General features: G+C 37.0%; 4 protein-coding genes and 2 long non-coding RNA genes across 9 annotated transcripts; 3 read left to right on the plus strand and 3 right to left on the minus strand.

Annotated features, from left to right (window-relative positions):
• Positions 1-30,995: 30,995 nt before the first annotated feature.
• LOC138906254 (uncharacterized) lies at positions 30,996-31,463 on the minus strand. The gene has a single exon (XM_070194786.1). It carries the CDS (start codon positions 31,461-31,463, stop codon positions 30,996-30,998), a length of 468 nt encoding a protein of 155 aa, XP_070050887.1.
• Positions 31,464-41,751: 10,288 nt separating this feature from the next.
• On the minus strand, positions 41,752-49,507 carry LOC104093126 (uncharacterized). Of its 3 annotated transcripts, XM_009598838.4 has the most exons (7): positions 49,293-49,506; positions 47,446-47,526; positions 46,047-46,139; positions 45,488-45,607; positions 43,318-43,389; positions 42,586-42,663; positions 41,752-42,078 (listed from the first exon to the last, which is right to left on the minus strand). In XM_009598838.4, exons 1-7 carry the CDS (start codon positions 49,461-49,463, stop codon positions 41,887-41,889), a joined length of 807 nt encoding a protein of 268 aa, XP_009597133.3. In that variant the 5' UTR covers positions 49,464-49,506; the 3' UTR covers positions 41,752-41,886. The 3 variants fall into 3 exon arrangements, with proteins under 3 accessions (XP_009597133.3, XP_070052522.1, XP_070052521.1); XM_070196421.1 differs by lacking the exon at positions 46,047-46,139 and having other exon boundaries at positions 49,293-49,507; XM_070196420.1 differs by lacking the exon at positions 47,446-47,526.
• A 1,599-nt stretch (positions 49,508-51,106) lies between these two features.
• LOC117276013 (uncharacterized) lies at positions 51,107-60,798 on the plus strand. 2 transcript variants are annotated; one of them, XR_011413587.1, is made up of 5 exons: positions 51,107-51,598; positions 51,706-51,810; positions 51,898-51,936; positions 59,339-59,433; positions 60,497-60,798. It is a non-coding gene; the product is annotated as an uncharacterized lncRNA (long non-coding RNA). The 2 variants fall into 2 exon arrangements; XR_004506237.2 differs by lacking the exons at positions 59,339-59,433; positions 60,497-60,798 and having other exon boundaries at positions 51,109-51,598; positions 51,898-52,258.
• A 15,016-nt stretch (positions 60,799-75,814) lies between these two features.
• LOC138905820 (uncharacterized) lies at positions 75,815-76,140 on the plus strand. Its single transcript, XR_011413588.1, has 2 exons — positions 75,815-75,901; positions 75,984-76,140. It is a non-coding gene; the product is annotated as an uncharacterized lncRNA (long non-coding RNA).
• Positions 76,141-78,518: 2,378 nt separating this feature from the next.
• On the minus strand, positions 78,519-81,034 carry LOC104097344 (H/ACA ribonucleoprotein complex subunit 3-like protein). The gene is made up of 4 exons (XM_009603902.4): positions 80,946-81,034; positions 80,752-80,827; positions 79,000-79,042; positions 78,519-78,765 (listed from the first exon to the last, which is right to left on the minus strand). The coding sequence occupies exons 2-4, from the start codon at positions 80,803-80,805 to the stop codon at positions 78,668-78,670; spliced, it is 195 nt and encodes a 64-aa protein (XP_009602197.1). The 5' UTR covers positions 80,806-80,827; positions 80,946-81,034; the 3' UTR covers positions 78,519-78,667.
• Positions 81,035-102,273: 21,239 nt separating this feature from the next.
• On the plus strand, positions 102,274-106,904 carry LOC104097345 (uncharacterized protein At1g03900). Its single transcript, XM_009603903.4, has 3 exons — positions 102,274-102,945; positions 105,513-105,773; positions 106,422-106,904. Exons 1-3 carry the CDS (start codon positions 102,454-102,456, stop codon positions 106,488-106,490), a joined length of 822 nt encoding a protein of 273 aa, XP_009602198.1. The 5' UTR covers positions 102,274-102,453; the 3' UTR covers positions 106,491-106,904.
• The last annotated feature ends 5,579 nt before the right edge of the window (positions 106,905-112,483 follow it).

Consider the following 112,483-nt stretch of genomic DNA (forward strand, 5'->3'; position numbering starts at 1 on the left):
CCGACCTCCGACGGGTCACGGAGGAGAGGAATGCCCTTAGACTCCTCTTCGGGAAAAGGGAAGAAGAAATCAAAGACCTCCGAGCTGAGTTGTCCAAGGCTCATCAAAACTAGATCAACCTGACCGAGCATGTAATAATAATCTTAAAAACCCATGGGCTCGATCCTGGAATGGTGGCTAATATTTTGATCTCACAGCTGCAGTAGAAGCTTGATGTGATTGGAAATCTTCGTGAGGAGGTCGATATGATAAGGGCGGAGACCTTGGAATGGAAAGATGGCATGGACCATCTTGCCGTAGAAAAAGAAACTGCTCGAGCCCAATTATCATCGGCCAAAAACCATTTTCAAAGCATGAAGGAGAAGAGCTCGGTTCAAGCAAGAAAAATAGAGGAGCTCGAGGCTCGGTTGGCCTCCGAACTTTCTAAGGCCAAATCTGACGCCGAAAAAGCAAAGGCCAATACAGATGCATTAGTGGTCGTCTATCAGGCAGATGCTAAAGTTGCTCAGGTACAAGCAAGAGAGGCAGCCGAGACCGGTAACACTCGAGAATATTAGGTTTCTGAACTTGCTAAATGCCGATCTAGGAGGGAGACCCTCGAGGAGATCCATGCTAGAGGTTTCGATCTCGCCGAAGAGATAAAAATGGCTAAAGAGCTTGAAGCTGATGCTGAAGCCTTGGCTTCCGATGATGATGATGATGATGATGGGAGTAAGAGCGGGGAGGAGCCTGATGGAAAATAAACTGCCCCCGGAGATAACCAAGAAACTTAGCCCTTAGTTTCCATTTTGGTTTTTTTGTGTAGGGTCCTGTTCGGACATTGTAAACATTCTTGTATATATATAAAGATCTTTTCTTTTCCCGACTTGCCTCTGTTTTATTCTCTACCTTGTGAAGATTTTGTTTCATTCATGCCTTATGAAGGTTTTCATAAGGCTTTAGGCAATTTGATCGAATTTGGACCTTGTAGCCTTTATAACCGAGTGAGTGCTTGCTCAAACTCGAAATAAGGTAGCCCGTAGGCTTAGTAGTCGAGTGAGTGATTGCTCGAACTTGAAATAAGGTAGCCCGTAGGCTTAGTAGTCGAGTGAGTGATTGCTCGAACTCGAAGTAATATAGCCCGTAGGCTTAGAGGTCGAGTGAGTTCTTGCTCGAACTCGAAGTGATGTGGCCCGTAGGCTTATTAGTCAAGTGAGTGATTCAAACTCAAAGTAATGTAGACCGTAGACTTAATGGTCGAGTGAGTGATTGCTCGAACTCGAAATAAGAGTAGCTCGTAGGATTAGTAGTCGAGTGAGTGCTTGCTCGAACTCAAAGTTATGTAGACCATAGGCTTATTAGTCGAGTGAGAGATTCAAACTCGAAGTAATGTAGCCTCTAGGCTTAATGATCGAGTGAGTGCTTGCTCGAACTCGAAGTGATGTGGCCCGTAGGCTTATTAGTCGAGTGAGTGATTCGAACTCGAATTAATATAGCCCGTAGGCTTAATGGTCGAGTGAGTGATTGCTCAAACTCGAAATAGGAGTAGCCCGTAGGTTTAGTAGTCGAGTGAGTGCTTGCTCGAACTTGAAGTGACGTAGCCTGTAGGATTATTAGTCGAGTGATTTATTCGAACTCGAAGTAATGTAGCCCGTAGGCTTATAGTCGAGTGAGTGATCCGAACTCGAAGTAAGGTAGCCCGTAAACTTAATAGTCGAGTGAGTGATTGCTCGAACTCGAAATAAGAGTAACCCATAGGCTTAGTAGTCGAGTGAGTGCTTGCTCGAACTCGAAGTGATGTAGCCCGTAGGCTTATTAGTCGAGTGAGTGATTCGAACTCGAAGTAATATAGCCTGTAGTCTTAATGGTCGAGCCAATGATTGCTCGTACTCAAAATGACGTAGCCCGTAGGCTTAGTGGTACTTGATCTCGTTGATTTTTCGGTTGGCAGTTCCCGATTTATGGGGTAATGGTCGGCCCTTAAGCTTACTTGCAAAATAGATCACAAAATAGAGGATGGATTCTGAGATATCAGTAAGAAATTCTCTTTATGTCATTATTCATGTGTTTATGTTCTGTACCAGGGATCGAGCAAACTACATGAGCATGGTTCGTTTTGACCATTTGGCTCTTACAATTTTTCCTATCGAAACCCTGTTGTTAGGAAGTAATTTTCTTGTATCGAACTTGATATATTTGAGGGTAATCCCCCCCCCCTCCCCCAGTATTCGAGGTTGATTGTAAGGAAACCTCGGATACTATTAAATTGTTCTAAGTTAGCACGATCAATGGTTGTCTCATTAAAAACCTTGCCGAAAAACCCATTTGGGATAAAACCAGTCTAAGGGAAAAAGAGTGCAACTCGTGCTTTCAGACCTAAGGCTTTGTGTTGAATAATCCATCCGTGTTCCTGATCGAACTCCTGCAAGGGTTAGTTTCGAAATATAAACGAACATTGGAGGGTCGTACCTTAGCAGTAGTATTGTTTTAGATGCGACACATTCCAATTGCTTGGTAGTTATTTGCCGTTTATAATACCGAGCTTGTAGGATCCTTTACCGACGTTTTCGAGTACCTGATACAGTCCTTCCCAGTTTGGACTCAGTTTTCTTTCATTTGGATTTCAGGTGCTGAGGGTGACTTTCCTTAGCACTAAGTCACCGGTTTTAAAATGGCGAAGATTGGTTCTTCGATTATAGTATCTTTCAACCCGCTACTTTTGGGCGGCCAATTGGACGAGAGCGGCTTCTCGTTTTTCATCCAATAATTCGAGGCTAATATTCATAGCCTCGTGATTTGACTCTTCTGTTGTATATTGAAATCTGGTACCGGGTTCTCCTACTTTGACTGGAATCAAGGATTCGGAACCATATAGTAAGGAGAACGGGGTTGTCCCCGTACTGGATTTTGATGTTGTTCGATATGCCCAAAGAACTTCGGGTAGAATTTCTCTCCATTTTCCTTTAGCGTTCAACCTTTTTTTTAGGTTTTGAATGATAGTCTTGTTCGTCGATTAGGCTTGTCCGTTCTCACTAGGGTGATACGGTGTTGATAATATCCTTTTTATTTTGTGGTCTTCGAGGAATTTTGTCACTTTGCTTCCGATAATTGTTTCCCATTGTCACACACTATTTCGGCGGATATCCCAAATTGACATACGATATGATCCCATATGAAGTCTATAACCTCTTTCTCTCTTACTTTCTCGAACGCCTGTGCTTCAACCCATTTAGAGAAATAGTCAGTCATAAATAAAATGAACTTAGCTTTACCTGGGGTCGATGGCAGATGGTCGACGCTATCCATTCCCCATTTCATGAATGGCCATGGGGATAAGACTGAGTGAAGTTGCTCTCCGGGCTGATGGATCATCGGTGCAAACCTTTGACATTTATCATATTTTCGAACAAACTCCTTTGCATCTTTGTCCATATCGATCCAATAATATCCTGCTCTGATTATTTTTCGGACTAATGAATCGGCACCAGAATGATTTCCACAAGTACCCTCGTGAATCTCACGTAGGATGTAGTCAGTGTCTCCTGGTCCTAAGCACACTGCCATGGTCCATCGAATGTCCTTCGGTATAATGTCCCATCTGCAGTCAATGTAAATCGAGCAGCTTTGGTTCGTAGGGCCCTCGAATTGTTAGGGTCCGATGGGAGCTTTCCTTTCTTCAAATATTCAATATATTTATTCCTCCAATCCTAGGTTAAGCTTGTAGAGTTTATCTCGGCATGACCTTCCTCGATCACGAATTTCGAGAGTTGAACGACAGTCCCCGAGCCGATCTCATCTTCGTCGATCGATGACCCCAAATTTGCAAGTGCATCGGCCTCACTATTTTGTTCTCGAGGTACATACTGTAAAGTCTATTCTTTGAAACGGTGCAAAGTTACCTGTAGTTTGTCCAAATACCTTTGTGCGGAAAAGAATCTTTGGGGCACGCCTTATTTAGATCCTTATAATCTACACACATTCTAAGTTTGTTCCCTTTTTAGGGACTACAACTACATTGGCTAACCATTCGGGATATTTCACTTCCCGAATGGACCCTATTTTGAGAAGTTTAGCTACCTCGTTCTTTATGAATGCGTGCTTTACCTCAGACTGGGGTCTTCTTTTTTGCTTCACCGGTTTGAACCTAGGGTCCAGACTTAGCCGATGCGTCGTTATATCCGATGGGATCCTTGTTATGTCTAAATGGGACAAATAAAAACAATCTATGTTATCAATAAGAAATTTAATAAGCTTTTTCCTGATTCGGGGTTTAATCCCGTTCCTACGTATACCTTTCGCTCGGGCAGGTACTCGATCAATATAACCTGCTCCAGCTCTTCGACTGTTGATTTGGTGGCATCAGAATCTTCGGGAACGATAAAAGTTCGAGGGGTCAGAAAATCCTCCTCTTCTTCTTCTACCTCCTGCTTCCTCGATTCGGTCGAAGCTGGTGGCTGTGATTGCTATTTGACTTCCTGTTTACCTTCGTTGTTCGACCATTCTGAGGTTGATATTGTTGGTATCGGTGTTACCTCATCGACCGCAAATATTTCCTTTGCAGCATACTGCTCCCCGTATATTATTTATTAACCGTCCGACGTTAGGAATTTCATCATTTGGTGGAGAGTCGAAGGGACTGCCATCATATTGTGGATCCAAGGCCTTTCGAGCAGGGCATTGTACCTCATGTCACTTTCGATTACGTGGAACTTAGTAGCTTGAATGGTTCCGGCCACGTTCACTGGTAAAGTAATCTCCCCTTTAGTTGTTTCACTGGCCATCTTGCAGCCGTTTAAGACCCGAGCTGCGGGCACGATTTGATTTTGTATGCCGAGCTGCTCCACGACCCTTGATCGGATGATATTCGCCGAGCTGCCTGGATCCACTAAAACATGCTTAACTTTAACTTTATTTAATAAGATAGAAATTACTAGAGCGTCGTTGTGGGGCTGAGAAATGCCTTCTGCTTCTTCGTTGTTGAATGATAAAGTGCCTTCGGGCACATAATCTCGGGCTCGTTTTTCCCTAGTGATTGGTACCTTAGTGTGTTTGAATATGGATCCCTGTGGAATATCGACCCCACCTACGATCATATGAATGACATGTTGGGGTTCCTCCTATTCATATTTCTTGTTGGCGTCCCTTTCTCCGAAATGATTCTTGGCTCGATCGCTGAGGAACTCTCAAAGATGGCCCTCATTGAATAGACGGGCTACCTCTTCCCTTAATTGCCTACAATCTTCGGTCTTGTGACCATGCATGCCGTGATACTTGCACATAAAATTTGGGTTTCTTTGGGAAGGATCGATTTGAATGGGTCTGGGCCACCTAGTATCTTTGATCCTTCCGATTGCCGACACAATATCTGATGCATCGATACTAAAATTATATTCCGATAACCGAGGTTCCTCTGTAGGATCGACATACTTGTCAAAACCACTTTTTCTCATAAGTCCCCAAGAACTCTGTCCTCGATCACTTCTTCGATTGTTCTGGGCGGAATGGCATCCTGAACCATTGTTCCTTCGATTTGCGTTAGATGCCTGATATCGGTCTCTATTCGACCTTGGCTCCCTGTCGATGTCTCTTTGGTGTTTAACTATCGACCTGTTCGGATGTGCTGAACTGGAAGGGGCTCGTAGTTAGTCATCCTCGACCCTGATCTTTGATTGATATCGATTGTGCACATCTGCCCAGGTTATGGCAGGATACTCGATCAAACTTTGTTTCAACTAACGCGATGCTATCGAACTCCGCTCGTTCAACCCTTGGGTAAAAGCTTTAACGGCCCAATCATCTGTGACCAGTGGCAATTCCATGTGTTCTGTTTGAAATCGGGACACGAACTCCCTCAGCATTACATTACCCCTTTGTCTTACCTTGAAAAGGTTCGATTTCCTCGTTGCGACCTTTATGCCCCTGCGTGTGCCTTTACGAAAGAATCTGCTAACATGGCGAATGAGTCGATGGAGTTTGGTGGCAGGTTGTGATACCAAATCATTGCTCTCTTCGAAAGAGTCTCTCTGAATTTTTTCAACAGTACAGATTCGATTTCATCATCTTCTAGATCATTCCCTTTAATGGCACATGTATAAGATTCGTTGGGGGTCAGTCGTTCCATTATATTTAGGAATCTCGGGCATGCAGAATTTTTTGGGTATCGGTTTTGGAGCTGCACTTAGCGGAAAAGGTTTTTACACAAATTTTTTGGAATCCAAACCTTTCAACACTGGTGGTGCCCTCGGGATCTGATCGACCCCGGAGTTATAGGTTTTCACCTTTTTGTCGTTTGTCTCGATTCTCCTTTCTCCTGACTCTATTCGTTTGGTCATTTCTTCGAACATCTTAGTAATTTCGGGATTAGTCCCCGATTCTTGCTCATTTGACCTTACTATAGCTGGCTCCGTTCTGTGGGTGATTTCTCGGGGTGAACTGGTCTCCGGTCTGCTCGGTACCTGGGTTTGACTCTGCAACTGAGATATCGCTACCTGTTGAGCTTGCAACATTTCAAAAATCATACACAAGCTGATTCCGTTTTTCTCAACGTTATGGGTATCTCGAGCTGCAGATCGAGTACCACCATGAATGCTATTTTCAGGTTCAAAACGTTGGTTTTTCTCAATAGCCACATGCGAATTAACGTCTAATGGTACTTCGACATGGGCCCCAACGACATCGACAAGCGGCCTTTCGGCCCTGGTCGTCATTATTTTCTCCTTGAAGGCCAACTTCATTGTCGATAGGTAAGGCCATTAATTGAGAGTTCGTTGTTGCTAATTTGAAATCAAAGACACTTTCAACAACAAGCGTAAGAGGGTGTGTTTAGCAGATTCGTATCAAATAACCACTTTTATCCTTAGCCCCACGGTGGGCGCCAAGCTGTTTACCCGAAAAATGGATAGAGTTGAATTTGTATGTAGTTCTAAGGGCATGTGGTGTAACTTGACACAAATCGTAAGAGTAAATAGAAATATCAAATATTGACTATAAAGAATGAAAAATAAGCAAAGTTGAGAAGAGGATAATTTATGGATTAAGCAAGATGAATCAATCTATGAAGCTAAAAAAAGGATAATTCTTCAATATGGGAGTGTATGATATATGAGTTACAATGTATGAATAACTTTCTCCTTTACAGAAAGATAGCCATCCCTTTTATAGTTGGGGGATCCTACTTTAGATATAATTAAAAATACATAGTGGGGAATCCATGATAAATCAACTTTTTTCCTAATTCTTGCCGAGATTCTCTCCCTTAGTGAGGCTGCAACGACTCTTGTCTATGAGCTCGATCTTAATCAGACTCAGTATTGGTCGATATTGGTAGGTTTCTAGTTTTAGAGCTCGATGCGGGTTTGAGGTTGATGCTGACTCGGGGTCCGGTAATGACTTGGGCTCGGTATTGGTTGGCCTCTGACCCTTAAGCTCGATTCTATCATATCTCATCATAGTTCGATTCAGACCCGAGCTCGATAATGACTTCGAGCTCGGTATTTGACATGTACCTGAAATTTGAAGCTCGTTTGTGCCGTCTTCGGTCCATCTCGATATTATGAAGACTTTCTTCGGTCCATTATGATCCCATCTTGATCAGTCATACGAAGGCGAAAATCAGTTTCAACCGTATACACGATCTTCATTTTAGGAGATTATATTTGTGTCTGCATCTGTCTATGTTTAGGAGTAAAGCTTAAGAAGAACCATTGCATTTGTCTATGGCTATGAAATGGGCATTATGTGATGTCTTTATGTGTTTGTTTTTGTCTTGTACGTTGCATGGCGAGTCATGTGGCAATTAATTATTACGTAAAACTTACTAATCATTTGTTATATCTCCCACATGTATATTTTGTTAAACATAGCTTGTTAGATTCTTTAATTACTCCGATCCCACTTTTCACATCATAAGTTCTATAACTATCATCCCCATACAAATTGAGGCGGAGTATTTGTTACGGTTCAGACGAATCTAATCATTTTTACTTAGAGATTATACTTGTATTAGAAACTTTATTAAATATGTATAAATTTTAACTGCGAAATCAATAACTAAGACAAGCTATGTGTTTGAGGGTAAGTTCGAAAGTCGTAAATTTTAAATTCTAGCTCCGCCTCTACAGAAATAACTAGCCACAGACTGATTAGACATAGTGTAGGCTAAGCTTCTCAAATGTGTTTTTATTCTCTAGACTCACAATTAGTGTAGGTTTTAAAATGCATCATTGGGATCTAAGGCTTGTTTACTTATATACCCAATATTTCTCCCGTGTTTTGTCAATGTGGAATTCACATAGGGTTTCACTGTAATGACTAGACCGGTCGTTTTGAGCAATTGCACTTCGCTCGATAGTTTGAGGGCATGAGTAGATCCGTATGATGTATTATGACTTGTGCGAATCGTCGGTTTTAGTTTTCAGGTTATTCGGAATCGATTTGGAAGAATGAATTTCATGATTGAAGCTTTAAGTTGGAAGAGGTGATTAAGTTTGACTTTTATGAATTTGACCCTGGAATGAAGTTTTGATGGTTCCGTTAGGTCCGGATGGTAATTTTGGACTCAGGCGTATGCCCGAATTTACTTTTGGATATTTCTACAAGGATTTGGCACTAATTGGCAAAATTAGAAATTTGAAAAATTGGAAAGTTCATAAGTTTGACCGGAAGTTGACTTTGATGATATCAGATTCGGATTGTGGTTCCGAGAATTAGAATAGCTTCGTTATGTCATTTAAGACTTGTGTGCAAAATTTGAGTTCATTCCGGGTTGATATATATATATATATATATATATATATATATATATATATATTTGAGATGAATCTTCCTTGAGATGGATTGGCCATATACAGTACTGAGTGACTGTGCGCGATTTGTTATTTATATTTGGGCTGGATTTGCCCTGTACAGTACCGAGTGACTGAGTGTGCTGAATATTGAGCGTGATGAGTGGAAATGCGAGACAGTGAGATTGAGTACTCTGAGAGTATGAGTACATGAGTTCATCACTGTGCTGGATTGCATTAGACATGCATACTTGATATGTAGGCATAGAGAAGTATTTTTCCTCATGCCATCTGATAATGAAATTTCTTATTTGTCGTTAAAGTTTTTGAGAAAAATCACAGATTTCAGAATTACTCATACTTTCGGTGATTTTGGCAAAAGATTTGAGTTTTACTATTATACTTGAAAAGAAAATATTTATTTTCCGGAATTGTATACGAGCTGAGCATTTATTTACTGAGTTATTTCTTGTACCATATTTGTTATATTTTTATGAACTGTTGCTGGTTATTGGAGTTTGATTCTGACCTTTGTCCCAGCTCGTCACTACTTTCAACCTAAAGTTAGGTTTGTTACTTATTGAGTACATGGGGTCGGTTGTACTCATACTACACTTCTACATCTTGCGTGCAGATGTTGGATGCTGATGTCGCTGTGTACGACGGAAGCTGGATTTGAAGATGTACCTATGTTCCGGTCATAACTTCCTCTTGATCTTGGTAGCTTTAGAATTTTAATATGTTCCTGTATATTTCAAACAAATGATGCATTTTATTTCATACAAGTTTTATAAATTCTAAATCTTAGAAGCTCATGATTTGTACTACCAGTTCTTGGGGAGTTGTATAAAATTTAGTTATCTCATCTTTGATTCACATCAGTGTTATTATATTATGTTATTTTGTTAATTGGCTTACCTAGCGGGTTGGGTTAGGTGCCATCACGACGGTTTGGATTTTGGGTCGTGATAAGGTGGTATCAGAACTCTAGGTTCATAGGTTCTACAAGTCATGAGCAAGTGTCTAGTAGAGTCTTGCGGATCGGTATGATGACGTCTATACCTATCTTCGAGAGGCTACAGGGCATTTAGGATAAACTTTCCATCTTTCTTTCCTTATCGTGCGATATTGATTTAGCTTGAAACGTAACTCTTTGAATTCCTTCCACGCATTTGTATGCGCATGTGAGCGCTCATTATCAGCTATACATCGACGGCTGGTGATTCCATGGATGAAGTGCGAGATGTGATTTTGGCATGCTGATGATAGGCCAATCTGGAGGACTTGAGGTCGGGTTTGACCGTAACTTGAGCATGGGGATTTCAGTTGTGTGAACATGTTCTTTTGGACTTATATGTCCGGTAGTGTCCCTATGGGTGGGATTTATAGCTCGATTAGTAGTTGGATGGCTATATGATGAGTATGATGTGATTGCGGTGTGTGTTCAGTTGGTTTGAATGTGACGGGAAGAGTTTGCTTGGGATGTAAAGAGGACATTGGGTGCTTGATTTCTGTCTCGATATGGCGTATAGTCTCGAGTTATGAGTGTATTGAATAATCTTTCTTGTTATTTCAATTGTGGATCAAAGTAGATTTTCATGTCTTGTTGATGAGTTCAGACTCAGGAAGATTTCGTGATTACGTAGTAGTTGTGACTATGAAAGGGTACAGAGAGATGTCAGTTTGAGGCTAAGCAGGTGGGTCATCACCTGCGGGGTAATCTGCAGATGTGTAATCCTTATGATGTTGTGAGGAGAGTTAACTTTCTACCAGCGGGGTATATGTGTTTAGATTTGAATTTGGTTGAGGAAGTTGACATGACCGTCACGTAGATGTACACGAGCTTAGTAGATGATTTGAGGTACTTAATGGTTTGTGTTATATGAGCTTATGAAGGATCTAGTTGAATCTCCCTGCGTCATTATGGTAGTAATAGAGTATGGGTATTACGAGTTATCGAGTGTTTTGATATATGGATTTGAGAAAAGTGGGGGAGTCTGCTATCGACGATTTGATTGCATGGTTACGTATTGTATTGGTTTTGTTCTGAGGCATACTTGTGGATCGGTTATGAGTTGCAGAGGTTGATTTGAGGATGATTCGAGTAAGGGAATTTATGGATACGGGTTATGTTACACTTTATGGGTATATGGAAATCATGAAATGATTTATGTTTGCTATTCGTGACGGATGTAGTGTACATGAAGTAGGGGTTCACTCCGTTGTTTAGAGGTGTGGGTTACTTCTTTAGGTGTTGTTGTGCTAATGGAGCACATGTCGTTCGACCCGTTTGGGAGGTGCAATTGAGATTTGAGCATAGTGGATGACTCTCGAGAAGGTTCTAATGAATTCAAGATTTATATGCGGCAATTGAGAATTTTCCAAACTTGTATATGGCTAGAATCTGAGATTTGCATCGGATGGTATCGGGACTCGCGATATTTCTATATCATTATGGATTCTACATTTCAGAATCAGGAAGGTGAAGGAAACGACTTTAGATTCATAGAAGGTTTCTTCAGAGTGGGTGTCTCAGTTGTGGTACTTTTGAGGTACTTAAGAGGGAATACAATGGCTTATGGGCCTTAAGGCGGTGTGGTTTTATGCTAGGATCTCGTGGGGTGAGTTTTGGTTAAGCATCGTGGTGTTTTGGCAAGGGAAGTGTCTATTTGAGCGTAATTCGGAAGGAACTCAGAGAAATAGGACAATTTGGTAGAAGGTTAGATCAACATGGTTGTTACACCCTGTGTGTCCCAAGGTGACGTAATGAATATGATACTTGTTAATAATGATTTAAATGAGTTTAAAGTCATGATATGACTATATATGACGTTTGGATATAATATATAAAGTTTTGGAAAAATCGGATTTAAGTTGCGGAAAAAGAACCGACTAAGGATTTTTCTTGTAACAGAGCTTTTTGAGAAATATATTTCGTGTGCTATATGAGGTCTTTGTGGGACATATTATATACCAAATTGAAGGTCTACGAGTCTAGTTTCCAATATATTAAACCGTTCATTGATACAACATCGGAGTAGTGAGATATGCACATTTTTGTGAGACTGCACAAGCAGTTCAGTTGGGACCCACTTGAGACGACCTTTGACCTTATATTTTTTTTAAAGGTGTTTCAGACTCATTGCGGGCCAATTTTCACCCAAACTTCATCTAACAGCTCTGCAAAACCCTCCCTAACATATCCCAAGATCTCAAGAACCAAACTCAAGGAAAATCAACTCAAATTATCATCAAAGGTGTTAAGGACTACAAGAGGATGCTTCTATGATGTTGTGGTGTGATTGAGGGCTATTGTGAGCTAAGTTGAGATAGGGTTTCGATTTGTAGCTGCTGTCCAAGGTATGTATAACATCTTATTAATTGTGTCTAAAGTTAATCTTGTGTTGGTTGTGTTGTTTGAATGAGAAACCATAAGATAGCACTTGAAAGAACATGGGATGTAGTTGTCTTTGGTTGGACTATTTTGTTGCTAATTAGATGGTTTGTGGTGGCTGGAAATTGTAAGAAATAATTTGATAATGTTGTGGCTGTTGTTGTTAAGTTTTTCTATTTGTTAATTAAGTTTATTGAAGAAGAAAAGATGAAAAACAAGTGACTGGCGATAAAAATTAAGGTACTGGACGTATGGAGCTATTTTGGAAGGCATTTTGTGGATGTTTTGAACTAGAAATAATATAGTACAGATAAGTATGATGTTCTGAAGGTTATAAACTAATTTATGGAATAAGAGTTGGATGCAATTTATATCTTGTTGTGAGAAAAAATGAGCTTGCCGCTCAATTTGGTTGTTAAGATAATCAGATTATATTGTTGTTGTTGCTCTTGTTGGTTATAGTTGTTATTGGCCTGTTGATGACCTTTAGTGGTCTTTGGGATGTATTAAAAATAGGGGAGTTGCTGTCCGATTTTTCTTGAGCCATACGACTAGCCAAATACGATGGTATGACATTATATGTTAACGGCAATATCATTTCACTTGTTGTAGATGAAATAAGTTATGTTGATCTTGGTTGAGTAATAAGGAAGAGATCATACTGGTATGTTAAGGCTATCCCTTCTTTCTTTTGGCATGATCCAAATGATACAAACGAAACGAGCAAAATACGCAACTTTCATAAATGACTCTATTCATAGAAATACTAGGGGTGTCTATATTCTTGATTCCCAATGTGAATTATTATTATATATTCTATTCACGAGTCTCAAAAAAATACGTATTTGATAAAAGTTTGTCCGAAAGGCATATTGATTTTATGATATTCGAGAAATTTTATTAACGTATTTTTTATGCATTTCATGCATTTATACATGTACATTGACCCATGACCAGAAAGTGTTATATACGCGTGTATTATATGTATATGGGATATGGGAAAAGGTTACGGCGTTATATATGCACCACCACCTGATCAACTGGTATACGTTGATGATTTTGCCCACATTGACTGAGATGATATGATGTGATGCCCTCAGAGGCTTGATGATGTTATGTACGCATATACCTATGCATGGTATGACATTTATACGCACATGCATTACATTATAAATTTTCATGATTCAAAGAGCTATTCAGAATTATAGGTTGAGTTCTTTACCCCATGTTTCTTTCATGTCTTTTATATGCTACTGTCATGCCTTACATACTCGGTACTTTATTTGTACTGACGTCCCTTTTGCCTGGGGACGCTGCGTTTCATGCCCGCAGGTCCCAATAGACAAGTTGAGATTTCTCCTAGTAGGCTATCAGCTCAGCAAAAGGTGTTTGTGCACTCCACTTGCTCCGGAGTTGCCTATTTGGTCAGTATGATTTGAATATGTATTGATTGGTATGGCGGGGCTCTATCCCGAACTTTATGATATTTATGTACTCTTAAAGGCTTGTAGACATATGTCATGTATACGGATACTGGTATGGCATTATAGGCCAGTACGTCATATGTATAAGTCAGTATATCAAGTTGGGTCACCATATATTGAGTATTTCCTTATGTTTTATTCCTCTTATCTCACGATAGCCTCTACGGCTCATTTACCTATGATAGTATGATACGAAAGATACGTTATGTTGGTATTCGGTTGAGTAAGGTACTGGGTGCCCGTCGCGGCCCATCGGTTTGTGTCATGACAGAAGTGGTATCAGAGCAGTTATGTCCTAGGGAGTCTACAAGCCATGTCTAGTAGAGTCTTGTTTATTGGTGTGTTGTGCACCACACTTATAAGCAGGAGGCTACAATGCATTTAGGATTGTCACTATTTTTTTCTTACTCTAGATCGTGTGATAGAGCTCAGTTGTAAGAAATTCAAATTCCTAAATTCTATTTTATTCGTTATACAACGACATATACATCTAGAAAGACAGTTGGTAAGAGATTGAATGTGGTTGTGGAAGAGTTGAGTCAGAGGAACTCGATTTTGCTTCATGCTTAGGATGAATAAATATAAGGCCTTAAGCAGATTATATGTGTACTACGACGTGTGAGCTTGTTGATAAAGAGCCCTAAGGCATGAATATCTATCTACCCCTATGGTGAAAAGCAACGAGAGAATCAAAAGGTAGATACAAGCTTCAACAAGTAAAAGAAGCTAGGTGAAGAAGGATACGAGGTACCCAGTTAGTGAAGAGATGTATTTACAATTCAGGCAGAGTAATATAAGCATTCTGAGTTACTTTCAACAATAACAAAGATATATTCACTTGACAACACCATTTCAGTTATGCCTTGTGGGAGCTAACAAATATAATTTAAGAGAAGGATGGGATATCAACATCCAGCTGGGGTTAGAGTAACCAAAAATTATGGATGGATTGTTATCATTAGCTCACATTTTCGAGGGATATTGCAAACATGGTAATGGTTCTCCTTGTGAGACACCCAGATGGTGCACTCTAGAATAGTACAATCAGATATGAATATTAGAATGTTCAGAAATTTTAGAAGATTGGCATTGGAATCCTAGAAGGGATGAATATTTACCTTTGTATGGCTCTCGTCCCTAGTAAAGAGAGAGTGTTGGGTGACCCGAAGAGCAGTGAGTTGAATCAAGGGGGGCTAAAAGTGAAAGAATGTTTTGAAGAAGTCTTCATAATAAGGTGATAGACAGAAATATTAGCAGGAGAATAAGAAGAAAGTAAATGAAGCATTATGAGTAAGATGTAATAAATGGATGATAACGGTAAATCAAAATATGACAGGACTACAGATTCTATAGTCAAGTGAAGGAAAAGACAAGAAGCTACATGGCTTGAGACAATAAAAGAGTATAAGCCATAAAGTCATGTCCCCATTTCGAGAAATGAGTTGGTGACTCATACGTGATTACCAGAAGAAAAAGTTAGAACCCCGGAGTAATAAAATTTAGTATGGGCTAGTGAATAAGATAAACTGAACATGAATTCGAGACCGAATGATTTGATAATAGTTGACATCATGAGAATCTCAGAGATCGCGTTCCGACGATAATTGAATGGACAATAGAAGAATAACTTTTAAAGGTCATTTAGGAAGACGCTTCCCTAAAGCAAGCGCTGTGAGCAGAGTTAAGCTTAAGGGACTAAGTGTGCCAGTTACACTAGGTGTCACCTTTGTATGTAAGAAATTAAATTATCCCTGGTACAGAAGAGTTACCTCAAGGCAAGTAAGAGTCTGTGAAGATGTGAAAAGACGCCAAATATGAAGAGGTGAAATATTTATAGGTAAATATTCATAGCAATAAATGTTGGTACTCCCCTAAGGGGGGAAGATGGTGTGATATGGTATTAAGTCGGAGTTATGTGGTTAGGGTAACTATGGAATAGTAAAGGAAAAATGTGGTAGAAAGGTAAAAGGAATAAGATTGAATTTATTCAGATCCTACTGATATGATATGACTTTAGAACATTATGTAAGCATGATGACGGGGAGAGGCAGAAATGGTTCTATCACTAGATGTTATTGATAAATAAGTGCAAATGAACACTGGATACATAAGGAGCCAGTGTGCGGGGTAAGTTAAGACAAAGGATATAACCCAAGAGATATTACGTAGAATATAGATATGAGAATGGACTAACGTGTAGTTAGTAGTTGATTCAGGAAGAGCCTAGCCATAGCTAAACAAGAGGATACAACCAAATCAGCAGGTTGTGCAAGATAAACATAGTGAAACCCAACATAGGGAATTCTGTCTCATAAATATGATGACATCGTAATCCTTGAGAAATATTCAGATAGGAGTTGGGGTTGTTAAAGGTACCGTATAAGTCTTACAAAATTTTAAAAAAAAAGTTGCCACTGAGAAGACATTCAAAAATTTCAGTTCAGAATCAACCTTACGAGCACAAGGGTGCGGAGGTAAGTAATTAAGGATAATTATAGGTGAGTAAGAACATAAAAAAAAAATCTTTCGGGTATACGATGTAATAAGCTCGCAGCTTTACAGGAGACAAAGGGTCCCCCCTAAGTCTACAAAGAAAGACTAGCTGAGGAAATAAGGAAGAAGGCTTCAACTTAAGCATAGTGACATAAAGAAGAAATGATCTTGTAACAACAGTCTCACAACAACATTGTATGCACTCCATAAGAAAGTGGCACCTATCATGGCTAATGAACGGGAAAAAAAAATCAAAAGATGATATTTGAGATCATATGAGTTACAGGAAATTCAAGTTTTTGTGGGCAATGAGATAAGCCATGTATTCATGCAACAAGTGGTAGAACGACCATGAAAAGTAATCGCTTATGTTTAAAGACAACTAAGAAAGCACGAGAAGAATTATATGGCCCACAATTTAGAGTTAGCCGCGGTGATTCATGCACTAAAGATGTGGATGCACTATTTGTATGGCATTCATGTTGATATCTATACGGACCATAATAGCCTTTAGTATATATTCAAGCAAAAGGAATTGAATTTACGTCAGAGGCGATGGTTGGAGCTACTAAAAGACTATGATGTTGATATTTTATACCATCCAGGAAAGGAGAATGTAGTAGCTGACACCCTCAGCCGTAGATCTATGGGTAGCATATCATATTTACAGCCAGAGAAGTGTGGGATAGACCATACGATTCATCAGCTAGCTAGTCTTGGAGTTCGATTACTGGACGCAGGTGATACCGGAGTCTATTCAGGACATGACAACATCCTCTTTAATAACTGAAGTGAAGGAACACCAGTATGAGGATCCTGTGCTAGCTCATTATAGAGATACATCCTCTCAAAAGGAGAATACATCATTTGAGATTACAGGAGATGGAGTCCTCATATATCGAGGTTGATTATGTGTTATAATATGGCAGGGTTGCGCGCCGGCAGGTTATGGGAGTAGCTCACTATTCTCGTTATTCTATTTATCTAGGAGAGACAAAGATGTATCATGATATCAAGGGAATATATCGGTAGGATAGAATGAAGAAGGATATAGCAGAGTTTGTTGCTCAGTGCCCTAATTGTCAGCAGGTTAAGATTGAGCATCAGAAACTCGGTGGATTATTATAGGCTATAGAGATTTCGACTTGGAAATGGGAAGTGATTAATATGGATTTCATCATAGGCGTACCTCGTACCCAACGTAAGTTCGATGCTATATGGGTTATTGTCGATAGACTTACAAAAGCAGCTAATTTTTTGTCTGTCAGGACTACTTATTCAGCAGAGGATTATGCAAGGCTTTACATTAGGGAGATAGTACGACTTCATGGTGTCACTATATTTATTATCTCAGATAGAGGTGCTCATTTTACAGCTAATTTCTGGAGGTCCTTCCAAAAGGATTGGGGACTCAGGTAAGTCTTAGTACAACATTTCATCCCCAGACAGACGGTCAGGCTGAACGTACTATTCAGACACTGGAGGATATGCTACGGGCTTGTGTGATGGACCTCAGGGTTAACTGGGATGGTCATATTCCACTTATTGAGTTCGCATATAATAATAGTTATCATTCCAGCATTTAGATGGCTCCATACGAAGCTCTTTACAGATGGAAGTGTAGGTCACCTATCGGATGGTTCGAGGTTGGGAAAACTAAGTTAGTAGGACCAGAGTTGGTATAACAGGCAGTTGAGAAGATTAAGCTTATACGGGAAAGGCTATTAGCAGCTCAAAGTCGTCAGAAGTCCTATACAGATAATCGATGACGAGACTTGGAGTTTCAGGTAGATGACTGGGTATTCCTAAAGGTATCATCGATTAAAGGCGTTATGAGATTCGGTAATAAAGGAAAGCTTAGCCCTCGGTACATTGGACCTTATAAGATCATACACAGAGTAGGCCAGGCAGCATATGAGTTAGACTTGCCTTCCAAATTGGAGTTTGTACATCTAACATTTCATGTGTCTATGCTCCGTATGTGTATTGGAGATCCCTCTAAAGTCATTCCAGTTGACGATGTTCAAGTTACAAAGCAGCTATCATATAAGGAAGCTCCCATTGCTATACTAGATAGACAAATTCAGAGATTAAGAATTAAGGATGTAGCTTCGGTTAAAGTACTTAAGATTAACAATAATGTGGAGGAGATGACTTGGGAAGCTGAAGAAGAAATGAAGACTAGGTATCCTCACTTGTTTCCACTTCCGGAGGAGGATCAGACTGAGACATCACAACCTTTAGGTACGTATATGGTACTTGATTCTTATGTTAGTTATTATTATTGGTTGTGTGAGGCCATTGGTGTTATTGATAATTGTGGACCAGTGTGGCTTTGTATTGTTGGGTTTGCTGTAAGATAGGTTGGTAGTAGTACCGTTACAGAGGAGACTCTGCCAAAATTTCTATAGATTTCTGGGAGTTTAACATTCGAGGACGAATGTTTCTAAGGGGGGAAGATTGTTACACCCTGTGCGTCCCAAGTTGACGTGATGAATATGATACTTGTTAATCATAATTTAAATAAGTTTAAAGTCATGATATGACTATATATGACGTTTGGATATAATATATAAAGTTTTGGAAAAATCGGATTAAAGTTGCGGAAAAAGAACCGACTAAGGATTTTCCTTGTAATAGAGCTTTTTGAGAAATATATTTCGTATGCTATATGAGGTCTTTTTGGGACATATTATATACCAAATTGAAGGTCTACGAGTCTAGTTTCCAATACATTAAACCGTTCATTGATACAACATCGGAGTAGTGAGATATACATATTTTCGTGAGACTGCACAAGCAGTTCGGTTGGGACCCACTTGAGACGACCTTCGACCTTACATTTTTTTTAAAGGTGTTTCAGACTCATTGCGGGCCAATTTTCACCCAAACTTCATCTAACAGCTCTACAAAACCCTCCCTAACATATCCCAAGATCTCAAGAACCAAACTCAAGGAAAATCAACTCAAATTATCATCAAAGGTGTTAAGGACTACAAGAGGATGCTTCTATGATGTTGTGGTGTGATTGAGGGCTATTATGAGCTAAGTTGAGATAGGGTTTCGATTTGTAGCTGCTGTCCAAGGTATGTATAATATCTTATTAATTGTGTCTAAAGTTAATCTTGTGTTGGTTGTGTTGTTTGAGTGAGAAACCATAAGATAGCACTTGAAAGAACATGGGATGTAGTTGTCTTTGGTTGGACTATTTTGTTGCTAATTAGATGGTTTGTGGTGGCTGGAAATTGTAAGAAATAATTTGATAATGTTGTGGCTGCTGTTGTTAAGTTTTTCTATTTGTTAATTAAGTTTATTGAAGAAGAAAAGATGAAAATCAAGTGATTGGCGATAAAAATTAAGGTACTGGACGTATGGAGCTATTTTGGAAGGCATTTTGTGGATGTTTTGAACTAGAAATAATATAGTACAGATAAGTATGATGTTCTGAAGGTTATAAACTAATTTATGGAATAAGAGTTGGATGCAATTTATATCTTGTTGTGAGAAAAAATGAGCTTGCCGCTCAATTTGGTTGTTAAGATAATCAGATTATATTGTTGTTGTTGCTCTTGTTGGTTATAGTTGTTATTGGCCTGTTGATGACCCTTAGTGGTCTTTGGGATGTATTAAAAATAGGGGAGTTGCTGTCCGATTTTTCTTAAGCCATACGACTAGCCAAATACGATGGTATGACATTATATGTTAACGGCAATATCATTTCACTTGTTGTAGATGAAAGAAGTTATGTTGATCTTGGTTGAGTAATAAGGAAGAGATCATACTGGTATGTTAAGGCTATCCCTTCTTTCTTTTGGCATGATCCAAATGATACAAACGAAACGAGCAAAATATGCAACTTTCATAAATGACTCTATTCATAGAAATACTAGGGGTGTCTATATTCTTAATTCCCAATGTGAATTATTATTATATATTCTATTCACGGGTCTCAAAAAAATACGTATTTGATAAAAGTTTGTCCGAAAGGCATATTGATTTTATGATATTCGAGAAATTTTATTAACGTATTTTTTATGCATTTCATGCATTTATACATGTACATTGACCCATGACCAGAAAGTGTTATATACGCGTGTATTATATGTATATGGGATATGGGAAAAGGTTACGGCGTTATATATGCACCACCACCTGATCAACTGGTATACGTTGATGATTTTGCCCACATTGACTGAGATGATATGATGTGATGCCCTCAGAGGCTTGATGATGTTATGTACGCATATACCTATGCATGGTATGACATTTATACGCACATGCATTACATTATAAATTTTCATGATTCAAAGAGCTATTCAGAATTATAGGTTGAGTTCTTTACCCCATGTTTCTTTCATGTATTTTATATGCTACGGTCATGCCTTACATACTCGGTACTTTATTTGTACTGACGTCCATTTTGCCTGGGGACGCTGCGTTTTATGCCCGCAGGTCCCGATAGGCAAGTTGAGAGTTCTCCTAGTAGTCTATCAGCTCAGCAAAAGGTGTTTGTGCACTCCACTTGCTCCGGAGTTTCCTATTTGGTCAGTATGATTTGAATATGTATTGATTGGTATGGCGGGGCTCTATCCCGAACTTTATGATATTTATGTACTCTTAGAGGCTTGTAGACATATGTCATGTATACGGATACTGGTATGGCATTATAGGCCAATACGTCATATGTATAAGTCGGTACATCAAGTTGGGTCACCCTATATTAAGTATTTCCTTATATTTTATTCTACTTATCTCATGACAGCCTTTCCGACTCATTTACCTATGATAGTATGATACGAAAGATAAGTTATGTTGGTATTCGGTTGGGTAAGGTACCGGGTGCCCGTCGCGGCCCATCGGTTTGGGTCGTGACAATGGTAATGGGTACGATCGTTCTTTGGATACTTATGATGTGGTGAGTCTCTACAGGTGCTCGGAGGAAATACCTTTGGAGTTTGCGACCTGCATAGCTTGGTTGAGTTTGAGAGATTCAGTTCTGATGGCTTGGTTATGTGCAAATGGGTTTCAAAGAGTTCTCGATGGTTTTTACCATGGTTTGAGATGGATATTTCCTACCGTTGTGAGGAACATGTTGCGTATTGTGATTTTCTCCCAGATGAGATCAAATGGAAGGTTCCTGGCCAATTGAGTATGTAAGTTGCTTGCGACTCAGAGTTGATTATGCGATTCTCGTACTTTTCCTATGATGGCATGATAGATGTGGTGTGTTATGTGGGATTGAAATTTGCATGTGCAAGGTCACGATTCAGTTTTGAAGGGAAGATCATGAATTCTTAGCCAACATGGACGGTTTCAGACGTATAGATGAAGGCTATTACTACTTCGTATTTCCTGAGATGGGTGCGCATTTCAGAAGGCGCATTATGTTTTGACCTACGGATGCTTCATTTTTGTTGCGGCACTTGCATGGTTGATCTACTGCTGATATTCAGAATTTGCTATGTGGCACAGAAGAATTGTCAAAGTATTCCTCGTGGGATGATCGTGTATGAGAGATGTGTTAGACATTCGGGCGATGGAGTTAGGATTAGATAGGGTGATTTGTGTGCTATATGGCCAAAGCTAGCTAGGGAATGGTATGTGTTATGGTTAGGTCATCGTGTACTTTCAGAGGGTTATTTGTCTATTTGTGGATGACCAGAGTTGATTTGGGGCGCATTGGTAGGCCCAATGAGGATGCGTATTCTTCACCAGGTCGGATTGGTTAACTTCGTACTGCGATGGTTGAAAGATGTGCCATTCGATTAAAGTTGAGCTCATTTGTGTTCTGATATGTTCTATGAGTTACTCTTCTATGCGACAAGGGGTTGTGATCTATTGGTTATATGCACATGTTACATTTCGCATTTTCGTACATTAAAGTTTCGTCGTAAGTTAATCGACGTAGACTCGGGAAAGAGATTATTTGTGAGATTATAAGCATTTATGCTATTTATAACAGGCGATAAGTAAGTGCCATGAAGGTTAGAGGGTAAACGAATCAAAGAAAATGAGTTTCGTTGAAGGTTGTCAATTTGGGATAAAATACGGTCCAAGTTATAATACCCGGTATTTATGGACTAGTGCCATACAAGGTATAGTAAGGTGTATACGCATATATTATACGTATATGGGATATGGAAAAAGGTTATGGCGTTATATACGTACCACCACCTGATCAATTGGTATATGTTGATGATTTCCCCCACAGAGGCCGAGATGATATAACGGGATGCCCTCAGAGGCTTGATGATGTTATATACACATATACCTATGCATGATATGACATTTGTACGTGCATGCATGAACTTATAAATATTTCAGGATTCACAAAGTTATTTAGACTTACAGGTGGATTCCTTTACTCTATGTTTCTTTTATGTCTTTTATGTACTGATTTTCATGCCTTACATACTCAGTATATTATTCATATTGACGTCCCTTTTGCCTGGGGATGCTGCGTTTCATGCCCGCAGGTGCAGGTAGACAGGATGACGGTCCACCTTTTTAGGAGCTTTGATCAGCGAGAGTTGGTGTGCTCCACTTGATCCGTAGTTGTTACTAGTTTTGGTACGCTATTTTTGGTATGTAGATATGGGTATGACGGGCCCCAGTCCTGTCCTTTATACATTTGTACACTCTATTAAAGGTCTGTAGACGGTCATGTATAGTTGGATAGTATGTGGCCTTGTCGGCTTCCAGTTTTGGATATATAGTTGTCTATAGCAGCCTTGTCGGCTCGCCCTACGGTATTCCGCATGTATATGTATATATGTCTTTTAGATATGTTTTCCTCACGTATGTTATTCACGTGATTCAGTAGTTTGTTGGCAGATGTTATTCATGACCTACCCTTAATTCATATTTATATCTTGACGCATATTTAGGGGTGTTCGACATGTAGGACTCGGGCACTCATCATGGCACATCGGTTTGGGCCGTAACAGTACACATGGTAAGGTTCTATTTGGGTCTTGTATCGGGATTTGAGCGAGATGGTTATTAGGGTGTCGAATGGTTGATTGCACCTTGGTTATGTTCTCTCCAGACTGTGGTATATTGTGCTATTTGCTTCTACGTGGTTATGGTCATACACTTCGGGTATTTGATATCGAATTGCGTGTAGTTGTTGATTTTGAGGATGGTGGCTTGAGGTATTTCATATGGACTCGTATTTGGATGGGGTCACGCGTTGCAGCTGGGTTATGTCGGGATATGATCCTTTGTGTTAGATTCGTGTGTCTTGGTTCTACTATGTAAGATGGGTTTGTAACATTGCGGTTGTGGTGGTACTTGTTAAACTTGTGGGATGATTTTCTCGTTTGAGTCATTTTCCATGATTGAGTATATTTGGGTTGTTGCTTATTGGTGCACAGATTGCGTGGATTGTGGTTTTAGGTTGTATTGAGGTGGTATGTAACTAGAGTGGTTGTGTGATGAGATGAGGTCATCGGACCTAGAATGGGCGCTATCGGATTTGTTTGCGGTATATTTGGAAGGATAATGTCGTTGATCGGCCTAGAAATTGGCTATAGTTCTTGTCGAAGGAGAGGGAGCTCCATGGCTTGTTGATCTGATGAGTGGTTATGAGTTTTTGCGTGTTTATTTCATCATCGGCAGTGTACGAAGGTTTTAGAGCGAGGTTTTGTTTGGTATGAGATTTATTACCAGTACTGGGTTTGTTTTGAGAAGCTACGGTGATCGGAAGTTATCGTTATGAGTATTTGAGTTATGTGGTATATCATGTGATTTTTGTCTTGGGTTATGGTTATGACTTGATCCAGCTGGTTCAGACTTATACAGTGTGTAGATGCGAGATTTGGGTCTTATAGAAAATTTCGGATGTTGAAAATTGGATTCTAAGGTTTACGGGCTAAGGTCGAAGTAATGATCTTTAGTTATGTTATGTTGTCGGGCCTATATGGAATAGGGTGATGTGGGATCACCCCCGGGTATATGCACGGTAAGGTCACACGGCAGTTCGATTGCTTTGGAACAACTCTTGGCACGTTCGAGGACGAACGTATGTTTAGGTGGGGGAGGATGTAACGACCCGACCGGTTATTTTGAGCAATTGCATATCGCTCGGTAGTTTGAGGGCATGAGTATCTCCGTATGATGTATTATGACTAGTGTGAATCGTTGGTTTTGATTTTCAGGTTATTCGGAATCGATTTGGAATAATGAATTTCATGATTGAAGCTTTAAGTTGGAAGAGGTGATTAAGTTTGACTTTTGTGAGTTTGACCCCGGAACGAAGTTTTGATGGTTTCATTAGGTCCGGATGGTGATTTTGGACTCAGGCGTATGCCCAGATTTGCTTTTGAATATTTCTAGAAAGATTCTGCACTAATTTGCGAAAATTGGAAATTTGAAAAATTGAAAAATTCACAAGTTTGACCGGAAGTTGACTTTGATGATATCGGATTCAAATTGTGGTTCCGGGAATTGGAATAGCATCGTTATGTCATTTCATACTTGTGTGCATGATGGATATAATTTATTCATATATTTTTATATGTAAATATTAAATATTTTAAATAAAATATGAATAAATATACCATGTTCTCCCATATTTTCTAACATACTTCGCAGGAGGAAGAGCATATGAAAATTGAAGAAAAGAAGCAAAACAAGAGTGGGAATTGAGTAGTCAACTGGGAATGAAGAAGCAAATATAACACCATAGTTGCGACAATGGCAATTGGAAATCATGAAGCAAATTACATAGTTGCAACTAGCAAACTATAGTTGAAACTATGGTTCTTCCTCTGCAGAATGAAACTCAATTGGCAAGGTCATAGTTGCACCTACAATTTCCATAGTTGCAACTATGGAGAACTTTAGGCAAGAAAACTCAATAGACAGAGTGTGAATTTTGAAGAGAAGATATTGAGTCTTACGGGAGAAAACTACATTTTGGTCTCTCTCACTTTTGTCTTTAGTATTTCCTACTAATTGTCTTTCTTTTAGAAGAATAATATTTCTTCATAAGTTCTTTGTTCCTAAATTAGTTTTTCTTACTTCGTAATGGAGTAAATTCTTTTGTTGGGATAGTTGATGAAGCTTGATATATATATATATTTATAATACTATCTCAGTTTAATACATCCTTGGTTTGAAACTTTCTTTTTATACTTTGTATTGTGCCGTAATAATAGTTTTAATTACTCATTATTATCACTTCTACATAGTTTATCTCTAAGTTATTCTTATATTGATTTTGTAATTCTCACGAAGCAAAATTGATATATAATAACCAATGAATAATTAGTGGAGTGATAGTAATGTTTAGTAATCTATTATTCCAACTTCGTAATCTTGCTTGCCTCAGTTTTAATTCTCACAGAGGAATTATTGTAGGCAAGATTATTGATTTTTTTAGTAAAAATATTCTCACGAAGTTTTTACTACCTCTTAGCACAATTCAAGCAAGAAAAATATTTTGGTTTAATCGTCACTAGTTTTAACTCAATTAATCACATAACCTCACAGAGTGCTATTAGTTGACTACTTCTTAGTGAGCTAAATATAATTGTATTAGCAATAAGCAATTATTCCTAAGAGAAATACATGTAAAATTTGAGATTTTATTGTAATATATTATCAAGTGAATTCAACTATTCCCAACTCTTTTAAATTATAAATCTTCCGAAAGTTCTTGGTTTTTGTTTAAGTAATTAACAAGCTTTAAACCTCACTCACTTTTCATCAAACTGATTCTCTCAAATAGTAGTTGAAATATTAAAAGTTTGTAGTATAGATGTTCCAATCTCTGTGGGACGATATCATAAACTATACTAGAATTTGACAAAGCACGAGCAGGAAAATCCTATACACATTGGCCTCGTCAGTGCAAAATTTGAGTTCATTCCGGATTGATTTGATATGCTTCGGCGTGAGTTTTGGAAGTTAAAAGTTCAAAGTTCATTAAATTTTGATTTGAGGTGCGATTCATCATTTCGGGGTTGTTATGTGTGATTTTAGGCCTTTAGTAAGTCCGTGTTATGTTATGGTACTTGTTGGTATATTCGTACGGGATCCCGAGGGGCTCGAGTGCATTTCAGACGGGATTCAAATCATTTTGGAACTATTTGGTTAAGGCTGGTTTGGCAGGGATTCTGGTGTGACCGCACATGCGGAGCTATAGTCGTAGATGTGGAGCCACAAAAGTGGCAGAGTGGTCACGGGAGCGGAAAGGGCTGTTTTGGAAGCATCGCAGATGCGAAGTTTTGGGTCGCGTCTGCGTTATCGCAGAAGCGATGGCTAAGGCGCAGGAGCGGACGTCTACGCAAATACGCGATTAATATCGCGCCTGTAGTGTCGCATGAGCAAATATTTTTCCGCATGTGCGAAGAGCCATTTCTCCAACTGATTCCGCAGATGCGGGCTTCAGGTCGCAGAAGCGGCTAAATTGTTCGCAGAAGCGAACATGTCTAGGCAGAACATATTTCGAGGTTTTGGTCGTTTATTTCATATTTTCGAATAGCTCGATTTGGGAGAATTTGGAGAGGAATTTTTTCACACAACTTGGGGTAAGTATACTTGACTCACTTGTAATTATATTTTATGAATTAATCTTCTTTTTCAGCATTGGATTATTGATTTTTAAAGAAAAATTGGAGGAATTGTCTATAGTTTCATGAAACAAATGTTTGAGATTTGAATGTCGATTCGGAGTCGGATTTAAGTGAAACTAGTATGGCTGGGCTCGTAATTGAACGGGTTGTTGGATTTTGTGAATTTTGTCAGATTTTAAGACGCGGGCCCCACTGCCAACTTTTCGATCGGAGTTGAAAATTTTTATAAATTGGTAAATTATAAGGATTGGAGTATATTTAGATTAATTTGCACGTTGTTTGACTAGTTTCGAATCGTTTGGCTTGGAATTGAGGACATAGGAAGCCGTTCGGAGGTTGATACGCGCGGAATATAATTTTTGGAGTATTATTTAGCTTGCTCGGCATCAGATTCGGCTTGTTCGAGGTAAGTAACATTTATAAACTTGGAGCTGAGGGTATGAACCCTGATTATACGTATTATGTGATTGGTTTGGAGGTGACGCACATGGTAGGTGACAGGCGTATGGGAGTGCACCGTAGAAATTGTGACTCAACTGTTTCCGTGGAGCTGTGAAGTCAAATGACTTGTTATTTTTCCATGTATTTTGCTATGTGTTAGAGAAACTGAATTGTGACTCATGTTAAAAATCATGCTTAGGCAAATACTGGTATTATTGGGACCCACTGAGGTCATTTCTGTTGTCGAATTATATGTTTAAATTGTAATTTCGTACTCAGTCATGTTCATTCATTGCATATCATATCTTAGTCTCTGTTGCTATTTATTGATACATCATATCATCATTTTGGGCTAGTTTCATGACATTGTGTGCCCGAGAGACTTGAGAGATTGATGACTGAGTGAGGCCGAGGGTCTGATTGTGAGTGATATTTATGGGATCAGGCTGCACGCCACAACATGTTTTATTGATTTATGCCTGGATTTGGCTTATTATAGCGCTTGGGCCGAAGGAGCCCCTCCGGAGTCTGCACATCCGCAATGAGCGCATTGGATATTATATTGAGGGATGGATCTTCCTTAGGCATAATCTTGCCTAATTATTTATATTGAGGGATGGATCTTCTCTGGGCATGGATCTTGCCTAATTATTTATATTGAGGGATGGATCTTGCCTAATTATTTATATTGAGAGATAGATCTTTCCTGGGCTGGATTGGCCTTATACAGTACTGAGTGACTGCATGTCCACCATCAACATCGCTGCCTTATCTTCTTCCAGTACCAGCAACAATCGATTGGACATGTGTATTGCCACCATGCCTTATCTTTTAAATTTATGTTGCTTATCCATTTAGCAATTGTTGTTTCATTCCATTTAATACAATCTGTGATCTCCAGTCCACCCTCATTCTTACCCATGCATATTAGGTCCCATGCCACTAGGGGAGGTCTATTTGTGACAACTTTTCCATCCCAAAGGAAGTTCCTACATATTACAGTGATGCCTTTTAATACCTGCTTTGGTAGTATGAATATGGAAGACCAATAACTGTGAATGTGTAACAAAACAGAGTTCACGAGCAACACTCTCCCAGCATAGGACATATGCCTGGTACCCCAACTTTTAATTCTTGTAGTCATCTTGTCAAGCAATACTTCACAATCCATTTTTGAGATTCTCTTAGCTGAAATGGGCACACTAAGGTACCTAAATGGGAGACATCCTTTTTTGTATCCAGTCATCTCAATCAAGTCATTTAAACTTTGAGGATTCATATTTGCACTGAATATATTTGACTTGTTGGCATTTTTGCATAGCCCTGTTGTGTTGGAGAATGTCTTTAATCCCCTGAGGAGCAAATGTAATGATTGGAATTCCCCTTTACTGAAAAGCAATACATCATCAGCAAAGCATAAGTGGTTCAGCTTCAGACTCCCGCATTTGGTATGATATCCAAAGCCCTCTTGTCTAGCTACTACCTCCATTATCCTGGTGAAATACTCCATGAATATAACAAAGAGTAATTGGGATATTGGATACCCTTGTATCAGTCTCATTTCCCCTTTAATGTTACCATACATTCCTCCATTTACAGCTATAGAGTAATGTACAGTTATAATTCAATTCATGACCCATTTAATGTATTTCTGAGGAAACTCCATGGCATGTAGCATCTCCTCTACAAACTCCCACCCCACTGTATCATATGCCTTTCTCAAATCTATTTTAACCAGGCAGCTACTAGTTGTATGTTTCTTGTTGTACAGCCTCACCAAGTCTTGGCATATGAGGATGTTTTGCACTATGTTTCTCCCAGCTACAAATGCACTTTGGTTGGGTGATATAATCTCTGGCAAGACCAGTTTCAACCTATTAGAAAGCATTTTGGACACTATTTTATAGATAGTGTTGCAACATGCAATTGGCCTGTAATCTCCCACTGTTTCTGCATGATCTGACTTAGGGATCAATGTGAGAACTATACTGTTCCATACTTTCAATAGTTTCCCTGCTCTGAAGAACTCCATAACCCCTGCTATCAAGTCTTCTTTGATGATTTCCCAGTAGTCTTTGAAGAACTGACCGCCATACCCATCTGGTCCTGGTGCCTTGTCCCCTACAATGTCCCATAAAGCTTTCTTTATCTCCTGAGTGCTAAAATCTGCTATCAACATTCTCCTTTGTTCAGCTGAAACCACATGCCCTTCTTTCACAGTTTCACTGCATACTCTTGTTTTGCTTGTGCATTTTATGCCTAGCAAGTTCTTGTAATACTCCACAAAAGCCTCAGCTATGTCAGGTGCTGTAGTTCTTGTGATGCCTTCACCATCTCTTATAGTAAATATTCTGTTGGAGTTCCTTCTAGCTTTAATCATGTTGTGGAAAAACTTAGTGTTCATGTCCCCTGCATTCAACCAATGCATTTTGCACTTCTGATGCAGGTATTTATTCCTTGCTTGTGTCCATCTCTGGCATTGCTTGGACAGCTGGTCTTCCTTCAGTATTAGTTCCAGCTTAGTAGGATCTCTCTGTAGGTCCTTTTGACATTCCTCAAGTTCCCTTTGTACCTGTATAGCTTTGCCTTCAACATCACTAAATTGGCATCTGTTTATTGCTTTGAGCACAGTCTTGAGTCTGTTGAGTTTCCCCACCAGTATGTACATGCATGTACCCTCTATATTCTTGTCCCAACTTTCCTTCACTTTTTGTTGAAAATTAGTAGCTTGGCTCCACATGTTATAGTATCTGAATCTGTGTTGATTCTGCTGAGGTCCATTATCCCAATTTATCAAAGCAGGACAATGGTCCATGAGACCCTCATTCCCAAAGTGCACCTCTGATCCTGGCAATGCACTCAACCACTCCCCATTTACCAAAACTCCGTCAATTCTGCTATAAACTCTGCTATTGTCCCCATGTTTATTGTTACATGTATAGAATGATCCAGAAGACCTGAGTTCTTTTAGTGAACACTTCCCCACACATTCTTTGAATTCCCTTGTCTCTGATACTGATACCAGTCTCCCCACTCTCTCATCTCTCTGTAGTACACAGTTGAAGTCCCCCATTACTGCTCATGGTCCTTGCATATTGCTGTATATTTGTTCTATTTCTTGTCATAAGCCTCTTCTTAAGCCGTGATCATTAAAATTATATACCACTGTTACTTGAAACTTGTACTGTGTTCCATCATGCAGTGCATTATCTGAGCAGACACCTTTGTGATGTTCACATGGAATATATATGGCTTCTATAGCACCTAAATTCTACCACTCGGATGGTGGCTTAGGTTTGTACTAAATGACCATCCATTACAAAGGTTAAGAGCAGCTGATGATGCTTTAGACCTCTTAACCTGTGTCTCCAGGAACCCAAATAGGCCAACTTTAGAGTTGTGCAGAAATAGATTCATCTCTTTCTGCTTGTCTTGCCTATTTAGGCCCCTGGCATTCCAGAATCCCATTTTATCCATTACGTGGAGGGTCTCCTCCTCCCCTCACATTACTTGATCCTATTCCATTTTTCATTTGTGCCTCTCTATTGCTTATGGCCTCCCCTGTTGTGCTTCTTTTGTATTATGTTCCTTGTCCCTATGTTATTGTACTATTGTTTTTCCTTTGTCCTTATGTTGTTCCAGTCTGTTTTCTCTTATTTACTACCCCTGATTGAGTTTCAATCTTCTCATGTTGCTCCTCCAAAGTAGCAAATGAGTTCCTCAGAGGAGTGGTAACTGGTTGCACTAGCACTTGCCTTGGCTTTCTCATCTCTTTCTGCAATATTTTCTTTCCTTCTCTTTGCATTTCATCTTGACTTTTGCCATTTATAGATTTCCCTTCTTATGCTGTCTCGTTCAGTTGGTTATTCATCTGTAGTTTCCTACAGTGTTCCTTTATGCGACCAAAGTTTCTGCAATGGTCGCACAGTGTTGGCTTCCACTCATACTCCACTGTCTGTTCAATTATTTGCCCTAACTCATTCTCAAACATTATTGTGTCTGTATATATTTTGTTTAATGGTACTTCAACCATCACCCTAGCATACATTAGTTTCTCTTTCCTTGTAGTTGCAGTATCAGCTTTCACAGGCTTTCCTACTAATCCTGCAATTTTGGCCAAAGCAGCTTGACCCCAATATTTGAGGTCTAATACCACTAGACGGATCCAGATTGGGACCGGTTCCACCATTATTTTGCTCATTTCCATACCTAGTTTCCATGGCTTCACCACCACTGGTTTCCTATCAAAGGTTTGAGTTCCCCCTTCAATTGCTTTGGTTCGTCCTTCTACACTGTGAAATCTTACCATAAAGACCCCTTTGTTAGTTTGAGCCACCTTATCCAACCATAAATGACTCCATATTCTCTTGAAGAACCCCTCTATTACTGTTAATAGGGGATTCGACCCCAGAACATAGCAAACTACCGTAGACTGCTAGTAGTCAATTTCCTCATGTACATCTGCCAAAGTAATTTTGACATTTGTGAAGGTTTTCCCTTCCCCTTCTAAGTCAAAGCCCTCATTCATTATCGCTTTTCCCACAACATTACTCCATGATTTAGAATTTAGGGTCTGAGCATTACATAGTCATTTTGGGATTTTTCTTCTTCTTCGACCTGGTCCGCCTATGAATTCTTCCCAAAACTCTGTGTATGTGTTTGGTTGCTTGTTCCCACTGAGTTTGTCAATTAATTGTTTTCCATTGGAGTCATCATTATTGACAACCCATCCATTGTTGTTTGCTTCAATTCCAGTGGCATTACTCCTTGTATCACATTCAAACTTTTAGTTTTCTTCGCATCCTCCGATTGGGGAATACCTTTTCTAGTAATATTCCCCTGTTGATTTATTGTTCCTCCTTGTCCTCGCCCTCCAGTCATTGTCTTCTTCGCCATTCAGCCTTAGATGAGAGAAGCTCCCATTCTAGAGAGAAGTCTGATTGGGGAATACCTTGCTCTTACTTAATTTTTTACATTTAGATGACTGCATATCAATTATCATATATATATATATATATATATATATATATATATATATATATATATATATATATATATATGGATATTCCTTGGCCTGGATTGGCCATATACAGTACTGAGTGACTGTGCGTGAGTTGTCATTTATATTTGGGCTGGATCTGCCCTATACAGTACCGTGTGACTGAGTGTGCTAAATATTGAGCGTGATGAGTGGAAATGTGAGACAGTGAGATTGAGTACTCTGAGAGTGTGAGTACATGAGTTCATCACTGTGCTGCATTGCATTAGACATGCATACTTGATATGTAGGCATATAGAAGTAGTTTTCCTCATGCCATCTAATAATGAAATTTCTTATTTGTCGTTAAAGATTTTGAGAAAAATCGCAGATTTCAGACTTACTCATTTGGTGATTTTGGCAAAAGATGTTAAGATTTACTGTTATACTTGAAAAAAATATATTTATTTTCCGAAATTGTATACGAGCTGAGAATTTATTTACTGAGTTATTTCTTATACCATCTTTATTATATTGTTATGAACTGTTGCTGGTTATTGGAGTTGGACTCTGACCTTTGTCCCAACTCGTCACTACTTTCAACCTAAGGTTAGGTTTGTTACTTATTAAGTACATGGGGTCGGTTGTACTCATACTACGCTTCTGCACCTTGCGTGCAGATGTTGGATGCTGATGTCGTTGTGCACGACGGGAGCTGGATTTGAAGATGTACCTGCGTTCCGGTCATAACTGCTTCTTGATCTTGATAGCTTTAGAATTTTAATCTGTTCCTATATATTTCAAACAGATGATATATTTTATTTCATACCAGTTTTGTAAATTCTAAATCTTAGAAACTCATGATTTGTACTACTAGTCTTTGGAGAGTTGTATAAAATTCAGTTATCTCATCTTTGATTCACATCAGTGTTATTATACTATGTTATTTTGTTAATTGTCTTACCTAGCGTGTTGGGTTAGGTGTCATCTCGACGGTTTGGATTTTAGGTTGTGGCATTCACATACACCCCCTTAGGGACTCAGTGTTACCCCGCCACTTTTTCTAAAATATGGGATTCGCCTAAACTCAGTTGACCGCTAGCTGAGGTTTTACCCAACCATTGTTCAAGGTTGCCCATGGAATGGCTCGGATACCAGATGTAACAGTCCAGCCCACTAGTGATATTGTCCGCTTTGGGCCAAGGCCTACACGACTTTAAAACGCGTCTTATATACCCAACATCTCTCCTGTATTTTGTTGATGTGATTCGTTTGGATGTCTTCTATGACTTAATTATAATTAATTAATTCAATTTTTAACCTCAATTTTATTAATTGACCATAGTAAACTATTCTAATTTGGTGTTAATATAGAATGTCAGTAAATATTTTCCTTGTAAAATTTTCTTAAGATTATTAAATTTTGTGCTCAATATCACATTGAGACACGTATAATTAAAGTACTAGTTGATAAGAATGTAATGATGTGATGTATCACCAAGGAAGGAAAGATCCAATGATTGTGAATATCTTTAATTTATACTAATAATAATAACGTTTCCCTTGTTAGTGAATTGAGTGACGACTTCATATTCTTATCAATCTTTTTGCAAACAAAACAACTAATAATTTATGGGCCATTTCCTATATGTGTCTATTTTTACTTTGTTCACTTCCATAAGTTATGGGCAATTTTATGGGACATCCATGGTTATATATACATACATATATGTATATATATGCAGAGACCTTCTACACAACTTTATCCTAAAAAATATTTTATTTTTTCTTCTTTTATTCTTATTTATTATTTTTATTTCCTTAGGATCAAAGTGGATCTATGAATACAAAATAAAATAAAAGGAACAAAAGAAGACGAAACTACAGCTTACACGGGCTTCCGCAATTTTGATGGAATTTAAACCTTCTAACATTTTGATTATTAATTGCAAGATCATAGAGTTGCAAAACTCAAAATGTAATTCCATTTTACTTCTTTTTCTTTAATAGTTTTCATGGGATTTTCTTTAACTATATATGAGTTTCATGTTTGAGATTTTTTTTTTATGTTCTCTCTTTTAAAAATTCCCAAGGAAATTTGTAGCCGCTATCATTTGGGTGTGTACTAGGTAACATGTTCATTGTGCATTAGATCGCAATTCACACAGGAGATGTAAATCGCACTAGGCATGTTTGGTGAGACGAGCTTTGACTAGGGATGCTGCTGATGAGGAAATCGATCCCAAGTCTCCCATGTGAGAAATCACTCCCCCAAACCAACTTAGTCAGCTCACCAAAAAGCTTCCTTTGGTCCCGTCAAGTTGCAATTTCCTTTATTTTTCCTTAGTTGAAATGGCTGCTACAAAATAGGCTTACATCATTAATTTATACATTTATGTTTTAATATAATGTATAATTATCATTAATTTTAAAAGATTCGATTTATAGGTTGACAAGATCAAAAGCATGTTAATTTCAACATGTCTAATCCTTTAGCTGCTTTGTGTTATAATTAAAAAAATTATCCCCTAGCAACAGAATTAACTGCTGTCTGTCTCCCCAATTAGTACTCATGAATTGGACACTTCAAAATAAATAAATACATTAAAAAATATATACAAAGAAATACAAAAGATCTTGTGCACCAGACTGCCGTATTTTTATATAGTATATAAACGTATAAGATTTATGACATTATCGGCGGAATTCGTCTTGTTGTAAAAAGTTACTTAAAAAAAACTCTACTTGGTTTGAATAATTATCTGCAATTACTTTTCGAATGACCCAACAGTGTAAATCTTAGTACAGTTCATACATAAAAGTTAAACCCATACTAAATTAGGAATCAAAATTATTCTTGATTTATTATCTGGCAAATTTTATGTAAAGCTTGAAGAATAAAATATGTTAAACAAATAATTGGCGTAACATTTCTAGGAATTAGCTAGGGAGCAAGGGGACAACAAGATTTCAGAATAAAAGGAGAAAGAAAAGGTTTGTACTGCATACTTTTTGACAAAATGTAAATAGAAAAGCTGCTTTTTTCTTTAACATCTTTTCCCTAAAATCAGATATTGTATCAATGAAGGTTGTTGCCTATACTTTATTCAAGAAGAAGCTTTGTGATATTTTCAACTCTTTGTTCTTTAGTGTCAAAGATTCTCTCTAAGGGCTTTGCATTTTTTTCTTCCTCCAGTGATGATGAAGCTTCCGGGGGCGGATGCACATTTGTCGAAGTGGTGTTAGGCGACATTGCTTTGTCAATTTTTTTTACTAAATATATATATCAATACTGTGAGGAAGCGGATAAGTAGGAAAAAATGACATCACTTACATAAATTGTCTCTTGATGCATTGGTTATGTACTTGATTTCGCTCTAAGAGGTTAGAGGTTCAAATCCAACTAGCACATCTCTTTTGCAAATATTTGAGAGAATCTATGTGGTTAAAAATTGTGATTGAATTAGAATTTAATTCATGACTTTTTCTAACTTAAAATCAATAGACTAAAGTTATTTCTTGTCTAGAAGTATGATAATTAAAGTTATTATTCTCATTCTTTTCTAAATTTCTTCGTCGAAAAGTATTCAAACTTGCTTATGTGTATTCCAGTTGTTTCACTGAGTACATACTAACTCACACTAGCACATGTACTAGATAACCATGTGAATCAAAGCTTAGATAAATGAAAAGAAATTACCTAGTCTTCTTTTTCAATTCATTTCTAACTAACCAAAATATGATTTACAATATATGAAGATATGACCCTTGACTTTAACTCAACCCCAAAAATTAGCTTACGAGAAAAGGATTGTTTAAGAACTGGAACTCGAGTGTGGATATATAAGTAAGTTTCGGAGCCCAATGTTGCGAAAAACACAAAACAAGAGATTAACCGGTGATATCAAGTGAATATATGACCCTTGGGTCTAATTCAACTTCTAAAGCTAACTTATAGGGAGGATTGTCCATAATCATATTTAAAAAATTCAATGGTGAAGCCAAAAATTCAATAAGGATGTTCAAATTTGAACACCCTTTATCGGTGAGCTATGCAAAGGTGTTCAAAATTTATTTTTTGATCAATAACAAGTAATATTTTATCTTATACACAATATAATTTTTGGTGTTCAGTTGATCATCCTTGGCCAAACATAACTTCGCCCTTGGAAAAAACCATGTCAAGCTTCCTGCCCACGAATGTGGTACTTGACACAACAAATTGTTTGTTGCAGGTTTTAATTGATTTGATAGTGATACAGTCAGACCTCTCTATAACAAAATCATCATATAATAATCATTCACTATAAAAGTTATACTTTTTTCGGAACCGATTTTTAATCGATTTTTATATTAAATTATAATATATGTCCTCTATAACAATACTTTATTATAGCAGTCAAAAAATATCTGAACAAATAAAATTATTATAAAGAGATTGGACGGTATATGTATGTATATTATAAACTCAAATGATATGGCAAAGGGTAGAAGGATACGTTAGTGTTACATTTTTTTCAAAGACAAGAGGATGGGATTGACACATAGATATTGGTGATGATGGCAAAGTAATAGTAGCAACAGCTGTCCTCGTACTGTTGATAATCATATGTTATGACACAATATTGACAATGACATAAGATTCTTTCCTTAAAACATAAAATTAAAGCATGCGTGTGTCCCAAGTTTAAGGTCACAAAACGTCCTAAATCAAACCATACTAATTAAAGCATATAGATATAATTAAGCCACGTGGATGTTGCCACCACAAATGTGCATACGACGATAGCGGATGCGAATTCAGAATTTACACTCGACAAATTTAGTCTTTAAAGTTTTTAATACTATTTTTATACTCGATGCGTCTATATGTGTTCCATGTCCCGGGTTTCAAGCTTTGTGACTCTGTCCTCCTTCGATCGTTAGTGATTTGAAATGTCATATGGAGATAATATGCTAAAATTAGAACGATACAAAAAAGATTAGCATGTCGTTACGCAAGGTAATGAGAATTTAATGTCAATAATTTTGAAACAATTTTGCTTTCTATTTGTGCAACAATGATGCATATTCAAGACCTCTAAAGTCAAATTCAAGGCAAACAATTAAAGTTATCTTCCTATGTTACTTGTTTAGTTCTTTAAATGGTTCAAGTTAAGAGAAGATTCTTGTATTAACGCATTTGACGCTCTATGATTAATTCTACCTCAAATATCTTGGAATTATGAATCATGACTAGACAAAATTAATTGCAACTCACGATCTAGGCCTATGGCACGTATTGTCCGTTTTGGGCTTAAGTCGCATGGATTTGTCTTCCAGGATATGTCACATCGAATCCCAAAAACACGCATACCATGTGAACTTATGTTATGCCTTATAAAACTCTTCACTTTCCTCTCTCATTTCGATGTGGGATTCGTCTAAGATGACATGTGTACCCCTTAGCCTAGAAGCGTGTCAGTCGTGCAGCACGCCCTCCGTCATGGGTGTATATATATATATATATATATATATATATATATATATATATATATATTGACGAGAGTATAGCAGAAGCAGCCAGCAATAATGTGCGTACGCCACAAGCAAAACATGATTAGTCACATTACATATAGTCATGACCCCCAGGGACACCAACTTAATTCTTACTGATTGTATACTACTATACATGCATATGAACATAACAACATTCTTATTTCATTTATAGAGATAGGAAGAGAGGCAGCATAGACCCACAATAGACATTACGGGTTCGATACGATTCAGTAATTTTGGCTCAAATTTTAATAGGTGTAAATAATAACCTTAGTAATTTTGGCTCAAATTTCAATAGTTAAATTCTTGATGTCCCTTTATATAGTCCCTAATTTTTCCTCTCATTTTGATGTAGAACTTGTCTAAATCAAGTTATAATACAAGTAGCTCCCTTTCGAGTTTGTATGTGGAATATACTGGGTATGTTGTCGTTGTTGTTGTAGCTCTCTTTCGAGTTCAACCGCCAGTAGTTCGTGAACTGTTAGGTCTTAATAATATCAGTTCAGAGTGAAAAAGCAGCATGTGGATTTTTCTATTTTCTCTAGTAAAAATAGACAGATTAGAGAGAGCAAGTACTGGAGTTGCTGTCAAGGATTTGCAAGAGACACCCTTTGTATTCATTCATTCATTTGGTAGGTCCATTATATATTCCAAAGAAAATGAAACTTGAACTACTACACAAGAAGTTAATTAGCATTTTACTAATTATGAGGTGAAGTTCCATAAAGACAAAATATTAATAATACAATCTCTTCACATTACACTTAATAATTAAAGGAGTGTTCTTTTTGTTTTTCACACTATTTGATACCCGTATTGTGATTTGACTAATTTGGTTTAGTGTCGTAAAGTACCATATATATTTGGAAGGTAAAATGCTCCAAAATAAAAATGATTCCATACCTTTCTCGAAGTCGAAATTTTTGGTTAAAGATGAAGTAGTACTTATCACTACACCACAATCTTTGTAGGTATAATTAAAGGAGTTATCTTGCGAAAAATCTTAGGAAATAGATTTTATTCATTTTATAAAGTTTGCTTAGGTGTATACCAAAAACAAATCATCGATATTAATATTATAAAGTTTCTGTCTTTTTAGCTATAATAATTAAACACAGAAAGGCAATTAAAGACCCCCACAAAGATATTTCACAAGTACTTGATCTTAATATAAATATTAAAAATTTAAGCAATTATGTATATTGGTTGTGTAAAGATATTTTTACATTATTAATGTAGTTTAAGTGATAGCAATTATATTTTTCCCAATAATGTGTGTGCGCGCGCTTAAATGTATATTTCAAAACCTACTCTCTCAGCTCATAACTTATTACAATGTCTAAGTTTTAGATTCGACCTCCACTTCAAAACTTTGCTTTTTCCTTATTTTTGGTTAACCATTCAGTATCCAAAAATACTGACCCGGCTAATCAAAATTCACGCTCGTAGGAAAAACTCTTTATTCCTAGGGCTCGAATTCGAGATATCCGCGGAAGGGATTCTAGATGTTCTACCACATCCCTTGATGGCACAGAATTTTGTTAATAGAATATAGTCTAAGGCTTCAAGGAAAACAAATCTCAGAATTTTTGCAATACAACAAGTCATCTTCTATTTCCAGATGGCACTCAAAATAAAGCAATCCGTTGTTGTAAATTTCTAAAATAATAATTATAGAAACTCATTATTAATTCCCTGATCAGCTAATTCTTGAAGCAATTATGACAAATGATTGATGTGTTTAAATTTAGAGAAAAAAGCCACATTTGTTGTTATATTATTCGAAATTGAGTAACTTTGCACTCCATTAAATTTGATCTAATTTTACCTCTCTTGTTACGAAATGGTCTTGTTTTTGCTCTTAATGGAGACCAATAAACTTAAATTATAGTTTTCTCAAAAATATGACAAGCAATATTCTTCCAACGTGCAACAATTTTCAAGTACTAACTTGTTTTTTAGTATATAAGAGCAACCTTTAAGTAGAAACTAAGACCATAAAGATTAATCAATTGTACCAAAAGATTCCGGTATAGCGGTAAAAATTTAATTAATATGCATATTTTTACGGTAAAAAATTAATTAATATGCATATTTTTACTTTAACTTGATGAAGTTAAAGTTAAAATACTGAATGGAGGTAAATATTTACTGTGATATAGCGATAAATGAAGTGACTATAAGAGATCAAGATTCCACTAAAGATAAAAAAATGCTAGATGATTTATTTTCTATCTGCCTAAACAAACTGAATTACTCAATAACTGTGTTAGTACCAGGTAATGAATACTCATTAGTGGTGAAGCAACATGGTCACAAGGGTGACCACCCGAAAAATTGCACTGTGTATATAGATAAAATATGACATTTTAGAGGTATATAACACATATTGAACACCCTTTGTCGGAAAAAAATTTTCACTTCTTTCAAGTTTTAATACTCTTGAAAAACTTTCTAGGTTCGCCACTGATACTCGTGAAATAGTCGAGTTGTGCACAACTAGAACACCGTTATCCAAAAAATACAAGGACCACAAAGATTAGTAGTGCAAGCAAAAAAATGAGAAATGTATACTTTTAGCCACTCCATAAAATAATAGCAGATAAAATATATATTTTTTTTTATGTGGGTATTATATACATATTACATACACTTTTTAGTAAGCGAATGAAATTAATTTCTCTCCACCGGATATTTTTGTATTTTACCCTGAAAAAAATTCGACTAGCGCATGTGCAGTCGTTATCATTTGCAATGGGAATGGAATGTTTATAATAATAATTAATATAACGAAGTATCTGAAGCACATATCCAACATTCCATTTGCAAATAAAGTATTAAAGGGTTTAATTAAATAAATAAGTTGGGTGAGTGGGCTTGAGTAAAAACTTTCTTGCAAGGCAGCATTTGGTATTAAAAATGCAGTACTCTTAAATAAACAAATAGATTTAGGAGATACAAGTGAGCTAGAAAAGACAGAAGCTAAGCAAGCTACACACACAATTTATATATGTATGTGTATATATATATATATATATATATATAAAAATTCCTCATTCAACGTATCAAAAAGAAGATTGTGATAAGTTCATATTCTCCAAATTTGACTTACGAATGTATGGTTAAGGAGAGGAGAGAAAGAAGGTAAACATGAGATTTTGCCTATAGGAGATTGGAGAATCTATGAAAGGACATCTACCGTTAAGATTACGAAGTAAAGAAAGTTCATTATGGAGAGAAATGCATTCACCAAGATAGTCTTGCTCGCTCCTGAACTCTGCGGCTCCTACATCAAATCCATCCTCCTCCGTAGTTCACGTTCATAGAGGGAGACTTCCCAAACGAAGACTCCAGGTCATTGAACGAACACAAGGCTTTAGCAAGCCACCCAATGTAGGACGAATTACCTCCCATCCGTTCTAGCTACTCCACATTGGCCTTAAAAGCGCCTACTTTTCTTTCTTTTTTGGGCTCTCACCTTGAGCGAATCTTATTCAAATAGGGATCTTGTCTTGCTTGTTGTGAGATAGGAAACTTCTGAAACATAAAGTAACAAGACCATAACCTCGTGCCCTAATCTTAAAAGGATTTCACAACAGAGTGAAACCGACATACACATAAATATGGTTTCCTCTTTCCATTCCCAAATACTGGCTTCCTCGTGCTTTTAAAGACACAAGTAACACAACCTTTCTTAAATTAAAACTTCCGATTACGCGATTAAGCAACCATAAACAACTCCTGCAGATATCAATTACCAAGAAAAATCGATAATCTTATTACTTTGTCTAGATACCCTTCAAGGCATTGTTCAACGAGCGATCATAGAGACAACTGGACACAGATAAAATTAACTTGCTTAGTAGTGTCTATAATTGGACAACTAGATCCATTGCTTAGGAGTAAACTGCTTCTGATAAAGAAGAAAGGACTTCATTTAGCTATGCAATTTTCTAGACATAAGTTCATATAAGAGGACCTTCAGTTGACGGACAGTAAAGATTCATATAGCCGACCACAACTTGCTTGGGATTGAGGCATAATTATTGTCATTGTAAGCTCATATCAGAAGGTATCATCATTGTATGAAATAATTTCAGAGATTTTTCTTCATTTTATTGATATGCTAGTTTTATATTCATGGTTCTTCAATACAAACATTGAGCTCTTGTCAACCTTCAAGTGAAATTAAATCAGATGAAGATTGATACCTCAGTTAATCTTTCACAACTTTAACAACTAAACCTGTGGGTGACTCAACAGTTTTGAGATGGCCCGAACCTAGCAAATCTCGGAGATGAAATCTCATATCAAGGGGAGAGAGTCGAAGGCGCTTCTTTTCCAGAGAAGCCATTGCCATCTCTTTGTACTTTCTACGGTTGAGAAAAGACATAAGCTCCTTCCTTCCCTGATATAAATTGCAGAATGCTAGTAAATCATAGTGGACGCTAACCGAAAATATTCATATAGAACGTCTGTTTGGTGTTTAAGGAAGTCATTTCCATGGAAAATATTTTCTGAAATGCTTTTTGGTGTTTAGTCGATAAGTGAGAAGTATATTCCGAAAGAAACATATATTAAAGATTAATAATATTAGCAAATCTGAGAGCACTTTGATAATATTAATAATGACGTCAAGGTGATAGTTCAAGTAATATGAGGTTAAAAAAAGTTAAGATAGTTGTATGGAAAATGACTTCCGTCCATAAGTGAGGGAAATCATTTTCCCCGTTTGATGGAAAATGTTTTTTTTTTTCCTGAAAAACTACTTCATGAAAATAAACAACAAACCCAGTGAAAAAAATTACTTCATGAAAATCACGGAAAAAAATGACTTGTCGTATCAAACACACCTACACAGACAATCATGAATCTAGATTGAATTTAGAATGGGAAGGAGAGGGAGATGTCAAACCTGCGATAGGCCCTTGAGAACTGATCCAATATTTGGAATTGCAAACCAGTACATGTTTGGATCAATAAGTTGCCGCGTCTTGGAGAAAAAATATAAGGAAAAACAAGAAATGAAACAGCATGAGAAAGGATTTGAATCAAAATTGGGATAGTAAAAGATATACCACTTCAATGTAAGATTAGATTATGCCAAATATAATTCTTTCAATTCAGCAGTTCTAACCCAATGAGAATCCTTTAGAAAAAGCACATAGAGGGACAGACTTTAGTGCTTTACAGAGGCTTGTAACAATTACAAAGGCAAAACACAAGTGCTAGTACTTAACACCTTTCACCTAGGGATATAGGCTACGCCATGCCTCCCACTATACTTTTGCTTTTGAAACAACAAGCATAGAGTTCAAGTCCAAGAAGCAGCAATAAGGGCTTTCACAAAGCTGATAAAACATGACCCTTGGCAGAAACTGGAAGAAGTGGCATCTTAATACCCGTGTTACATTCATAACTACGACATTCTGATTCAAGGTTCATCCTAGAGAATTCTTAATGGCACAAAGAGGTTTAATTATCATAAGAGTCGTAATCGGCATTCTAATTTGGCCGTTCTAGAAAACCAGTACAAAAACAAGTCAATATTTTGGATGCTGCAGCATTAAGGGTATAATAAAACAAATGCTGACATCATACAAGCAGCCCAACTTATATCACAATAAAGAATCAGAATCTAGCTTACCAAAAGTCCAGCATTAATCAAGAGGGAGATGTGTTCCTCCTTCACCTTGCCCCCCAATGACAGAAGCGAACACTACAGCCACCAGAAAAGAAAAAAGAAGTGAAAGTCATGAAAGATAAAGAACCAAAAATGTCATGTGCCTCCGCTTAAGCCTACACTTATATGTTATTATTTAACAATTAAATCATAAAATAAGTAGAGACCTTATAGAAAGAGTTTCTGCTCATATAAAGTAACCATTTTTTCTTGACAAAATTGATGCAAGCTACTTCATTCATCCATAAATATTTCACCAAGGTTCATTTAAGGAAAGTTTCATAGAAATCTATTCAGCATTTCAGCTTAAGAATAGAAACCATTTTTTACAAACCAAATATCGACACATTGGTGAGCAACCTCGGATGGATACAGTACAATACTCCCTCAATTAACATTCTGATACTCTGCTAAACTACATTATTGAATTTATTACACCATTCCTTGAGCATACTATCAGTAAACAGTTCTACAATTTTTCATTAACATACAAAATGTGCACGTGGCAATTCTGTCCCTTTCTTGGCTATAGAGAAGAATAGATTATCATCATTACCTCTTACGGCCTTCTGAGGAAAAGCACTATGAAGTGAAAATAAATCCTTTTCTAGACAAGAGACGGAAATTTCACACCTAATATGTCTAGATTGTTTGAACCAAGAAGTAACGGCTCGTCTCCATACACAGAAGTACAACCAGAGAGAATCGCAACCTCTCTATTAGCTTTGGCTTGGTTTACTTCTCATTATTTAGGGGAGAAACTCCATCTACATGAGTTACATGAAAGCCGATTATAGTCAGTCCCAACTCCCAAGCCTGGATAAAAAAGGACGTTACCATAGGTTGACAGCCAGTATAAATAATCTAACTCTGAAGAATCTTGAGGCCTCATAGGCTTCATATAGCAGGCACCAACTATTTGGATTGAGGTGCAGTTGATCGATACTGTTTGGGGGAGACAGAATAGTGAAGCTGATCCAGGTGTATTCCCTGATTTAGGCTTTTTCAAAATTTCAGTGTTTTATTCTTTTTTTGGTTGATAACCGAGAAATCCCAAGAGCCAATAGCGCACGGCTCAAAACAAGGTTGCACTTAAATACCGGGCTTTTGTCTGCAGTAGGGGCCGAACCCGTGACGTGTGCCTAACCTACATATCACGCATTGTGCTCTTACCACCAGACCAAAGCCCTCGGGGCAGTGTTACTTGTTAAACTACAAAGTAAAACCTAAAAAAGCATAAAACCACATGTCAGGATTATACATCAGCTTGCAAGCAAGAACAAGCCAATCTTTTGCCATCAAATAGTTCAAAAAATTAACTCAAAAAGAAAAACTCTAGTACAATACCATCAGAAATCTGAATACTCACTCACTCTCTGACAAACAGCAAAAAGTTAAGACTGGCAGAAGAATAAATTGCACATAGCATATATGTAGGCCCATATTAGAGAGGAGCATACTTCAGGAAAAACTGCATTAACATCTGTGGAAAGAATGCAACATTGCAAGGTAATTATGTCTTTATAGCAACTGTCAAGGCCATGCCCTAAAATAGAAATTACAGAAGGTTAGCAGATCAATCAACCATCACAAATTAAAAATTCAACATTACTACCAAGACTCCAGCTTTAAGCCAAAGCAATCACCAATACAAGAAAGGTGAAAAAAAACGAGAACTAAAAGAAGAAAATGAAAATGATCCAATCAATTCCACTTTTATTTGAAAATTTAGCAGAAAATACTTAGGAACAGTAAGCAACTAGACAGGAACCATTTGTGTGTGTGTGTGTGTGTGTGGGGGGGGGGGGGGGGGGGGCAATGAGGTATGAGGACAGAAATTGAGAAGAGGGCAAAATTTGACACACACTTTAAGAGAACAATATGATTTAAATAGAGCAATAGGTTATACGAGAATGAGTAATTTAGAAGGAACTTTTTCATAATAAATCAGCAGAAGTCTATAGGACCTACTCAAGCAGCGTAAAATAATTGGCTTATGAGGTGCTACAAGAAAAGGCCATGTTAAAAGACAATTTTTTGCAGCATATCAGTATGGAAAAGACCAGGTATGTTCACACATGTAAATTAAAAGAAATTTGATTCATCATAATATCACTCTGAGAAGATCACTCACAAGTTCATCATGTCCAATACTGGGATCTAGCTTTGAATGAATTACATGCTCCTTGAACCATTCAAAAACAGAAATGTCCTCCAGCTTCTGTGCTTCCAATCTTTTACTGACACGATCAATCTAAACAAGTATTTGAGGCAAGTTTTATTACCAGAAATTTCACTCACAAACAAAAGTACAAAACTGATGATCGATTAAAGATACCCATAAAATAACATAAGCAATAGACTCCACCAATAAGATGAAAATGATATAGTTACATAGGGGTGTCACAGAGATGCAGGTCGCACATGTACTTAGAAATTAAAGTTTCTTTGAGAAACTACATTAGAAAATACCAATAATTGGAAAACAAGAAGGACAAATGCAGAAAACAGTACCGTGTATCTCTTTATGGGGGGTGAGAAACTACACTAGAAAATAAGGAATAATTGGAAAACAAGAAGGACAAATGCAGAAAACAGTACCGTGTATCTCTTTATGGGGAGGGGAAGGGAAGGGTGGAGATGCATTTGAAATCAAGTGACACTTTGCCGAATGTAGAAGTTAAGCCACCAACCTGACTAAAGTAGTCATCCAAAAACATTATAGCATGATCGTCTTGTCCAGTATTTAATTTGAAAGTACGTATAACTCTTTCTCTCCTTAGTGACTGTGAGAGACAGATACCCAACACATCTTGTCAGCTGTTATCAGTTGGGTGCAATGCCCACAAATGGAAGAGAGTAATAATGTAAAAGAACACTTCAGAAGATGTAAAGTCGTGAGTAAATGGTCACAGAACACAAAATGAACTCTGAGAGCTATCCATGACAGACTCAAAATCCAGTGAAATCTCTGTACCCAGAAGATGCAATTCTACCAACTGCATTGGACCAAATTTTGTGCGAAAATAATCTTACATAAGGGAAAGATGACTTAAGAGCAAACTCATTATATCAGAAAATACAAATCTTTGACAGTTGACCAATAGTTTGAGTCAATAAAGCAAAACAAGTACAACAACAACAACAACAATGATCCAGTAAAATCCCACAAGTGGGGTCTGGGGAGGGTAATGTGTACGCAGACCTTACCTCTACCCCGAGGGGTAGAGAGGCTGTTTCCGATAGACCCTCGGCTCAAGAGAACGAAAAGAGACAATATATCAGTACCATCAACAAAAAACCATAGAAATAATAACAACATCACAAGAACCAGTAAATAGATGGAAAGCAAAAATAATAACCAGTAAATAAGACCCGACACTATGAAAACGGAAGAGTAGTGTAAACACAACATTGACCACTAGCAGTCTAAGACTAAATCCTATCAGCCTAGCCTCACACTGGTAGACTAAATATGCTCAACTACCTCCTAACCTACAACTTTAATACTCGACCTCCACCGCTTCCTATCGAGTGCCATGTCCTCGGAGATCTGAAGCCTCGCCATATCCCGCCTGATCACCTCTCCCCAATACTTCTTCGGCCGCCCTCTACCTCTCCTCGTACCCACCAACGCCAACCGCTCGCACCTCCTTACCGGGGCATCCAAGCTTCTCCTCTGTACGTGCCCGAACCATCTGAGCTTCGTTTCCCGAATAAAGCAAAACAAGTATTGTGGGAAATTTAGCAAATTATTTGTGGGACCCGGGTTAGGGAACAGTTAAATAGCAGTAGGGTAGGGAAAATGAGGTTAGGCTATTGTGCTGTGATGTTTCAGATTCCTCTCATCCCCTTCTTCTCTTGTTCCCTCCCCCTTTCTCTGATTCTGTCTTCTCACCTCCTTTTTATTCTGTATCTCTGGCTTCTCATCCCCTTCTTTAGCTATCTCTGTTATTGTTCTCCTATTTTACTTCATTGTAAGTTGGCTTTTAGTGATTAATCTAATTTTCTTTGAGCTCCAGCCTTGTGTTATCTGTGGAGATTAGTGTTTGCAACAAGTATTCTCAAAGTCTATTTCAGTCAAATTAATACCTCCAAGTCTCTGTCCACTTGTGTCCGGTCCTTTAAACTGCTGTACAACTGTGACCGCAAAATGAAAGGCTGAATTGTAACCTGAAAATATTCTCATACTTGAATGGTTGAGATATTATAGAACTCTAGAAGCGTACACTAACGCAAAAACGACTTGCAAAGCTTCAAAATGCAAATGAGTGGACTAGAAAAACAACCAGAAATATTGCATTCTTTCGTATGATATAAAATATTCTATAAGAAAATGACTGACCTCATAATATCACTTTTCATGGTTTGTCTATCTTAAGCCGCTAAAATGATTTCACCGGCAAATTTTTTTATCGAAGGGAATATAACTTACGCTCTTCCAGGTTGAAAGTCATTTTTCGTTACAACATCTCAGCTCCTATTACGTGCCACTTGTTCCACCCATTATCCACCCCTAACCCTTTGAAATTCTTCCTTTATGTCCAACCAAAAAGCCAAAAATTATTTTGTTACTAGTTCTTTATGTAATATATTTTATAAATTATTTTCCTAGAAACAGTAAATCAGGGACTTAACGCACTATAAGATTCTAAAACATAAGCTGTAAAAAATAAACTAGTAATAAAATAAGACATATATTAAAACGGAGGAAGTAACATTTCTTCCTTTATGTCCAACCAAAAAGCCAAAGATTATTTTCTTACTAGTTCTTCATGTAACATATTTTATAAATTACTTTCCTAGAAACAGTAAATCAGGGACTTAACCCACTATAAGATTCTAAAACATAATCTGTAAGGTCTACACTATGATGCTAGAATTAGCTTATGAGTTTCATAAAGTCCACAGCTGTCATAACTATGAAAAGGTCATTTAATCGAATCACAACATCATAATTTCTTCATATTCAATCTGCTACCTTTCATACCCTCAAACTTTGCCTTCAGCAGACTTGCTCTATTCAATCTGGCACATGCGTAGCTCTTAGTTCCTTCATTATAACTAGTCAGAAATATGACCATAACTCAAATTTAGGTCTCCCGTAGAAGAAAAAATTCAATCTTGCATAAAACTCTATATTACTAGTACAACGTCTGTTTTCCAGCATAAAACTCTTCATTACTAGTATATATCTGTATTACTAATACAACATTTAGTATCATATATAAAACTCCATGTAACTAACACCAGCATCACTTATGAGAGAATATATCATATGTGTATTTTATTATATGGACAAAGAATGTGGAATAAGAATATATGTACTAACAACGCATAGATAAGAGCACATAAAATGACAAAAATATCGTTAAAAAAAATTAAAAAAAAAACAACCTGGCTAACATTATACAGTACCTTATTAATAATTTTTATTGTCAAAAATGTTTAAACTAAAACTTGTATCAACTGTGTATATTAATTAGTAAATCTAATTTCTGCATAATCCTGTACGGCCCGTTTACTGGCTATAATATTTACATGCACCCTTATTATAGTATTGACGAATGGAGTATTCTCAAGCACCCTTTCGTATTTCAAATAGTATTTATTTACTTAGCTACTAATTATTTACTGCATAACAATCCATCTATTATAAATAGTCTGTGAAACAATTCATGGTATTAGGATTATTCATTGCATAGCAATCCCTCATTATACAACAACAACGACAATTATGCCTCAGTCCTGAACAATTTGAGTTCGGCTATACGAATCCTCACTTACCATATTTCTCCATTTAAATTAATTTCAAGCCAACATTATACTCTCTAATATAATTCCTATTAAATAGTTTGTGAACTATTTCACTAATTCTATCCATAATTATCAAAATGACAATGAAAAAAAAACAACAAAATAAAAAGTAAAATTTGGACCTTTTCAATGCGGGGAAACTGAGCAGACATCATGCGAAGAGCTACTAGTGTATCGCTGAAGTTGAAATTTTCCTCCAGTGTAAGAAACTGTGCGTCGTTAAGCTCTAATTCGGGTTCGGGTTCGTCGTCGCGTTGGCGTTTTCGGCTTGTTGATGGGCTCGTGTTCTCCATTGTTTTTTCCTTTTTGATATGAGGAGACGGCTTACAGCTTTGTAAAAGAAAATGTCCAAATATACCCCTTTACTAATGCTTCCTACGTCCCAAAAGATTTATTTTTAGTTCGGAAAAGGGGCCAAATATACCCATGTATTATGAGAAAAGGTTAAAATATACCCTTGTTATATTTTGAGTCTAAATATACTCATATCGTTATACTATTGGTTCGAATATACCCATATTCTATTATGTTTGTCCAAAGTGGACATCCAATCTTACGTGGCACTGACATTTGATGAGGTGGATGCCACATGGCTTGCCACCTTAGCGCCCCTAACCCATTTTACCCTGCCCTTCTGTTTTTTTCCACCACTAAAATTTTCTTCCCCTCCACCACTATTGCCACCATTACCGTTACCATGAAAAATATTGTATTCCAAATTTTAATCTTTTATATATGGATTAAGGTCGCTGAGGTGGCAAGTCATGTGGCATCCACCTCATCAAATGTCAGTGTCACGTAGGATTGGATATCCACTTTGGATAAACTTAATGGAAGAGAGGTATATTTGAACCAATAGTATTACGGCAAGGATATATTTGGACCAAAAGTATAACGAATGGTATATTTAAACCTTTTCTCATAGTACAGGGGTATAATTGGCCATTTGCCGTTTTTAGTTTCCAAGAAAATATTATATTTAAATTTTTAAAAGATAATTTAACTTTAAATTTGTTTACCCTTAATAAAATAAATTATGTCCACACAAAGATCTAAAGCTTTTAGACCATAAGTTATAAAAAAAAAAATCAAATTCCGTGCTTGTTTTTCTTTATTAAATTCTGTGCCTGATATGAAATATTACGTGTTATGACAAAAGGGGAATCGGCATGACATAAAGTAAACATTTAAGAAAAGTTTATGTATCGCATATTCCGGAAGTATTAGTTACCTAATCAACGAAAAAAGGGGCGTGGTATTTCAATTAGAGGAGCAATCAGTTGGTTCACTGTACCCCGACTCAGCATCACACATTCTCCAACAAGTAACTCCTCTCAACATTGTGTTATCAAAGCCAAGCCAGAATTGACTTTTGATTGTGATTTAAAATTACCCTCCATTATACTTTAGGTTGAAGCTCCCTTATGATAACAGCAATATGAAACAACTTATGAATGATCCAAAAGATTAACAAATATTACATATATGTAATGCCTATGTCTTTTTACAGCATTTACAGTAATAACTAGCATTTTCAAGCTCGAGCTTGAGATAAAGGGAAACTGATTGATATTCTGCGTATGAAATACATTCTCTGAAATCTTTCCTCTTTTCTTAATATCTATCTTCTATCTATTATTAAAAAGAAAGAATTCAGCCATGAAAATTCGCCATGTGTCGCGTGAAGAAAACGCCATGTGGTAATTTTAGGACATAATTAGTTAAAAATAGTTTATTGTTTGAATTTGAATTTATAAATAATAAATTATCAAAAAAAATTAATTTAACAACAAGGAATAATATATGAGGAAGTTACCAAGAAGGAATAGAATTCGGGAATAGGAAATTACGATTATGGAGGTTTAAAAATAATCTATCAATTTTTTTACAATCATTAAAAATTAATTTACTAACAAGGAATAAAACTTCGGAAGTTACTAACAGGGAATCAACGCCATTTGCGCTTCAAACAACCACGATGTTGCTCCATGATCTCAACTCCTAACCCACTAATCCTTCTTCGTCGGAATTCCAGTAACATGATTTTTCAGATTTTTCAGATCAGTTTCACACTTTTACAGTATATACCTCCAATTCTTTCTTCTTTCTTCGCATACCACTCAACAATTCTGAATTACAGGAGATAAGTTCTATGATTTGTAATTCTAGAACACTCATTAAATTTCTAGAAAGAGCTACAAATTTTTTAGTTCTTTCTTCCTTTCACTCTATGCTTCTCTAGATTATGAACAGATATTTAACTAGAATATAGAAAAGCAACAAATTTTCCAGTTATTTCTTCCTTTCACTCATTCTTTGATTTTGTAATGCAATTCTTAGTGATCTGAATTTTTTTCAATCTGGCATCAAATGGGGCACTGATTATTTCTTGAAATCCAGTTCCAAGCTTAATCGCTTCTATATTCATGTTAGTCCCAATAGTTTTCAAGAATATTGAGAATTAATTTAATTCTAACTTTCTCCATAAACATATGTTTGTTGAATGTTAAAAATTTAATTGTGCATTTTTTTAAGGTTGGAGATCGAGTGAAAGATCATAAATATTGGACAAGGCCAGAGAACATGAAAACACCACAAATTGTACTACTGATAGATCAACTTCTCAATAAAGCCAAACTGGTACTAACTCTATCCTTTATTGTACGATATTTATTTCATTTCGCTTCTAAATATATGCTCACACTATTTTTTTGGTTTATGGCTCAGTCTTTTCAGTTTGCCAAAGAATAAAGGAACCTATCATGGGTATGACTAAAATTTATGCAATTCATTATTGTTATTAATTTTTAAGGTCTAACTGTTGGAGCAAATGGGTTTCTATTTCAGATACATACAACATTATAAGACCAATGTTATAGAAAAGTTATGTTAAAATTAAGAAGGTAATTGTATCAACAAACTCATAGTGATTTAACTTTAATATTTATCAATTTTTTAGGATAAATTTAATTTGACCTCTAAACATTTGGGAGGAATTGATGTTTGGTTGTATTATAGAAGGTGGACTTCGCTTCTTATATTGAGAAGCATGAGTAATGTTTTGATGTTTGTTCTACGTGAGCATGTTACAAATGATCAGGATTCTTTTCATTATATACGTTGAAGATTTAGTTACAAAGACTGAGGCTTTATTCAAAGGTTGTGCGAAAATTTTTCATAACTGATTTCGGCTACCTTTACATTTTTCTCAATACAAGATTTAATTAGTTACAATGACTGTTGCTTTATACAAAGCTTTTGCCGAAAATTTTCATAACTAATTTCAGCTACCTTTTTTTTCCTTCTCAATAACTAATTAGTTTTGTAACACTTTGACAGAAAACCTAGGGAGCCTTCTAGCATGTGCCTATCGTAGGATGCCTTCCAGACTGATGGAGTAATAGGCATATTTATAGGTAGGCTAGGGACTCTTAGAAAAATACTTTAGTCCTAGGGACTTCTCCATAAATTACGTTTGCCCTAGGGACTCCTAATAAAAACGTTTCTTTCCATCAAAGAAACTACCATATATGCATAACTACATAATATTATATGGTATATTATTTACTTGGGAGACAAGGTAAAAAATTTATTACCTAATATGTGGGCCACACTAGAAGTCTTTAGAAGAGGCGGTAAATTTCTAGCATTAGAAGAGACGGTAAATTTCTAACATTCTCCTACTTGGCCCACATATTAAAATCAGATAATCCTTTATGAGAGATAAATATAATAATATGGCCATAGACTTTATCACTCAATTAAAAGTTATGCAACAATCACTTTAACTAGAACATATCATTACATGAATCATGGCGGTCATGCTCTTAACAAATAATTCTTTTCATGTATTATAATGTACAATATGTTCAAACAAAATGTCAACAACTTTATGAATGAACTTAATATAAGTCATTTAGAGTCCAACTTTATTGATCCAATGATCACAAAATAATACATGAAAAATCAAGTGTACATTGTCATGTATATCAAAATAAACATAATGTCTAGACAAACTGTTAGAGAGCAAAGCAAGACTAATTGAGCTACTAAGTCTCATATGGGTTACATGATCCTTGAAAATATTAGCCGGCAGACCTTTAGTCATAGGATCAGCAATAATCAAAATAGTAATGACCTGCTCAAAAACACACATCTTGCTTTTTGACATAATCTCTAACCATCAAATACTTTATGTCGATATGTTTGCTCCGGCTGCTACTTTTATTATTCTTAGGAAAAAAAACTGCAGCTGAGTTGTCACAGAAGATTCTCAATGGCCTTGAAATGAAATCGACAATCCTAAGGCCGGAAATAAAGTTCTTCAACCATAACGTATGTGATGTAGCTTCATAGCATGCAACAAATTCAGCTTCCATAATAGATGTCGCAACAATTATTTGCTTGACACTTCTCCAAGATACAACACCTCCATCAAGAAGGAAAATGTATCTTGAAGTAGATTTATCAATGTCTTTGCATCCACCCAAATCAGAGTATGAATATCCAATCACCTCCAATGAGCCAGATTATTTGTATGTGAGCTTAAAATCCTTGGTTCCTCGCAAATATCTCAAAACCCTTTTACCAGCTTTCCAATGCTCAATACCAAGGTTACTTTGATATCTGTTAAGCTTTTCTACCGCAAAGGCAATATCAGGTCTAGTGCAGACTTGTGCATTCATAAGGCCCCCAAGAAACGAAGCATAGGGAATGCCTTTCATTTGCTCCTTTTCCACTGCATTTTGTGGACATTGATTCGATGAGAATTTGTCACCTTTAATTATGGGTGTTGCTATAGGTGAACAGTTCTTCATCCCGAATCTTTTCAAGAATTCTTTTAATGTAGGCTCTTTGAGACAATCCAAGTAATCTATGGGATCTATCTCTGTGAATCTCTATACCAATGACATAAGAGGCTTCTCTCATATCCTTCATCTCAAAATTCTGGATAAGGAACTGTTTAGTCTTCTGCAATAACCCCAAATCACTACTTGCAAGCAAAATATCATCCACATATAAGACTAGAAAAATATATTTGCGCCCACTTATCTTAAGGTATATACACTGATCAATAATGTTCTCCGTAATCCAAATGAAGAAACATCATTATGAAATTTAATATATCATTAGCGGGAAGCTTGTTTTAGCCCATAAATGGATTTATTCAACTTGCAAACAAGGTGACTTTTGTCCTTATCACAAAATCCTTCAGGCTGACGTATATATACCTCCTCTTCAAGATCTCTATTCAGGAAAGTTATTTTCACATCCATTTGATGTAACTCTAAATCAAAATGAGCTACTAATACCATGATTATTCTCAATGAATCCTTCTTTGATACTGGAGAGAAGCTTTTATGGTAATCAATGCCTTCCATTTGAGTAAAACCCTTGGCTACAAGTCTGGCTTTATATCGTTGGTATTACCAGATGAGTCTCTTTTAGTTTTAAAGACTCATTCGCAACCTATAGTAGAGGATTCCTTTGGTAATTCGACGAAATCCCAAACTTTATTTTTAGCCATAGATTCTAACTCTTCTTTCATGGCATCATACCAAAGTGTGAATTTTTATCCACTCATGGCTTGTGAAAAAGAGCATGGATCATCTTTTAGTCCAATATCATAATTAGAACCTTGCAGATATACAACATAGTCACTAGAAATTGCTGGTTTCGAACTCTTGAGGATTTTCTTATTCCCATTGGTTCAGACACTTTTTCAGTGGGTTTAGGTAAAGCAGGTTGATCTTCATGTGGCTCCTCAAGTAGTAGTGGCTCTTGAACTTGTTGTTGTTCAGATAATTCATGAGAATTTATTTGAGCAACATTCAAGTTCCCAATAAATAAAGGTACCACAGGTGGTTCTCTTATTTCTTTAAGTTCCACCTTTTGATTCAAACCACTCCCACTTTCTTCGTGTTCCTCAAGAAATTTAGCATTTCTAGCCTCAATAATTTTAGGAGAATTAGAAGGACAATAAAACCTAAATCCCTTAGAGTTAACTGCATAGCCTATAAAATAACTGATTATCGTTCTTTCATCTAGCTTCTTTAGTTGTGGGTTATAAACCCTCACTTCAGTTGGACATCCTCAAACGTGTAAATGGTTTAAACTAAGTTTTCATCCTTTCCACAACTCAAAAGGTATTTTGGAGACAGGCTTGGATGGAACCCTATTTAAAGTATACACAACAGTTTTTAAGGCTTTACTCTATAAGGATAAAGGTAAACTTGATATGCTAATCATGCTTTTTACCATGTCTATTAATGTCTAATTTCTTCTTTCTACCACACCATTTTATTATGGTGTTCATGGCATGGTATATTGGGTAATATACCTTCACTTTTAAGGAACTCAGTAAATGGACCCTTAACTTATTCCTTATCTGTGTACCTACCATAACATTCTCCACCCATATCAAATCTTACAATTTTGATCTGAGCACCAGTTTGTTTCTCTACTTATGTTTTGTAAACCTTAAAAGTATCAAGTGCTTCTGATTTGTTAAACAGAAAATAGAGATACATATATTTTATAGTCATCAATAAATAAGATAAAATATATGTCACCATTCGAGCAAGGGGTAGGAAAAGATCCACAGATATTTGTATGTATGATCTCAAACAATTGAGAACTTCTTTTGGCACCTTTAGTTGATTTGTTGGTCTGCTTACCTTTTATGCAGTCCACACAAGTCCTAAAATCAGAAAAATCAAGAGCTTTTAGAACTTCATCATTAACCAACCTTTTGACTCTATCAATAGAGATGTGTCCCAATCTCTTGTGCCAAAGACTTGATGAGTTCTCATTGATAATACATCGCTTAGTGCCAATTTCTTTGTCATGCAAAGTTAAAATATTGCATTCAAATGTGGGGTCTAGCTCAAATTTATATAAATTTCCAAAATCGATAACTTTATTGTCTTTCAAAAATTTCACAGAAGGATAATGAAAATTCAAATCATATCCACTAATTGATAGTCTTGAAAGAGAAATTAAATTGTTAGAATATTCTGAAACATAAAAAGTATTTTTCAAATCTAAGTGAAAATCATCTTATAAAATGAGCCTATAAGTCCCCACGCATTCCACATGTAAGCGAGTTCTATTGCCAGAATAGACGTATTATTCACTTTCTAGCGGCTTTCTCTGAGTTAGAAAGTACTGCATGATTCTGACCATGATTCTGACAATGTGAATTGTAACATCAGAATCAATCCACCATGTATTATCAGAAACTTCAGTAAAATTAGATTCATAACATACAAAGGTAAAATTACCTTTCTTCTCAAGTCATTTCTTGTATTTCAGGCAATCGTTCTTTCAGTGTCCCTTCTTGTTACAAAAACAACAAGCATCTTTGTCAAATGTGCTCTTCTTCTTCATGGGAACACTTTTGCCCTTCTTTTTATTTCTCTTACCATGAGTCACCATAGTAACACTTTCATGTGTCTCATGCTTCAACCTTTCTTCTTCTTGAACATACATAGTCAAAAGTTCATTGATTGACCATTTATCTTTATGTGTTAAGAAATCTTGAACGGACCATATTCCGCAGAAAGTGAGTTGAGAATGAAATGCACAAGAAATGGTTCAGACATATCAACCTCAAGGGACTTGAGTTTAGCAGCAATGTCTCTCATCTCCATAATGTGCTCACGCACTGTACGACTTCTGTCAAAAGTCATACTTGAGAGCTTCTTCATAAGGGTGCTGGCCAATGCCTTGTCAGAGCTTACGAATTGTTCATCAATTGTCTTCATGTAAACTTTGACCTTATCGCTATTAGGGATAGAACCCCTAATGCTTTGGCTTATGTGGGATTTGATAAGCATTAAACTTAAGCGATTAGATCGCTCCCACTGCTCATAATTAACCTTAGCCACTAGCGTACTTGATTATGTGGGAATAGGTGGTTCATTCACACGGAGTGCCAGGTCCAGATCCGAGCACCCTAAAGTGAGAAGGACTTTCTCCTTCCATTCAGTATAATTATCACTAGAAAGCATTGGAATTCAAGCGTTCTCATTAAAAATAGCGGCATGAAAAGCTGTAAAGACTGCAAAATAGGGATAAACATACATAAGCTACGAAGTACAATCCATCAAAGGTGAATCGCGTAAAATACTAATTCTAAGTAAATTCTAGATCTTCCCGTGGGCAGAGGTTGCAACCCATGCATAGAATTTACTTTAGTTTATTAGACCAGTAAACCAAAACATATAGAAATTAATTTGTACCTATGGACATAAGATAGTTTTCAACTTAAACGTTTACTATCTTATTCCAATTAATCTCACCAAAATGGTTACCTCCCTGTAGGGCTGAGTTACCATTTTAATAAGATAATTGGACCATATAGATGTCATTATAATTTTAATCACTAAATTTTATGTGATTAAACAACTTAATTCTTTTATATCAAGTACTCAAGATGATGTGGCTACTACCTAAATACATGACATAAAATAAAACTTAAAAATGACACCTCAGAATAACTGACCTTAATTATCAATTTAAGCAAATATTGATTAATTTTAAAATGGACACACTGAATATAAGCATAATGCCTACAAAGTCCCTTTAACAGAAAGTAATTCTTGTAATAATAAATCTTAATTCTATGAGAATCACTTGAAATAATAAGAAAACTATTCATAGCTGCCAAATAACGTAGTGACAAACAAGTTTGTAGAACACATCTTGTGGCTTTAAAACTTGAATGAACAAAAGACAAATCTTCATGCCAGATTACATAGAAATACTTTTCACCTAATTAAAACTAACTTTCACCCAAACTTTGAACGAGTAAGGATCTGAAATCAGACAGTTCAATAATACTGTATAAACCGAGAAAACAATAATTGGCTCATGTCCAAGATGAGAAAATCTCACAATATATGTTGTTTGGGTGCATATTTTCATTTGAACTGTATGGATTAACGCATATCCAAACAGTAGACATATTAGCTTTCCAGGAGACTTAATATAGCCAAGTAATTGCTGAATTACAGAGAGGAGAAGAACTTTAAGCCAAGATATATATATATGTATTGTAGCATCCCGGAAAATTTCGAAGTACTTAAGCACCATTAAGAAATTTGATGTGTGTTAATTACATTATTTTGTGTGCAGACGGGGACCATTAATATGATGGATATTAATTGGATATGATAATAAGTGTACGAGGCATATTATAAGTGATGTGGGGTCTAAGGAGAGCCCTAAGTCTAAGTTAAGTTGAAAATTACATGATAGACTAAAGTTCCAAATGAGTACGCACAAAACTTAACTTTGGACGAGCATATTTACATATATATATATATATAAGAAGTTGTGTGATGGACAAGCTATCAAATAAAAGATATTCGAGTCTAGTTTCTAACGCTACAAACCGTTCATCATTTGGACATTCCTAAAAGAAGTTATGATCAAATTACCAAAGGTTGACAGTGAAGTACTATCATAGCGTCCGGGTCCTCGTCCGGGCTTCGAAAAGGAGTGAAGTGGGGATGCGAAGCATATACAAGGTGAGTTTTTATGGATATTTTGAGCTAATAACATCCTATTAACACTAGTATTAACATCATTCAATCTTTGAAATCCCTAAAAATCTTTCAAGTTGTTCAAGAATATCAAAATTTTCAAACATTGGATTTTGAGGAAAAACTTCAAGAAGGTAATCTGAATGCTTCAAACTCATTTCTTATGAGTCAGTGAGAGTAGTTATAATATTTGTTTCAAGTTGTTATAGTTGGATAATTAAATTCACAAACCCTAGTTCATGGCATAAATAGTATTTTTGAGAAAATGGGGATGATGAAGAGTGTTCTTAAAAATGAAATTAAAGGATGCGATGAACCTATTGAATCATTTTCTAGCTAAATTGAAAGTGTTCAACTAAGTAATCACCAAATTGAATATTTTGGAAATGTTGGTTAATGAAGACGATGAGTAGTAATTTAGCCGTATTGGAGAATTAATATAGTATCGTTGATGACTTCAAATGGGTATTAATTGATAAGAGTAGAGTTGAATATGCTAGTAAGTGAACTTATTCGGCGATTTGAGTTGTTGGAGGCTTGTAGTCAACTTATGAGCCATAAATGAATATTGATCAATATTTTAGGTCGTATTTTGATGTAATTGGGATATCTAATTGTAGATATCGACTTGTTGGTGATGCTTGAGCATTTTAATCAACGTTGGAACGATGGAAGAAGATTGAAAGCTTATGAATGTTAATAAAGCGAAAGCGAGGTAAGTTGATTAAAATTTACTCTTCTTGAGGGACTTTCTCTAAAAGCATGTTTCGAGTTAATACTTAAGTTGTTTGCAAATGTGCTTTCGTGCTTGTGGGAACAAACAAGTACGGATGTCTCCATGTACAAAAATATTATGTTGCATATGTAGTGTCATACTGTTTTATAAAATTTTATTTAAATCTTGTTGTCAAAATGACACTCGAATGTAAATGTTATAAGTTTTTATCAAAAGCGATGTTAAATCTTGTGGTGTCTTTTAAAGATTGATATTAAATTGCTAAAAGTTTTAACATGTAAAAGCTTGTTTATTTAATTTTTGTTCAAATAGTTTAGATTTTTTTTTATTTAATGCTATGATTTGATAAAAATAGATCATTTGAGGCTACTATGCTATGAATCTATTTTTGAAGTATCAAATATTTTGGGAGTTACTTGTGTTCACCGAGATTGACTTCGGATATATTGTGTTCATCGTCATGACACTACACGTACCGGTATAGGCGTAGATGGCCACTTTGTGGTATAGACTACAGTAGAGTGCTCTCCCTCGAGAGGGTACTATTTTGTGCTATTATTAGCATGGCTGAGTCGATTCGTACGGCACTACGATGAGATGACATGAGCAAGTAGGGTGTATCATACTTGCCGCTAGGTAAATAACCTAGTTGACCTTCTTATGTCTGTGATAGTATAGTACTCCCGGTGAAAGATAAGGTTGATTTTCTTATGTTTAGGCCTAAGGAGCCGAAAGTGATTTTAATAACTTAAATTAAATGGAATGATTTTATATGATTTTATCCAAAATCTTGGGTTGGTATAAATGTTCTAAAAGTTTACATTGTGGGTTATATTTCACTTGGCTTTTATTTAAAATGACAAAGACATGAATGGATAAAATTTCTTATCGTTTTATATCAAATATTGATGCATTATTTTTAATAAAGTTTGTCCCAAGAACTTGAGTTAGAGAAAGTCTATGACACTTATTGAGTACCGTTGTTGTGTACTCAGCCCTTAGGAGGGGTCATTCAGGGTTCCGCTTACTTTACATGTTTCAGGACGAGGTAGAATACATGGCATGCGGTCAGGGCTAGGATGACTCTCTTCCTGAGGTATATGGTGAGGCACCACTCCTATTTCACGGTAGCTATCATGTTATTTTTTTAATTTATGCTAGTCGGGTATTAGTCCAAGTGTTTAATTCTATTCTTTAGAGGCTCCATAGATAGTTGTGACAAGTTGTAGTAATAGGATTGTACATGACATACATGAAAGTATATTTATTTTACTTAGTCTCGTTGTTATTATCATGAAAGACGTCATGTGTGATTTTGAATTGGAAAATATTTATCATTTAACTTGAAAATGTATATGATTTTCAAGGAGGTTCCGCAATTAAATTGATTTTTATGCATATGATTTGGGTGTATCATATGGTTTGGTTCGATTGGGTCGGATAGTGTACTGGGTGCCGGTCACATAATTTTGGGTGGCATCTATCATTAAAATAAACTGACAAAAGCACTTACCAAACAAAGGCTCTTGCCCAATATTTTTTTTTTTGCTAATAACTTGCTCAACTTCAAATAAAGACAAATTAAGCTTCTCGCTACCAGTTAATACAAGATCTATGTTCAAAGAAACAAAGGTGGTTTTAATAGTTTTTTCCAAGTTATTCTGTGTATAATGGATTCTATTCACATGTAAAACACGATATTATCAAGTTTTCAGTGCCTCGCTCTTTCTTAAACAAAATCACAAACGACTCCATAAAGGTCACAACGACAACATACTGGAAAGACAAAAACCTAAAGTTTTCCCTATAGACTAGAGAAATCCAAGTTACATAAACATGACGGTACTGGATGTTATACCATATTCGTAATCATCATCAGCAGATGCTGAACAACATAGCTAAAAGGCTGGCTCTGATACTACAATGTAGAATTTAATCACATACATAGAGCCATCGTAGTGGAAATTAATCAAGGAACGTACCTTCAGCCATAGTTGTTCAAGTGTTGTAGAATCGCCTTGTACAACTTTGACAAAACTGAGGGAGCCTTCTAGCATGTGCCTATCGTAGGATGACAGACTGATGGAGGCACAAGCATATTTATAGGTAGGCTAGAGACTCTTAAGCAAATACTTTAGCCCTAGGAACTTCTCCATAAATTACGGTTTCCCTAGGGACTCCTAATAAAAATGTTATTTTCCATCAAAGAAACTACCATATATGCGTAACTACATAATATTATCTGATGTATTATTTACTTGGGAGACAAGGTAAATAATTTATTACCTAATATGTGGGCCACATTAGAAGTCTCTAGAAGAGACGGTAAATTTCTAACAGATTTATTGTTGGAAAACATGTCAGGTTAATAGAAGAAAAAATATTTGAAAGAGAAGCAATAAATTGCACAAGACAAGACAAGACAAGATTTACGTGGTTCGGTAATTTTGCCTACTCCACGACTACACAAAGAATGACTCTTTATTAATTGAAGAGAGAAAGAAGAAGTTGAGGGATGATTTGCAAATAAAAATGCATACCCCTTTTATAGGCATTTGAATGCCCTGCCGAGGTAAGAGCTTACATCATAAGAATGCCGATGTAAGCGCTTACATCATACGAATGCCGATGTAAGCGCTTACATCATAAGTTCATCTCTTTTTAATTTTTCTTTCTTTTGTTTTGTCCACTTTGTTTTCTTTCACATACAACAATAGGTTTGCTACTATCAATCTCCCCCTCAAACCTATGTTACATCAAGAAATAAATTAAAATAAATATTTATTATTCTCTGGTGGCGCCTTCACTCTATCAGTCTTGAAGGCTAATTGAGGCAGTGCACAACCTCAGTTTGTCAACACCGACAACTTTGGTCAACATGTCTGACGGGTTCTTTGATCCTGGTATCTTCTGCATGGAAAGAGTTTCTTCACTTATCAACTCTCGGATATAATGATACCTCAACTTAATATGCTTCTATCTTGCATGAAACACTGGATTCTTGGCAAGATGAATTGCACTCTGGCTATCGCTGAAAAGCTCACAATTGTCCTGCTCTTTACCTAGCTCTTTAAGAAAATTCTTAAGCCAAATCATCTATTTTCCAGCTTATGAGATTGCCATGTACTCTGCTTCAGTGGTAGATAGAGCAACACTTTTCTGAAGTCTAAACATCCAGCTAATAGCAGTACTACCCAAGGTGAACACGTAGCATGTGGTACTTTTTCGACTATCAAGATCGCCGCCTAAATTTGCATCAGCAAAACCTTGTAAGATAATATTGCTCCTTTTAAAATAAAGTGTCATACCTGAGGTGCCTTTGAGATATCGCAATATCCATTTTACACCTTCCCAATGCTCCTTTCCTGAATTTGACATGTATCTACTGACATCTCCAACTGCATGGGCTATGTCAGGTCTAGTGCAAACCATAGCATATATCAAACTTCCTACTGCTGAAGCATATGGAACTTTTGACATGTACTTCCTTTCTTCATCTGTCTTAGGTGATTGGTCCTTCGACAGATTAAGATGGCTTCCGAGTGGAGTGCTTCTTGTCTTTGCATCATAAAGACTGAACCTGCTTAGTACCTTCTGTATGTACTTTTCTTGAGACAATTTTAAGGTTCCTTCAGACCTGTTTCTGCTAATTCTCATCCCAAGCATTTGCTTAGCTAATCCTAAGTCTTGCTTAACCCTGTTGATCTTATTTATGCTAGATCTTATAATTAATATATTATCAATGTACAACAGTAAAATGATATAGGATTTATCAAGATTTTTGATATAACAGCAATGGTCCATCTCACATCGTGTGAAACCATTATTATGCATGAATCCATCAAATTTCTTGTACCATTTTCGAGGTACTTGTTTCAAACCATACAAACTCTTCTGCAACTTACACACAAGTTTTTCTTTACCAAAAACTTGAAAACCTTCAGGTTGCTTCATATAGATGTCTTCTTCAAGGTCACCATGCAAGAAAGCAGTTTTAACATCTAGCTGCTCCAAATGCAAATTTTCTGCAGCCACGATACTTAGCACTAATCTGATAGTAGTTAATTTGACTACAGGAGATAAGATCTCGGTGTAGTCAATCCCTTCCTTCTGCTGAAACCCTTTTACTACTAATCGTGCTTTGTATCTCTTCTTACCATCATACTCTTCCTTGACCCTGTACGCCCACTTGATTTGCAATGCCTTCTTTCCTTTTGGTAACTTTGTAAGTATCCATGTTTTATTCTTTTGAAGAGAATTCATCTCTTCTTTCATGGCTAGCTTCCACTTATCAGAGCTTATCACCTGCATTGCTTCAACAAAATGCTCTAGTTCTCCAGTGTCATGACCTAACCCGATGGGACGTGACGAGTGCCTGAGTTCTACCTATCGAGCACCCCTAAGCATTCGTCTAAGATATAAACATGAAATAAGTGTAGTTCATGCATAACATCTGAAAATAAACTACTAATTTATATATATATATATATATATATATATATATATATATACGGTAGGGCGAGCCGACAAGGCCACATACTATATAACTATACATGACTGTCTACAGACCTCTATTAGAGTGTACAATTGTATAAAGGACGGGACTAGGCCATGTCGTACCCATATATGTATGCAAACACATCGTACCAAAACTCAAAGCAGCTCCGGATCAAATAGAGCACATCAACTCTCGCTGATCAAGGATCCTAAGAAGGGGGACCGTCAGCCTGTCTACCTGCACCTGCGGGCATGAAACGCAGCGTCCCCAGGCAAAAAGGGACGTCAGTACGAATAATGTACTAAGTATGTAAAGCATGAAAATCAGTACATAAAATACATAGATGAAACATGGGGTAAAGAATTCCACCTGTGAGTCTAAATAACTTTGTGAATCTTGAAACATTTATAACTGGCACCCTCTGATTCGCCCATCTTCCGAAGCTTATATCATTTTATCCGGATATCGTATGAATGAACGGTTAAGAGCGTTGGAAACTAAATTCCAAGAGCTTCAATTTGGTATATAATATGTCCCAAAAATACCTCATATAGCATACGAAATTTATTTCTCAAAAAGCTCTGTTACAGGGCAAATCCTTAGTTGGTTTTTCCGCAACTTTAATCCGCTTTTTCCCAAAATTTATATGTTTTATCCAAACATCATATATAGTCATATTATGACTTTAAAATTATTTAAATCATGATTAACAAGTCTCATATTCATTATGCGTCACCTTGGGACGCACATGGTGTAACAATCTTTCCCCCCTTAGAAACATTCGTCCTCGAATGTTAAACTCCCAGATATTTATAAAAATATTTGGCACAGTCTCCTCTGTAATGGTGCCACTATCAACCTGTCAGACAGAAAACCTAACAATACAAAGCCACACAGGTCCACAATCAATAATAACACCAATGGTCTCACATGATCAATGACATTAACTAACATAAGAATCAAGTACCATATACGTACCTAAGGTTGTGATGTCTCAGTCTTATCCTCCTCCGGAAGCGAAAACAAGTGAGGATACCTAGACTTCATGTCTTCTTCAGCTTCCCAAGTCATCTCCTCCATATTATTGTTCCTCCAAAGTACTTTAACTGAAGATACGTCTTTAGTTCTCAATCTCCAAACTTGTTTATCTAGTATAGCAATGGGAGCTTCCTCATATGATAGATGTTGTGTGACCTAAACATCGTCAACTGGAATGACTCTAGAAATATCTCCAATGCACTTGCGGAGCATAGACAAATAAAATACTGGATGTACTACTCCAAGTTGGAAGGCAAGTCTAACTCATATTCTACCTGACCTACTCTGCGTATGATCTTATAAGGTCGGATGTACCGAGGGCTAAGCTTTCCTTTCTTACCGAATCTCATAACTCCTTTCATCAGTGATACCTTTAGGAATACCCAGTCATCTACCTGAAACTCCAAGTTTCGTCGTCGATTATCTGCATATGACTTCTGATGACTCTGAGCTGCTAATAGCCTTTCCCGTATAAGCTTAATATTCCCAACTGCCTATTGTACCAACTCTGGTCCTACTAACTTAGTTTCTCCAACTTCGAACCATCTGATATATGACTTATACTTTCATTCATAAAGAGCTTCGTATGGAGCCATCTGAATGCTGGAATGATAACTATTATTATATGCGAACTCAATAAGTGGAAGATAATTATCCCAGCTACCCCTGAAGTCCATCACACAAGCGAGTAGCATATCTTTCAGTGTCTGAATAGTACGCTCAGCCTGACCGTCTGTCTGGGGATGAAATGTTGTACTAAGACTCACCTGAGTCCCCAATCCTTTTTGGAAAGACCTTCAAAAATTAGCTGTAAACTGAGCATCTCTATCTGAGATAATAGATATAGGGACACCATAAAGTCATACTATCTCCTTAATGTAAATCCTTGCATAATCCTCTACTGAATACGTAGTCCCGACAGGCAGAAAATGGGCTGATTTTGTAAGTCTATCAATAATAACCCAAATAGAATCGAACTTACACTGGGTACAAGGTAAGCCTATGATGAAATCCATGTTAATCACTTCCCATTTCTAAGTCGAAATCTCTATAGCCTGCAATAATCCATCGGGTTTCTGATGCTCAATCTTAACCTGCTGAAAATTAGGGCACTGAGCAACAAACTCTGCTATATCCTTCTTCATTTCGTCCCACCGGTATATTCCCCTGATATCATGATACATCTTCGTCGCTCCTGGATGAATAGAATAACGAGAATAGTGAGCTTCTCCCATAACCTGCTGGCGCAACCCTGCTACATTAGGAACACATAATTGACCTCGATATCTTAGGACTCCATCTCCTGTAATCTCCAATGATGTCTTATCATATTGAGGGGTTGTATCTCTGTAGTGAGCTAGCACAGGATCTTCATATTGGCATTCCTTCACTTCAGTTACTAGAGAGGATGTTGCCGTGTCCTGAATAGTAACTTCGGTACCACCTGAATCTAATAATCGAACTCCAAGATTAGCTAGCTGATGAATCTCACAAGCTATCTCACTCTTCTCTGGCTGTAAATATGATAAGCTACCTATAGATCTACGGCTGAGGGTGTCGGCTACTACATTCGCCTTTCCTGGATGGTATAAAATATCAACATCATAGTCTTTTAGTAGCTCCAACCATCGCCTCTAACGTAAATTCAATTCATAAATTCAATTTATACTGAAGGATCTTATGGTCCGTATAGATATCAACATGAATGCCATATAAATAGTGCCTCCACATCTTTAGTGCATGAATCACCGCGGCTAACTCTAAATCATGGGTCGGGTAATATTTCTCGTGGTTTCTTAGTTGTCTAGAAGCATAAGCGATAACCTTACCATGTTGCATCAATACATAACCCAATCCAATGCCCGAAGCATCGTAACAGATAGCATAACCATCGGTCCCTTCTGGAAGTGTCAGAACCGATGCTGAAATCAATCTATCCTTTAATGCCTGGAAACTCCGCTCACAAGCATCAGTCCACTGAAACTTAGTTGCCTTCTGAGTCAACTTTTTCAATGGTGCTAAAAGGGAAGAAAACCCCTCTACAAACCTCCTGTAATAACCTGCCAAACCCAGGAAGCTACGAACCTCTGTCGGTGTCGAGGGTCTAGGAAAAGTCTTCACTGCCTCAATATTTTGTGTATGGACCTGGATACCCTCACCCGAAATAATATGACCAAGGAAGGCTACAGAATTCAACCAGAATTCACATTTAGAGAATTTTGCATACAATTTCCTTTCTTGTAAATCTTTGAGCACAGTACACAAATGATCTGCTTGCTCAACCTCTGAACGAGAATAAACCAAAATATCATCTATAAATACAATCACGAACAGATCTAGAAAGGGCCTGAACACACGGTTCATCAAGTCCATGAATACCGTTGGGGCATTGGTCAAGCCGAACGACATAACACGAAACTCAAAGTGCCCGTATCTAGTCCTAAATGTTGTCTTCGGAATATCTTTCTCTCTAACCCTTACCCGATGGTACCCCGACCTCAAGTCTATATTCGAGAAACACTTGGTACCCTGCAACTGATCAAATAAATCATCAATCCTTGGGAACAAGTACTTATTCTTGATCGTCGCCTTATTCAACTGTCTGTAATCAATACACATCCGCAAGGAACCATCTTTCTTTCTTAAAAATAACATAGGTGCTCCCTACGGTGATGTACTGGGTCTGATAAAGCCTTTTTCAAGCAAATCCCTCAGTTGTTCTTTCAACTCTCTCAGCTCTACAGGTGCCATTCTCTAAGGAAGAATAGATATCGGCTGAGTATCTGGTAATGTATCAATAGCAAACTCAATCTCCTGCTCTGGCGGAAGGCTTGGAAGCTCATCAGGAAAAACATCGGGAAACTCATTAACCACCGGGATAGATTAAAGGGTCGGTGACTCTGCTTTCACATCCTGTACCCAAACTAAGTGATTAATATAGCCCTTTCTGATCATCTTTCTTGCCTTGAGATAGGAAATAAACCTACCTCTCGGCGATGCAGTATTACCTTTCCACTCTAGAATTGACTCCCCTGGAAACTGGAATCGAACCATCTTTGATCTATAATCAACGTTAGCATAACAAGAAGCCAACCAATACATACCCATTATAACATCAAATTCCACCATATCTAACTCAATCAGGTTTTCTACTGTAGAACGACTATGAACTACTACTATACAGTCTTTATATACCCGTCTAGCTATCACTGGATCCCCAATAGGTGTAGATACCTCAAAAGGTTCAATCAACTCAGGTTTTATCCCAAACTTACTAGCAACCAACGGAGTGACGTACGATAAGGTGGAACCTGAATCAATCAATGCATATACATCATATGAGGAGACTGATAAGATACCTGTAACAACATCAGGTGATGACTCATGAACTTGTCGACCCGCTAAGGTATAGATACGATTCTGAGGACCCCTCGAGCTAGATGCTCCACTTTTGCCTCTATCACGACCAGCCGGTGCCTGTGATCCTTGTAGGGCTGCTTATCGGGCGGATTGGGCGGTTAATTACTCTTAACGGTTTGGCTTAACGGTTATCGGCTTTTAAATGTATCAATCCGCTAGCCACCCGATAAGATATCGGGCGGATTGGTATCGGTTTAGCTCTTATCGGGCAGTTATTGGGCAGTTTATCGTCCTAATTCAATCTATATTGCGTGTATTAATTGTTTGCTAACCGCCTAGCATACAAATTCAAAATAGGAAATTATACGTTGAGTCGAGACATACATGTTTGTTAACGCCTACATAAGAATGATGTAGTGTGTCATGTGTTGTAGAGTAAAAAAAGATGTGGCACAACACTGTTGTTCTTCTATTAAACATAGACAACATGCATTAGTTTTAAAAAATAAAAGCAGAGGTGAACCATAGACATCAACTTAAACAATCTTGTTGTAGGGTGGGAGAATAAGCTAAGCTAAGCCAAGCCTAGGATCTTCTGATGCATAGTACGTAAGGGTTCTAATTATTTAGGAATTAGGCGTTAGAACTTAGAGATAGAGTACTAGAAGAAGTGGAAGGGTTTTTTGATCTTTAATATATATATATATATATATATACGGGTTAATATATATATATATATATATATATTCTTAACGGGTTAACGGATTATCCGTTAAGAAAATTGAATAATCCGCCCCCAAATCGATAAGCCGTTAATAAAAAAATTTTAATCCGTTCCCCGTCTGTTAACCTGTTAACCCGATACCAATAAGCCATTAAGCTTCGGTTTCGGTTCGGTTTTCAGTTTCGGTTTGGTTTTGAACACCCCTAGATCCTTGCCCAAGGGGGGTACTAATGATGACGAACCAGCTATAGATCCCGCTGGCTGAACTATACCTGCACCACCTCTCATCGGACAATCTCTCATAACGTGGCCTGGACAACCATAAGTATAACAAACACCTAACCCCACGAGGCACTGCCCGACATGCTGCTTACCACACTGAGCACATCGTGGCAAGGGTGGCCTCATCTGACTTGACTCACCCCTATACTGAGAACGAGAGGCCCTGGAACTTTGACTGGGTCCAGAATATATGGAACGATCACATCTCCTACCGGAAAACTAAGGGGGCGCACTAGCTGATGGCTAAACTGGATACCTCGGATACTGCTGTCTCTGACTACCTCGAAACTCACCAGAAGGACCTGAAGTTCTCGCTCTCTTACTCTGGCCCCTATCATGCTCACGATCGGCCCTCTGCTTCTGCTTACGCTCATCTATACCCTGAGCGTATGCCTGAATATGAGAAATATCAATGCCTGGATGAAGTGAGACCGACATACAGTCATTGAGCAGGTACGACTCCAACCCCATCACGAACCGGTGAACTCTATCCTCCATCTTAGCTACAATAGTGGGAGCATACCTAGCCAAAGAATCAAACTGAAGGTTGTAATCTCGAACACTCATATTACCCTGTCGAAGGGTCAAGAACCTATCAACTCTAGCCCGTCTAAGCTCTAGTGGCAAATAATGACGAAGAAAAGCCTCTGTAAAATCCTGCCATACTGCTGGAAGGTCATCCTCACCTCTGGACAACTCCCAAGACTCGTACCAATTTATTGCAACATCCCGAAGACTATAGGAAGCTAGCTCAACTGACACAGTCGTAGTGGCCTTCATTACCCTCAAAGTTCTCTGCATCCTATCGATAAATACCTGAGGGTCCTCGTTTGGATCTGCTCCAGTGAATATGGAGGGTCCAATATTAATGAAATCACGAACCCTCGCACTAATGGCCCTATCTGCATGACCAATACCTACCTCCTAGTGCCGAGCCTGCGCGGCCACTAATCGAGTCAATACCTGAATAACATCTCTCATCTCCTGACCCGGTGCATCTGGATGAGGAGCTGGGGGTACTGGAGCGGGTGCTGGAGTTGTGCCCCTCGTAACTCCTCTAGAAAGGGCAGAGTATGTGAAGTCTGAGATGGAGTCTCACTATGCGACTCTCCTCGAGACCTGGTAACTCGTGGCGCTCTACTTGTAGTCTCATCATCCACGAACTTGCCCTTCTGGGCGGCTGTAGCCTTCTTGGGCATCGCTGAAAACATAACATATTGTTAGGAAAATGAATTCTTATATCGCACGATCTAATATAATAAAGAAAAGTAACCATCCTAAATATCTTGTAGCCTCATGTCTATAAGTGTGGTGCATAACACACCCATAAACAAGACTCTACTAGACACGGTCTGTAGACAACCCTAGGACAGAACTGCTCTGATACCACTTTTGTCATGACCCAAACCGATGGGCCATGACGAGTGCCTGAGTTCTACCTATCGAGCACCCCTAAGCATTCGTCTAAGATATCAACATGAAATACGTGTAGGTCATGCATAACATTTGGAAATAAACTACTAATTCATATGAACAACCTACGTGAGAAAACATGCCCAAAAGACATATATATATATATATATATATATATATATATATATATATATATATATATATATAAAAGCCTCGTCGTACCCATATATGTATGCAAACATATCGTATCAAAACTCAAAGCAGCTCCAGATCAAATGGAGCACACCAACTCTCGCTGATCAAGGATCCTAAGAAAGGGAACCGTCAGCCTGTCTACCTGCACCTGCGGGCATGAAACGCAGCATCCCCAGCCAAAAAAGGACGTCGGTACGAATAATGTACTGAGTATGTAAAGCATGAAAATCAGTACATAAAAGACATAGATGAAACATGGGGTAAAGAATTCTACCTGTGAGTCTAAATAACTTTATGAATCCTGAAACATTTATAATGTCATGCACGTGCGTGTAAATGTCGTATCATAAAAGACATCATCAAGCCTATGAGGGCATCCCATTATATCATCTCGGCCACTGTGGAAAAAATTATCAATATATAGTTATATACCAGCTGATCAGTTGGTGGTGCGTAGATAATACCGTAACCTTTTCCCATATCCCATATACATATAATATACGCATATATAACGCCTTCTGGTCATGGGTCAATGTACATGTATAAATGCATGAAATGCATAAGAAATACGTTAATAAGATTTCTCGAATATCATAAAATTAATATGCCTTTCGGACAAATTTTATCAAATATGTATTTTTCTGAGACCCATGAATGGAGGATATAATAATAATTTACATAGGAAATCAAGAATATAGACACCCCTAATATTTCTATGAATAGAGTCATTTATGAAAGTTGCGTATTTTACTCGCTTCGTTTGTATCATTTGGATCATGCCAAAAATAAAAAAATGGATAGCCTTAACATACCTCAAGTCGTCAATGCAACTCAACAACAAGCTTGTGACAGCTAGCGCGCCAACCCTATAACAATTACAATTTAGATGGCGGTAGTATATTATGTATCTCAAACGATAACTCGATTCTAAAATAAAACGTGCAGCATTTTCTCTGATTTTACTGCTCCCTCAAGCCTACTATAGGCGAGATACAAACATAATACAATCAGCAACTCAAAACCACCCTAATTACAATTCGGGACTTTTAATACAACAAAACCCCCAAATATACCATAATACACCCAATCAACAAGTTATCAATTAGCCTGTAACTACAACGACGAGCAACCAACCTACTACCCTATCACATGTGGCGTTTCTCCACGCCCTTTTTATCCTTCCAAACTCAATAAATCAGCAACACAATAGATAGCCAAAAATCAACACAAAACAGCCCACAAAACAGTCCACTACAAGTCAAATAACTCGAACTCACGGCTTCCGATCACCGTTCCGTGAGGTCTAACTATTAGGAAACATTTTTATCAACTTTTCTTGATATTTTAAAGCTTAAATACAGAAATTAGGAATTTTTATTAACTATTAAATACATTCCAAAACTCAAACTACAAAGAAAAGGAGAGGCGATATAGCGATACTTACGTCGTAGGGATCGTTCTGATGTTATCGCTTCTGGATTTCGTACCCGGGATGTTAGTATTATTTGAAGTACTATTAGAGAGCTCAAGGACTATTTTTATGGTGTTCTCTGGTCAGATTCTGTGTAAAACTGAAGAGAGAGAGAGAGAGAGAGAGAGAGAGAGAGAGAGAGAGAGAGGAGTTAAAATATATATAACAAATTTTGAAAAGTCAAAAGGTGCTAGCTTGGCACCCTCTAATTCGCCCATCTTCCGACGCTTATATCATTTTATCTGGATATCGTATGAACGAACGGTTAAGAGAGTTGGAAACTACATTCTAATACCTTTAATTTGGTATATAATAGTCCCAAAAATACCTCATATAGCACACGAAATGTATTTCTCATAAATTTGTGTTACAGGGCAAATCCTTAGTTGGTTTTTCTGCAACTTTAATCCGATTTTTCCCAAACTTTATATGTTTTATCCAATATAATATATAGTCATATTATGACTTTAAACTCATTTAAATCATGATTAACAAGTCTCATATTCATTATACGTCACCTTGGGACGCACAGGGTGTAACATCCAGCATCAGTCAGAAGTAAATAGTGGAGAGAGAGAGAGAGAGAGTTAACCTATCTAGAGGATTCGTGACTCTTTTAGATCTCCTTAATGTAGGTTTAGGATTAACTGATCCCGAATTTGATTCAAGTCCCAACTCCAGATTTGGTTCTCCATCTGATTCTATCTCTGGTTCTGGTTCTGGTTCTGGTTCTGATTCTGATTCTGATCTAGATTCGGCTTCTGGTTCGGCATCTTCAATTTCAGATCCAGTTGTAGGCTCTCTAGCCACTTCATTTTCTGAGATTTCTTCTAACTCAACTGTTTCAGATGTCTGTCTACTGGCTGTGGTTGGTTCTACTTCAAGCTTGTCTTTGTACATCACATTTTCATTGAATGTGACATTCATGTGTCTTAGGATCTTTCTATTCTGATCATCCCAAAATCGATAACCAAAATTATCAATACCATAGCCAATAAAGGAATATTTCTTGGCTTTAGGATCAAGATTATCTCTATCATTAGAGTTTACATGCACATAAGCAACACAACCAAAAAAATTCAGATGTGAGAGACTTACCTCCTTTCCTGTCCATACCTCCTCAGGAATTTTAAAATCTAGCGGTACAGAGGGTCCCATGTTTATGAGATAAGCTGTCGTGTTAACAGCCTCAGCCCAAAAATACTTCGGCAATCCAGAATGTATTCTCATACTCTTGGCTCGTTAATTCAGGGTTCTATTCATCCTCTCAGCAACATCATTTTGTTCCGGTGTTCCAGGAACTGTCTTGATCATTCTGATCCCATTCTCAGAGCAGAATGCTTTAAACTCTTGACTATCATACTCTCCTCCATTGTCAGACTTCAGACATTTTAACTTTAGATTTGTCTGATTTTCAACTTCAGCTTTCCATTTTGTTTCCCGTAAATGCAATCTTCACACAAACCTAATTCAATATGCTTTAGGTTTGGCAACTTTTCTTTGGATGCCAACAACTTCATTCCCTTCTCACTCATATGCCCGAGCCTCCGGTGCCACAATGTTGTATCATGACCATGATCAACAGTTGCTATAGTATCTCTTTGTATTGCAGTTGCATACAGTGTTCCCTTCTTGAAGTCTCGTGCCACAACCAAATTACCTTTGGTTATCTTCCACGATCCGTTATCGAATGTTGTTGTATATCCTTCACTGTCAATCTGACCCATAGATATCAGATTTTTCTTGAGGCTAGGAACATGTCGGACATTTTGTAATTTCCACAACGTGCCTTGTGAAGTCTTTATATGAACTTCACCTTTCCCAACAATGTCTAGAGGTTTGCCGTCTGCTAGATAAACCTTCCCGAATTTTTCAGTAATATAATTATGCAATAATTCTTTGCATGATGTAGAGTGAAAGGGTGCACCTGAGTCCAGAATCCAAGATTCGACTAGACTGTTTGCACAACAAATTAGTGCATCACCCAATTGTTCAGCAATTGCATTTGCTGAATTATCATCCTTGTATTGATCGTTCTTCTTCTTCTTTGGCTCTCTACACTGACTACTATAGTGAGCCATTTTATCGCAATTCCAATACGTAATGTCTTTGCGATTTTTGGATTGCCCTCTTCTCCTTGACTTTGATATGCCACGATCATGACTTTGTCCTTTTTGGTTGCTTCTCCCCCTGTTTTCAATATTAAAAGCAGATCCTGGGGAATTACTTGATTCTCTTCGACGAATGTCTTCGCTTAGAACCAAGTCTCTAATATCATCCAATTTGAGTTTGGTACTTCCCGATGAACTGCTAACTACAGTTACTGTTGCAGACCAACTCTCCAGTAGAGATGATAGTAGAATCAATGCCCTGACTTCGTCATCGAATGTTATATTAACAGAACTACTGAGTTAATATTACATTAAACTCATTGATATGTTCCGTAACAGATTCACCTTCTGTCATCTTTAAGTTGAACAATCGATGCATCAAATAGACTTTATTTGAAGCAGATGGCTTCTCGTACATATTTGATAACGCCTTCATCAGGCCTGCAGTGGTCTTCTCGCTAATAATGTTAAACGCCACATTTTGTGTTAGCGTCAAACAAATCACACCAAGAGCTTGGCGATCTAATAGATCACAATCCGCTTTGGTCTCTGGTTTTACCTCGGTCAGAGGTAAGTGTAATTCTTTTTTGTACAAATAATCCTCTATTTGCATTTTCCAGAATCCAAAATCTTTGTCATTGAACTTGTCAATCTTAACCTTTCCTTATTCTGATACCATTTTTCACAAAAAAAATAATGTGAATAGTGCCTGTGAATAGTAACAATGATCAATAGTGTCACACCATTCTTGTGAATAGCACCTGCACCGGTACCGTACTTTTCTACCAGAATTACAATGTCTGTGCTATAATACCAGTTGTTGGAAAATATGTCAGGTTAATAGAAGGAAAAATATTTGAAAGATAAGCAATAAATTGCACAAGACAAGACAAGATTTACGTGGTTCGGCAATTTTGTCTACTCCACGGTCACACAAAGAATAACTCTTTATTAATTGAAGAGAGAAAGAAGAAGTTGAGGGATGATTTGCAAATAAAAATACATACCCCTTTTATAGGCATTTAAATGCCCTGCCAAGGTAAGCGCTTACATCATAGGAATGCCGATGTAAGCACTTACATTATACGAATGTCAATGTAAGCGCATACATCATAAGAATGCGATATAAGCGCTTACATCATAAGTTCATCTCTTTTTTATTTTTCTTTTTTTTTGTTTTGTCTTTTCTTTCTTTCACATATAACAACAAGTTTGTTACTATCATTTACCACCTATTGTTTTGCAACTTAATCTTATATCCACTGCTTTGCAAGTTTATAGAGCCACTATAGAACTAATTGTCCCAACCATCTTTCAGCGCACAAAAGCTACATAACTTGCCTATGGTGAGACAGGTCAGCTGTATTTCTTCGCATGCTTGATTCACCTTTTTCTTTCAGAAAGCTGCTTATTATTATCTTGTATTTTCTGCTTCAGGATATGAGGCGGCAGTCAAATAAAATTAGGGAGGCAACAATAATACCTATTATTGTGCCACAACTACTAGACGCCATTGTGAGGTTGATCTATTCCTGTATTTTTGGATTGAGACCTTTTTATGCGGATGTAAGAATGCTCTTTTCTTGATTTTCTACAGTGATTTTCTTTTTAATTTGAGACAAAAATAATGCTCTTGGTAATCTTTCGGTTCCAACTAGTTTATTTTTCATACATTGCATCTTTTAAGAATACACTGCATGTAGTTAGCTAATTGTTGAACCACCTAAGTTTCAAATCTTTTTTTCTAAATCAGAAAATTAATTTTTGCTCACTTTTTTTATTGTCTTTCACTTGGTAAGTATATGTCTAATTCATATATGGTAATTCTGTAACATGCTTTTCATTTAGATTTTTTGCACTCATTGACTTATGAGATATTTGACAACGAAACCTTGGTAATTTATAGTTTAATCAATAAGCAAGATTTCTTAGTTACATATCTTTTTATGCGGAAATTTCTTTCTATCACAATGTGAAGTAAACTGCTTCATGGCTCTCAAATACGGACTAATCGACCTCTTCTTTGGAATGGAGTGAATACAGTATCATTCTCATATAAAGATATACTCTTGGCCAAATTTTGTTGCCCCTTTTTTAATTTTTGTCAAGTCGTAAATGTAGCATTCATGATGAGTAAAATAAAATTTAACTTTCATGGTCTGTCAAATGTCTGAATAGGTTTGAGCTTTTACAAAGCAATTTAAAATTTATTTGGACCTGACTGGAAATTATCAAATTTTTTGTGTTAACTTAAATTGTTCTCATGAAAATATTATAACACTTTTAATCAGCTCTGAAGGTATTAAATTTTAACTTTTTAAGTGCCTAAGTGGTTATCAGACACCTCCTTTGCTAAAGTTTAAAAACCACTGTAATGTCTAATTTTTATCGCTTTTTCTTATTATAAATTCATGATGAAATGTTTAATTGAAAATAGAAGCCATAGATTCTTAGTGGTGATCATTTTCAATAAGTTATTGACATATTAGGCCCATTTTTTTTTAACTTTACTTGAGCAATTTAATGGGTCTTACTGTTATTGAAGAAAAAATGGGTTTTAGTATTTATTCCTACCATTCTTTGTTGGATAATTTTCTTTCTTAAGTATCAGCTGAGGTCACTCCATACATATATTCACTTTTTAAGAAAAACCATTACAAGAACCTTCTCTGCCATTAACAATGAACTGCGACATGAATATTGTTCCGATATCATAACAGAATAAACGATTGGGAAGACAATTGTAAATCGTTCATTATTTGGTGAAGATTCATCTTCTAATGTTGTTTACAAGACGAAATATGAGAGATGAAATGGACTTTACTTATGTCGAGTGTTTCCTGTATACATTTCAACATTTTGACGAGAAGGTACATCTTCTTTTCATTTGATGTACCAATGGATAGAAGTGGTTCTTATCCATTTTAAACCTTATAATTAATGAACTTGAAAACTCTAATGATGATAATTCAAGTCAGTTGGTTGATTTATTAACAAATGTAGAAGCATACTTTAAGTCCTAATGGATTTGTAAGATTACTTTTTGGGTATATCTTTAATTTTCTTTTTATCACGTATGTTGGACTGATTTTTGTAAAAGGAAGTGGAAAGCCGCTGAACAAATGATGCGTGCTTTTTCAGGTGTTGTTACTCGTTTAAAAATTGAACATTTTGAGGTTAATTTTTCTTTTCTTTTGCTGCCAGGTTTTTCACTCAAGATAAACGATGCCTTATTCTTCAAGTGTTGTTATTCACAAGAAGTTGAATTTTTGTGGCTTTCAAGTATGTGAAATCAATTGCCAGTAGCCACTTTGGTTTTTTTTTAATTCATTTTCTTGTGTAGTCCATAAATCCAATCAATAATTTTGTACGTAGAGAAAGCTTACAAATAATTATAGACTCCAATGTGAAGCTCAATTTGTTCGACATAGTGTTGCGAAGGGAACCAAGTGGTTCAAAATATGTGCGTGAGATTGTAATTGGGTCTTTGGCTGCTTTGGTGTGAGATGGATTGAAAAACTGAAGCAAGCAATAAAAATTGAGTTCAAGCATCTTGTGTTCAAGGACAATTATGATACTAGTATAGGATACCATTATTCCTTCAGGCATATTTTTAATCAGTTTTATATAAAAGGTATATTTTTGTTCACTTCAAATAATTATTTTTCTCTGGACAGAGCAGACATTATCTTTTTTCCTTTCGTTCTTTGTTTGCCCCAGAACATGGGAGATTAAGGAGAAGATTAGTACAACTGGTGAAACAATAACTCCTTCCCCGAGGAGATAGATTCAATTGCAAAACAAAGTGTTCAAGAATAGAGCAAAAGTGCAGCAAGCTATGTTTTGGAAGAAGTTGCTTAAGTTAAAAATGTTACCGTGAAAACAGGGAAAGATGGAATGGCATATGCAAGGAAAGTAACTAAAGCATTGAAGCAAAAGGCAATAGTTGCTGGCTTGGTTTGACAAATAAACTAACAGATTGAAACTAAATAATACTAATATATTGAGATAACATTACAATCTTAAAGAGAAGAAGAGTGTTCGAATCATAACGAGCGTTTTAACTAGCAATAGAGTTATATTTAACTGAGTGAGGAACGATAGGTTGTAGCAAACGGTTGCTAGTACTTTTGAGGTGGTTTTTGGGTTGGAAGCAAGCCGAAACGCTTCTTGAGAAGCACTCTTTGCCTTGAATATTTATCATCTGGTGAAAACCGGGCTGCAAAATAGAGAAGTTAAATATCAGTTACAGAAGAATTGGCATTATCTAATATCATACCAGCATAAAGTCACAATTGAACTTCCAAATACTCTTTTTCAACTTCAACTTCAAATACTTGTTTTCCAACTTCAACCAAATTTTGTCCAGACGGGCACCACACACAAACATGCAAACGCCAATCAGGAGAGAGAGAGAGAGAGAGAGAGAGAGAGAGAGAGATTATAAATTTACCTGGGTGAGCAGATTGTGTGGCCAATCCTAGTGGTGATTCTTTCTGCATGTATAAAACCAACAGAGGTCAGGTCTCGAGACATGAAATTTAGGAGACTAGCGCCAATTTTGCTAATAGACAAACAGAATCTATAAAAGTGAGGTTCTGGCAAGGCAAAAAGGACCAAGCATAAAATGATGAAATATGACGACCAACACTCACAGACGAGAAGCAGAGCAATTTTTCATGCTTAATGCAAATTTGCAGCTTGTTAGATGGAAGGTATAGTAGTGCCATAATTTGTTACTATTCTTCTTATTCACAATGTTTATAAATGTATTAAGGTGTTGCAAACTCATTTATCTTTAATAAGTCAAGGGCTCTTTTGACGTAAGAAGTTACATGTACACAGGCTATTATCAGCTGAATTTTGAACAATAATTACTGAATTACGAAATTCCTTGATCAATCAAATTGTAAATGAATACTGCAACATTCAATATGTTTCAGCAAATCTCCCTCGCCAACATCTAACTTCCCAGAACTAGAACTACAACACATAAGTTTTTGCTTGATATCACTTCCAAGAGGCTACACGCTCTGTGATATAAATAAGTCACAAAACTAGTTGAAGCTGCCTAAGAGGTGTCCCCATCTGGCGTCTGCAAAGAGGAATTGCTGGTCACAATCTTTAGCTGGCCAACCTCTATTAGATCCAGAAAATACTGGATTGGCCTGTTTTTATTGTCTTTGACAACAGGTTTCAGATCATATAATTATTTTACTAACAGATCTCCCATATTTTAATAAATGGAGTACTACATTTAGTAAAAGCAGCAAAATGTTTTCAGGAAGCTAGCAGTAATTGCTTCCTATTTGATTTTTTATCATCTGTGAGTAATAGTGAACTAACATTCTTGAAATGTTAAGGGAGATTGTAAATAAGCTAAAAGCGAGCAAGGAAGTTGCTTTGAGGGGTTGAGTTTTAATTTCAAGGTTTTGATCTGAAATAAAAAGTTAACCAACAGATTACAAAAGGAAACAAAAATATACCTGTTAATAATAGAAAACATACATTATAATAAGGCGACCAATCTTAAATTAGTAACAAATGAAAAATAATAATGAACAAAAGTATGTTAAAAACTCCCTCCATCTGAAAACAGAATGGCATTCTTACTGTTTAGAGATCACAAGCTTTTTCTTTGACTGCCATATTTCCAATAGTATTTGAATATAGCTGACCACAAAAATTTTACTTTATACTAGTTCCTATTTATGTATTCCTTAAATATACAAATACTATTTAAATTTTAAGAAATACATTTTAAAAAAAGAACGTGGTGCGATGAATAACTAGAAGTCTCGGGTTCGAGACTTGAAAATGAAAAAATTCCTCATAGGGTGTGCTTCCCCCTTAAATGAGGCCTACGCCCCACGAATCCGGATTAGTCGAGCCAATTATTATGGAATGATTAAACCAAAAAAAAAAGATGTCCACTATTTCAGATAAAAACAACAAGCCCGGTGAAATCACACAAGTAGAGTCCGTACTCCGGAGAGGGTAAAGTGTAACTTAAGTTGTTTCTGAAAGACCATCGGCTCAACAGAAGTGAAAATGAAGTAATAAACAGACAGATAGCAGGAGAAAAAAAATAAAGATTTACATACTTCATTATTCACTTCCTATAACCCAGTCAAATCATAAAGGAAAAGCAAAATCATATGCTGAATAAGATGCTTAAAAAGACGAAATTTTCAAGAATTCATACCTTAGTGGTGTAAACTTTGTCACCATTTTCGTTAATGTAAAACTGAAGATACATCTTTGCTTATCTCTTCACCTGTCTAAAAAAGAGGCAAAAACAAAAGGGTATTAAATAGCATGTAAAAATGAAAAATAGCAAAAACCCATTTGGATATGAAGAAGAAAGATTCAGTTTTTAGGGTTTTGAGAAACTAAAACCTTAGCAAAGTGTTTTGGAAACGGAAGTGTAAGCCAGTGACAGATGAATATGCAGAGCAGACATTAGGGTTCCAAATAAAAGAGCTAAAATAACAGGGCATAATAGGAATAATAAATTAAAAGGAGGGCAAATAAGTCATTATGTTTTTTTTTTTAATTCACTCATAATTTCATGTGGAGAAAATGTCCAAAGTAGTCCACTATCTTTGAGTTTAGGCGCAAACGCATCCAAATGTTTTTTTACTTAGAGCACTTATAGTCCACAATGTTTGTTGAAGTGGTGCATTTTTAATCATACCACAAGTCTTCCCTTAATTAATACGAGTGTTAACAATTTAAGAAAAAAGTATTTAAAGACATAATGTTCTTAAAGTATGTAATCGATACGTTACATTTGTTGTATTGTAATACTTACATTTTCATTCATTAAATAATACTAATACGCATAATAATAAATCTTATATAATTAACACACTAACGAAATAACTCATTAGCACGTAGAAGGTGAATAACACAAAGCATAAAACAAGGTATAGGACAGAACTTTTCACATTAGAACCAAAATCATAGTCAATATTACAATGTTTACTCATCTTATTTTTATTAGTACTTTTTTTGGGTTTTATCAAGTCTCACACCGTTTTAGCAGTAAATGTTGAATGTTGGGCCGCTAAAGTTAAATATATCTACTAGATGAGTATTACAAAAATATGAATGCTAATATGAATGTACGGTAAATATAAGATTAGATAAGATTTAAACAATCACGCCTGCCAGAAGGTGCAAGTAGTACGTGTTAGAATCGAGAACCTGGGTAGTGCGAAATTTAGCCAAACAACATTATAATGATAATAACAAAGACAATGCAAGTTGATAATAACGGCAATTAAAGTAGATAAAGAAGACATTAATTTAACGTGGTTCGGTCAGTGTGACCTACGTCCACAAGCGCAGAGGGGCAATTTCACTATACCAATAAGAGTACAGAAGAGAGTACAAAATTAGAGTAAATACTCTAATTAATCCCAAATACCCTAAGAGAATAACATCACAAGATCACTCCAAAGAAAGGGTTCACACAAGTGTTTCTCAACACTCAACTCTCATACAAAACAGTTTTAATAAAGGAGGAAAGGGAGAAACAAGAAATGAAGACTCAAATCTTGTTTGTGTGTTTAAAATGAACTAATGTCCTTTCCTTTTATAGGCAAAAAAGTATTGGCCTCTTAGTTGTAAAAGAAAAGATACAACTTGTGCAAATGATATTCACCCCACAATGCAATATTTTTGGGTCCCAAAGAATATTGCCAACAAAATCTACACTTTGCAAATATGCTTATGCTTATGTGAGATGGACTTCATTAGCCAAAATATTGATCATATTGCAAATCTCCACCTTGGCCTAATTTTGGCTAATATAGTAAATTTGCTTCACCCTCTCCGCAAAAGCCCGAATAGGCATATATCAAAATTTAAGGCCATCAAAATCAGACAAGTTGTCTGATTCCGAAACTGTAGTAGGGGATATAACAGTGGATCCCAATAAAGTATACAACGAACCAGATCTGTGTGTTTTCTCGATCACATGAGCACCTTGAAAATATTTCACAACTCTACTTTCACTAGTGAATTTGCACCAAAGGGATTCTAAAGTACCCAAAGATATGACATTTTTCTTCAACTCAGGAACATATCTAACATCGGTGAGAGTTTTCACCACACCATCGTGCATTCTTATCCGAATTGTACCTTTGCCAATAACGTTACAAGTAACATTATTACCCGATTAGATAATTCCACCTGCAACTGAATCATATGTAGAAAATAAGTTCCTGCTATGACACATATGATATGAACAACCGGAATCTAAAATTCACTCATTGTTTGATCTGAAACTAGTTTCAGTTGGCTAAAAATATAGTTCCCTCAATCTCATCAGTTGCTACACTAGCTTCAGCGGTGTCAGTATTTTTGTGCTTATTTTTTCTTTCTTTATGCTTTTCTTTATTTTTCAGTTTATAACATTCAGAGATAATATGACATTTTTTATGACAATAGCGACACTCTAAATTATTATATCTGGATATGGAGTCGGATTTGCCCCTAATAAACAAGCCAAATTCCGCTTGAGTTCCACTAGCTTCCCCAGTAATATTACTATCTATCTGTTCTTTTGATTTTAAGATAAATTTAATATCCTTATAAGAGATATTATCATTTGCATAAAATATAGTATCTCTTATATGCTTAAAAGATGGGGGTAGAGAACAAAGCAGTAACACGACTTTGTGAGCATCTAACTTTTGACCGTGCTTGAATTTTCCTCACTCATCTCACCAATACCTCACTTCTTACTCCATCTTTCCCGCTCCCATCTTCCCACGTGTGTCCCCACTCTACTTTTTTTTGCTCCCCACTCCACTTTCCCTTGTCCCCCACTCCTTGTCCACCATGTTTGTCCCATATGCTTGTCCCCCATCACACACCCCACATGTCCCTCTTTCAGAAAACACACACACACACACGAAAAAGAGGGGTTGAAAACAAAAGGAGTGAGGAGAAAAACAGGGGCGCCCTTTTCTTCTTAAAAAGCCAAAACGCAACAGCTGAGTCTGCCATGAGACTACCATAAAATCTCCATTAAAAATACCTCATCAACTATCAAAGTTTCATGGATCTTCCCTCCATCTTTAGCTCCAAAAGTAGCTGAAAAATAGCCCTTTTTCCATCAAAAAAATCAGCTGCGAAAATAGCCAAAAAGCGATAAAAACCAGTCCGAATCCCAGCCCCGAAACACCCGTAAAAAACCCACGAAACATCCATCAAGATCAAGCCAAAACGCGGCTGAAATTGCTGCCAAAACGCAGCAACACTTACCCATTTAAAACACGCGAGTTTCAGTCGAGGGAGGCAAGTTCGTTGTTCCGTTTTGTTTGATGATCCAGTCCACTGTCAAGTTTGGTTAGTTTTCTTCCTTGTAACCCAACACTCGAGGATCTTTATTAATATAGTGAAAAGCTCTGCTCAACAGAGGTCACTTTCTTTTTTGATTCACTTTTGGTTTAATATCACGTTCTTGTTTAATCTTTTAGTGCTTTGTTTTGTTTAAATGTCTTTGGTAGTTTATTAAATTATTTTGTTGCCTACGGTTGTTCAAGAACATCACTAGAATTTGTATGAGTTAAGATTTATATTAATGTGTTTACTTGATGGGTGAAAGTTACTGATTTACATATTTCATCGCACTATTGAATTTCTTTTGTAGGTAAAATAACTACTGAAAAAAAATAAATGAATAAAGGGATTTCTAGTAAGCTCTAATCAAATAGGTTGTGGTTGTTTTGTTTGTTTTTTTCTTTTTCTTTTTCTTTTTCTTATTCTGTAAGCATATAGTTTTGGTTTAAGTTTTATACATGTAAAATGGGGAACATTCGAAGAAGACAGTAGTTAAGTTGGTATTGTGCCTTGTGATTTATGGTGTATCAATATGGGTCATAGGTTTGCTTGGTGAAAATTAAAAGGTTGCTTAGTTAACATTTGTTTTAGTTCATATAGTATGCCATGAATGTAATTTGATTAGCTAGTTGGATTTTTAGAGATGTTTGATTATGTTTGGAGTAGTTTGGGACTGATGGGATTCAAGAAGATTTAGCCTTTTGTCTACATTTATTTCATAATTATAATAGTCAAATCTTACCCCTTCCACAATGACCTCCATAAAAACTCGGCCTTAATCTCAAACTAGTTTAGGAAAATAACTCATAAATATCTTTAGTATGCTTTAGGCACACAGTAATAAATCAATTATTGTGATTATATATACATTCACGTGATATAATTACGATTTTCAAAGTTAAAGGCAAGGTATGCGTTCGCGCAACTTTGACAGAATAATTTTAATAATAATAAAAGTGTTATCAATTGTATACACACATGCGTGGCATGATTTTTAATGCGCCAAAAAAAGGGTACACGTACGCGTGACTCGTTTCAAGATAATTCCTTAATTACGAATAATCAAGCAATAAAAGCGGATAAATAAAAATATGGAAACCAATAAATCACAGTTTGTCCAAAAAAAATATGCCAAATGTAGTCAATAAAGTGTCACGACCCAAAATTCATTAAAGGTCGTGATGGCGCCGGACATTGCTGTCAGGCAAGCCAACACTATATAATTAATTAAATCCTCTTTTAGTATTTTTGAAATCAAATTTTCTTTAATGAAATAATAAAGATAGAACTCATAGAGTAAATGATAAATATTTTTAGCAACTAAATTTCTAAACAATTCACAACTATTCCCAAAACCCGGTGTCACAAGTGCATGAGCATTTACTAGGAAATAAAAAATAAAATACAGCATATGTCTAGAATGCAAATTAGACTAGAAAATATAATAACTCTGAAGGAGACTCTGTTGGCTGCGGATCGTAATACAGAATGCAGCTCATCTATGCCCCCACAATTATTAACCAACTTTTATGCCCACAAGGCCGCTAGACATATATGTACCTGCACAATAAAATGTGCAGCAAGTGCAACATAAGTATGAAAACAACGTGTACCCAGTAAGTATCAAACATAATCTCAAAGAGGTAGAGACGAGATGGCCGACTTTGACACTCACTAATAGTCAATAATAATAAATGAAATAAAGATAGCAATATCTAGATCAACATGATTTATAGAATTTACAATAATTTTTTTTAACCAGCATAAATAATTAAATTCCTTCAATTCCAATAAATTTCTAATTTATCAATTAGCCTCATTTACAGGAATAACAATAATTTCCTTAACAAGCAGAGATAATTAATTCTTTCAATTCTAATAATTTCTAATTTATCAATTAAATTTCTTCAAATGCAATAATTCTCCATCTATTAATTAAATTCACATGCTGCAATTAAAATAGAAAAGTGTCAAGTAATTATTATTATTATTATTATTATTATTATTAGGTACGATTTCTTCCGAGATCGTACGACCCGATCCAGAGTGTCGTGTACACTGTCAATGGGCGTGCGGCGTGATCCATAGATGCATCTATCCTGCCGAGGCGTTCGGCTCGCTCCACAAGAAAGGATGACATTTTTTTATCTACCTCCGGAAGGAGAGTATATTCATTAAAAGATCAATTCGAGAGGATGAACAATTGTTTTTAATAATTAATTAATTTAAACAGAAAATTAAGCATATGAGATTTTCATCTTTTAATATTTTTTCCTAACAATTAACAATATATACCAAATAATTTAATTAAATAACGGATACAATTTACACAAGTAATTCATGCTTTGAATCCTAAACTACCCGGACTTTAGCATTAATAGTTGCTACGCACGGACTCTCTCATCACCTCATGCGTACGTAGCCCCCACAATTAGCAATAATTATTAATTTAGTTACTTATGGGGTAATTTCTCCCTCACAAGATTAGACAAGAGACTTACCTTATCTCAAAGTTCACTTTCCGATTACCACGTCGCGTTAAATTCACAATTCGGTGCCGAAAAATCAGAAGCTATCTAAATATTATACAAAATAATTAATACATATTCAATAATTTGAATTTAGGCTATTAATTAAATTACCCTAACTAAAACAGTAAAATTCCTAAAATTCACCCTGGGCCCACGTGCCCGGATTTCGAAAATTTTTAGATGAAAACGTTACCCATAATCTCAAGAACTCAAATATATAATTTCTATCCAATTCCATAACCATTTTCGTGGTTAAAATCTCGTTTTTATAAAATCTAGGTTTTTCATCTAAATCTTTGATTTCTAAGATTTACTAGTTATAATCTATCTATAATCTATGTATTTAACTCAAAGGGTGTGGAATTAACTTACCTTCCAATTGCTAGTTGAAATCCCCTTCTCAAAAGCTCTGAAATAGCCCGGAAATGGAGGAAACAAATGGGCTCAAAATGTCTGAGCCCCGATTTTAACACGTTCTGCCAAGCAGGGTTTTCGCACCTGCGGAAGGTGTACCGCACATACGGCTTTCGTACTTGCGGAAAAGTTTCGCAGGTGCGAGCTTAACTTGACTTCCCAACTCTGCATCTACGCTCTTCTTCTCGCACCTGCGCATTCGCAGGTGCGCCCGAGATTCCGCACCTGCGATGGCAGGCCTCCCCTTCCCTCTTCGCTTCTGCGAATAAATCTCGCATCTGCGAGTGTCGCTCCTGCGAGTTTCTGCCGCACCTGCGGCTGTGTCACGACCCAATGTTTCCCTCTATTGGGTACCGTGATGGCACCTAGTCTTAGGGACTAGGTAAGCCTAACATTTACGGAAATAATAACCATATTAATTAACGCCTGACAAATGCGAAGTAGAAATCTCTATACAATACTTACAATCCCAAAATCGGTAGTACAAATCATAAGCTCTACTGAATTACTAGAAAGCCTATAAATATAACTGTTTTGAAATAGAGATAAAACAGTGCAAGTACAATTTCAGAAGGTGACTCCAAAGCCTGCGAACACAGCAACAGGTTTACCTTGAGTCTCCACAGCCAGATCCGTACCGTTAGCAAGCGGTCAATCGACTCCACATTACCTGGCTCTGCACAAAAATATACAAAAGTATAGTATGAGTACACCACAGTCGGTACCCAGTAAGTATCAAGACTAACCTCGGTGGAGTAGTGACAAGGTACAATCAAGACACTCACTAGTCAAATAACCTGTGTCATACTAAAATAATCATAAATAAATAGCAGTGATAGCAACAATAATCAACTAGTGATATAAACAGTAAGGCAGCAAGAACACCATAATTATTACTCAGACGAATAAGAAAAACACAAGTACAACCAATTAAACAAGTCTTTCACATATAATTTCTTCAAATAAATACCCTCCAAATATATTTCTTCAAATAAGTATCCTTCAAGTATAAAACTCTTTCAAATAAATATCTTTAAAATATAATTCTTCAATTTAAAAGTCACTTTGTGACACCTCATTTCATAATCATAAAATACATGTCTCAACCCACCTTTATATTTCCACGGTACCTCGTGCCCATATTTCTATCACAACTACACGGACTACTCACGTGCTAATAATATCAATGTATATAAGGTCCACATGATCAATTTATTTATGATAAAGTAAGTTTAAATTTTTTAAATCAAGTAAGAAAATCAACAAAGAAATGAATTTATTTTAGAAATCATTTGGGTGAAGAAAATAACATTTCAATTAAAATGAAGCACCTGATAGTTACTGATTTGGATGTAAAACTTATAAGAGTTTAAAGCATACAATAATTTCTTTTATTCAAAACAACTTAACCTTGAAAAATAATAAAGAATAGAATCACAAATTCTTATAGTCTCGTACAAGAGCCAAAGCCAACACATTACAACAAGGGATACAAACACATAATAAAATCAAATATTACATCACAGAAGAACACAACAATTTACCTATTACGGAAATACAAAATAATCGAAGACAAGTGCAACCATAAAGAATGTCAACAAAGGCACTCCCGAGATACCGTCTCGTAGTCCCAAAAGTAAATATGCAACAACAACAATGCCCCCAGGCCATCACAAGTCATCACAATTCAATCCCCGACATAGCCCACCGTGTCTCTCCACGTGCGCAATAATAAAGTAAATTGCCTGCCTTGTCTCGCCGCACTCGCATAATAATATTTTCACCTTGTCTCGCCACATGCGCAAACCCACATATATATATAAATAGCCCGCCTTATCACGTCGCATATGCATAAATCAATAGTAATAATATCACGACAGAAACCTCGTGCAAACACCCGAACATAAACTCCCACAATATAACGTGCCAATATCACATCTCATAAACTGCACCTCAAGTGCTCGAATATTACAACATATCACAGATTGCACGTCAAATGCTCAAATATTACAACTTATCACAAATTGCACATCAAGTGCTCAAATATTACAAATTATCACAGATTGCACATCAAGTGCTCAAATATCACAACTTGCCATATAAATCAATAATACCTTATTTTCCACAATAAGGAGCCTATGGCTCGACCATAATGTGCACAAAATCTTAACAAAATATACGAAAATGAACAACTCAACAAGATAATATTTCACATAAAAATCAAGGTGACAATCACACCAAATCATCATGTAGAAATAATTTCAACAAACAAGGATCTAGACATGACAAATAGAGGATTTAATAAGTGCCAATAATTTCCAATTTAATACATAAGGGCATCTAAGGATTTTTAATCAATAAAATTTGCACATACAAACCAAGTACGTACTCGTCACATCGTGTACAAGGTTTTCAATTACACAAATTGCACATAAGACTCAATGCCTAAGGAAAAATTCTCCCACTCAAGGTTAGGCAAGATACTTACCTCTAACCGTGAAATTATTAACTATGTTGTGCCTTTGCAATGCAAATTGGCCTCCGAAATCCTTGTATCTAGTCACAATTAATTCGATACAGTCAACAAAATTTATATAATCAATTCCATAAGAAAATACTATATTTTTCAATAAAAATCCGAAATTAACCCAAAACTCGCATGCGGGGCCCACATTTCGGAATCCGGCGAAAGTTACGAAATACGAACACCCATTCACTCATGAGTCTAACCATACTAAAATCACTAAATTCCGATACCATTTCCTCCCTTAAATCGTGATTTTTCATTTTGAAACTTTTCTTCAAAAACCACTCTTTTCCTCAACTCAAAACACAAATTAAATGATAAAAATAAAGATAGAATCATGGAAATAAATAAATTATAGGTGAAGAACACTTACCCAATCGATTTGCTTGAAAAAACCACAAGAAATCGCTCAAAACCGAGCTATATAAGGCAAAATGTGATACAAATGGCCTAACCCTCGATTTGGAAATCTCATATTCTACCTAGGTGATTGTGCATTGCGAATGCGGAGAAAGGATTGCGTTCGCGAAGAAGAAAAATGAAAGCTGCCCAGTTGTGCTTCACGAACGCGATGGGTCACTCGCGAACGCGGAGAGGAAAAATCTAATGGCCCACGACTAACCTACGCGAACGCGAGCAAAGGGCCGCGAACGCGAAGAATAAGAACAGGAACCTTCGCTAACGCACAAGGGGGAATACGCGAACGCAAAGGTTAAATGGTCACCAGTGCCCAGTGCCTGGTTTCTACTACGCGGATACGAACGCGAAGGAGGGAAAGGGCAGACCTTCGCGAACGCGAGAGCTTGAACGCGAACGCGAACGCGAAGAGGAATATTAGGCCGGTCAGCAGAACACTACGCGAACGCGAAAGGTACTTCGCGGTCGCGAAGAAGAACATCAGATGACAGAAAACAACAGTTCAAAATAGGAGGAAATGACTCGTGGCCCATCCGAAATACGACCCGAAGCCCTCGGGACCCCATCCAAACATACCAACAAGTTCCATAACCTAACACGTACTCGCTCGGGGTCTCAAATCATATCAACAATGTCGAAACTACGAATCGCACCATGAATCGAACTTATGAACTTCCAAAACTTCCAACTTCAAAAACTCGTGCCGAAACCTATCAAACCAACCCGAAAAATGACGTCAAATTTTGCAGGCAAATCCCAAATAACATAACGCAGTTGTTCCAACTCTCGGAATCCCATTCCGACATCGATATCAAAAAGTCCACTTCCGGTCCAAAACTCCAAAAGTTTGACTTTCGCCAATTCAAGCCTAAATCAGCTACATACTTCAAATTTACAGTCCGGACATGCTTCTATGTCCAAAATCACCCAACAGAGCTAATGAAATTGACGGAACTCCATTCCGGAGTGGTCTTCATATAATTCTGACTACGGTCAAAATCTTAAGACGTAGGCTTATGTTTTAAGGACCAAGTGTCCCAAATCACTCTGAATCATCCGATAATTGAATTCAACCATGCACGCAAGTCAATACACATAATACGAAGCTGCTCAGGGCCTTATGCCACAGAACGAGACTTAAATTCTTAACGCGACAAGTCGAGTCGTTACAGGCTGGCCAAGCGTAGGTGCGATTCTAACAGTAGCTGGGAGCTTCAGTTCTGGCTCCCAATTTCCAACTTGGTCTGAGCCTCGTCCGATTGACATTCGGGGTCCCCGGGACCCCGCCCGAACATACCAACAAGTTTAAAATCGTAAAACGAACTCGCTCGAACTCACGGCACGTGTAAAACAACATCAAATCTATGAATCATACCCCAAACCAAATTGATTCAAACTTAAGAACTTCAAGTTCTTCAGTTTACTTCCAATGCGCCAAAACATACTTAAACTACTCGGAATGACACGAAAATTTGTGTGCAAGTCTTAAATCACTATACGAACTATTCCCAAACTCGAAATTTCAAACGGACTTCAATTACTCAAAAATCTACTCCAAACCAAATTTAAAGAACTTTAAACATTCAAATAGTTTATTTTTACTATTAAGCGCCAAAACGCTCCCGAGTTATCCAAAACCCGATTCGAACATACACCCAAGTTCAAAATCATCATACGAACCTATTGGAACCGTAAAATCCAGATTCCGGGATCGTTTTCTCAAAATGTTGATCGAAATCAAACTTGGCATTTTAAGGCTAACTTAAGGAACCAAGTGTTCTGGTTTCAACCCGAACACTTCCAAATCCCGAACCAACCATCTACGCAAGTCATAAATCATTAAAAACATATACGAGAAGTTTTATTTTAGGTAACCGGGTTTCAAAAGTTAAAATGGCCGGTTGGGTCATTACATAAAGCGACCGTGATAGAACCACGGGACTCGGGGAATGCCTTACACCTTTTCCCCAGTCAACAGAATTCCTTATCTTGACATTGTTTTCGCAGACCAATATTAAAAGAGTCAAATCTTCTTTTGAATAAGGATTCAAATAAAAGGTGACTTCGAACACCCAAAAATCAAATTTCAAGTGGCGACTCTGAATAATAAATAATCCCTATTTAAAAATTATCACTTTAATTAGAAAAAATCTTTTACCCAACATACATAATACACATCTTTTGGGGGGTAAAAAGGGGTGTGACAGCTCTGGCGACTCTGATGGGGAAACCCTTCAAGAATTCGAGCATGTACATTGACTTTATTTGGCTTTATTAATTTTTGTATATATTGTGATTTATTTGGGCCTAATGTGTTACTTGTCCATTTTTTACCGTTTTGATATTGTTGAACTTTACATATAAATTGTATTCTCTCCCGCACCCCTCTGAGTCTTCTTATAGTTAGTTATGTTGTGTTTGCCTACAAGCATCACAAAATTTCTGTCTTGAGATAAAGCCAGTTAGTCTACCAGCTTCTGGTGAAGGATTTAGTCACACATGTTTAGGCGGGAGAGTCGTTAGCTAGCCAGTATTATTATACTACTGGTGACGTTTGACGCTCCTCTGCTTGGGTTGTCCGTCCGGGTAAGTCAGGTATAGATACCATCTCCTTTAGGATTTTTAAACCTAGAAGAACAAACCTCATGCCGGATATCCCTAGTAGGATCGCTTTATTTGCATCATGTGCATTTGACTTAGCAACACTCGTCACAGAGGTCGGGTTCTATTTTAGGAGAGGTACTTTGTTGAGACCATCATGTTCATTTTTCTGTGTTATATGTAATATTACTTGGTAGGCTTTACTCAAATGTTGACCAGCTTTAAGATAGATTGATTGAACAGAGGAGAGAGACATAGAACATATCCTCCGTGTTTTCATAAAGTTCCCATTTAAAAAAATATTTTGAAGGGTTCTAATGTGTAAAATTATAATTTTTAAAATATATATTTTTAATTTATTTTGACCGAACTACGCGGGTCTGATTCTCACCAGATGTGAGATACGTAGGTAAACCTCATCGGTTCCGGCCCCCAATTTTCAAAAATCCAAAAATATTTTCTATTAATTCCTTTTTAGAACTCTTTTCTTACAAAATCCAAAAAAAAAATCAAATCCAAAAATATTTTCCTTCTTTTCCGAAGTTTTTCATTCGAAAAAAAAAATAATTCAAATCAAAATCCAAAATATTTTCTTTCTTCTTTAGAATTCGTTCTTTTGGAAATTCAAAAATATCAAAATCCAAAAAAATATTTTTTTTTCTTCTTTAGAAGTCTTTTCTTTCAAAAATTCCCAAAGAATAAATTAAAAAAATAAAAAAAAGAAATGCTAGCTTATGTACTTTGTTCCAGGTATCCTGAACTACGTAATGATCTGATTCATGCAGCGTCATGATACGTAGACAATCCTCATCGGATTCGATTATAGCCATTAAATAAACCGAGTGAAAAAAAAAGAAAGAGAAAATAAAAGAGTGACAAAAAATAACAAAGAAAAACAAATAGCGAAAAACAACCAAAAAAAAAAAAAAGAAAGCAAGAGTGAATAAAATCCCAAAAGAAAACTTTTTGTCCAATTTAAAAAAGAAAACCACGAAAAGTTTTCGTGGGTATGCTGTTAGATGGCGCGAGCAAGCCGCCATGGTAAAGTCTCCAATGAACGAAGCAAAAATGGTTACGGTCTTTCTACAGGCCCAAGAGGCGGACTACTTCCAGAACATGATGTCCGCTATGGGTAATTCGTTCGCAGAAACTATCAAAATTGGGAAGATGGTCGAAAATGGTTTAAAAACAGGCCGAATCTTGAGTCATGGTGCCTTTAAGGCCATATCACAGATCGTTCATAATGGTTTGGAGGGTTTGATGAACAAAAACATGAGATAAGAGGGATCCATGCTGGCTTCGAGCTCGAGGGGGCCCGAAGGTCATTCAACCAACCATATATGCTTCCTAAGGTCCCACAACACTATTATCCCCATCAAGATGCTGCTTATATCGTGGCACCGCCTCTCCATGCGGTGATGAACGCGCAACCTTATACGCGGCCACATCATTATACACAAAACCGGGCTCCACATCCTAGAAATGCCCATCCCTACCAAGCTCCATATAATCCCCAACCAAATGTTCCCCAATACAATCCTCGCCCAATAGAGTCTTTCAGAAAGAATCGGCTCACCCCTATTGGTGAATCATACTCGAGCTTGTTCAAAAAGCTAGTCAGGCTAGGTCTGCTGCAGCCAGTGGCCCCGAACCGGCCAAGCCCCGAATCCCCCTCGCTACGGGCTAATGCTAGATATGAATACCACTCTTGAGCAGTGGGACATGATACAGAAGACTGTTGGACTCTTAAGAGAGCAGTGGAAGACCTCATCGAGGTCAAGGCAATAGTGCTTAGGGATGGAGAGGCCCCTAATATGATGAGCAATCCTCTCATACTCATACCAATGGGCCAGCAGTCGGAATGATCTGTGAAGATGAGTAATTTGATTCGGCGCTAAAGGCCATTGCAGCCATTGCCGAGACAGAAGAAAAGCCAAAAAACGGTCGCCAAGCCTGAAAGTCCCCCATCATACGGGAGCCTCGGTAGCCAATCTTGCTATCATTTCTGTGTCCGAATTATTTCAGGGTTTAATTCGGATGTTTTACTTTATTGTCTTACTTTTCGATGTAAACCTTATCTTTAAAATTGGGAAAAAAAATTAAATCAAATTAAAAAAAAATCAAAATAAAAAAAATCAATTAAATGAAATTAGTATTTCATTGTCCAGGAATGTCTCTTTTCTTAATCTTGTCACCTTTCTTTTTCTCTTTTCAGTTCTGTTAATGCAGATTTTAATAACATGACATGCTTGCGGACTTCATGCCCATATCCTAAAACGCTATCAGACCTCGAAATAATGAATCAAGAAGCAGAATGTGTTGAAGATAAAGCTTGTGAGAAAATAAATAAATAATTGGAACACTAGGCCTAAGCCAAGTCCAAATGAAACCGAAAGAAGTTGAAATTCTCTCTCTTCGGATCATTGTTGAAGCTGAGATTGAGGATAAAGATTGTGTCAAAAACCGATTTGGAACAATTGACTATGATTGATGAAAAGCGAATGGCCGCAGTTTGCCACGGGCAGTTGTACCAACAAAGAGTGGCTAGTGCCTACAACAAGAAAGTGCGGCCTAGAAAGTTCGAAGTGGGGCAACTCGTCCTAAGACGTATCCTCCCGCATCATGAGGAATCCAAAGGAAAATTTGCTCCAAATTGAAAAGGTTCATACATTATAAGAAGAGTGTTGCCGAAAGGAGTGCTATATTTGGGAGACATCGAGGGAAATGATCCTGAGACAGCTGTCAATGCAGACGTGGTCAAAAGCTATTATGTTTAACCCCCTTTTCACAACTTTAACATGCTTCGATTGGGATGACGAAGGCTTTCTTTTTCGCTACCCAAACACTATCAACCCTTTGCAAACCCGTTGAGACGGTTCCCTTTCTTGATTACCCTCTTTTTGGATTACACTTGTTTCCTGTGGTTCAAACAAAGAATAATTTGTCAGTTTGAAATAGTGGTTGGTTTTGCGGCCTTGAGTGTTTTAGTCACTTGATACCGGCCCGGCTTCTTTGATGATACTTTCAACTGCAACTGGTTGTTTCCTAAAAACCGACTTTATTTCTGGCCCCGAAGAACCCTTGGTTTTTCTAAAACTCTACCATGACGGTTGATCGCGTGGGACTTAACCTTTTTCACTTCTTTCCTCTAAATTTAACTTCAGAGCGTTGGGGAACCTTTGGCTTTTCAAACTTTGTCAAGATGGTTAGCCACGTGGGGCTTAACATTTTTAATTTTATTTTGCCTTTGTGGGCATTTGACTTTGCTTTTCTTATTTCAAGAGTTTTTGACTTCGAGGCATCGACCATCATTGCCAGTCGGAGTCGGCTTGATGCCCCTGCCGAGGCTGGGTGCCTTTTGGATATTATGTTGTATCAAATGAGAACTTTGTAAATCAGTCTTACCATACCTTCTTTGTCTTAGTTTCAGAACAAAGTTAAACCGAAAGGGATTCAAATAAAAACAAACAATGGAATGAACAAATAAATTTAGAAAAAAGGTATCCCTTTCGGGGAAAGGAAAGAAGGACTTATCTGGAGTACATGCGGACTTCAATGAATATGACATGCCTTTTGGATTGGATACCTGATATGTGCAAACCGTCAGACTCTCAGGAATTCATCAAATCTTTGCCTCGAAATCGGGAAACCTTGCCCAAGACTGTGTCGATGTCAGTAACTGTGGGCATCCTTTTTTCGATCAATGGCACCTTTTGCCGGTTTTCACCAACTGGCCTCTCTCATTTCTCTTCTTACCATCGTCTTATAGTACTCTTTGCGAGTTTTCACTAACAAGACTCTCTCATTTTAATTTCTCTACTTACCATCGTCTTACGGTGCCCGTGAGGGTTTTCACCAATAAGACTCTCTCATTTTATTTCTCTCATTTGATTGCATCAGATCCAAGTAACTACATCTCCCATTTTGAACCTGTTTGTCGATTGATCAGAAGGACTTGAACATGATTTGGGGCAAAAAGAATTTGGATTGAATTATAACTTTGGAACCTTTAAGGCGAAATATCGTCGAACCATTATAACATCTGCCCCAGTTTCACTTTTGGGGAAATTTGGAATTTTATTTTGGTGTGACTGAACCCCAGAGAGAGTCTGCCTACGCATCCTTTCGGAATTAAGTCAAACGTAGTTCAATGAACTTTTTTTTAATTCTCCTTTGTCTTTTTTTTTAATCAATTGTTTTTAAAGAAGCAGGTGCAACCAAAAAGAAAATCACGCGGAGACTGAAATAGTTCTGCAAAAACAACCACTCCAAAAAGGGAAGTCTTCTCCAAGTTCTTTCCCGCATTTTACTCATTCTCTTTTAAATAAAAAAAATATGATTAAAAGAAAGAAAAGAAAGAAAATTCAAAATCATGGTAGTATAGGGTCTCCACTCCATAATCTGCTTTTCCAACATAGGGTCTCCACTCCCTAGTTAATGTTTTTAGACATAGGGTCTCCACTCCCTTGTCTGTTTTTCGGACATAGGATCTCCACTCCCTAGTTGATGATTATTTTAGATATATGGTCTCCACTCCCTAGTCTGCTTTTCCAACATAGGGTATCCACTCCATAGTTTATGTTTTTAGACATAGGGTCTCCACTCCCTAGTATGCTTTTCCAACATAGGGTCTCCACTCCTTAGTCTGCTTTTCCAACACAGGGTCTTCACTCCCTAGTCTCTTTTCCAGCATGGGGTCTCTACTCCCTAATTTATTTTTATTTTTAAAACATAGAGTCCCCACTCCCTACTTTTCTTTTCAGTAATATAGGGCGCCAACCCCTGGTTACATTTCCTTTTCAGTAATACAAGGCGCCAACCCCTGGTTACATTTACTTTTCAATAATACAGGGCACTAACCCCTGGTTACATTTCCTTTTAGTAATACAGGACACCAACCCCTGGTTACAATTCCTTTTAGTAATACATGGCACCAACCCCTGGTTATATTTCCTTTTCAGTAATACAGGGTGCCAACCTCTGGATATATTTTCTTTTTAGTAATACAGGGCGCCAACCCCTGGTTACATTTCCTTTTCAGCAATACAGGGCACCAACCCCTGGTTATATTTCTTTTCAGTAATACAGGGCGCCAACCCCTTGTTGCATCTCCTTTTCAGTAATACAGGGCGTCAACCCCTGGTTACATCTCCTTTTAGTAATACAGGACACCAACCCCTGGTTACATTTCCTTACCAGTATATGTATACCAATCACTGATATCCTTACCAGTATAGGGTACACCAATCCCTAGTTGTGTTCTCCAACACACACTCCCTAGTTGATTTGATTTTAAATGTAGGATACACCACTCCCTGATATCATTGCCAATATAGGGTATCTCATTCCCTGACCATATTTTCCCAATATAAGGTATACGAATGCTTAGTTGAGACATTCTTTTGGGACAATAAAGGAATACTATCAAAAAAAAAATTATTATGACCTTTTCAGGGTACACCATTCCCGATCTTTTATTGCTTTTAATAAAGAAGTAGTTTAGAATTTTGTTACAATAACTCGCGAAATTTTTCTAGTGAAAACTGGGGTAGAAAAATTTCATTTGTTTGTTTGTTGTGGTGTCTGAGCAGGTTTTATCTCGAGGCACATGGTTCGAGATGAACAAAAGAAGAAGTCTCAATCCAAAATATGTCTGAGCATGTTTTATCTCGAGAGAAGTGAATCCCAAATGCAGAAGCAGATGGAAAGGATATGGACTGCTCAAGACGACTGAAGTCACGAGCATTGGATTTCTCGTTTTGATTAGAAAAAGTCGTAGAAGAATGAACTAGCACCTGGAGCTAGCAAACATCAAGGTACAGATCAGAGTCTGCATGAAGAACCACTCAAGAATCAAGATCAAGTTTTAGAAGACTTATAGATATGAATCTTGTAACTCATAGCTGATAGGTTTGTTTAGTTTCTTTTGATTTTGATTTAATAACTGGACTACAAACCGGATCCTCGACGGAACCTCACTCGACTCTCCAACTCAGCATTCCATCCTTTTTCTTGAACTACACACGGCGTAATTTTCTTATAACCCAGGATATGTGGGTTGTCCATAACCAATACTTGGTCACACTCTTTCCTCTTATCTCCTCCCTTTTGAATAATAGTATGGCAAAAAATTAGTCATATCGCTCATCTTTTCTATGCTAGAAAATTCTTCATGTTTCCAAGCAAAGAGGGGCATGCTGTGAGCACCTAATTTTTTACCGTGCTTGAATTTTTCCTACTCATCTCACCAATACCTCACTTCTCACTCCATCTTTCCCGCTCCCATCTTCCTACGCGTGTCTCCACTCCACTTTCTTTTGCTCCCCACTCTTTGTCCCCACTCTACTTTTTCTTGTCCCTCACTCCTTGTCCCCCATACTTGTCCCCCATAACAACCCCCCACATGTCCCTCTTTTAGAAAATACACACACACATACACACACACACGAAAAATGGGGGGCTGAAAACAAAAGGAGTGAGGAGAAAAACAGGGGCGCCCTTTTCTTCTTAAAAAGGCCAAAATGCAGCAGCTGAGTCTGCCATGAGACTACCACAAAATATTCATTAAAAATACATCATCAACCATCAAAGCTTCATGGATTTTCCATCCATATTTAGCTCCAAAAGCAGCTGAAAAACAACTTTTTTCCAGCAAAATATCAGCTGCGAAAATAGCCAAAAAGTGATAAAAACCAGTCCGAATCCCATCCCCGAAACACCTGTAAAAAAACCATGAAACATCCATGAAAATCAAGCCAAAACACGGCTGAAATTGCTGCCAAAATGCAGCAACACTTACCCATTTAAAACACGCGAGTTTCAGTCGAGGAGGCAAGTTCGCCGTTTCGTTTCGTTTGATGATCCAGTCCACTGTCAAGTTTGGTTAGTTTTCTTCCTTGTAACCCAACACTCAAGACTCTTTATTAATACAGTGAAAAGCTCTGGTCAACATAGGTCACTTTCTTCTTTGATTCACTTTTGGTTTAATATCAAGTTCTTGTTTAATCTTTTAGTACTTTATTTTGTTTAAATGTCTTTGATAGCTTATTAAATTGTTTTCTTGCCTACGTTTGTTCAAGAACATCACTAGAATTTGTATGAGTTAAGATTTATATTCATGTGTTTACTTGATGGGTGGAAGTTACTGATTTGCATATTTTATCGCACTATTGAATTTCTTTGGTATGTAAAATAACTACTGAAGAAAAACAAATGAATGAATAAAGGAATTTCTAGTAAGCTCTAATCAAATAGGTTGTGGTTGTTTTGTTTGTTTTCTTCTTTTTCTTTTTCTTATTTTGTAAGCATATAGTTTTGGTTTAATTTTTATACATGTAAAATAGGGAACATTCGAAGAAGACAGTAGTTGAGTTGGTATTGTGCCATGTGATTTATGGTGTATCAAGATGGACCGTAGGTTTGCTTGGTGGAAATTAAAAGGTTACTTAGTTAACATTTATTTTAGTTCATATAGTATGCCATGAATGTGATTTGATTAGCTAGTTGGATTTTTAGAGATGTTTGATTATGTTTGGAGTAGTTTGGGGATGATAGGATTCAAAAAGATTTAGCCTTTTGTCTCCATTTATTTCATAATTATAATAGTCAAATCTTAACCCTTCCACAATGATCCCCATAAATCCTCGGCCTTAATCTCAAACTAGTTTAGGAAAATAACTCATAAATATCTCTAGTATGCTTTAGGCGCACAATAATAAATCAATTATCGTGATTATGTATACATTCACGTGACATAATTACGATTTCCAAAGTTAAAGGTAAGGTATGCGTTCGCTCAACTTTGACATAACAATTTTAATAATAATAAAAGTGTTATCAATTGTCTACACACATGTGTGGCATGATTTTTAATGCGCCAAATAAAATGGGTACACGTACGCGTGACTTGTTTTACGATAATTTCTTAATTACGAATAATCAAGTAATAAACGCGGATAAATAAAAATATGAAAATTAATAAATCACAGTTTGTCCAAAAAAAATAATATAAGTCAAATGTAGTCAATAAAGCGACCGTGCTAGAACCACGGGACTCGGGGAATGCCTTACACCTTCTCCCCGGTCAACAGAATTCCTTATCCGGACTTTATTTTCGCAGACCGATAATAAAAGAGTCAAATCTTCCTTTGAAATAGGGATTCAAATTAAAGGTGACTTCGAACACCTAAAAATTAAATTCCAAGTGGCGACTCTGAATAATAAATATTCCCTATTTAAAAATTATCACTTTAACTGAAAAACTCTTTTATCCAACAAACATAATACACATCTTTTGGGGGGTAAAAAGAGGTATGACAGGCTTGATCCTCATCTTTAATTTCAGCATCTATATTACTCAAATTCATAAGAATGGAATCAAAGGTGTCAAGATGAGAGAGAATAGAGGTACTTTCACCCATACGAATTGTATAAAGCTTCTGCTTTTGGTAAAGTCTATTTTCCACCGTCCTCTTCATATATAAGGTTTTCAATTTTGTCCACATGCCTTTGGCTGTGGTTTTTACAGAAACTTCACGTAAAACCTCATTTGAAAGATTTAAAATGATACTTGCTTTTGCCTTTTTGTCTATGACGGTAAATTTTTCGTCCCTCATTTTATCCTGCTTCTTCTCCTTTCCTCGCAACGCCAAATCTAAGCCATCCTGAATTAGGATAGCTTTCATCTTTAATTGTCACATTCCGAAGTTTGCACTTCGATCAAATTTCTCAACATAAGTCTTTGTTAAAGTCATATTGGCTACTAAAATAAACCCGGTTAGATCCGGCTCTGATACCAATTTGTTAAGATCGAGAACCTGGGGTAGTGCAAAATTTAGCCAAACGACATTATAATGACAATAGCAAAGACAATGCAAGTTGATAATAACGATAATTAAAGTAGATGAAGAAGACACCAATTTAACGTGGTTCGGTCAGTGTGACCTACGTCCACAAGCGGAGAAGAGCAATTTCGCTATACCAATAAGAGTACAAAAGAGAGTACAAAATTAGAGTAAATACTCTAATTGATCCCAAATACCCTAAGAGAATAATCTCACAAGATCACTCAAAAGAAAGGGTTCACACAAGTGCTTCCCAACACTCAACTCTCATACAAAACACTCTTAATAAAGGAGGAAAGGAAGAAATAAGAAATGAAGACTCGGGTCTTGTTGGTGTGTTTAAAATGAATAATGTCATTTCTTTTTATAGGCAAAAAAGTCTAGGCCTCTTAGTTGTAAAAGAAAAGATACAACTTATGCAAATGATATCCACCACACAATGCAATATTCTTGGGTCCCAAAGAATATTGCCAACAAAGTCTACACTTTGCAAATATGCTTATACTTATATGAGATGGACTCCATTAGCCAAAATATTGGCCATATTACAATACACATTGAGGATAAAATGAGAGAAGGTCGTTTGAGATGAGTTTGGTCATGTTCTGCTTCTACGTATGGATGCACCAGTCCGTACGTGTAAAATTGTGATGAGTGAAGATATTAAATGGACGGGATATACCTAAAATCAATTGAAAGAAAGTTATCTGGAGAGATTTATAATTTTCTGTAATCAAAACATACTTAGCTAAAAGTATGGCACAATAAAAGAAAAAAATTCATATGTATAATATTTATTAGTTGAGAATATATTTTATTTTTGTGGAGAACTTTTAAAATTATTATTAGTATATTTATTATTTATTTATATTTAATTTATTTTTATTAGTATGGTGATGATATCAATGCGAGAATTCATATAGGTCCACCCTACATGTTTGGGACTAACGTATCATAGTTGTTATTATTATTTGATATCGTTTTGGAATTTATTTAATTTAGATAAATCCGTCTTTATTGTTCTTACCCAACTTTACCTTTTTAAACATATAAATTTTCAAATAGTGTGTTGCCACCTTTTGTAGTTGACATATCAATATCCTTAACACGCTTAGAATCCACGTCTTTTCTTCACCATTTCCCACCTTTTCTTTTCTATATATCTTCAAATCTCTTCCTTCTTCACTTCAAGCTTGAATTCCACATTGCTCACAAAATCGATGTCGTTTGAAGACGAAGAGGAATCGTTGGAGCACACGCTCTTAGTAGTGCGTGAAGTAAATGTATACAAAATCCCTCCACGTCCGACAAGCGGCGGGTACAAATGCGGCGAGTGGCTTCAATCCGATAAGATCTGGTCGGGTCGACTCAGGGTCGTATCCTGTAAAGACAGGTGTGAGATCCGATTAGAGGATCCGAATTCCGGCGAGCTGTTCGCCGCTTGTTTCGTGCCGCCGGGCCAGAGAGAAAATTCGGTGGAATCGGTGCTCGATTCGTCGAGGTACTTCGTGTTGAAGATCGAGGACGGCAGGGGGAAGCACGCGTTCGTAGGGTTAGGGTTTGGGGAAAGGAATGAGGCGTTTGATTTCAATGTGGCGTTGTCGGATCATGAGAAGTACGTGAAGAGAGAGAGCGAGAAGTATGATGGTGATGATGAAGCTAGTGGTGATGGACATATTGATATTCATCCTGCTGTTAATCATCGATTAAAGGTATTGCATTTTGCTTAATGATGAATCAGACGTTTTAATTATGAGTTTACTTCTGTGGACTGACAGTAAAAAAAAATTGCACAATAAAAGGTTATTACATGTAACTCTATTTAATAGCATTGATTGCTAATCTGTACTAACTTGTCATAACTGTTAATTCGGTATATTCGACTTAAATTCTTTGATTGTGCATAGATCCAGGAGCTTAAGCCATTAATGCAGTGTAGCCTGCAAATATTATTATTATCATTATTTTTTATTATTTTAGGATATTAAGAGCATGTTTGGAAAGGCACCTAGGAATTGGATTTGAGTGTAATTGGAGAGGTGCAAACTTGCAATTACACTCTCCAATTTCATGGGAGGTGACAATTGGTGGTAATTACATTTCTTTCCTCTTTATTTTAATTTTAATTTATTTTTTTATAACTTTTTATTTCCATTATTTTAATTTAATTTAATTTTAATTTTTTTATTTTATTTTTACTTTTAATTTTCTTTTTAAATTTTTAAATATATTTTCTTTGTACAATATTTATTTTTTATTTCTCTACCTTTACTTCTTGTGATTCCATGTAATTGCTTGTATATTTTATTTTTTATTTGTTTTATTTTCTTCATTTAGCGTAATTGTATTATTATTCTATTTTTTTCAAACTACACCTTCTAATATTAGATATAATGACTCGTTAACAAACTTGGCATATAATGAGTGATGTCATTAAAGTAAAATTTTGTTGTTGAATGAGGTTATAAACTTATTACGTTTCCTAATCTTAAGTTGTATTGGAACTTATTTTTATTATGTTGGAATTTGACATATGTTAAAGTTTTTTTTAGGGGAGGATTTTGAAATTGTGTTATATTTATGGTTTTAGTTTACTTGTTTTAGTAGTATTGGCTTGTTATTTCACATTGCATGCTGTTCATTTTTTAGTTAGAATTGATAGATTAGTTTTGTCAAATATTTTCATAATGTTATGAAATTATATTTATAAATATTAACGTATTTTATCAAACATGCATTCCATGATGTTCTTACAAAAAGTATGTTTTTAGTTTTTATAATTAATTAAACTAAATATTATTAATTTGGAAAATATATAGCAATTATTTTTACAATATTAGTTATAAATATATGATTACTAATTAGTGTATATTCAATAAAAAAATATGCATCTTAAATACCAAATGTAATATCATTTATACTTATAAAAATCATATGCATCTTAAATACCAAATCTAATACTCCGTATCATTTATACTTATAAAAGATCATTTATAAGCATATATTTATTATATTAACTTTTAAGTTCGATAATTACTTCATTTAAAATTTAATCTAATTGTGTAATTACACTTGTGCAACCAAACAATACGCTTGTAATTACACTGTAATTACCTTATGACAAACAAACAAGTCGTCATAATTACTAGGTTGTGTAATTACACCAATTTCAATTGCCGGTGACTTTCCAGACAGACCCTAAATGTCATGGGCAGATGTAGAGTGTAAGTTATGGATTCATCCGAACCCAACAAATTGGCTTGTTAAAAAGTTCACTAAATGAGTACAAATAATTGATTCTGGAACCCAGTAAATCAAATGAGTTTTGGTAGAATGCTGAACTCAAAACCATAAAGTTCAAATCCTGGATCCATCTTGTGAGGTTGAGTTTGTAGATCCGTCTATGATAATGACTTTATGTTTCTCCGGCAGTTAACTGTTAGTGTTAGGGCCTTAGTTTGCATCTGGTTATGGTGCGTCTGCAGAAACTAAATTTGTGATAATTTTTACTAAGCTAAATTTGACTGAATGTTAAGGTTGCAGCTTGACTTTGACTAGATACATTATGAAATATATGCAGCTTAGGTTGAAGTTGAAGGAATATATGATTCTGAGTAAACAGTCATCAAAACGGAAAAGAGGATATGAATCCTATGAGTGCAAAGAAGTTCCTTTTTTTCATTTTTGAAACTTGAATAGAGTGGAATAGATACAGAAAATTCATATAGCTAATCCCATCTAATTTATGATTGATATGTTGTTGATTGCTTGTTTTTTTTGAAATGTTTTCTTGGAGGAGGGGGTGGTGGTGATTGAAAAGAACTAGCCCTCCTGTTAAAAATATGTGGTTTACATTTTAAATTGGATATATGCTTCAATACGTACTTGTTGAATTACTTCATAAGAGATTAAAAGTACGTTATGAGTAGAGTTTGGGAGCATCAAATTACTCGGATTGATTGGATTCTTAACCAATCTTATTCAGCTTATTGGATATTGAGTGCTTTGTCGTAAGTACAGGTTAAATATGACATCGTGTGAATATCTACTGGAAATTTGTTCCAGTGAGTTGGTTTTCTTTGTATGCAAATTACTCCATTTTCTGTATGACTTGCATTAATTGAGCCTTGTCTATATCATGGTTTCTATACCATTTAAAGGTGATTTATAGTTGGTGATTGTTTCACTCTATTCTTGTGTCATAGTGGATTGTCCTTGAATGCAGTCAGTTACTCAGTTATTCACCTAAATGAGTAACTCTGGGTAGTTTGGTTCCTAGGAAGGTGAAACTATCCGGATAAATGTGAAGAACAAACCATCTAGTGGAACGGGCATGCTTTCTGCCGCTGGTCAATCCAAGACCATTGCCATTGCGCCACCCCCTAGTGGAGCTAACAAGATCAGGTGTCCTCTTCCACCCCCGCCAAATGATCTGGCTATTTCGCAGAAGACTTCTAGCACTCCCCGTATTGCACTCAAGGGGCCAAAGGAAAGCTCAAGGCAATCCATTGATCCATTATCCAATCTCTCTCAACTTCAGGTATTTTACTTCATGCCTTTTATAACACTTCCTACTTATGTAGGTCTCTGCATATTGCTAAACCGTAAGTCCACTCCAGAAATCATTTGTTAATGCCCCTTTGGCCAATGGATAATTGCTCATATTTACCCTGATCAACCAAAACATGTCGGAGATTTTTGAAATTGTGTGTCTACTTCGTTTTGTTGTTGTTACCTACTCTAATCTAGATAACAGTTGTTTTGCAAATATTGAAGACAATCATTAGATATGGAAGGCTTGAAATAAAAGGTCGGTTACTGGTTGCCAGTGCTAGTTTCTGAGAGAAGTTGTTGAACTGTAGGCATAAATCATGTTGATCTATTCAAGGAAGAAAAACTGTGCATCTTAGCTGATGATTAGGTTACATGGGTTTGAATTCAACAGCTTTGGCATGTGTCGGTTTTGATTTATCTAACAACAACTACGCCTCAGCCTTCAACAAAGTTGGGGTCGGTGATATGAATCCTCACTTCTTTCTTTAAGCTCAACTCTTTTGATTTATCTAAACTTTGGTGATTTATGGGATATATATTCTTCAATTATTTGCTACAACTGCATCATGAGCAATTCTTTGATCTGAAAATGAGCAACATTTTAATAGCAGAATTTCCTTATTCGTGTTCGCAGAGGAGCCTTCCTTCAGCTGCCGGATCTGGACTGAATAAAACCACAGCAGCTGGATGGGCAGCATTTTGAGATTTTAAGCGTATGTTTAATATGGCTGAGATAGTGAGATATATGCTTGTTGTTATACTAGGGTAGAAAACTATGTATCCAAACTAAAAGGGTAGATTGGTGCACTAAGCTTTCGGTATGCACGGGATTCAGGGAAGGGCTGAACCACATTTGGTCTACTGTACAAACTTTACCTTGCATTTTTGCTAGAGGTTATTTTCACAGCTTGAACCCATGGCCTCGTGGTCACATGACGACAACTCTTAACTGTTGCGCCAAGCCTTCCTTGTTAAGAGAATGAAAGAAAAATTTCATGTTACTGTTTCCTCGTTTCTTTGGAAGATAAATTGTGATGGAGTGTATTTAAACTTGCTTAACCTGTCTGAATTGTACTTCTGTTCTACATCTAATAAAGAAAATATTTTATTTTGCAAACTTGTCCAAAGTGTTTTGGCTGAAGTAAGCTGTCATATTTTGCAATCATAGTCGTGTAGATGTGACTAAATTGCTCAAGTTTGTTTTCTGTCAAGTACACAAATGTTGCATTTAATTTGATTTGAGAATTTAGCTCAGGCTCCAGAGCTCTTGTGGCCTTTATTCTGATAGGGGAGTCACGGGTGGCGTGAAGTAGGGAATGAATCACATGTTTTATGACACTAATGATTGTGGGATGCATTGGATCCCTCCGTCCTTAACGAGAGATTTGGAGTTTGAGTTTTGGATTTGAAATTCTTTTCGGTAGGGCGAATATCGAGCGTCGGGTGGAGAACCAAAAAAATTCACATTGGTTATGAATGTTTACCCGTAAAATGAGACAATTGAATTGATACGTGGTTTCTAGACAAGTGAACTAATTTGATCCTGAAATAATGCGATAATTGAAGAAATGTATAATACATAGCCTTAAAATGTAGTAGATGAAACAACAGAGATGGCAGTTCTGGGAACAAGGTTTCCGGGTATAGCAATGATGAGATCAAAAAGCGGAAAAGTAAGATTGTATTAAGCTTTGTATAGAATGTAGTGTAAGTTTAGCTAGAAAACGTGATTAAGACTATTCTGAGTCCGGACCCTTTTATGTTGGAAGCTCCGTCCGTAAATAAGGTCCAAACCCCCGATGTCGATTCTGACACCATTGCTGCCTCTTTGGTTGCCATACGCAGTAGTCCCGGACTGAAATCGGCCACGAAATCGGCCAAGACTTGCGACTTAATTGCAGTCCTTAGTTTATATTCTATGTCGAACTCACTCATTTCGACGACCCATTTGGCTAATCTTCCCAAGAGCCCGGGTTTATGGAGGATGTTCTGCAAAGGAAAAGTAATCACCACAGCCATCAGGTGGCATTGGAAGTAGGGTCTCAGCTTCCGAGCGGCGACTACGAGAGCTAAGGTCAGTTTTTTCAAATGTGGGTAGCGAGTTTCTACTCCCGTTAAAATTTTGCTAACGTGATAAATGAGAAATTGCGTACCTTCGTCCTCCCGGACTAAAACTGCACTTACCGCAATTTCTGAAACCGCGGGGTAGACTAGTAATGTTTCACCTTCTTTTGGTTTTGAGAGCAATGGAGGGCTTGATAAGTACTTCTTCAGGTCCCTCAGAGCCTGCTGGCACTCTGGTGTCCATTCAAAATTATTTTTCTTTTTGAGCAGTGTGAAGAAGCGATGACATTTTTTCGACGACCGGGAAATGAACCTGCTCAAAGCTGCTAATCTGCCTGTGAGCCTTTGTACTTCCTTTATGTTCGACAATTGATCCGGGATATCCTCTATGACCTTAATTTTGTCGGGATTTACCTCAATCCCCCTTTGTGAGACCAGAAATCCTAGAAACTTACCAGAACTGACCCCGAACGCGCACTTCTCGGGATTAAGTTTCATGTTACGCTTCCTTAGGATGCCGAATGTTTCTTGCAAATGCTTAAGGTGGTCACCTGCATTCAAAGACTTAACAAGTATATCGCCTATATAAACTTCTATAGTCTTTCCTATTTGTTTTTCAAACATCTTATTTACGAATCGTTGATAAGTGGATTCGGCGTTTTTCAACCCGAATGGCATCATATTGTAACAATATGTACCAAAATTCGTTATAAACGAAGTCTTTTCCTGATCTTCCGGATTCATCGTGATTTCGTTGTGCCCGGAATAAGCATAGAGAAAACTCATTAACTTGTGCCCGGTCGAGGCATCAATCATTTGATCGATATTTGGCAATGGGAACGAGTCTTTAGGAAACGCTTTATTAAGGTCTTTATAGTCTACACACATGCAAAATTTATTGTTCTTCTTAGGAACTACTACTACTTTGGCTAGCCAATCCGGATATCTTACCTCTCGGATTGAACCGATATTAAGCAAGCAGGTTACCTCTTCTTTGACGAATTTATTCCTGGCCTCGTCAATATGGCGTTTCTTTTGTCTTACCGGAGGTACGTTGGTATCCAAACTCATCTTGTGCATGGCTACTTCCGTCGGGATACATGTCATATCCTCGTGCGACCATGCGAAACAATCGATATTAAATTTAAGGAATTCAATAAAATCAGACCTGAGCTCTGGTTGCAGTCTTGTCCCCAAATGAAATTTTCTTTCTAGGAATTCTTCGAACAATGCAACTTGCTCCAGTTCTTCCGCCGTGGACTTCGTTGCGTCCGTCTCTTTTGGAACTTGGAAATATCTCAACACCTGATAATGTTCTAACGGCTCTGCTCCCAGGCTAACTTCTTCTAGCTTGGGAGTAGGTGTCGGTTCCTGTAATTGCTATGCCGTGTGCTCCTTCCCTTTGCTACTGGAAACCGAGATTGCATTCATCTCCCTTGCTGCCGGTTGATCACCTCTTATCTGCTTGATTCCTTCGGGTGTTGGAAACTTCAACAATTATATCCCATGTCATCATCTACTACTTCGAAGAGAGTTGTTTTCATCACTTCCTCAGCATTCATCTCGTGTAACCATGACTTTCCCAGGATAATATTATATCCCATGTCACCATCTACTACTTCAAAGAGAGTTGTTTTCATTACTCCCTCAGCGTTTGTGAGCAGCAAAATCTCTCCCGGGATCATCACGCTCGCAAGGTTGAATCCCGTAAGGAGCTTTGTTGCCGGAATAATGCTTCTGGTGAGTTTAGCTTGCTCCAATACTCTCCATTGTATGATATTAGCCGAACTTCCTGGATCCATTAGAACACGTTTAATCTTAAAATTCATCACATTTAAAGAAATTACTAGTGTATCGTTGTGTGGTAATAACAATCCGTCTGCGTCCTCCTCCGTGAAAGTGATATCGTCTTCCCGAAATCTTTTACTATGAGTTATTGATACTTTCGTCTTTTTCGCTGTCAAAAAGGTGACCCTGTTAATCTCATTCCCTCCGAAGATCATATTGATCGTTTGGCGTGGGGGTTCTTCTTCTGCTTTCGAAGGTTCCGCGTTGTCTCTGTTACGACCATAATTGTTCTTAGTTTGGTCACTCAAGAATTCTCTGAGGTGACCATTCTTCAATAGTGTTGCCACCTCTTCCCAGAGGTGTCGGCAGTCCCATGTTCGGTGGTCGGTCATTCGGTGGTATTCACACCATAAGTTGGGATCCCTCTGACTGGAATCGGATCTCATAGGTCTCGGGAATCGTGCCTCTTTAATGTTTCTCATGGCTGACACCAACTCCATTATACTGGCGTTGAAGTTATATTCCGATAACTTGGGGTAAGAAGGATCCCGAGACCTCGACATCTCTTTATCCTGAAGTGATCTATTGTTTCGACCACAATCGGTCCCTCTGTTAACGGTGAACTTGTTTGCTTCCCGGAAGTTTTTGCCACGGCCTTTGGTCCGCTCGTAAGGCAAAAACCGGCCCCTCGAAGTCTGTTTGTCCGTGTCGTAGTCATCCTTTGATTTTTCTCTACTCTTCTCCCGTCCTTTGGCTGATGATGTAGAACCGACTTGGTCATCTTCGATCCTTATCTTTGACTCTTACCGATTGTGGACATCTGCCCAAGTTATTGCTTGAACGTCTGAGCTTCTTGGATTCAATCCTTTGGTGAATGCTTCAGCTGCCCATTCATCCGGGACAGAAGAGAGCAACATTCTTTCTTTCTGAAATCGGGTAACGAACTCTCGTAATAATTCGGATTCTCCCTGTGTGATCCTGAATATGTCGGCCTTCCGGACCTGTACTTTTTTGGCCCCGGCATGAGCCTTGATGAAAGAATTTGCGAGCATCTCAAAGGAATCTATGGAATGCTCGGGTAATTAATGAATACCACGTTAGAGCTCCTCTCGTGAGAGTTTCTCCAAATTTCTTTAGCAAAACAAATTCAATTTCGTGAGGACCTAAATCATTTCCTTTTACCGCCGTTGTGTAGGTGGTAATATGCTCATGTGGGTCTGAAGCCCCGTCATACTTTGGCACTTCAGGCATTTTGAACCGCTTTGGGAATAGTTTTGGTGCCGCACTCGGCTTGTATGACAATTGAGTATACTTCTTCGAGTCCGAGCCTTTCAATACTAGTGGCGCGCCCGGGATTTGGTCCATGCGGGCATTTACTTCACTCATAAACCGTAAAAGTTCATTCTTGAACGGGTCATTCTCGTTGTTGAGACCGGATCCGCTCCCCCAGCCCCGTCGGAGCCAATTTCACCCCTGGAAGTATTGTTGTCGACTCTTTGTGTTGTTTGGCTTGCGGGAACACCGGAAGGAATTGGATCTCGTCTGTTTGCATTATTCGAAGCCCCCGATAGCGCCTGCTTCAACTCCATCATAACCTTATCCTGCCGCGTGAGATAGCCTAGAATGATCGCATGTTGCTCTTACAGGACCTCACCGCATCCATGACATGCTCCTCATCAGCATCATCGGGAGTTGTCTTCCGAACCTGTCGAGGGTTCTGCCTATCATGCACCGACGTGACGTCATTCCCCTTATTGTGGGTGTCACTGATTGAATCTTCAAAAAGAGGCTGATCCCCCTCGAATTTCAGGGTTGTGTGTGTTGTTAACAGTGTTATCTGCCATTTTTTGTGATTTTTTCTAAGACAAAATAATCAAATCACGTTAGTAAATAAGGCAAGGATCAATATAATTGCACGGTTGTCTAGGCCCCACGGTGGGCGCCAAATTGTTTACCCGTAAAACGACACAGTTAAATTTATATGTGATTTCTAGACAAGTGAACTAATGTGATCTTGAAATAATGCGATAATTGAAGAAAGGTATAATACTTAGCCTTAATATGTAGATGAAACAACAAAGATTACAGTTCCGGGAACAAGGTTTCAGGGTACAACAATGATGAGATCAAAAAGCGGGAAAGTAAGATTGTATTAAGCTTTGTATAGAATATAGTGTAAGTTTAGCCAGGAAATTCGTGTCCTTTACAATGATAACCGGCCTCACTATTTATAATTGTGTCTAGGGAAGGAGGTCCTAGGATCGTGCCCTCCTTTAATGTGAATTATGAGGGTCATTGATGAAGATGTAACGGTGAACATAAATGTCAAATTCTCTGTAACGGGTCGTCGCTCTTAATATTGCAGAATATTTCTTATTAAATGCTACCGGGCGCAGAGCATTTAATACACCTTTATGAACGTTATCTCTTCAGGTGACAAGCGGAATGGCCGCATTCGGTCTTCGGGCATCCCCGTCTTAGGTTCCACGTATCTTTCCTTTAGATGACCACGTGTCATATCATATTCACCTTATATACAGAATGGTAAAATGAACCTCATGATTCCTTAAGGTCAAGTTGTCATGTGATATGTTTGAAGTGTTGTCATAAACCATATGTTTACTGGTACTCAAAAATAGATTTTCACGAGCCAAATCAATTATTAAAAAATGTTAAGTTTGGAGCAAAATTCTGGCTGCGTGAGTTTGCTCCCATTATTGGTCTCATCTCTCAAGTATGTATAAAGAATTATTTTGTTAGGTTGACAACCAATGTAAAACTAATTAGTCTATGACGAACAAATTGACGTGAATATCAGAAGAGATTTGGTTCATGCACGTGTAC

Source organism: Nicotiana tomentosiformis, chromosome 2 (genome assembly GCF_000390325.3).
Source record: "Nicotiana tomentosiformis chromosome 2, ASM39032v3, whole genome shotgun sequence".
Lineage (NCBI taxonomy): Eukaryota > Viridiplantae > Streptophyta > Magnoliopsida > Solanales > Solanaceae > Nicotiana > Nicotiana tomentosiformis.

Excerpts from the sequence above, each read along its gene's own strand:
- LOC138906254 (XM_070194786.1), bottom strand. The coding sequence starts at position 31,463 with ATGGTAAGATTTCACAGTGTAGAAGGACGAACCAAAGCAATTGAAGGG.
- LOC104093126 (XM_009598838.4), bottom strand. The coding sequence starts at position 49,463 with ATGGAGAACACGAGCCCATCAACAAGCCGAAAACGCCAACGCGACGAC. Across the intron at positions 45,608-46,046 it reads TGGATGACTACTTTAGTCAG|ATTGATCGTGTCAGTAAAAG; the intron begins GTTGGTGGCTTA and ends ATACTTGTTTAG. Across the intron at positions 42,079-42,585 it reads TTCTCAAGGGCCTATCGCAG|GGAAGGAAGGAGCTTATGTC; the intron begins GTTTGACATCTC and ends AATTTATATCAG.
- LOC104097344 (XM_009603902.4), bottom strand. The coding sequence starts at position 80,805 with ATGTATCTTCAGTTTTACATTAACGAAAATGGTGACAAAGTTTACACC. Across the intron at positions 79,043-80,751 it reads ACAAAGTTTACACCACTAAG|AAAGAATCACCACTAGGATT; the intron begins GTATGAATTCTT and ends TTATACATGCAG. Across the intron at positions 78,766-78,999 it reads CACACAATCTGCTCACCCAG|CCCGGTTTTCACCAGATGAT; the intron begins GTAAATTTATAA and ends TCTATTTTGCAG.
- LOC104097345 (XM_009603903.4), top strand. The coding sequence starts at position 102,454 with ATGTCGTTTGAAGACGAAGAGGAATCGTTGGAGCACACGCTCTTAGTA. Across the intron at positions 102,946-105,512 it reads CTGTTAATCATCGATTAAAG|GAAGGTGAAACTATCCGGAT; the intron begins GTATTGCATTTT and ends TTTGGTTCCTAG. Across the intron at positions 105,774-106,421 it reads CCAATCTCTCTCAACTTCAG|AGGAGCCTTCCTTCAGCTGC; the intron begins GTATTTTACTTC and ends TCGTGTTCGCAG.